At 39.5% G+C, this 119,782-nt stretch overlaps 6 protein-coding genes, 3 non-coding genes and 1 pseudogene across 10 annotated transcripts; 3 read left to right on the top strand and 7 right to left on the bottom strand.

Annotated features, from left to right (window-relative positions):
• Positions 1-10,710: 10,710 nt before the first annotated feature.
• Positions 10,711-18,591, bottom strand: IFIT5 (interferon induced protein with tetratricopeptide repeats 5). The gene is made up of 2 exons (XM_077125370.1): positions 18,480-18,591; positions 10,711-13,711 (listed from the first exon to the last, which is right to left on the bottom strand). The coding sequence occupies exons 1-2, from the start codon at positions 18,482-18,484 to the stop codon at positions 12,268-12,270; spliced, it is 1,449 nt and encodes a 482-aa protein (XP_076981485.1). The 5' UTR covers positions 18,485-18,591; the 3' UTR covers positions 10,711-12,267.
• Positions 14,982-15,053, bottom strand: TRNAR-UCU (transfer RNA arginine (anticodon UCU)). Its single transcript has one exon. It is a non-coding gene; the product is annotated as a tRNA-Arg (tRNA).
• LOC143653961 (uncharacterized) lies at positions 17,794-54,689 on the top strand. Its single transcript, XM_077125374.1, has 3 exons — positions 17,794-18,396; positions 41,450-41,541; positions 41,776-54,689. Exons 1-3 carry the CDS (start codon positions 17,971-17,973, stop codon positions 41,780-41,782), a joined length of 525 nt encoding a protein of 174 aa, XP_076981489.1. The 5' UTR covers positions 17,794-17,970; the 3' UTR covers positions 41,783-54,689.
• LOC143653959 (antiviral innate immune response effector IFIT1-like) lies at positions 22,772-46,315 on the bottom strand. 2 transcript variants are annotated; one of them, XM_077125372.1, is made up of 2 exons: positions 46,238-46,315; positions 22,772-24,457 (listed from the first exon to the last, which is right to left on the bottom strand). In XM_077125372.1, the coding sequence occupies exons 1-2, from the start codon at positions 46,240-46,242 to the stop codon at positions 23,026-23,028; spliced, it is 1,437 nt and encodes a 478-aa protein (XP_076981487.1). In that variant the 5' UTR covers positions 46,243-46,315; the 3' UTR covers positions 22,772-23,025. The 2 variants fall into 2 exon arrangements, with proteins under 2 accessions (XP_076981487.1, XP_076981486.1); XM_077125371.1 differs by lacking the exon at positions 46,238-46,315 and adding an exon at positions 27,345-27,460.
• On the bottom strand, positions 32,516-33,202 carry LOC143654537 (vesicle transport through interaction with t-SNAREs homolog 1B pseudogene; annotated as a pseudogene).
• Positions 41,402-46,316, bottom strand: LOC143653960 (protein IFIT1 homolog B-like). Its single transcript, XM_077125373.1, has 2 exons — positions 46,238-46,316; positions 41,402-43,353 (listed from the first exon to the last, which is right to left on the bottom strand). The coding sequence occupies exons 1-2, from the start codon at positions 46,240-46,242 to the stop codon at positions 41,940-41,942; spliced, it is 1,419 nt and encodes a 472-aa protein (XP_076981488.1). The 5' UTR covers positions 46,243-46,316; the 3' UTR covers positions 41,402-41,939.
• Positions 54,690-82,192: 27,503 nt separating the features above from the next.
• LOC143653957 (antiviral innate immune response effector IFIT1-like) lies at positions 82,193-93,538 on the bottom strand. The gene is made up of 3 exons (XM_077125369.1): positions 93,300-93,538; positions 88,379-88,542; positions 82,193-84,208 (listed from the first exon to the last, which is right to left on the bottom strand). Exons 2-3 carry the CDS (start codon positions 88,381-88,383, stop codon positions 82,822-82,824), a joined length of 1,392 nt encoding a protein of 463 aa, XP_076981484.1. The 5' UTR covers positions 88,384-88,542; positions 93,300-93,538; the 3' UTR covers positions 82,193-82,821.
• LOC143654738 (U6 spliceosomal RNA) lies at positions 85,691-85,801 on the top strand. Its single transcript, XR_013161928.1, has one exon. It is a non-coding gene; the product is annotated as a U6 spliceosomal RNA (small nuclear RNA).
• Positions 93,539-102,428: 8,890 nt separating the features above from the next.
• Positions 102,429-112,959, bottom strand: LOC143653955 (interferon-induced protein with tetratricopeptide repeats 3-like). The gene is given in 3 exon segments (XM_077125368.1): positions 102,429-103,024; positions 103,026-104,460; positions 112,740-112,959. Coding segments are annotated over 3 exon segments (1,488 nt in total). The 5' UTR covers positions 112,745-112,959; the 3' UTR covers positions 102,429-102,976.
• On the top strand, positions 105,375-105,481 carry LOC143654729 (U6 spliceosomal RNA). The gene has a single exon (XR_013161920.1). It is a non-coding gene; the product is annotated as a U6 spliceosomal RNA (small nuclear RNA).
• Positions 112,960-119,782: the final 6,823 nt, after the last annotated feature.

Here is a 119,782-nt window from a genome sequence, read left to right as displayed (position 1 = left end):
ATGGAACTTTTCTGACATATACAAGAGTAGAAAGAATGCTATAATGAACTTGATGTACCCATTCCCCAGCATCCACAATTATCTACTCATTACCCCCATTGATGAAGGAATTTCAAATATATTAACATATTGACAGTACATGTCTTCCTTTAGCTGTCTAGGAACAACTGAACTTGGCAAGAATAAATGTATTCATGCAGAGGGTCTGTGGGTGTTTAGTGCCACCTATCAGTGTGCCACATGGCTTCTTACAATGCTGACTGGGATCTCTTTCTTGCTTAACCAAAGGAAGGTTAAGGCTCAGTGTCATCTCCCACATTCTCCATGAGGATCTATCTACCCGGAGACTACAACAGTGTCAAAATAAGTGAAAAGTGTTTTTGAATTCTGGATGACAGTTATAATTATTATTCTTAATTGTTTAAGTATCAGAGGCCTCTTTGAAGGTCTTAGATCTAGGAATGGCCTAAAAAAGCACTTCATTTCTTGAGGAGTTGATATATTGATATTAAAAAGCATCAAAATTGTATTTTAAAATGCATTCCTTCTGACAGAATTTTTTCTTTTGTGATGGCAAGTTAAGCCTTTTCTTGTTGACAGATGTAAGATGAGGTGGGTTAGTGATCCCTAACCCTAGAAGGGTGAGGACTTATTTTCTTCAGAAGTCTTAAGCTCTCTGGTGAGTTGGTTTTTGTAATGGGGCCAGATACAGAGGCTGGGTGTGGGTCAGGGTAGGGAGTGGGGGAAGAGGGGAAAGGAATGAGGAGCAGCCGCTTCGTCTGATTAACTGAGGTTCCAGCAGATACTTAAGGCCAGGTCTTCGGAATCTGGGTCTCCAAATTTGTCATTACCTGCACAAGCAGTGGTGGAAGAATTGGCACATCTATTGACTGTAGTTTCTATGGCTCAAACAGGGGAGAGAAAGACTTTTTGAGAGTTACTAAGCTTACAGTTCTGGTATAAGCATTCAACACTACACTGGAACATGGCCAACAAGGTCCTCCTGCAGAGTGTGCATCTTGCCTCTCTTCTAAACTTCGTGTTGGGACATACTCCCCCTCTCTCATTACAAACAGACCTTCCTGTTCTTCTACGGTTCCTCTAACTGCCAAGCCTACCCTTCCCACCTGCCACCTCAGGGAATTTTGCATATGTTGATCCTTCTGTGCACTCGCTTCTCATCTTCTGGGCCTTAGTTTTAATGTCACTTCCCTGGAGAGTCTCTTTAATCATCTATCTAAATTGCATATCCCATGCAACCACATTATTCTCTCTCATGGCATCCTGTTCTTTTCCTTCAAAGAACATATCTTAATTTTAATTATATGTTCATTTGTGTGCTTATTTTTAAACTTTATCTCCCTCACAAATCTACATGCTTTCTGAGGATATGATCATATCTGCCTTGATAACCACTGACTCCGGTGCCTAACACATAGTAAGGAACTCAATAACTCCTTGATAAATGAAGAAGTAAATGAAAAGAACAAAATAATAAAGAAACTGTTTAACAGACTTGTAACACAAGCTAGGGATGGGGTTGATTGAAGAGTAGGGGTACAGGTTTGCTTAAAGCTGCTCTTGCACTGAGAAGGGATAGAATATGTTAGATGTTCCCAATTCATTGGGTTATTAGAATACCTTGAAGAAGTGTAACATAAACAGCCAGATCTCCAGACATTAGTATCATGGGGCAGGTTTGGGGAAGGGAATAAAGATGCCAAAGAGAAGAGTTGATAGAAAGATATTAAATAATTAAAAATTGTGATTGGGGCCTGAATGTAAAACAGATACCAACATAGACAAGCTTAAATAGCTCTGTTGTGCTCAAATGAGTGGCAGGCCTGGATGAAGCACTGCTTACACAAGGGAGCCCTGGGACATTGGAAAAAGGTGGCGTTTGCATGTCTCATGCAGGAAAAGATGTGGTTTCAGTTACAGGCACTACACAAGCTGCTTTTACATGAAATCTCTACAGACAGGGTTTGGCCAGTTACAGAAGTTCCTGACCAGAGTCTTTCTCCCAGTCCTATTGCCTCCCTCTAACTCAGGGTATTACGGAAAATTAGCAGACAGGACATTTTAAAGAGTTAGTGATAGGAGTTAATTAATCAACAACTTTTTATTATCTCCTCAGAATCTAGCACTGTGTTACATATGATGGGGAATTCTAAAAACACACAGTGCCCCCTCCATAACCTCAAGTTTACGTCATACCTGATAAATTGAAACTAACACAGGTGAGAACACCACCAAGAAGTTGTTAAGTGCTGACCTGTGGCTAAGAGCATGGCATGCTCTAAGGTTTAGTAGAAGAATGCATTATGAACTGGAGAAATGTGAAGCGGTTCCAGGGAATCAGGAGATAGGATTGAACAGGTTGGAATCAGTGTCTGCTCTTTTCAGGCAAAGAGGCTGGGAATGTCGATAGGGGGTGAATGACAACTGCTTTGTGTAGCTACTTACGGTTCTAGCAGACAGCAAAAGCTGATGCAGAATCAAGTGACATTTATTAGGTGACACTAATAAACGTGATGAGGAGGTTCACAAGGGTGTCTTTGGCAGATGGTAAATTTTAGGTTCTACTGGGTTTTGGGGGTTGCATTTGGCTTCTCTAAGCTGAAAGTGGGAATTTTAGGAGCTGGGATAGAGCATGAGTCATACTTTGACATTCACCTCTTAACTCCTTTTTAACAAGAACCATTTGTAAAGTTTTCTTTTCTTAAGGAGTGACGAGTTTAAAAGGCACTGGAAAGCTTTTTAAAAGTGACATGCAGCACTGCCATCTGCTGGAATGAGTGTGAACATCTCCTGGAACTTGTGGCACCTCCAATTGTAGTTCAACCAGACCAGGCCAGCTGCAGAACAAGCGTTAAAGTTTGTTACTGTTTCCTTTTCTCCTGCACCCTGACCCTCTGCTTGTTACCCATCTTCCACTTATTCTTTTCCTCTTTCAGGTACAATTATAGGGAAAAAGATACTGTGTTGCATTTTTCAACATTTTGACTACTTAGGACAGTCTTCTATGTGGTGTGTCAAAATTAATATGAATGATGATTTTGACTGGCCTAACTAGGGACAGCCATTGGCAAAATGTAATTTTTTTCCTTTGGAGATTCCTTCCTTCCGTGGAAACCCAGACTGCCATCTTGAGTTCCATTCTGGTCCCTATGCCAAGTCCTACTAATGTACTGATTTGATGCGAGTTGATAGAGAAATAAAAGTGTAAGATACAATTTCAAATACATGTCAGAAGTCAAATAATGGAAAATGTTGAAAAACATGATTTAGATGATTAGGTTCTGTGGTGATTTGGAAACATAACATCAGGTGTATTATACTATACACAAATAATGATAAATTTAGCAATTGATTTTACTTTGATGTATAATTCCTATGAAATTGGGAGGGATGATATTTATAACTACGATTGCCTTCAAAGGAGAGTAGGTTATGTTAAAATGAAAGACATTTTTGTTGAACTAAGCAACTTGATGAATGTGATTATGCGTAAGTGGGTTCTGTGAGTTTGAAGAAAGAAGTTAGAGAGAACTAAATTGCTCTGCTTAAGAAAAAAGGAAGAATTGGTTCTTGTTCCAGAGGGAGAATAGTAGAGACAGGGAAAGACGGAAAGAAGGCCCAGAAATGTGGCAAGAAGCAGGAATCTGAAGAAATGGTTGGGGATCTTTCCTTCTCTCTGTCAAAAGAACAAGGATTATCTAATATTAAGATTCAAGTTGTTCGAATTCTTATTGTAGATTCTTCTATCTTTTGAAATCTTCTCAAAAAAGTGTTCTTATACACAAATGACCTGTTAATAGTTTTTGCTTTTGTTGGTTACATTTGTTCATTTTGGTTTATGTTTGTTGTTATTGTTTTGGGGTTGAAGCTTAAGGCTGCTAGAGATGAGTATAGAAAAGGGGAAGCATGTGAAGAGAGTTGAAGCTACTCCTAAACCAAATAAATTTCCCATGGAATTGAGGGTTAAGAGCCACTTTCCGAAATCCATGGCCTAGAGCTCAAGGAAAATCCAGGGGATGTTACGTGGCAGGGAGTCTGAGTCTAGTGTAATACTGCTGCTACACTGGGTGTGCTAGTTTGAAAGGGTTGTATACCCCACAAAAGTCATGCCATTTAATCCTGATTCATCGTAGGGTGGAAACCCTTTTCATTAGATTATCTCCACAAAGATGCGGCGTGCCCAATTGTGGGCGTGGCCTTTTGGTTAAATGGAGATGTGATTTCACCCATTTAAGGTGTGTCTTGATTAGTTTACTGGAGTCCTTTAGAAGGGAAAACATTTTTAGAGAAACCTCAGATGCAGATGCTTGGAGAACAGTTGCTTCAGAGCTGACAGAGACTTAGATGTTTGGAGATGCTTGGAGTGCTGACAGAGAGAGCAGATGCCTAGACATGGGTAGAGTTCAGCAGATGTTGCCATGTGCTTTCCCATGAGATGCTATGCAAGGCAAAACCCAGAGTTGTGTCCCGGAAGAGCTAAGTGAATGCCCATGATGCTTAGAGAGGAAACCACTGGCATCAGAAGCTGGAAGCAATCAAGCTGGGAATAAGAACCAGCAGACACCAGCCGTGTGCCTTTCCAGCTGACAGAGGTGTTCAGGACAGCATCAGTCTTTCTTGACTGAAGATAACCTCTTGTTGGTGCCTTAATTTGGACATTTTCACAGGCTTAGAACTGTAAGCTTGTAGTTATTAACTTCCCTTTTTAAAAGCCATTCCATTTCTGGTATAATACATTCCAGCAGCTTTAGCAAACCAAAACACTGGGTTACAGCACTTTCCCTCATTGCTTTCTTGTAATGCTCTTCACACTGGGTGAAGGTTCTGATGTTGATTAGTGTGTATATATATCCTTTTTTCCCTTCTCCCAAGGATAAGCAGTTGGGTGTCCTGGCTTCTGATTGTTTACTATGTTTTCTAAAATAGGTTTGCTTCCTTTTTTGAGGAATTTATTTCAAATTTCTGAATTCCAACTTCAAAATCATGAGATAGGTTCCTCCCTTAGAATGGGTCTTTGATTTCTTAATCCATCTCTCTAGGGGTTAGATATGCTTTTTAATCCCAGTGTTAAGAGGGGCAGCTAATTGTAGATAATTAGTTCCTTTTCACAACCCCAGTGTTAAGGGGCAGTTACTTGTAGACAACTAGTTCCTTTTCACAGTTCCTTCCAGGAAGTTTTAGAATTCTATGCAAAACAATATCTGATGATCTATGATACTGTAGAATGTCTAAGCTTGGTGTGATACTCTGTGGCATTCTCCCACAGTCCCTGTAAAGATTTGGTCCCATCTTTCACGTCTTTCAACTCAAATTTTAAGACTATTTAGGAAATTTATTATAATGGTTAAGTGCTAGAATTTAGAACCAGACATCCAGTGTTTGAATTCTGGCTCCACCTCTTAATAGCTATGTGATCTTCGGCTTACTTAATGTCACTAAATCCCCATTTATGCATATGTAAAAGAGAATAATAAAATACCTATTTACAGGGATTTTATAAGGTTAATATATATAATGCATCTAGAACAGCACCTGGCACATGGAAGAGTTACTGTGTAAGAATTAGCTTGTCAATGTTTTACTACAGTCAACAGATGTGGCTGAGCTAGCATTCTTTCTTAGGGCTTTGCTCCAATCTGGGAGCAATTTGGGGAATATGTAGAGGAAACTAATCATAGGCCCACTTTTGAACTTCTGGATGACCATATCTTTCATCCTTTGCCCTCACCTCCATTTATCCTCTAGACCTGATGTAGAAATGGGAGAAGCTTAGATAGGAATGACTCTTTTGTGTGTGTGAAGAATAGGAAAGGCTGCTGTGTTAAGTATCTTTAGCATTCAATCCCAGTGGCATAAATCCATGCTTGTCTTTTAAGCTTTGTTATCTGTGAGGCACCTGTCTGCTCCCATGAGGTATGGCTTTCCCAAAGCTTATACATTTTATCTTCATTATTTCTTTGGTTATTTCACCCAGGTGAAAGAAGGTATGAAGAATTCTAGTTCATCACCTGTAGAGCAACTCCGAGGTTCAAAGTAGATATGGGAATATACATGGCATATCTGTGAATGTTTCTACTAAATATCTGCTGTTGTATCCCTCACTTAAAGTGAAGTACAACAAAATGCTTAACGAGCAAACTAATCTTAGTAAATATGAAACTACCAGAGAGGGGGACAGTTGTGTTTGGTGTGGGATGGGGTTGTGTGGGTTAATCACAAAAAAAGAGGAAGTTAAGGAGAAGAAACCAAATCTCAGCGAGCCAGAAAACCTTGGAAAAGAAGAGAAATGGAGAGGAACAGAGAGGCTGAAATCCTGAGAGAGATGAGGGAGAGAGGAGAAGTGTTAGAGCAGATAGCTAAATGATAAAAGATTGTGGCCATCAAATATAAACTTGCTATGTGGTCTTGTAGGGAGAAAAAAGGAAGAAAGGTCAGTTTTGTGGGAGGGGTCTGTCCCAACCTGCAATGAACACCAGTGCCGATGGTGTGCTTATAATATAGATTTTGTTTAATGTAGGTTTTATTAATTTCCTACCATGTTAAGTGAGGATTTAATTAGTGAATTTAAAGAACTCCTCCCGCCCTCCATAATTCCTTGCAATATCTGAGTATGACTGAAGCTTTAATTCCTTTATCAATTAATTTTACAACTTAAAATAATGTGCTCAATTCTATTTCTTATTCCATCAAGTTTTATCTATATCTCTTGACTTCCTTTTTTTTTTCAGATGAAGGTTTTTTGTGTGTCTTTACACTTAATTTCTCTTTTTCCTTCTCTCTTCCATCTCAAAAATTATTAAAGTTAGAAAGATTTGTGTTGATCTTTAACTATAATTATTGCTTTATTTATTTGGCTATAGGCTGATCCAAAAAGTTGAAAAACAATAACTGTCATTTATGTTATATAAACATAGTTTACCTTACAGAAAATTAAAGTTAGTTGGACCTTCAAAAGTAGGCATCTGTGAAAGAAAACTGGGAAGGGAGCTTGGAGGGGCTGGGAGAACCATCAGATTTGTGATGTAGGCCTGGCCCCAAGTGAAGGTGAGAAAAAAGGAAGAAAAGTTGGGTGGTTGCATCTTAGGCTATAGTTTAGTTTTAAGGAAAATTGGGCAAGTCTGTTCGGAAACGTTTGAACCCAAGTTGCTTGTCAGAAAAGTTCTGTATCTCCCAGGAAAGGGCATGAGTTAGCATCCCTGCCATGTTGTCATGTAAGCATAGTCACCTAATCATCAGACAAACTTTTTCAATTAAGGTTTTGTTACATCAAAACAAATGTTACTGATGACAGGTAGAAACTCTGTCAAGTGTGTAAGAGTGCTGCTGAACCAGGAGCCAAGAGAAGAAATACAGTACACAATTCAGCTGGGAAATGTTATTAAGTCATATCACCAATCTGGGTTCCAAAATTCTTATCAATAAAATTGTATGGAGAAGGCATTGTCTCTCTTCCTGGTTCCAAGTTATGTGAGTCTATAAGGTTTTCCTTGAACCGAGGTAAGGTGCATTTTTTATTCAGTCTAGAAAGTGATAAAGATTGCTCATTTCGTCTTTGAAACCATGGAAAATAGTATGTGATCAACTGCCAAGACTAATTCTGCCCACAAAGGGGACAGAAATACGCTTAAGAACTCCATTACCCTGAAGCCAGTTTCCATGCCAGCTGACTCACTTTTTTGAAAAACTTTTCTCGGTTTTTGTGAGGCAGGGAGCATAACTTTAGTGTTGATCAAGATAGTTTCCAAGTGTACCTTCGCAATTTGGGGAAGAAGGACTTCTTTCTTCGTAAAGGGTCAAATTTTACCCTGAAGGGTAATCATGCCACTTCCCTGGGACTAATTTTAGGCTTGTCTAAGAGACAGAGAAAACAGAAAAGAACACGGGCCCGGCATCATTGAACTTTATCAGGCCTGAAAGGAGGAGTTTATCTAACTAATAGAATTTGGATCCCTTTCAGAGGCATTGAGTCCACAGGTAAAGCGCAGCTTTCATAGGTAGGGAAGGGATACTGTGCAATTCAACTCAGGCAGCTTTTATTGATTTATTATATATCAAGTACTGTGGTATATACTGAAGATTTCAAACACAAATTAGCTACTCAGGGAATTTAGGACCTCTTGGCTTAAGCCTGTTAGTCTAATTAATTTTATTCTTCGTAAACATTTTCCACAGTATAGATCAGTGGTTCTCAAACTTTGCTGCACAATATCCTGGGAAAATTTTAAAAATCAAAATGCCTGGGCTGTACTACACACCAGTTAAAGCAGTCTCTGGCGATGAGACCCAGGCATTGTGCTTTCTGTGTAGTTTTATTTATACTTCTCAAGTCATTCCACTGTGCAGCCAAGTTTAAGGAACGGTGTTGATGACTGTTTAAAACGTAGTCAGGGGTGCACAGGTAGTTCAGTGGTAGAATACTCGCCTTCCACATGGGAGACCTGGCTTCGATTCCCGGACCATGGACCCCCACCCCCCCCACCCCCCAAATGTGGTCAGAAGGACAGAAACATCATGACCATCATCACCTGGGAACTTGTTTAAAATGTATTATCTTAGGCATCTCATGCGAGTCCCCTGAATCAGAATCTGCCTTTTAAACAAGATTCCCAGGTTATTTGCGGGCACATTAAAGTTTGAGATGCACTGGGGTAGACCATGTTTCCCAAAGATTTGGGCTGTGTATGAGGACAGCTCTTGTCGGGCTATTTCTTAAAAGAAAATAATCCACGAAGCAGATAATCTCTTCCATGACTCGCTGCCTGAATGACCCCAGCATGTGAGATTACAACCACTGCAGTTATTATCTACTTTCAGGTAAAAGGACAAGGCAGTTATCTGATGTTCATATAAGAAAAGGCCTTGAAGGAAGGGGAGAGGGAGAAAGAGAGCTAAACCTGAAAATCCATTTTCACAATGCCAAAGACTAAGGTACTCCACATGCATGTAGAGAGGGGAGAGAGGCTCTTCAAAGAATTGATGAGGTAGAATTGGGGGAAGGGATTCAAGGTGATCCTGGGTTATCTCATCCTGGTTTAGTTATGCAGCTCCACAGCTGTGAGTCAGGCCTAATACTCTCAAGTCAGAACCCCCGACCCTGAACTGTCTTTTCTTCATCATTCTCTTTTACTCCTATCATTTTCCCCCATTTTTTATTCAGAGGACTTTGACGTAAACAGGGTGTGGGTTCTTTATATCTAACCTTAGACAGTTGTTAATTTTCACTTAATACACATATATACTTTCCCTTAGGGTTTCTTCTTACAGATGGGGGTGTGGGGTGTAGAACAGGCAAAGTCACCCCACCATCGGTGATTGTAATAGTCACTTCTTTACCTCACCGATCCTCAGAATCCCTTTTAGATGCTCTACAGATATATAATTTTCTAGGTCTAGAGGTTATGACTTAGCAGGTCTGGGGTGTGACCTGGGAATCTGGCAAAAAAAAAAAGGATTATTTTACTATAGTCCTAAAACCTCACCTTGGGTATTGAGTTAAACTCTGGGCACAAACTATCAGCAAAGAATAAAGATAATTTGGAGAAAATTCAAATTGATAAGCGGGGATAGAGACTTGAATATGTCTTGTGGGACAGAGTGAAAGATAATGGAATATTTAATTTAAAGAAGTCTCAGTGTATGGTATAGGACAACTGTCTTCAAATAGGTTAAGGTATTTATAGTAGACTTGGTTTTTGGCTGTTCAGTATTACTGAATTTCCAGACATAGCCCCCAACATGTATTTGGCAAACCACTGATCCATTTGAATTCATCAGAAACTAGAGCTGCCCTTGGACTATTAAATTTTATCAGCCATTAAATTCTTATTTTGGCATGTCAGTTTGAACTGGGTTTTCTGCCACTAGCCATCTAGAGTTCTAGCTCTAGATGGCTAGTGATTCTTCTGCCACCTCTAAAAAGAATGGGGTTAGATCTTTGAGGTCCTTAAAGATAGACTTCAGACCAACCTGTGTAAATAGAGGCCAAAAGTCTTCAGTAAAATGGAAGGAACAAATTTTTAAGAATAAGGGTTAGCTGAAGATAAAATTATCTATTTTGGAAGTTAATTAAAGATTCAAGTTTTAAATGGTTAATTGGTAAAGGTGAACTCTGAGGTGTTTTTCAATGCCATGAGTCTACGAAATTATCTCTCAATATTTTTTCTAAACTGTAAGGAAGGTAAAAAAATTATTGACAAAATTTAAGGCTATTACAGACAATATATTCTTTTTTTTTTTCAATATTTGGCATTGTATTTTTCATATGCTGATTCTATCTTTTCTTATATAATCAACATATTAATAGCTAGTGAATTTTAAAGTCATTTAATAGACCTTGAACCTTAATATTATTTTAAATATAGAGACTTATAATTGTATCTTTGTTTTGATGTTATAACTATTTTATTTCATGTGATGTCCCTATTTGGGAACATTATCGTAATTATATTATTCCCAATGGAAAAAAAATGATCTGCTTTGCTAGTTAATATCCTAAAATATGTGCTGCAAATAGGTACAAATGCTTCTACTGAGAGATCAGGACTTCAGGAAAGAGCAAGGATGAATTTCTGAAATTTTTAAGTAAAGATCATTCCCTTCCCTTTTCTTCCTCTTAAATAATAAGATGAAACAAACAAAATAACAAAAACAGCAAAGAATAAATAAAAAAATTTTAATTTAATTCATGAGATACATTGCAGTATATATATATATATATATATGCATGTTTGAAAAAAGATTTGGAAGGATACATATCAAATTGTTAATAGCTTGCTTTGGGCATGTAATATTGGGGTAGGATGATGGAGCATTTTTATTTAAAATTCATACATTTCTATATTGTTTGAAATTTTATAATAAGAACCCATTACTTTTATAATAATCAAAACTGTAATAAAAAGTAAAACAGTAACAAAGGTAAAAACTGCACACACATCATACAAATATACAACAATTTTAAGAGCTACATTGCAGATATGGAGAATTAAATCATGACATACTTTTCCACTAATACTGTGGTGGTGAATATAATTATGTCGTCTATAACCAAAGGAACAACATTAGAGGAGTCACATATAATAACGTCAATTTAAAAAGTACCCTGGGGGTGGGCAATGGTGGCTCAGTGGTAGAGTTCTCACCTGCCATGGCAGAGATCCAGGTTCAATTCCTGGAGCCTGCCCATGCCAAAAAAAAAAAAAAAAATACCCTGGGATAAGCGACATCAAGCAGGGGCCCCTCAGTGGATATTAAAGGTGAAAGCTGGGCTTAACTATTCCTGAAGGATCTGCAGGGAAAAAAATACCAATCTGAAAACTTCACAGAAGTCACTTTGAATACTACAACAGTTAACCAAAGGCCATAAATTGAGGATATGAGAACTCTACCAAGTCCAGATCCAAAACAGATACACTGAAATTTTAGTAATCTAGGTATATAGATTAAGGGCATATGCTTTATTCATTTGCTTATCATTTCCCCCAGTTTCCCAATTAGCCTGATTTTTATCTCAATGCTTTTAATCTAAAAATACTGAAATTTTAATTGGAAGGAATAAAATAAGTTCCATCTAGATTCAGTTTAGGTTTATTATTCTAGTTAAAAAAATCAGAGAAACTTGAGATGGTTTTCCCCTTGCCCATTTCTTCTGTCATAACTATTTCTAGCTACATAATGAACGTTTTGGGAGAAGTTCTCTTATATATAAAGTTTTGAGGATTTTTTCTCCCACTGTAGGCTGTTTTTTGTTTTTGTTTTTATTGAGATCATCAGAGATGATAAACCTTTTATTAATATGAATTTTTTTCCAACAATGAACATTCTTCAGAAGACCATCTTTTTGTACTCCCGAAAGAGTGTTCTTGACCTAGGTGTCAAAGGTTCACCTAAGATTATAGGGACTGCATAAATGAGTCTATGGAAAATTTAACAAAATTTAATCAGGAAATTATTATAATTAGCAGAGATAAAGGGTATAAATTTATGATGGCTATACCATTTTAAAAGAATTAACACCTAAATTGTTGCTGTTTCTCTATGGAGTATATTATTTTAATTTAGTAAAAAGGAGAAAATACCAAAAGATTCATTATAATGTAAATAAAGTATTTAGCATATTGCCTAGTACAAAGTGACCATTAAATATATATTGGCTCTATAAGGAACGATGGATTGAAACAATAAGCAAACAAATAAAAAACCCAAAATGTGTGGGAAAGCTTAGAACTAGTTTCCTAAAGTGTGTATTTAAATGGAAAGTCGAAGTTCACAGAGAGCAGTAAGGAATTCTGCATTTTCTGGATCTATCTTTTGGGCCCTCTCATAGTACTCAGCAGCTTGCCTCTTTTCTCCTTCCAGCTTGTAAACATACCCTAGGGCACTTAAACTCTGCACATCGGAGGCATTGTGACTAAGTCTCTTGGTAGCTAATTTCTTCAGAGCACTTGTCAGTTTGGTACGTAGGGATGATCTGTCTTTGACCTTTAAGGCTTCTAAATAATGGTGAATGGCAGTATTTTCTGCTTTCCGGTGAAATTCCTGAAAGCGGCCATAATGGTAGTGGATCTGATGTTTATGATCATCCGTTATGTTCTCTAGACGAAGGGCTTTCTGGAAAATATCTTCAGCATTTCTATACTGGCCTCCCTCAGCGTACATGTTGGCGAGGTCCGTATAAGCAAATGCAAACATTGAGTCCCGTTCCACAGCCGCTTTGAAATGAAATATAGCAGATGTAATCAGCTCATCAACCTTCAATTTATCCTTTCCTTTAGGCCTGTTGCGTGTGGCTTTCTTGATCTGGATCATTTGTGCCCTGTAGCAAAGTCCCATCTGGTGATGCAGGAAAGAAGAGGTTGGGGTCACCTCTAAAGCCTTTTTTAAAAGTTCAAGGGCTTTGTCCCAGGAGTTTTTCCGCCTGTAGAATTTGGCTGCATAACGAAGGACATACGGCTGGGATGATATTTGGTCCAGGATTTCTTCAATATACCTTTCCCCTTCAGCTTCTGCATGTACATCTTGAAGCTTCAATGCCAGAAAAACCTTAATGTAGGTGTTATCTGGGTTCAGGGTAACAGCTTTCCTCAGAGGACCCAAAGAAAAGCTCTTTATAGGCCCTTCTCTGTCAGAATCATCCAGTCGATACACTGTGATGGCATAGCCAATGTTAAATTCTGGATTGTCTGGTTCTGCTTCTAGAGCCTTCTCAAAAGCCACCTTAGCCTTTTGGTAATATTTTCCTCCAAATTTCAAGAGTGCCCATCCCTTTTCACAGTTAATCTCAGGACGCTCTAACTTGTAGTTAGAAGGACTAGACAATTTCTTACAGACATTCTCTATCTTGTCTATATACTTCTGAGCTTTTTCGATCTGGTCCATGTGGTAATACACCCAGGCATAGTTTCCCCAAGTGACCAGACTTCGTAGTTCTTCTTCATTAGAGTGTTCTCGCTGGATTATTTCTTCTGCTTGTTCTAAGCACTCTAGGGCATCTTTATTTTGGCCTTTTAGGTGTTTCACATAGGCTAATAGGTTATAAAGAGCAAGTCTAGATTTTGTGGTAAGAAATTCAAGCTGTTGCCCAATTGTATCTTCCACATCAAACAGATCAATGTCTTCCTTCAGTAAATTCCACGTGAAGTGACATTCTAACTCCAACAGGATGGCCTTCAAGGATTCTTTAGGAATTTCACTGTCAAAGATAAAATGCTTTTTAATTTTTGAAGAAATAGGAAAGAATAACTTTACCCCATTATAAAGTTCTTTGCATAATCAGTGATTTTTAAATTTTTGTTAATTTTAACTAACTGAAATAGGTACATGGGACTAGTGGTATTGCATTGGACAGGAAAGTTTGAGACACTGGGCCTATAGGGCTTAATAAATAAGTGGTAACAACAGGTAACAGGTAACAGCTCTCTCACAGCTTCAAATGTCTGCTATATTATTCAAGGAGAAAAGTCAAGTTAAATGAAAAACAAGGATATATTTGAAAAAAACAACCTAATGGATATGACCTGGGCTTACTGCAGATTTAACTCAATAGTCTAAACGTTACACCATAAAAGACTACCTAGTATCAGGTATGTCCTCAAAACAGAACAATAAATTAAGCTACCATTCATTGATAATTTACTACATGTCAGACAGTACCCAAGCACTTAATACAAATTACATTTAATTTTCCTAATGGCCTTTTATTACTTTCACAACTTTATGGATGAGAACTGGGGAACAGTTTAAATTACATGCCCAAGGCCACGCAGCTATAAAGTGGCTGAGTCAAGATTCAAATCTAGTTCTGCCCTACTCAAAAACCTATGTCTTTCAGTCATAATTCTATACTGTCTCTTAACAATTCACTAAAATTATAGATAATTCTTGGAACATTTGCTTTTAAAACACAGGATTTACAAAGTGATTTGTAAAATTCACTTTGCCTGGGGAGTGGGGGTGGGGTATTTAAAAAGAAAACAGGGAAGCATTTTAGACCAGCTTAAATTGAGGAATAAGAGGTCTGTATAACTGCCCACTGAAAAAGACATGACAGACATTTAAAGGTTTCAAAAATGAGCCCTCAATCTAGAATCATAGCATTCTACATTGCTGGGGTTGTTTTGAAATGAAGCTGCTTCTCAACAGGGCAGTGATGTGCAAAGTGTCTTAGATAGGGAATGAAAGAGAGATTTATTAATTTGAGGATGGTGAGTAATACTTTCAAACAACAAAAGAGAAGGTGAGCAAAAATAGAGTAAGAGTAATCCTCAGGACAGGCAAGAATCTTAGTTATCAAAGATTTAAATATCTTCATTATTTAGGTAAGAAAGTGAATTAAAATACTTTATTTTCTATAATCCAATTAAAGACCTTTTGGTGTGCACACTGATGCCTGCCAATGTATTTCTTTTATCTCAGATCTCTCTCTTGAATTTCTTACCTATTTTTTGGGGGCGGGGACAGGGTGCATGGTCTGGGAATTGAACCCAGGTCTCCTGTATAGAAGGCAGACATTCTAACCACTGAACTACCCATGCACCCATACCTAATTAAAAATTAGGTAAGCCTAATTTTTAATCCTCATCTTCATTTAGAAGTTCAACTGGCATCTCAAATAAAGATAGCCAATACAGAAATTTGAGTTTCTTGGTCCTGTTCCTCCCTTAGTCTTCCTTACCTCGTGGGCACCTCTTAGTTCTACAGGTAAAACAGCCTGGGAGAAATCTTTGATTCTCTCCTTCTCTCACCCCCTCAATGACATCTAATAGGCAGTCCTGTTAAATCTACTACCTACATATATCTCAAATTCATCCACTTTTCTCCATGTCCACTGCTATTTTTCCAGCCTAAACTACAAGTATCTTTCCTTTGAAGTGGTAAAAATCTGATCTCCTTGCTTCCACCTTTGATCCTCTATAATCCAATCTCCAAATAGCAACAGTAAACTTTTGAAAATATAAACCAGACTATCACTCTCTGCTTAAAATCTTTTAACGCCTTCCCAATACCCTTAGATATTAATCTAGCCTTTGCCACATCCTATAAGTATCTAAAGACCTGACCTTATCAATCCTTCCAACTTTCTCTCCTACAACTCTCCTTGTTATTCACTGTACTTTTGACATGCTGACTTTCTATCTCTGGAACATATCAAGTCCAAGCTGCTTTTATACCTGCTGTTCTTTTTATGCTCTTTTCACAAATATTTGTATAACTAGTTCTTTCCCATAACTCAGCTCAAATATTCCTTATATAAGAGGCCCGCTCTGACAGATCTATTTAAATGTTTTATTTTCCATGTAGTTCTTATCACTTTCTGGATTTTGTTGTTTATTTTCTTATCTATTATATTTGTCTACTTCTCCCATTAAAATATAAGCCTCATAAGAAAAGATCTTGTTCTGATTTTTTTTCCCCACTTCTGTGTCCCTGGCGCCTTCTATGCCAGAGCACAGTAGAAGCTCAAGAAATATTTGTTGAATGATTGAATTAATGCAGTAACATAGTAAGAGTTCTGGCATGTCCAATCCAAAGGCATAGGCCTAGCAATAAAAAACATGTGAATTCCAGATGAGGAAATTCCAGCCAATTCCTCCTTTCTTATTAATGGTTCCAAATCTCTTCCCACTTCAGTTCCTGACCCTCTTGTATCTTGGCATGCTCTCCATCTGGCTTGTGTGGATTTTGAAAATAAATTTTAGACTCTTTCCCTTGGTTCTGACTGAGAAACCTGGCTGGATTGTTCCTTGGTAATTGTTCCTTTTGTTAGTGTAACTGCAGCTAAAGCATAGGCAAGACATGTCGCACCCTCATAGCCTGTACAGACCCTTGACAGTGTGGGCTTACTGGCTCCCTGCCCCTCCATGGAGTAAAATGAATGTGTGCCTCTGTTCCACGGGTTTCCACCAGTTCAGCCCAAGAAGAGGATGAACAGGGCTGCCTCAGGTATAATGAACCTGACAGTGAGAATCCAAAGTGACACCGTCAGCCACTGAAGTGCTTCGACCAGGCTCTTGGAATTTAAGCACAAGAGGACACTGTGAGAAGTTTTATTTTAAAAATATATTTTTTTAACTTTTTCTCTGGGAACCTGGCAGAGAGGAGTCTACTGGGTATGAAGAGGCAACATTCATCTTTAGGTAATTTTGGTCTTTTGCTAGGAAGGTGCTTTCATTGTCCTTGGAAGACAATGAGTCCCCAGTGGGACCAGCACTCTTCCACTGCAACCTGAATATACATTCAAGACCCTCCCTCATCCCCACTGTTCCTTCAAGCCCCCACTACCCCTTTTTAAAATTTGCTTTTTTATTACAGAAGTTGAAGGTTTATGGAAAAATCATGCATAGAATACAGACTCCCACCCCCCCCAAATACAGAGTTCCCATATAGCACCCTATTATTAACACCCTGCATTAGTCTGGTACATTTGTTACAATTCATAAAAGAACATTTTTATAACTGTAGTATTAACTATAATTCATTCTTTAGAAGGGGATTTGCTGTGTTCTACAGTGCTATATATTTTTTGCTTGTTTCCTTTTTTTTGCATTCTATGTGGTGGGGGTCACATTTCATTCTTTTCCATGTGAATATCCTGTTATTACATAGTGCTAGGTTTTCAAAAAAAAATTTATTCTAGGGTTAAGACTTCCCCTTTAAACCATATTCACAAAAATAATCCAGTGCTGTTAATTATGTTCACAATGTTGTGCTACCATCATCACATTAATTACCAAAACTTTAGGATCAAATAGCAACTAAGTAAAATTTAAGTATTAACTTCTCATTCCTTACTCCAACCCTATCCCCTGGAAACCTGTATTCTAGATTTTGACTCTATGAGTTTGCTTATTCTAATAATTTTATATCAGCGAGGTCATACAATATTTGTCCTTTCGGGTCTGACAGGCTCCTTCCTTTTAACCCTTCTTTTTATTAAATGTTAGAAGGTGAGGAAGCACTTAAAATTTATTTAATAATAGTCACCATTTATCGTACAAGTATTATGTGCTAAGGCATATACATGCATTGTGTCAATTAACCCTCTCCACTGTCCCAAGAGATTCATGTCATTCATTTTTACAAATAAGAAACCGAGGCTTACAGAGTTTAAGAAACTTTCCTTTGGTGTTCAAAAACACCAGCTAGTTTAGATGTTCAGAGTGAGGATTTAGAACAAAGGATTATGTGCCTCTAGTGTTCAAATCTTTGGCCTCTCATTCCTCAACTCATTAAATAAGGATGATTCATCAACCACGTGCAGGGCATGATGCTATTCCCTGGAGACACGGAATGGGTGAGAAAAGGACGCCGCCATCATAAGTTAGTAAAGCAGACAAAGAAATTCTCATCACATAGTGAACTGGGTGGAACAATACAAATCTGTTTGTGGTACAAAGGCAGCCTAAAGGAAGTGAAGAACTCAGCCCGTATCTTGGAAATCAGAAAGGCAAAATGGCAGCAGCTGACATACGTGACGTCTGGCGGGCTGCGGCGAAACCGCGTTCGCAGATACTGAGGGAATGGCAGCTGGACACCTGGGAAGCCAAGTGTCGACAGGCTGTAGGGGCCCCGTGCCACGCAGCAGTCGTCCGGGACGCCCCTGGGGGACCCTCCTGGACAGGAGAAATGAGGGAGCTCAGCAGGAGTGGAAGGGCTTTCCACAAGGCGGCGGCCGCGAACGCCCGCAAAAGGGCACGGCCACCATCGCGACAGCCGAGGACAGCCGCAGGGGCGAAACAGGGCTCCCGGGGAGCGTCCTCCCGGGCAGATGCCCACGAGCCCGGACTTGAGACTCCCCGGAAGGGACAGGGCTCCCGGCAGCGTCCCGAAAAACAGACGCCCGGGGGCCGGGCGTTTGAGGAGCTCGGCCCTTTGAAGGTCCGAGCATTGCGTCGGAAACGGAATTAATGGAAAACCAGCGATTTGGAACAAAGGCAGGGTTTCTGGGGAAAAGGCCTTACCTCATGGTGGCTGCGCTCTGCAGTCCACTCACGCGTTCTCCTCAAGGCCGGGGACGGCGGGCGGCGCGGCAGCGGCTCGCGGGCGGCTACGGGAGCGCGGGGGAGGGTGCGCGCACCGGTTTCCCGCGGGGCGTCCGCAGCGCTGGTCGGTGCCGCGCGGTTTGTCTTTGTTAAGGACCGGGTCGGTGCAGAAAGAGGAATCCGAAAGTGAATCTGATCCTGGACCAAGCGGAGTCCAGCTCCAGGAAACCGAAACTTCCGGAAGACCTGGGGGAGGCCCGCTTCGGGCTGAGGAGCCGCGGGAGAGGTTTGCGGATTTGAGATTCGTTTAGAGTTTCATTTGCCTCTGAGGCCCCTGGTTGTAGGAAACGAGGCGGTGGTTTCAACTCTCACCTAGCTCACGGACTCTGCGTGCCCCTCGGTTTAACCTCAATTGTTTTTATTTTTGTCCAGCTTTATTTTTGTAGTAACAGTGAGAACGATGCTCTCTCCAGCTTTCTACATTCTAAGTGGAGGTTGAAGTCCCTGCCTCGTTTTTTTTTTCACCGGACAAATACTGCAGTGATGTGCATTTGTGTTATTTCCTTCTGGTAAATCTATAGTAGAGAAAATTTGGTTGCCCAAATGTACATTTTAGATTTTGATAGATATTGCTGAATAGCTTTGAAAAGAGGTTTATATACTCCGGTCCACGATGTAGGAGATAGTGTTTTGTCATCCATGCCCTAGCCAACAGTATTTGACAAAATTAAGTCCCAGTAAAGACGGGCGTAGTATTGGGAAACTAAGCAGAAAATGCCAAATACCATTAAAACTTTTTCCCGTCTGAATTCAGTTATTCATTCAACATATTTTGTTGAGCCATCTAAGAGTCAGGCATTGTTGGACACACTGAATACCAAGGCATCGAAGAGGGTGAAGGAGGGAGCACAGATGGTGCTGAGGGTTGGAGAGTATTCCAGGCAAAGGAAACAGTATGCGAAAGCCTTGAGGTGGGAACATACCTGACACGGTGTGGTTGAAGTGGGGAGAGCAAAGGAAAAATCCTAAGAAATGAGATCAGAAAGGCGGTGTGGGTTTGAGGAGCCTGTAGGCTTCCTTCATTAGCTTCTAATGAAATAGAAGGCAGTTTTTAGAAAAAGTATTTATTTTACGTAGAAAAATAACTTAGAATTTCCTTCTTTCCAAGGATGCACAAAAACTTAGCAGAGCACCAATGTTTGAAAAATTTTCCAATGCACGGATCCTCTTTTTCCTTCTATTTTCCCAGCTCTACCTTTTCCCTTCTCTTAGGTTGCATCAGGCCTAAGAAATGGTCTTTGTATATTAAGGTTTAAATGGCTAGCAACTAAGCAATCAGTGGTAAAAGTCAATGGAAAAAAAATCCTGATTACTTATGTTGTTTAGGAATTTGAAAACAGGAAAACAAAAACATCTATAAGAATTTTATAGGAATATGTATTTTCAGAATTGAGAAAAATTAAGAAAAACCTGACTGTCAAGTGGGTGTGGGGCATGCTGAAATTACTGTATGGAATCTGAATATCATATTTTTCCTTTATAGACATTGGATTGGGTGGATTCTTGGACGAATTGGGAGTTTATTATTCTTAGAGTTTATTGTTCTCAACATGTAAAACTTGCATTAGAGAAAAAGGGAAAGGAAACATGAAACTTGGTAATTGACCTGAAATCTGCTTGGGAAACTGAAACTTAAGTAACAGCTAGGTTGCTGAGGTAATGCTTTGGAGTAAAATATTTTTAATAACTCTTCCAACAAATGTCTGTAAATCAGGATTTCTCAACCTCAGTACTCTTGACCTTTGGGCTAGATAATTCTTTTTTATAATAAGCTGTCTAGTGCACTGTAGGGTATCTAAGCAGCATTTCTGGGTTTTACCCATTAGATCCTGCAGTTGTGACATCCAAAAATGTCTCCAGTCATTGTCATATGTCCCTGGTGGGCAAAATTCCCCCACCCCCTGTTGAGAGCCATTGCTATAAAACCTTCATTTATATTCCTAATTAAAAAGAAATTAATCCTCACAGTACAGCCTGCGAGAAGTAGGAGGCAAATTGTAGGTAGAGAAGGAAAAGATGAATAGAGATCAAGAATATTTGGAGGAAATGGTGCTGGGGTTTAGAAGGAGAGGTCTGGAATGAAAAGGTGAATATCAGGGGAATGCCAGAGAAGGCCTATTCCCTGCAGCTTGGGACTCCAGGGTGAGTTGGCTGTACCACATTTGGTCTGGCCAGGGACAAAGTACACAGCTTTGGCCACAGGCTGAAGGTGGGCATTCCGAGCAGTGGCAGACTAGAGGCAGACTAGTGGCAGGGTAGAGGCCCTGAATCCCAATGCAGTTGCAGGTCTAGCACCATTATAAGAAGGGAGACATTGGTGGGCAGGGTGATCCACAAGGAGCTAGGGCCTACAATGATATGTGGGCAGCCATTAGCAATGGCCTGGGCCAGGGCAACTAAAACAGTGAATGTGGGAGCTGGCTTGGCCTGATTTAGGTGTACATGAGAAATACTCCCTGGGCGCTGGTAAATATTCCTAAGTGGGGGAAACTCTAAGTAAGGTCACCAACTGAGGTCATTTACATGGGAGTAATAAGCTTCTGAAATTCAGCTGCCTATTTAAAGAGATCTCTTGGTAATGTCTGGAGAGATTCATATGTAAATTTAGCAATAGTATTTTCAATGCAAAAGAGCATCTGTGTTCCTGGATTTGCTGTGTTTTTTCTCTACAAACAGACTGTCCCATACTTTAGCTTTACTGAGCCCTGAAGTGTGCAGAGGTCTCTTTAAGAGTTGGGAAGTATAGGACAGGGAAATAGTGTTTAGTTATAAAACACATTGAATAACTGATCCCTGCAGATTGTGAAACACACCTCACACAAATACTTTACATGATTCAAAGATATGTTTTGTGTTACTAAGCTCTGGTTTCTGGCTGCATATGATGTGCAATACCTGGAAAGAGTTACTTAATGGCTAGAGAATTGTCCAGTTAGCCAACAATTATTTATTTTCAATATTTCTGACTTGGGGAGAGTTGACAGTGGTTAGATATGTTTTAGTGCTTACTGCACTGCTTTTTTCCCTGCCTGTCCAGTACAAGCACTTTGTTATTCTTTTTGCTAAATATTATTCTTTTTGCTAATGAATTGCTTGTATTAGTGGTAAGGAAATTGAGAAGATTGCTTCTTTTTGTTACTTGGATGCCTATTAGTGATATGGATACATTTTGTTCACTCCTTCAGTTCCTATAGAATTCCGATTGAAATCCAAAGCCTTCCCCAATATTTCTGTGAATTCCTTGGAGATTTGTATGCTAGTGACCTTGGCTTCCAGGGCTTCTGCTGGAAGCTTTGTATTGGCTTAGAGGAAATGCTGCCTGTAGTAGATTGAATAGTGTCCCCACCCCCCCCCAAATTCATGTGTTCCTGAACCTCAGAGTGTGAACTTATTTGAAAGTAGGGTTTCTGCAGATGTAGTTAGTTGCACTAATTCATTATGGATTTAAGGTGGGCCCTAAATCCAGCGACTGGTGTCTTTATATGAGAAAGGAGAAGGAGATTTAGAGACCAACACACAGAGAAGAAGGCCATGTGAAGACGAAGGTAGAGGTGGTATGATGCAGCTACTAGCCTAGGAACATCAGGTATTGTTGAGAACTGCTAAAAGCTACGAAGAGGCAAGGAAGGATTCCTCCTTGAGCCTTAGAGGGAGCTGCTGACACCTTGATTTTGGAATTCTAGTCTCCAAAACAGAATATATTTCTGGTGTTTTAAGCCACCAAGTTTGTGGTAATTTGTTATAGCCACTATAGGAAACTAATACATCCCACCCCCCAATATACACATGAATGAAAACAATAACATTGTTTCCTTATTTTCCCTGTTTAAAAAATATCGTTTACACTGCTTTTTAATAAAATGTAGTGAGTCAACCAAAGATGGTTGTTTCAGATGGTCTTTCAGATTGTTTAGCATCCTTCCCATATTTCTTGATCTAACTTGATTGTTATGGCAAATGACTTAAATATTACTGCAGATAAAATGGCATAGTACAAGAGAAACTGGAACAATTTGACAATGAATTGAAATTCAAACATTATCGTGGAGAAGCTAGTCTTTAATAGATTATGTATTTGGTTTTTCGTCTGTCTCACTAGACTATAGGCTGCATGAGGGTTGGATGAATGTTTCCTTTGTTCGCCATAAGAGTTTTAGTATCTAACTCTGAAAAACTATTTGTTGATAAAATGAAAGAACCATTTTAGTGTATTTAAGTCCAGTTTTTTATTTACCATAAATCTCTTCAACAAACTCTTTTTTCTACTATATAGCATCAAACAGACATGGTTTCACACACACAATTTCCTGAATAAAGCTAGCAATTGATCAGGTTTGAGGATTGTTAAAAAATTTTATCATTGCAGTGAATTTTGTAATAAATTTCTGAAAGCAGTAAGCAGGAAAAGATGATCACTACATGTTAGCCTCAAATGAAAATGCGAAAGCAGCTAATATTTCAGTGCCTAGGGGTCCCGTTCCATAGAGTTGTCCAAGTTAGCAGCCAGTCTCAGGACCCGCTCATAGTACTCCAGGGCTTCATTCATTTTCCCTTTCAGTTTGTATATGAACCCAAGGAGGCTCAAACTTTCCATATCTGATTCATTTATCCGAAGTTTCTTTAAAGCCAATTTCTCCAAAGAACTGATGCTTTTATCCCTTGAAAAGGATTCCTTTTTGATTTTTAGTACTTTTATGTATTGGGTAATTGCACCAGTGTCAGATTTCCTTTCAAATTGCTGAAAACAGCCATAGGAGAAATATATTTTTTGTTGTGTTTCCTCCTCGAGTGATTTCATGCGTAACACTTTTTGATAAGTGTTTTCAGCTTTTGTGTAATCACCTGCTTCTATATACATGCTTGCCAGATGTATATAAGCAATGCCAAATCTGGGCTTTAGTTTCACAGCATATTCAAAATGAGATATAGCTGATCTTATCATTTTGTTCACATTTTCCCTATCCTGCCCCCTAGGCTGGTTGTTTGTGGCTTTCTTTATTTGGATGATTTGTGCTCCATAGCAAAGCCCTACCTGGTGATTCAGGAAGGATGAGGTAGGTGTTGCCTGCAAGGCCTTTTTTAAGAGCTGGAGAGCTTTATCCAGAGAGCCGTTTTTTCGGTAAAACATGGCTGCATATCGCCAGACATAGGTCTGTGAGGACATGCTGGCCAGTGCTTCTTCAATGTGCTTTTCTCCTTCAGCTTCTTGCCCTGCTTCCTGGAGCTTCACAGCAAGGAGAGCCTTAATATATGCATCTTCTGGATTTAGCCTGACAGCCTGCCTTAGGGGGTGCACAGAAGATCCCTCTTCTTTCTGTGTTGCTGTGTTAAAGTTGTCCAGGCGAGAGAGGGTAATTGCATACCCAGTGCTGGCTTCAGGATTTTCAGGGTCCACTTCCAGAACTTTTCCAAAGCAGGTCTTGGCCCGTTCATAATTCTTTCCTCCGCACTTGAGCAAGGCCCATCCTTCCTCACAGTCCATCTCAGGACACTCTATTTGATAGCGGGAGGGATTTGTAAACTTCGCACAAGTGTTCTCCACCTTGTCCAGGTAAGTTTGGGTATCTTCCAGTCTGCCCATGTGGTAATACACCCAGGCATAGTTGCCCCAGGTAACCAGACTTCTCAGGTCAGATTGGTTGGCATATTGTTGCTGGATTAAGTCTTCAGTTTCTTTCAAGCTCTTTAGGGCTTCCTGATTCTGACCTTTCAGGTGTTGCACGTAGGCCAGTAGGTTGTGTATTCCTACCTTGTATTGAGTATCTAGGAACTGAATCTCCTCCAAGACCCTGTTTTCTAAATCAGGTATTTCACTCTCTTCAATGAGCAACGTCCATGTAAAGTGGCATCTCAACTGCTCCAGTCTGTCCTTGACCAGATGCTCATCGGCATTCTTACTGCAGAAAAAAACACATTTTCATTGTTAGGTGAAGAATAACCAATAGAAATAAGTTTGATAAAATGCTCTGTAATCTAGTGTTTATCCTGCAAGGACTGTGCCAGCTTCAGTTAGAGTCCCTGTATTTCTCAGATCAGCATGGACTTTGCATTCAGTCTGCTTGGTTTCAAAGGCTGACTCCAGCACTTTCCAGCTAAGTAACCTCTCTGTCCTTCAGAGTCCCATCCATATGTGGGGATAATAATAGTACTTACTGTATTGGGTTTGATGAAGATTAATAAGGGTATATGTGAGAAGCACCTAGAGACTTGGCCTGGTATAGATGTGCTTCCTATTGTTAAAAGAAAGTCACTAATATAATCAAAGCTACAGGTATTTTTTTTAAAGAAGAAACAGATCTCAAACTGGAAAAGCTGGAATGAGAGTCTCAAAATGGTAAGGCAATTAGCAGATTTTCAAGTGCAAAGTTACAGTTATTGGTTGACAAATATTTTAGTTCTACATTACATTAGGAAGGTCTTATAAAGTGGAAGACATATCAGATATACAATAGTACAGTATACCTGTCCATTTTTAATAGGCTACCCTTACCTGACAAAGACCAGCTTATTATTAAATGCAAAAATTGAAACTTTATCAGGAGTGCTCCACTTTTTTCAGAGAATCCCGACCTTGATCAATTTTTATCTTTTGAAAAGTTCTCAGAAACTGGTTGCTCTTGGCAGCTCCCAATGCAGGTGGCCTTTTAATCTTTATCAATACTATTTTATTATTAATATAATTAAGACAGACACATTTAGAAATGTAATTCCTTAGGAAACATTATTGTCCTAAAGAACTTAGCCTGCAGATTATGCATCAAATTAGGATCAATTAAGAGATAATATATGACCAATTTCTTTTTAACTTTTCATTTTTAAATAGTTATAGGTTCCACAGGAAGTTGCAAAAATATGACAAAGATTCAGTGTTCTGTTCACCCAGTTTCTACGTCTTGTATAACTGTGATACAATATCAAAACCAGGAAACTGACATTAGTACAATGTGTTAGACAGTTCTATGTCATTTATCACATGTGGAAGTCCATGGGACCAACATCTCATTCAAGAGACAAAATTACTCCATCATCACAAATATCTCTTTGCTCCCACTTTATATTTACAGCCATCTCCTCCCCCAACCTCTAGCTACTAATTTGTTCTTCATCTCTATAATTTTATTTTTCAAGAATGTTAATATGCAGTATGAGCTCTTTTGAGATTGCCTTTTTTCACTCATCATAATGTCATTGAGATCCATCCAAGTTGTTGAGTTTATCAATAATAGATCATTCCTTTTTATTGCTGAGTAGTAGTAAGCAATATGAATGAATGTACCACAGTTGGTTTAATGATTCCCCTACTGTAGAACATTTTGGTTGTTTCCAGTTTTGGCCTATTACAATACAAATGAAACTCTGAATAACCATTCACAGGTTTTTGGGCATAAATTTTCATTTCTGTAACATAAATGTCCAGAAGTACAATTGCTAGGTCCTGTAGTAAGTGTATGATTAATTATTGAAGAAACAAACTATTTTTCCAGGGTAGCTGTACCATTTAATCATTCCCACTAGCTGTGTACAAGTGATCCAATTTCTCTGCATCTCAGCCAGCATTTGGTATTTTCATGATTTTTTTTTACTTTAGCTGTTCTAATAGGTGTGTTCTGATATCTCATTGTGGTCTTAATTTGCATTTCCCTAATGGCTAATGGTTGACCATCTTTTCAGGTGCTCATTTACCATCCTATATCCTCAGTGGTGAAATACCTTTTGCCTATTCTCTAATCGGATTGCTTCTTTCTTATTGTTTGGTTTTGAGAATTCTTTTTATAGTCTAGATAAAAATCTCATGTCGCGTGTGATTTTCGGATATTTTCTTCAAGTCTGTAACTTGTATTTTTATTCTTTAATATTACCATATTGAAAGGTGAACATGATTGAAAGAGGTATAGACCTATATGCCCCACTGATTAACATTAGAAATATAAATAAGTACTTGCAAGAACACCTCACCAAATAGGAAATCTAAACATCCCTTTAACTCTGGTCCCTCCCTCCATTATGTACCCCTGGTGTTGCTATAGTACTGCTGATGTTTTCCTGTTAAACATAGCCTATATCATGCAATAGCAGTTTTCCCCCTGTACCCTGGACTTAAACACTCTTTGTACATGACGCATACCTTTGAAGTAGTTCTTGCAAGTACTTATTTCACTTTTACCGTGGCCATATAAGTGGAGTCATACAGTATCTATCCTTTTGTGTCTGACTTATTTCACTTAGCATTATTTCCTCAAAGAGGTTATAAGTATGGAGAGTAAACTGTGCTGAATTCAGTCTCTTTTATTTTAAAGGAGACACTAGTAGGGAGGTGTTATCATCTTATAAATTCAATTACAGCTTTTACCTTCTCAAGAGAGAAATTTCAGTGAAAAAATGGTGCTGATCTAGCATCACCTGGTGGTGATCAGCCACCCATTTCCTTTCTAGGTCAGACAGAAGTAAGTTTAGTGGAAAAGGATTTTGAATGTTGGTATCATTTTCTCCCTTTCTGCCAAACTCTTTTCTCATTTCCCTCCTCTTTGCACTTTATCATGAGGTAAGCTTCTTCAGGGTGATGCTAACAAAAATTAAAGTGCCTAAATTAATGAAACAGCTTATATATGTGTTTGAATGTGTACACACACATACACACATACATGGATATTTAGTGTATAAGCAAATGCTGAAATAGAACAGTTAGGAAATTTGACTCCACTGAGTCCAAGTCTGTTGAGATAATATTGATTGGCATTTTTTTCAAAAACTTTAGAGATGACAGAGAAGCAGAGAAATCCTTACCTCATGGTTGCTGTGAATTAGGCAGCAATTCTGCAATGTTTTGTTCAGCCTGATGGACTCCTTTGCGATCTGACTAATCTGTCTTGTGGGTTTTCTGATATATTTAAGTCCCAGGAAGATAAACTACAGCTAATGATGAAATCTTTGGGTGTGGTGCTACAGCTGTGAAATGGGAACAGAAGGTGAAAAGTGAAACTAAAATGGTGTGAATTCCATTTGTAGAAAATGAAACAAACAATGATTGTTTTCTTGGTTCTGTTTTAGAATAAATCCTTAATTGTTTTGAAAACTGATTGAAAGGGGGCTGGTGAAAAGCAGTTTTATTGATGTGTTAATTCTTCTGTGAGGGTCTACGTGGCCTAGTAGAGAGACATGGAAGCTAAAAGATGACTTTTAGAGTGCAGCTAGAGCCAGGAGACTTGTGAAAACTGGCTGTGTGGACTTGAGAAAGTCACCCTTGTCTTCTGGTCCTCTGCTTCCATGTCCAGAAATAGAGTTCCTTATAGTATAAATTTTGTGAATCTCTTAGCTGGAATCGTACCTCAAACTTGCCCCTACTGTGAGAGGTCATAACTCATTAATTATCTAGGCCTTTGCATCCCCTACTGGAGGTTGGGCAATGACAGTAAGAGGCCTGTAACCTTTTTCCTATACATAGAACAGAGAAAATGTATGTGCTGTCATCTTGAGTCCTTCAAACAAAACATGTTATTGCCTTAATGAGATTATTTTTCTTTTTTTAATGTTCCCTGTTCTAGTCATTTAAGGTGTTCTCATTCACCAGATATGATTATCATAGCTATGCAAGAGCATTATCCTGTCCTCTTGGTGCACATGCACCCTGTATTGTCCTGCCCAAACCTGGCACATATAAACTTCTGTACTCGTGATATTTGTGGTAAGAGATTGAGAAGAACAAACCTGTGCTGAGACTGGGGTCCTGTCCATAGGCTGGGCTCACATTACTGGTGTCTGCCAAGCTCTTGACTCTCCCAATTTTTCACGAAAAAATTACCTGTCTCCGGATACAAATGGTAAAATGGTGATTCCCTAGTAGTTTACTCAAAGTAAACTTGCCCCCAGTCACAATTAATTTAATCTTAGGAAAGCCCCTTACAGAGAGGAAACCATCAGTCTTGCTTCCCTGGAAAGCTGAATTTTGAAAGTGTTGGTCCGGTACGATATGATAACTGGGGTACCGTTGTGTCTTTCCATGTGGCTTGAAAATAATAAAAATGGAGAAAACTTATTTGCAAACAAAGTAGAATAGTTGGGCCAAGATAAATAGAGATGGAAAGTCCTGATGGTGCCTCTTGTCCAGCTTCGTGAAGAGTCAAGTGGCAAGGACCAAATGCATATCCTCTGGTTTTCCACATGAGTACTGAGTTGTCCGAATCCATGTCAGTAACTGATTGTGACCATATCGAGGGGTGTTCCTAGTGTTACAGAAACCAAGCAACAGGTCAGGGTTTGGAACCAGATCTGCCTTATACCCCAAAGGATAGCATCATCCTACTATTGCCTGTACTGAAGGTTGGTGGCTAGATTCAGGATGACTACAGAGAAAAGGGAGAATTGAGGGAGGTAACCCTATTTTCAGTTAGCTAGGAGTTGTATCTTAAATACAAATTTTCGTCTATGTAGCAAGAATCTGCAATAAAATATAAAAAGCTACTCTAATTAAGTGATGAGGATTTTTATTTTTATTTTAGCTTGGCAGAAATAGTCAAGCACCCTGGTTCAGGAATAAAGGTAAGAGTCCAGATACCAAGAGAGCCTCCTAATTCATGACTGCATGGGCAGGAGCTAAGAGCAGGGTGTTGTGGTTTGGAACAGAAAGCTCTCTATTGTCCGGGATGGATACCCACATTCTGAGCCAAATTCCAAATTAACCTTAACTTTATAGTTCGTGGAACTTGAGTTTAAATATTTAGCAATTACTTGACACACTGAAGAATGCAAATAAGAACTGTTTTTATTTTAAATCACCAAGTTAAATACTTCCTTTTTAAAAAAAGTTACCTACTTTGTCTTAAAAAATATGAAGCAGAAGAGGAGCAACACAAGAAAGTTTTCCTCTTAGAAACACTTAACCGCCAGATCTGAATACAGTTTCTGCTCAATGCTTCGTGCCCAACTAATTTTCCTTTCAGTCCTCACTAGTTCTATAAGCTTCCAAAAGACGCCCTAAACTAGCCAGGAAGTTCTACACAAATACAAATTTATGAATTAATAATACAGATTTTATCTACATATTCAGGTATGTACATTGCTATAAGCTACACCTACAGCATCTTAATTAGCACAATAAATTAGAAAACTTCTATTTTGGAGAATGTGACTTTGAATTCTCATGCACAGAAACAATTGCATGCCTGATTTGTAATTTTCCAATGTACAAGATAGCATGCAGAGAAGATTCAAAGCATTTATCTTCTTGTTGTGAATTTAGCAGCAGTCCTAATTCTCTGGGGCTCTGGATCAGGCTAATTGGGCATTTAGAATTTTGTTTGTTGTAGTAAACAGATACGTGAAAACATAGGAGAGAGATAGGAAACACCTGACAAAGAGAGGAAGAGGAGATAGAGAATGTGTGTGTGTTTGTGTTTCCAGGCAGGAAATAAAAGGGGAACTAGAGAAAATGAAAGTTTTAGAAAATGAAACTTCAGTACTAGGTTGAGTCTATTTCCAAGAGTCTAGGGTCAGCTCTGTAAGTGACTAACCTGCTGTGATAAGCCACTTCATCTCTGTGAGTTTCCCCAGCAGGTAAAGAAGTGATTTGGAATATTAGTCTCAGAATAACAAAATCAACCAAAAACCTCACAGAATCATTACTGAGTACAGTTTAAGTTTTTTACTTACTTATTTTTTGGCTATTCTTTTTGTCCATAGGATATTTTCCACTAAAGATGTACAGTCAAATTACAGTGTGTTCAGATCACTTGGAATGGTTCCTGTATTGGCATTTTTTCCTCTGTCCTTTACATATTTTAGTTTGTTATGTTTTGACTTACTTTTAAGGAATTGATTTTTGCCCTTCTCATCCTTACAGTTATTATGATCACTTCAACAGCAAGAAGTTGAAAGAATTGTATGAGAAGCACTCATATAACTACCACCTAGATTCTGTAACTAACATTTTATCATTTTCTAATTGGGTTGTTTGTTTTTCTATTTTTGAGCTGTAGGGTTTCTTTATATATATTGGATATCAAACCCTTATCAGATATATGGTTACCAAATATTCTCTCCCATTGAGTTGGCTGCTTTTCACCCTTTTGACAAAGTCCTTTGAAGCACAGAAGTGTTCATTCTTGAGGATTTCCCATTTATCTGTTTTCTTCTTTTGTTGCTTGTGCTTTGGGTATAAGGTCTAAGAACCTACCTCCTATCACTAAGTCTTGAAGATGTTTCCCTGTATTTTCTTCTAGGAGTTTTATGGTTCTGGCTCTTATATTTAAGTCTTTGATCCAATTTGAGTTAATTTTTGTATAGGATGTGAGGTAGGGGTCCTCATTCATTCCTTTGGATGTGGATATCCAGTTTGTCCAACTCCATTTATTGAAGGGACTATTGTGTCCCAGGTTAGTGGATTTGAGGGCCTTGTTGAAAATCAAATGACCAAAGATCTGAGACTCTATTTGTTTTTTTCCCCTTATTTTTGTGTCAGTGCCATGCTGTTTTGGCCACTATGACTTTATAATAAGCTTAAAAATCAGGAAGTGTAAGTCTTCCCACTTCATTCTTCTTTTTAAAGATGTATTTGGCTATTCATATCCTCTTTCCCTTCCTAAAAAAATTGATAACTAAGTATTGTTGGAATTGTAATTGATATTGTGTTAAATCTGTAGATCAGTTTCAGTAGAATTGACATCTTAATGACATTTAGCCTTCCTACCCATGAACGTGGAATGTCTTTCCAACTATTTAGGTGGTTTTTGATCTCTTTAAGCAATGTTTTATAGTTTTTGAGTCCTTTACATCCTTGCTTAAGTTTATTTCTAGCTACTTGATTCTTTTAGTTGCTGTTGTAAATGGATTTTGTTCTTAATTGCCTCCTTGGTTGGGTCATTTCTAGACTAAAGAAACACTACATATTTTTGCACATTGATCTTTTATCCTGCCACTTTGTTGAATTTATTTATGAGCTCAGGTATCTTTGTTGTAGATTTCTTGGGCTTTTCCAAATACAGGATCATGTCATCTATAAATAATGAGAGTTTCACTTCTTCCTTTCTAGTTTGGATGCCTTTTACTTCTTTTCTAATTGCTCTTGCTAGAACCTCTAGCACAATGGTGAATAATAGTGGTGACAGTGGGCATTCTTGTCTCATCCCTGATCTTAGAGGGAAGGCTTTCAGTCTCTCACCATTGAGTATGATGTGGATTGTGGGTTTTTTTATATATGCCCTTTATCATATTGAGGAAGTTTCCTTCAATTCCTACCTTTTGAAGTGTTTTGTCAAGGAAGGATGCTCCCATAGAAAGAGTTATGAAGTGTTCCATTTTCTTCATTTTTGGGAGAGTTTGAGAGAAATGATATTAATTCTTGGATGGACTAAATTCCCTTGTGAAGTCTTCTGGCACTGGGCATTCTTTGTAGGGAGGTTTTTGCTGATTGGTTGAATCTCTTTACTTGTAATTCGTTTGTTGAGATCCTTTATTGCTTCTCAAGTTAGTATATGATGCTTGTGTGTTGCTAAGAGATTGTCCATTTCATCTAAGTTGTCTAGTTTATTGGCATACAGTTGTATGTAGTATCCCTTATGGCATTAAAAAAAAATTTCTTTGGGATCCTTGAAAATGATCCTCCTCTTGTTTCTGATTTTATTTGCATCTTCTCTCTTTTTTACTTCCATCACTCTAGCTAAGGGTTTGTCAAGCTTGTTGATCTTCTCAAAGAACCAACTTTTGGTTTTACCGATTCCCTCTATTATTTTTTGTTCTCCAATTCATTTATTTCTGTTTTAATCTTTTTTTAAATCGAGAGATGTCATAAACAGCATTTATTACCTTGGTATATCACACTGGTCATGCTATTCATTCACATTTAAGAGGGTTTTCATCTTCCTACCTTCCTCCCATAGTTTCCTATATAGTGCATCCTTGAACTGTCAGCTCATAGCAGCGGCATGTTTATTCTGTGTTCCTAATGCCATTCATTCACAGAGTCAAAATTCTGTTCTGCAGACCATTCCCAGAAAGTTCAGTGCTTGTGAAAAAAAATTGTAATAAACCTGTCCTCCCAGGATGACGAGCTGCAGTAAGATAATGATGGAAAGCAGCAGCTTTGGTCACCACTTTTCTGCACATCAAATGGAGACTCTTTCGACTTTTGCTCAAGTTTTCACTTGTGTTTACCAGCCTACTCTTAGTACATTCCAACCGCTCTCCTTGCTCCCTGATTTCTTCTATGATTCCTGAGCCAATCTGGTCAGTCTCTGTAGCAATCCAATGAGAACGCTCAATACTCTGGGTGGCCTGGTTCAGAAGCAATGCCTTTGGGACTTCTGCTGATTAATATGCTCATTCTTTACTGCATTTGTGCCATATTTCATATCTCTTTGGTCTCCAAAGGTACTTCTCACCTCCTGATAGAGTCTGGCAGGGTACTTTTGGTAGGTTTGAAGCTTGGACATCATGGGGTTTTGGAAAGATAAAGGTACATAATATAGTTCCCTCTCCATCTCTGCCAGTGTTTCATTTGCTTCCTGTTGCTTTTCATCAAAATCTGTGATCAACTTCTTTCTTTGGTCCCTGCTGTCACCAACAGCTGTTCCAGCACTCCTCATAAGTCTTCAAAGAGGCCGCGAATTCAGCTTCTCTAAATGCTCCGAGAAGTCAGCAGAGTTGGCCATTGTACAGGCTGTGCTTCAGTGGTGGCCGCTGAGATTCTGGCCTCAGGGTCTGCTCCTAGCTGGGCTGTCAGCCACTCAGACCCGCAGGCATCACGGAGATGGCTACCACTGCCACTGCCCAGGATGAGATGCTTCTGGGCTCTGCTTTAATCTTTATTTCTTTTCTTCTACTTTCTTTAGGCTTAATCTGCTGCTCTTTCTCTAGTTTCTTCAGTGGATCAGTATATTCGTTTGCTAAAGTGGCCAGAATGCAATATATCAGAAGTGGAATAGCTTTTGAAAGGGAATTTATTACATTGTAAGTTTCAGTTCTAAGACTATAAAAGATGTCCAAACTAAGGCATCCAGATAAAGACACTTTGATTCAAGTAAGGCCAATATCTGTCACGTGGGAAGGTATGTGACTGGCATCTACTGGTCCTTGTTCTTTGTTCTGTTGCTTCTAGCTTCTTATGCCAGGGGTTTCCCCTCTAAGCATGTGTGGGCCTTCACTTAGCTCTTATGGGACACAATTCTGGGTTCTGGCTTGCTTAATGTCTCATGGGAAGGCACATGGTGACATCTCTCTCTCTCTTTCAGCACTCCAAACTCCAAGCATCTCCCTGTCAGCCTGAAGCAACTCTTATGCAAGTGTCTGCATCTGAGGTTTCTCCAAAGTTTTCCCTTTTAAAGGACTCTAACTAATCAAGACCCACTTTAAATGGGTGGAGTGATTTCTCCATCTAACTGAAAGGTCATATCCACGACTGGGTTTGTCACATCTCCATGTAAAACAATCCAATCAAAGTTTTCTACCCTAAACAATAGGTTTGGCCCCACAAGTATGGATCTTGTGGCTTTTCTAGGGTACATAATACTTTCAAACTGGCACAGTCATATAGGTCTTTGGTTTTAGCTCTTTCTTCCTTTTTAATGTAGGCATTTAGAGCTATAAATTTTCCTTTCGGCACTGCCTTTATTTCATCCCATAAGTTTTGATATGTTGTTTTCTTATTTTCATTCATCTCCAGATACTTACTGATTCTCTTGCAATTTCTTCTTTGACCTACTGATGGTTTAGAAGTGTGTTGTTTAACTTCCATATATTTGTGAAAGTTCTGATTCTTTTCTGGTTATTGATTTCCAGCTTCATTCCACTGTGATTAGAGAACATGCTTTGAATAATTTCAGTCTTTTAGAAATTGATAAGACCTGTTTTTTGCCCCAGCATTATTATCTATCTTGTAAAATATTCCACAAGCACTTGAGAAGAATGTATATTCTGTTGTTTTGGGATGCAGTGATCTGTGTATGTCTGTTAGGTCTAATTCATTTATCATATTATTTAGGTTCACTGTTTCCTTATTGATCGACTGTCTGGTTGTTCTATCTATTAAAGAAAGTGGTATGTTGACGTCTCCTACTTTTAATATAGGAGCATCTATTGCTCCCTTCAGTTTTGCCAATGTTTGCCACATGTACTTGGACGTTCCTTGATTGGGTGCATAAACTTGTATGATTGTTATTTCTTCTTGGAGGATTACCCCTTTTATTGATATATAGTTTCTTTCCTCTCTCATATAACATCTCTGCATTTAAAGTTTATTTTATCTGATATTAGTATAATTACTCCCCCCTTTTTTGTGGTTATTGTTTGTGTGGAATATCTTTTTCCATCCACTCACTTTCCACCTATTTTTATCTTTCCACCTATTTGTATCTAAAGTGAGTCTCTTATAAACAGCATATAGATGGAACATATCTTTTTTATACATTCTGCCAACTTGTGTCTTTTATTAAGGAGTTTAATCCATTAACAATCGATGTTATTACTGTAAAATTTGTCCTTACTTCAACCATGTTATCCCTTGACTTTATTTGTCAGATGATAGTATTTTTTTCTTTCTTTTTTTTTTATCCTTTTAGTTACCCTTACTGATAATCATCATTTCTATAGTCTCCTTTCTTTTTGTTTTCAGCTGGTAGAATTCCCTTTAGCATTTCTTGCAGGGCATGTCTCTTGTTAACAGATTCTCTTAGCATTTGCTTATCTGTGAAAATTTAAAACTCTCCCTCACTTTTGAAAGACAGCCTTGCTGGATAAAGAATTATTGGCTGACAATTTTTCTCTTTCAGAATTTTAAATATATGCTATCACTGCCTCCTTTGTGCCCAACATAATCTTATGTGGCTTTCCTTGTATGTGCTTAATCGCTTTTCTCTTGCTGCTCTTAGGGTTCTTTTCTTCTTTTCAACATTTGATGGTCTGATTAGTAGATGAGTTGGAGTGGGTCTATTTAGATTTGTTATAGTTGGAGTTTGCTGGGGTTGTTTGATTTGCATACTTATGTCTTTTATAAGGGTTGGGAAGTTTTTCCTATACCTCCTCAAATAATTTTCCTGGCCCTTTACTCTTTTCTTCTCCTTCTGGGACCATAAGTTTTATGTTTTTGTGCTTCATGTTTCCATCATTTCCCTGAGATCCAATTCAAATTTTCTGTCTTTTTTTTTTTTTTACCATTTATTCTTCTGTGCATTTGAATCGGTTACTCTGTCCTCTAGTTCACTTATTCTTTCTTTAGCCTCCTCAAATCTGCTGTGGTGTGTCTCTAGTATATTTTTAATTTGATCTACAGTATCCTTCATTTTGGTCAGATCTGCTATTGTTCTGTTTATTCTTTCAAATTCTTTTATATGCTCTTCAAAGTGTCTTCTTGATATCCTTTATCTCTTTAGCCATCTCATTGAAGTTATTTAGAAGATTTGTTTGAACATCCTTGATTAGTTGTTCCAAATTCTGCGCCTCCTCTGGCTTTTTAATTTGATCATCTGACTTGGCCATATATTCTAGCTTCTTCATATAGTTTGTGATTTTTTGCTTTTCTTGGCATTTGGTTATGTTGACAAGGTTATTTTGAAAGTTGGTTTCCCTCGCTCATCTAATATTTTGTTTCTCATTGGGTTTGCATTGAAGATCTCCTTTGGCACTTGGTTTGTCAGTAAGTCTCAGCCAAACCAAGGTCAGAGCTTAACTCAGGGAATGCAGCCCTTTTCAGAAGGCTTTTGGATGCTGGGTAGAGTAGTTTGCCAGACTGCACTTTCCCAGTTTTCCCAGCAGATGGTGCTTTTGACTCACCTCTTCCTCACAACCTGGCCTTTCCCTGACTCCAGCAGCCCACTGGGCAGCGTGAAGACAAGGTGAAAATCCAGTTAATGCCGCTGACCACAGGCCCTTGGACGTGCTGGAAGCTGCTGACTCCGGGGATGAGGGACTGGCACTGTGCACCACAGTGAAGACTCCAACTCATAGGTGTGATGGGTCTGGTGATTTCCAGATGTGGAAAGACTCCAGACTGTGGGACTGAGAGATTCAACTTCACCAGCCAGCTGCCAGCCCAGGAGTGCTCTGCTTTGACACCAGTCAGCGAGACCACCTCAGGGGTGGGGTCCTGGCATTGCAGTGCAGCTCCCTGGCTCCCACCTTTCTGCTCATGTATGCAGCGAGCACCCTGAGTCCCTGTGTAGATTGAATCAAGGCAGTGGAACACAGAGTGTCTCTTCTTGCTGGCCAATTGTCAGATCGGCTCTGCTCTGCGTTCCCCTTCCCTCCCAAAGGGAGGGCTTCCCAAACCCCCCAAGTCCAGGTGTCTGCAGTAACCTGCCTCAAGGATGGGAGGTAGGTGTTGGACACTGCAGCAGGATCTCTGTATGTGGAAAAAATGAGTCTGCTGGCTCCCGGGTGCCTGCATGGGAGTGCTAGGCTGCGGTCTGAGAGGATCGCCTCCCCCACCTTTCAGAAGCATGGGTGTGCCACTTTTCAGTTGCCTCATCTGGCCGTTGTGCAGCGGTGAACCTTAGGGGTGGTCGCGTTTGAGTGCACTTACTCCAGTTTCTCAGTTGTAATTCGTCTGCTTTTCCATCCAGTTCTTCCTTATATAATGCAGAGATCCTTCTTTGGTCACCCAGATTCTGGGACTGCTGCTTTGGTTTTCTATCTGTCTTCTAGTTGTTTTATGGCAGAGGCATGAGTTCTGCCTATCCTATTCTGCCATCTTCCTGGAAGTTTCTTTCTAGAATGCAGATTTTGAAGACTCTCAATAGTACCTTTTGCTCTTTTATGATTTGGCTTCAACATCTAGGGAAAGTGAAACAACAACCAAACCACCTCATCCAAATCCTGGCAGTGGCAAACTAGCATTCCTTCTTCCCAGATTGGTGCATTATCAGAAGAGGCCTCAGAAAGTGATTCACCAAGGCTCCATCTCACCTTTCCTGCTGGGACCCTGTTCTTTGGTTGGCTGTCATTGGTATATCTTGTGTAAGAGTGGAAAATACCCTGTGCTTGGAAACAGAAGTCCATAATTTGATTTTAGGACTTTATCCACTAATTATTTGTGTGTCTTTCATTGGTTAGCCTCAGGACTCAGGACTACTTTGGTTAATAATATGTTGTCTTTTACTAGATCCAATAAACAATTTTTTTATAGATCTAAGTTTAGGAAGAGCTGTACCTCTTCTGAGGGACTGGAATGTTTCCTTTTACAAATAGGGATGATGTAACAGACTAAGTTTTCATTATCGCTCTGACTGCCAAGGAGCTAAAAGATGTATTTGTGGCCTGTTCTGAGAAACAGTGTAGGTACTTGTGCATGGAAATATATGTTTCTCTCCTCCTTCTCCACTCACCATGCACATCTTGACTTCCTAATTTTTTTTCTGACTTCCTATTTTAAAATCTATTCTCTTTATCATCATTTTTTCATGTTATAGATGGCATGTATTAGGAATCGAATCAATATTTCTTGATATATAAACATGAATTTGCCATAATTGATAGAAAACTCATTGCCCCATGAGAGTGTCCATATCTTGCATCCATTAACTGGAGGGAAGAGCAGGAAAGTAGGGTGGTAGAAGTTTCAGGAGCTGAAGTGGAAGAAGGTAACAGATGTGCTCTAAGCACAAGTGAAGCAGCCTTTGGACAGCTCTCAGGAATGGCTGGGAGAACCCTTGAGTTTGGGCTAATTTCAGTTTTTCAGTGCAGTGTGTACTAAAGTGAATCATGATTGGGTCTCAAAAATAAATGTGATGTTATTTAGTGGTCAAAGCTTGGTAATGTTTGGAGTATATAGATTACACCTGTCAATATAGCCAGGATTATAATTAGGTTACTTGAAAAGATTAAGAAGAAAATTAACAGAATATAAATTCATACAATGAACATGTTGTTCTCCCTCTCTCTGTTCTTCCCTGTTTCAATCTCTATGTAGGAGCCATTGATGAGAGCAGCAATTACAAGACATTCAGCCAATCAATCCATTATTTTTACTGATTCCTTTTATATTTATGAGATTGGAAGCTTTGATGCTGTTTTAAGTAGTTTGTCTTAGACCTTATATACACACACATACACACAAAGACTCATAAACTCTAATAAGTAGACTTCATTGCTAGGAAACAGTTTGTGTTTCCACACCTTCCTCCTGGTGGTGAAAGGCAGCAGTATTAAATACAGGTAATGAATGACACTTTTGTGATGAAACCTAATTTCCTGACAACTTCCTATCTAGTTGAGTAATTTTAACCATTTGTCATGAATTCATCCAAGAGGATTATAAATCTCCTTTACTTCTTTATGCCAAGAAAAGCTAAGGAACAATGACCATCAGTTTATCAATTAAGAACCGAGCTAAACTGATATCTTAGAGTTGTCTGGTTGGAGAAATACTGTTTGTGTGTTTTCTAATCGGTAGAGATGTGTCTTCAGATTCCTCAGATTTATTTCATGAGGCAAATCTATCCCTACAAGTGACTCTGCAGCAGTCAGAGGTACAGAATTAAAGGAGAGGACAAAGAGCTCCCAAATCATACCTTGATTGCAGGGAAAAGACAATATTCCTGCTCTAATAGTTTTCTTTTGGTTAAATCTAATAAATCTCTCTTTTCAGTATCAACAAGGTTGATAAAGGTGTTACTTGTAAACTCCCCAGGCATCATCCTACAACCCACCCAACATCCCCACCCAGCTTTGGTTGATTCCAGCTGTTAGGGATCTATGCTATATAGATTCCAATTCAATGACCTGTAGAGATAAGTAATTTTCCCAATTAAAAAAAAATTGTTGGTAGGGTTTATATTCTCATGGTTTCCTCTGTATCAAGCCTTTTAGTGCTGAATAAGTTGGTTCAGTGTTTTTCTACTTCCACCCAAACATATAATACACATCTTTGAATTTCACGTATAAAATACAAACTTATTACATTTTATTGAATATTTGCAAATAGGGAGAAAAAGGGAAAAGATTGTATCACAAACCACACAGCAAGCGCTACACTAATGTTATTTATGCTATTTTCAGCTTGCACATCCAAAATAGATTTTGCCTTACTTTGTCTTTCCCTAATACATTTTAAGTTTTCTTAAGTGTAAATAAGTACCCAGCAATGTGTGTGAATCATGTAGATCCCATGTGATTGCCAGCAGCTGTACAGAGGTAGATAAGGATTGAATTTATTATAGGATTATAGGCTTGGGTCAGGTACAGTAGAGTTTTAGGAACCCTGGGCTGGAATGCTACAGTGAACTCCTGAAGTCCCTTTCTTATTTTTTGTAATGCAATTCTATTGATATATATTATATATTCACATACCATATAATCATCTTAACTGTGCAATCAGTGGTTTACAGTATCATCATATAGTTGTGTATTTGTCATTACAATTGATTTTTGAACAGTTTCATTACTCCAAAAGAAATAAAAATAAGAATACAAGTAAAAATAAAAGTGAAAAAGAACACCTAAAACATCCCATGCCATCTCTTCCCTCCAATTATTTATTTTTTATTGTCTTTTTTATTTTCTTATTCATCTGTCCATACATTGGATAAAGGGAGTGTCATTCACGAGGTTTTCATAATCACACGGTCATGTCTTAGAATCTCTATGGTTATTCAGTCATCTTCAAGAACCAAGGCTATGGTATTATAGCTCATCAGTTTCAGGTATTTCCTTCTAATTACTCCAAAACACCAAAACCTGGAAAAGGATACCTAAATACTGCATAAAAATAACTTCAAGAATGACCTCTTAACTCTATTTGAAATTTCTCAGCCACTAATTTTTAAATTTTGTTTCATTTCCTTCCCTCCTTTGGTTAAGAAGTCTTTCTCAATCCCATGAAGGCAGGGCCAAGCTCATCCCTGGGAATCATGCCAGGGAGATTTACACCCCTGAGAGTCATGTCCCACATAGTGGGGAGGGCAGTGAGCTCACCTGCAGAGTTAGCTTGGAGAGAGAGACCACAATTGAGCAACGAAAGAGGTTCTCTGGGGGTGACTCTTAAGTATAATCATAAGTAGGCTTAGCGTCTTCTCTGCAGGAATATATTTCATAAGGGCAAACTCCAAGATTGAGGGCCTGGCCCATCAAATTGGCAGCCCCCAGTGACTGAGAATATCAGGTCTTCCCCAGGTGGGGAAATGTAATATTTCCACATTTTTCCCCAGTCCCTCAAGAGTATTTTGCAAATACTGTAAAATCTTTGGCCTGGATTACTCTGGGATATATTAGTGCATCATACCAACCTGTACAAACCAACAAGATCTCAGTCACTTTTTAAAGTTCCATGTAATTATGGTTTTTGAATAAGCTGACCATACAAGTTAGGTTAGATAGTATGCTACTAAAAATACAAATTTTGCACCAAATAAACATCTCTTCCTTTGGTCTCACACAGAAGTTAAAGTTTTAAAATACAGCCAATATCATCCTTTACTCTTGAGTCTGATTTACCTTATTCCTACCCATTTATATCTCTAATTGAAGTCTGATCACTTTTTCAACGTTTTTTTTAACAGTTGCTATATGGCGTAATGCTGACTTGTATAGCTGCAGAACTCTAGCTCTGAGTTGCAGGTGTCACACAAATACTCAAAGTTCCTGGGAATGACCAGGTTATACTCAAAGAGCTCAGTATCTCCGAATTTAGAAATAACAGTTACAACTCTGAAATAGATGTGACTGCTGTAGGAGCTTATAATCTAGAAACCTTTACAACAGGTAGACCTATGCTCTTGAATTTTGTCCTCAGAGTTTGCATGTTATAGTTAGTCCACATTAGTAAGGTATAATAATATTTATCTTTTCATTTCTGGCTTGTTTCATTCATCATACCGTCCGCAAGGTTTATTCACCTACTTGTCTGCCTCACAACCCCTCACTTTTAAATTCAGTCTACTCATTTGCTTTTCTCTTAAATCTTGTTACAGATCAGTGCCCCTGACCACATGAAAAAGAAACCTTCCCTGTCTAAGTCTCCTCTGTCCAAGAGACCAGCTACACTGAAATTGTTTTTCCAAAGGTAAAATCATAGGGAGAAGAGTTCTTATCATCCAGAAAATGATAGATGCCCCAAATAGGATTCATCAGCCTTAACCAATAAGTGCAGGAATATGTTGTAAAAGAATGGATGCTTGCTCAGACAAACGGATAAAGAGAGAAAGAAAGAGGGGATTGGGAAAGCATTGTATCAAACTATTTTATATTTCATCATGTTATATATATATATATATATATTTTTTTTCTTTTTTTTGAGTGCATGATCTGGGAATCGAACCCAGGTCTCCTGCATGGATGGTGAACATTCTACCACTGAATCACCCGCCCATCACGTTATGCATTTTTTAAGGTAAAAAATCAGGAAAAAATTTTGTTGAATTTAGTCGTGAACCCATTAAATGGGTAATGATGACCTCTATTTCAAAACATAGGGTTTAAGTCAGTAGCCAGCCGCAGGGCCTTTTCATAGCACAACAGGGCTTTCTTCACTTCCCCTTTCCCTTTGTGGACGAGCCCAAGGAGACTGAAACTTTCCACAACACGTACATTCTGTTGAAGTCGTTTTTTAGCCAATTTCTCTAAAGCATTGAGAAGTTTTTCCCTGGCACAGGACATTTTTTCTATTTTTAGACCTTTTAAGTAGTGGGTAATTGCTTTATCTTCAGATTTCTTGTGAAATTCCTGGAATCGGCCATAACGATAATGAATCTCTTGCTGATCCTCAGTGTTCTGTAAGCACAACACTTCCTGAAAAGTGTCCTCAGCTTTTCCATAGAGGCCTATCTCTGCATACATCTCAGCCAGGTCAATATAAGCCAGCTTGAATGTGGGCTTTAACTGCAGAGTCTTCTGAAAGTGACATATAACCAGTTGACTCAACCTGTCAACATTTTCCCTATTCTGTCCCCTAGGCTGGTTGTTTGTGGCTTTCTTTATTTGGATGATTTGTGCTCTATAGCAAAGCCCTACCTGGTGATTCAGGAAGGATGAGGTAGGTGTTGCCTGCAAGGCCTTTTTTAAGAGATGGAGAGCTTTATCCAGAGAGCCTTTTCTTCGGTAGAACTTAGCTGCATATCGCCAGACATAGGTCTGTGAGGACATGCTGGCCAGTGCTTCTTCAATGTGCTTTTCTCCTTCAGCTTCTTGTCCTGCTTCCTGGAGCTTCAGAGCAAGGAGAACCTTAATATATGCATCTTCTGGATTTAGCCTGACAGCCTGCCTTAGGGGGTGCACAGAAGATCCCTCTTCTTTCTGTGTTGCTGTGTTAAGGTTGTCAAGGCGAGAGAGGGTAATTGCATACCCAGTGCTGGCTTCAGGATTTTCAGGGTCCACCTCCAGAACTTTTCCAAAGCAGGTCTTGGCCCGTTCATAATTCTTTCCTCCGCACTTGAGCAAGGCCCATCCTTCCTCACAGTCCATCTCAGGACACTCTATTTGATAGCGGGAGGGATTTGTAAACTTCGCACAAGTGTTCTCCACCTTGTCCAGGTAAGTTTGGGTATCTTCCAGTCTGCCCATGTGGTAATACACCCAGGCATAGTTGCCCCAGGTAACCAGACTTCTCAGATCAGATTGGTTGGCATATTGTTGCTGGATTAAGTCTTCAGTTTCTTTCAAGCTCTTCAGGGCTTCCTGATTCTGACCTTTCAGGTGTTGCACGTAGGCCAGTAGGTTGTGTATTCCTACCTTGTATTGAGTATCTAGGAACTGAATCTCCTCCAAGACCCTGTTTTCTAAATCAGGTATTTCACTCTCTTCAATGAGCAACGTCCATGTAAAGTGGCATCTCAACTGTACCAGATTATCTTCAATGAGATTTCCATCTGATCCCTCACTGTAAAAATAGATAGCAGTTATTTCTATTTTTTTAGGAGCAGTCAGTCTAATGGAAATGAAGCCAGTGTTTTGAATTGTCAGATATTACCCCCCTAGTATCTCTGCCTTGATTGTCTGTTGTCTCCCTGAGTTCTATGGTAACATCATTAGGACAGAGAGCAGGTTGATATAAAAACTCTGAGGAAATGCCAATCATTTGTGCCAAGTGCCACCAACTATGTTATACGATGTCTAGAAGGCAACCCAAAAGACATTAATTTTGCTAATTTCCAAATAACTTTAGCACCACTTTCAACCCCTTCTGCCCTGCCTCCAACATTATAGTACACCATTCATACTGTCAGTAGAAATGTGCAGGGATGGTCTTCAGAAGGGTGTATGAAAGCGTGCAACAAAAATAAATAAATTCATATAAACCCTACTGCCCTGACTTGTAATATCAAAACATAATCTAATCATGCACACAAAAACTGACTATGAAATGCTCCCTTTTGAAAATAGAATGAAAGAGAAAGTTCACAACCTGATGAATAATACTATCCAGGTGAGCAGGGATCCTCAGGCTTACTACCTCCTCTGCTAATACAGCTGGCAGCTCAGTACAGCCCTCCTGTTTCCCTCCAAGTCTCTACCTCAAAAAAAACCTATATACTGAGATTTTCCTTGAGTGCATGTCTGTCCAGATTCCCAAGCCAGCCCTCTGCCAGGCCTTAGCTAGTGATATCCCTGATCCGAGTCTGTTCTTGGTTCAGGGCACCATTGCATCCTCTCCCTTGGAGACTTTTTTTCTATATTTGTTTTAAATTTTGGTCACATATACATAACAAAATTTGCCATTTTAACCCTTTTGAAGTGTACGATCTGTGGTGTTTATTACATTTACAATGTTGTGCTGCCATCACCACCATCTGTTACCTAAAGTTTTTCATCGCCCAAAACAAACCCTGTACCCATTTAAGAATAATTCTACATTCCTCCTCCCTCAGTCCCTTGTAACTTCTAATATACTTTCTGTCACTATGAATTTGCTTGTTGTAGATATGTCATACAAGTGGAATCATACGATATTTGTCCTTTTATGTCTGGCTTATTTCACCTAGGATAATATTTTCAAGGTTCCTCCATGTTGTAGCATGCTCCCGCTACAGTGAGCATGTGTAGTAGAAGGAGCTCACTCTGTTTCTTTCCCTGCAGCCACTGGGATGAGGGGTAGTTTGATGGGGGATTTATTCATTTCCAGATAATTCAGAGCTCCTTTAGGCCTGCTCAGATTAGGGGATCCTGGAAACATAAGCACAGGTTCCTGGAAAATCTCTTGGGCAGTCTAGCTGCCAAGGCAGGGGGAAGAGGGAAGGCCTGGTTTTCTGTTAACCCCGCAGATGTTCTGACCAGGAGCCCGTTGTGTTCAAAAGGGAGATCTAGAGTCTCCTGTGGTGAATTCTTTTGCAATTCCTCACTGGCAATCTCTTCCCAAAGTAGTTCTAGATGTTTGCTGGAGAAAGGATCCTGGAGGAGTAGCTCCTTTTACTCTAAGCAATTCCTCTCCTAGTGACTACATCAAATGAGAGGATTCTAGTGGGTCCAAACACCTTTAAACTAAGAAAATGTTTCCTTTGGTTCACCAGTTCTAACCAAACCAGTAAATGAAAGAAAATAGACTTTCTGGATAAAACACTTCAAACCCTGATAGGATTTCTTATTTTCTTACCTCTTGTGGTTTCTCAAATTTTAGCAGGCATCAAGATTACCTGGAAGACTGTAGCATATTAATTGATGGGCCCCATCCCTGGAGTTTCAGAATCAGTGTCTAGGGTAGAGGCTGAGAATTTGCATCTTTATCAAGGGCCCGGATGTTGCTGAATCTGTGGGACCTAGGACCACACTTTGAGAAGCACTGACTTAGTGAAAAGCCAGTTTCATAGTAATCACAAGATTTTGACTTTGTATTAATTAAAAACAGAAAAATGAGATTCTTTAAAAATAACTTCTCTTTCCCACTTGGATTTAATCAACTTTGCTTCAGTGGATCTAACTGCTCTTGCTTTTACTCGGCCCCCTGACAGTCTCCTTTCTGTGCCCAAGCTTCTGCTTTCCGTTAAATAGTCCTTAAGCATTCCCTGGAAAATTGTCACTGCATTAAACAAGTGAAATCCCCTTTAGAATTAAGATAGCTTTCTCATTCATCCACTTGAGGGTGCTGCTGCTCTTATTAAACAAGCTCCTCTCACTAAGCAAGCTCTGTAATAGAACAGTTAGGAAACCTGCTGCTGGGCATGTATTCTCATCTTGCCTCTGCAGATCTACTTCTCACCGTTCTTCATCGTACTCTGTGCTGGGGTAGCTGACTTTGTGCTCAAGTGGGGTTAAGTGGCCCATTAACTGGATTGCTTGATATTATACTTTCTTTTGAATTTGCTTGGGAGGCACCAGCCAGCAATTAGAGCACAGGAAGGTGTGAAGATTTTTACCATATTTATTCTTAAATCTCCATTCTGCTGGGCTGTGAGTTATCAATGGTTGAATTTTCTCACCAGACGCCCTGCTCCTCTTGAGAGGCCCTTCTCCTACAGCTCTTGCTCCACCTCTAGGTTCTGGTGGCAGCTTTCTCTTCATGCCCTTGTGGACCTAGGGGTCTCATGCTACCTCTATTGCTAGCCCCATGGGCCTGTACCATCTCCTGCTGATTTCCATTAACTTTTCCCATACCATCTTAAATACTTGGCTACCAGATTGAGGGTGCCTATCAAAGTCAGAGTCATGAGTGAGTGAGTGAACTAACTGCCTTAGGAGGTGGCCTGTTTAAGAAGTGGCACTTAAGGAATGTTTTATAATTTCTAAAGGCATAGAAAGAATGCCAGAAAAACAGCAAAGAAAGCCCTTACCTCATGGTGCTGGGAGACAGCTGGTGCTCTGCAGTGCTTGCTTTGGTTTGAGCTGGGAGGCACAGAGACTTCTCTAAGATTTGTCTGGGGCTTTTCAGATAAACACAGTGCTTATATATGGGAGGTACCCCCAGGTGATTTTGTGCACTTGCAAGGACCAATGAAATTTGTAGGGTTTCTTCTTGGTGAAAATGATACTTAGAGAGGGCTGTCTCTGCTTTGATTAAGAGTTACTGCTCAGTCTTGGCAGCTGAGATGACATTTATGAGAAGTAGTTTTGATAAGCAAATTCCCTACTGAGGTCAATGTGGCCTAAGAGATACAGGATTCTTGGATCTTTGAAGATATTGTGGAAAGACCAAATGGAGCTAACATAAGAAATGGTGTGAGCAATTGTGCCTTGTGCTCTACCAAATGCTCTGTCTATATGGAGAAAATTTTTCTTTCTTTTTTTTTCATTTTTTCTCCTTTTTTATAAAGGATTTTCTACTTAAGACCATCTAAGATATTTAAATTTCCTGGAACCTCCAGTTTCCTGGATTGTGGAATGGTTTTCACAGTTGCTGATAGGCTCTGGTGGGTTTTATACCTTCCAGGACCTAAATTTCTCTTTTACCTTAGTAGATTAATTCCCTTGCAGGATATAACAACCCTATCTTTTCTGTGTATGTGGTAAGAAGGACAGAAGACCAGGCTATATTCAGATTGGTTTGCTGGACCATAAATTAGGCTCATTCTATGGACTTCTACTCTCTCCTTCCATGGATTTGGCTCACCCTCTTGATTCATGTGGTAAAATAATCAGTGTCCAAAGTGAACTTACTCCCCTCCGCGTTGATTTCACTCCACATGGGTAAGTGCTTTATACCTAGGAGAACAATTAGACTTACTTTGCTGGGAATTGGAACTGAGACTTGGAAAAGTATTCAGCTTTCCTTGGGTTGCTGGTACTGTAAACACCTGGGTTTTACCAGTTTTGTTTCTCAAGAAAGGCTAAAAAGATGGAGAGAGGTGGTCTGCAAACAGAAAGGTGAAACATATTATTAGAGAGAAACAAATGAGAAATGGAGGGAAGGTATTCCTAGTATTTGATTCCTGCATTCATATTTGGAACTCTGCTGTATCTTTAGAACATGTTCCTATTTTTCCTTTAGAGCATGGATTTCTGCATACTGTTCTGATTAATGCCATCACTCATTTAATAACAAATGGGTCAAGTCTCGAGTGTACTTGTTTTCCTGCCTAGTACCAGATAACATTCATTAAGGCATTTGTTCCCCAGAACAGAAGAAGTTGATACAGCTCTGAACTGGTATGGTGCTCAAACACAGGGGTTTAGTTTTGCTAAAATACTCTCATGTCCTCTCTATCCCTGGGCAGATGAGCAGTGGTTGTGTGGATGGGAGAGCAGAAGGCCTGACTTATGATGTATTGGAGATGTATGGTTGGCATATGCTTGTCCTGGGCTATTGTAGGAAGAGGCAAGGTGTAGTGTTAACAGAGTCCTCTTAGTTTGCCAGGTAAGTACTGCCAATCCAGGTGTGTTAGTTTCCTAGGGCTACCATGACAATGTACCACAAACTGGGTGGCTTAAAACAACATAAATTTATGCTTACACAGTACTGGAGGGTAGAGGTCTGAAATCAAAGTCTTGTCAGGGCCATGCTCCCTCATAAGTCTCTAGGGAAAAATCCTTCCTTGCCCCTTCTTAGCTTTTGGTAGCTCCTGGCAAACTTTGATGTTCCTTGGTTAGATTGCTCCAGTCGATGCCTCTGTCCTCACATGGTCTTTCCTCTGTGTCTCTGTGTGTCCTCTTCTCCTAGTCTGAGGAAACCAGTCTTTGGTTTAGGGCACACCCTAATCCAGTATAATGTAATCTTAACTATTACATCTGAAAAGACTCTGTTTCTAACTAAGGTCACATTCTGAGACTCTAGGTAGACATGAATTTGCAGGGGACACTCTTCAACCCACTAAGCCAGGTGACCAAGTCAAAAGGTTAAGTAGGATCAAATTGTGAATCAAAAGGTTAAGTAGGATCAAATTGTGAAAAAACAATGTAAGAAATCTGTAAGGGTGGAAGGAAGGGACCTGGAAGCTTTCATTGAGCCCGAGTCTGAGTTTGGGCAATAAAGCTATTGTGAAGGTGTGGCCTGTGACTTCTAGATGGGCCTAACAGAAGAGGTTGGAGGCTTTATGATAGTATTTACCTACTAAGGTATCAGTTTTCAGCACCAGCTGCCCTTCAACCTGTTGCTCTCTCTGGTGTCCTGTGAGGGCTTTCAATTGCGACCCTTGCTGGTGCCAGGGATGCCAATAGGACTTGACACTGTCAGATAGAGGAGCTCCAGGAGCTCTGAGATTATTGCTGAAGTGTCATCCTAGTGGTTCTTGCCTTCCAGGTCAATGATCCTTCAGATGAAGTATAAGAAGACCAGGGTCCATCAGTCCTGACTATTTCAGTCCCAGAGAGTATTTTCTGAATATTCCATTGAGCTTCCTATAATCTATATCCTAGCTTAACAAATACTACCACGTCTCTAGCCCTTTTACCAATCATTACCTCCAGCTTTTTGCCTTTGCCAGAACCAGGTTTGCCTATAAAGGACACACCTTTACCCATTTCCAAACTAGATGGGATGACCATATGGAAGTAAAAAATCTAGAGAGAGTTGCAAGATATTCTCTAGAAAAAGCCTAGACAACCAAAGGGTGGTAGAATACCTTCCTGGAGAGATGAAGAATGAGGAGAAAATGAAGAGCATCGGGACAGAGAAGGTTGGGAAGATTTAGAAGACCATACTGTCTACACTTTGGGCAGTGACAATGGATGACAGGGATGTATATTCTAGTGGAGCATGCCAGATTCTGTTGTCAAGTTTGGTTACACACCCAGTCGGGGGATCCAGGGATGCCTGCATTGAAAGCTTCCTAGTCCAGGGTCAGTAGTTTATGCCTCATGGATACTGTAGAGAGCCATTTTCAGTTTGTGTGAGAATGAGGTTCCAGATGTGGGAGAATGAGGTCTGATCATCTTCTGTGATTCTATGGGGAAAAATAGACTCCCCCAGGGTTTTGAGATATTTTTCTATAAGGAAGGTCCCATGTTGTTTATATCCTCTAGCAGCATATATGTTTCTGCCAGCTCAGACTGTAGTGGAGCTTTCTTGGCATTTTGGCCATTTTGATGATCTTTATTGTTTGCCATCAGTGGTTCAAGCTAGCCTATGATTACCTGCACTGGTCAGTAGAGCAAATGTGCATACAGTCAGAGAATGTAATGTGGCCACTGGTGTATTTAATACTAGATGTGTGAATTGCAAAATCTAAATCTGCAGTTGTATTATTTGTCTGTGTTCTTCTGTTTCTGCCAGTTTTTAACTCATGAAGAAACAACCATCACGCACCATACACATGTTTATGAATACTTTCTATGCGACCAAGTCTGGTGCAATTGCCCACATAATTAACAGGGAAATTTGGAAAATCTAAAATCCTCTTATGAAGTGTTACTGAGCCATCCTGTAACTTTTTGTACCTTGGTTATAAAGAGGTTAATGCCACAAGATTAGTGAAGGCCAAAGGCTAAAAGCGATTTCCCTTTGAGTATATGTTTTCAAGATAGGGTTATACACTTCATTATAGTCCTACTTATAATTATGAAGCGAAATTGTAGCCTGACTCACTGTTTCCTCTTGTCCTGGGCCCATAACTACACTATATTTCCCAGGCTGTCATGTGACTGAGTTTTGGCTAATGGAATATTGGCAAAAATTATATGTGACATTTCCAAGCCTGGCCCAAACAACTCCCATCTGTGGACCTTCATGCTTTTTTTTCTTTCATGTGAATATGTGGAAGCAGTGTATTAAAGATGGTGGTGTCAGAAGATGGAAGTTGGACCCTGAATTACTGGATGGAGAAGAGCCACGTGCCAATCAGGGATACCCACATTTTCTTTTACAAGAGTGTCAAGTAAACTTCTGTGTTGTTTCCCAAAGTCATATTTTGGAACAACAGCTTTCATTACTCTAACTAATAGATTAGGGAAAAAATAAGATTGTATATACATTTCTGAATCTCAGACATAATTATCTGTTCACATTTCAGGATATCTGCTTTTGTTGGGACTGATAGTTCTTTAATTCATTAATTGTTAAAGGAGAGAATAGCTAGGACACAAAGAGGGAGAGACCTCTCAGAAATGTTTCCTATGTGCTTTTAGTCCCCATTTACTGAAATGTCCATGCTGTATTTGGCTATTCCTTTTACTGCTTCAGTGCTATTTCTGTTGGTGGAAATTCTCCCATCTGTCTTGGACCTTCTACTGGTCTTGCTTCACTGTAGTTGGTGATAGATGATCCATCATCATCATATGGATGGAGCTAGAGCTGAGCATCTTCAGTGTCAACCCCCTCCAGCCAAAGAGCAGCAGGAACACATCTTTTTTAACAAGTTGGATATCTTACTCATCTCAGAGAGGAAGACATGGAGCATCCTAGTAAATGGATGTTAGAAAAGATTTATCAATTTTGGGCTTCTGTTACGTGATTTTGGAGAGGGTTTAAGGAAGTAGGGGTGAGTCTATGATCAATCTTTCTGGAAGAAGGGAAGATTAGACCAGTGCTACAAATGTAATTTGAAAAGAAGCACAGTCACTCATATTAGCCAGCTTATGGGATAGTTTGCTCACTTTTGTGGCTTGGACAACATTGATGTTTTTGTCTGTGTTTAGATATGATTACTGAGTAGTCTTTTGTTTTGATCTTTGTCTTGATCCATCGTAGTGATTTTGATGTTGATGTTTTGTAAAACTGTTTGTATACTACAGGAGAACATCAAAGTCTAGATGTGAGTACCAAGTAGCTTTTAGCAACACCAGCACTAAGATGGTAACACCCAGCTGGGTCCTGGATGTCAGGGGCTCCTTTTCTCTTTCCCATTGGGGAATTTCTGCATTAACATTTCTGCAGCGAGAAGGATATCTTGACCTTTCTAAGGCCAAAGATTTTATCAATAAGAAGGATTACCCAGATTTCTTAAGAAAAAGGCATGCTTGAGAAGGGGTATAGTGTAAAATCTCTTTTCTAGTGAATTGAAAAATATCTTCCTGTCTCATCTAAGGAGGGATTTAGGCAAAGTGAGATAGACAGTAACTGCTCATTAGCATAAGACAAGATTTTACAAGAATGTGCATCTCTTCTGATATCTTGTAAGTACAGGATATTATTTTGATTCATTGTCCCTACTTAAATTCTATGCATGCTTTAATTATAGAAGAAAGCAGTAAAACTCCCTAAGCGTAATAGGAGTACAGAAATTAGGGTCGAAATATTCTGGGGAACAAAGCAAAGAGAACGAGTCCCACTTGGCCTATGGAATTAGTAGGGTCAGTGTGACTGTGTGGTAAACACTGCTTTATTTGGGGATGAACAAGCCCAGGCCATGAGAAAGAACCTTTTAGATCTGTCAGGTGACAGAATCACCTGATGATGATGGGGAGGAGGAGGGTCCTCATAGACATGTGTCACCTCTTACCTATTTTAAAGTGGGGTGCTCTGAGTGCAATGGTAAATCTCCATCATGGAACAGTCCTCATTCTATAAATAGTGCCACTATGACATTCTTCCTGAGGTCCCCTTCCCTTCTGCTCAGCTTGGGCATAATGAAAAATATGAACATATTGCACCTTCATTTGCGTTCGTGCATCTGAGACAGTGTTGCTCAGTGGTGAAGTCCACCACCTTTGAAGTCAGATTGTGTGGGTTCATTACTGGGCTATGCCACTTGCTGGCTGTGTAATCTTGAGCTACTTGGTTCACATTTCTAACCTATATTTCTTTACCTGTAAAATCAAGATAGTAATAAAACTTTCCTCTTGGGATAATGGTGCTATGAAATGAGATAATGTATAGAAAGCGCTTCTCATTTAAGTGCATTTAGCAATCATGGCTATTGTTTCAAAATGTGACAATTCCCTCCATATGTGCTGCTGGTAGTTGGGGCTGACTATCAGTCTAAGCCCTTTTCCATAACAATTTTTCTTCACTGGGCACTGAGAGGGAGGTGCCCCATGTTGTGTCTCTGCTGTATCTCTGACTGGGCTGCTTTGAAGACAGGGATTCTCTGCTGTGAGATTCAGGTCAGGACAATCTAAATATTCTCAGCTTACAGCCCGTGTTAGGGGCCTCTGGACACATCCAAGCATGGAGGCCTGGCAAAGCCTCTTGGGCAGCTGTCATCAGCACCTCCCTAGGAGGGACTGACCTGTGTAGGAGAGCTTCAGATGGAAGGCTTCTGAAGGTCATTGGAGTTCTCAGGTGATATTTTCTGCAAGGCATCAGCTCTAACCTAACTCTAAAAGAAAGGAATGGAAACATAACTAAATACTGAAATGGAGGTTAGGAGAGCTGTTTGCATTGAGAGCAACGTGGCTTTGGAATTTTCCTATGTGAGATTATTGTTTGGAAATAGCCTGTCAGAGAAAGAGCAAGCGTTTATCATGTGGTCACTCCGAATTTGGCAGCAGTTCTGGTTCTGTGGGGCTCTGGCATAACTGATTAGATATCCAGAGTCTTGCCCAATAAACAGACCCATGAACCACAGAGGACTGAGCAGCATTAAAGAGAGAGCAAACAGCAACAAAGTGTGTGAGAGAATGTGTGTGTGTTTACAAATAGGAAAGAACGATGAGAGTTAGAGAGGGAAACATTTCCAGTGGACATGGTTCATACGTGAAGAAATGAAACATAAGCACTAAGTATGAGTTTGATTTCAAAATTCCAGGACCAGCTTTGTATTTAACTAATTAATCTTGATTTCATTAAAATCTTTGAGTTGCCTCTTCAGTTAAATAAAAAGGTTGTCCTTGGACAGTGGTTTGCAATTCTGACTGCAAACTAGAAAATTCCATGGGAATCTTTTAAAAAATACTGATGCTTGAGCCGATTTCCAGTTCAATGAATCAGAGTCCCTAGGAGTGAGGCTCAGGCAAAAGTATTATTGGTAATTTTTTAAACAAATTGCAAGGTGATTTTATTGTATAACCAGAGTTGAAAACCGCTGAACTAATAGATCATCAGCATCAGCATCAGCATCAGCTAAAATCTTATTAGAAGTGCAGAATTTCAGACCTCTCAACAGATTTATTGAAATAGAATTTGCCTTTTAACAGGATGTGCCAAGGATTTGTTGGTAAATTAAAGTTTGAGAGGTACTTTCTAGATAATCCCTAGGTCCCTTTAGGTCTAAGTACTATAGAATGATGATTACAGATTCTTTCCTAGTATATACTTCCCTTTCTGTGAGGCTTTAAGTCAGTAACTTCAATCCTCTGTACCTTGGTTTCCCTATATGCACCTTAATAATCTGCACAATATGTTAAAGGAATGTAGCTCAAAGTAGCTCAAAGAACTACTCTGCTCTAAGAAGTTCAGTAATTTTCATACCATCTCAGGGGTCTCGACGGCTATCTTCGGCCTGACATGATTCATATTTCTTCTGACTCCAGCATATTTCAGTTCTAACTAAATTTCTGTATTTCATTTTTACCTGGTCAAGCATTCATTCACCTGTAACTTAACTATGTAAATTTCAGAGAATATTTACACCATTGCACTAGCCTCAAGACATTGCAAAATCTGCTCCTATATGGAAATTGTGATATCAGGAAAGTTCTCAGGTTTATTGGAGCCAAATGTTTTTAGACTGTCTGATATATCTTGGGATGTGGAACATCTGTGTCTACTGTGAAAAATGAGAAGGGTTGAAGATATTTTGTAGTTGCCGTTGAAATTTGCAGTTCTAAATTGGAGTGAAAAAACAAGTTCCAGTACTTGTGGCATTCCCATGGCTGTGGGAAGACCATTAATGTTTAAGGAACCTATAGTCTGAACATATTGCTGACATGTCTAAGACAGCCTTCATTGCCATTAGCTCTGTGATGGTTAAGTTCATGTATCAACTTGGCCAGGCTTATGCAGTTTTTTTTTGCCAAGTAAGCCCTGGCGTGATTGTTACCTTGAAGATATTTTGTGGATTTAAATAATCACTAAGTTGTTTGCAGATATCTATGATTGATGGCATCTAGAGTCAATTGAGGAGATTGCCTTCAACAATGAGAGAAGGCTCATCCAATCAGCTGAAGGCCTTAACAGAAGTGATATGTTCAGCAGGCAGAAGGGAGAATTTCCATTTCTCCTTCAGCCAGCCAACTTCTCCTGGAGAATTCATCGAAAACCTTCATCATATTGCCCTGATAAATCCCAGAGTGATTTGAACAGTGAATAAAGAAGTATTTGCAAAGTCCCCTTGGGAGAATGGTGTGAAAGGGGAAAAATTCAACTTTCCCATTTGGAGAACTCCAGATATTCTCACTAGCAGTGGGGACAACCAAATCAATAGGCCGAGCCCTCAGTTTTGGGGTTTGATCATGTGAGACTTATCCCCACAAAGGATAGACTAAGCCTACTTAAAATTAGGCCTAAGAGTCACTCCCAGAGAATTTCTTCTGTTGCTCAGATGTAGCCTCTCTCTCTCAACCAACATGGCAAGCAAACTCACTGCTCTACCCCTCTCTACATGGGACACGACTCCCAGGGGTGTAAACCTCCCCGGCAATGGGGGACAGAAATCCTAGAATGAGCTGGGACTCAGCATCAAAGGATTGAGAATGCCATCTCGACCAAAAGGGGGAAGAGAGAAATGAGACAAAATAAATTGCAAGTGGTGGAGAGATTTCAAACAGAGTTGAGAGTTTATCCTGGAGGTTATTCTTAACGCATTATATAGATATCCCCTTTTTAAATTAAGGTGTATTTAGGCTAGAGGGAAGTTCCTGAAACTGTAGAGCTGTGTTTCAATAGTCATGTTTCTTGAAGATGATTGTATAATGATAAAGCTATTGCAATGTGACTGTGTGATTGTGAAAACCTTGTGTATAATGCTCCTTTTGTCTATGGTATGGACAGATGAGTAAAATATATGAATTAAAAATAAATAAATAATAGGAGGAACAAACGTTAAAATTAAAAAATATATATTAGATAGATGGAAATATTAGTGGTCAATGAGAGGGGGGTAAGGGGTATGGTATGTATGAGTTTTTTTCTTTTTATTTCTTTTTCTGGAGTGATGCAAATGTTCTAAAAAATTATCATGATGATGAATATACAACTATGTGAAGATATTATGGACCACTGATTGTACACCATGTATGGAATGTTAATATGGTAAGAATATCTGTACTTGTACATAGTTGAATCAGTAAAAAAAAAAAAAGAAAGCCTTCATCATAGTTCCCAGCTTGTGGCCTGCCCTATGGAATTTAGATTTGCCCATTGCTATAGTCACGGGAACCAATTCTTATTTTAAAATCTCACAATATTTATAACACAATTATAATGTAATATAATTACATTATATTAAAGAACCCAGACTTATACAAGCTTCTTTTCCATTTCAAAAATAAGCAAACTGGTTATTTAGATTTGCCCATTGCTATAGTGACGGGAACCAATTCTTATTTTAAAATCTCACAATATTTATAACACAATTATAATGTAATATAATTACATTGTGTTAAAGAACCCAGACTTATACAAGCTTCTTTTCCATTTCAAAAATAAGCAAACTGGTGGGCCATGGTGGTTCATCAGGCAGAATTCTCACCTGCCATGCCAAAAACCCAGGTTCAATTCCCGGTGCCTGCCCATGCAAAAAAAAAAAAATAAGCAAACTATGAATGAATATTAGTTACATGTCAGGTTCCTGCTGGGATCTTTAGATAAAAAAAATATATTATATATTTCCTCTTCTCAGGTGACTTGCCATCTAGCAGGAGAGACAGATTCATGGGCATATAATTTAATTTACAAAAGGAGTAACTTGGTTGTTTTATAATCATAGAGGAAGGAATGTTTATTTCTTCTTGAGGTACAGAATAAACTTCTTGGGTCAACTCTTGATCTTTAAACTCAAGTTTTTAGCAGAAACATTGTCCTGCTGACCACTTCCTCAGAGAATATCCTAAAACTGGCTACTCTGTGAACAGTCCTGGCACTGTAGGGAAGATTTTGTGGCTACTTGCATAGTGTAAAGTGATGCTGGCTGCACATGCTAAAGGGAAGGCTTTGCTCTGGGATCCCCAAACAAGTTCTTATATCTCAAGTCAAACTAATCCTGCAGCAGCAGATAAGAGGGAACATGTGATGGTGAAACTTCCAGCCAACTGCCAAATTGGTAGTCTGGAAACAGAAGTTTTATGTGATAGGGGCCCCTATATATGGTATTTGTCATTAGCGTCTGCTGAATTAGGAGTTTGTTTCAGGTCTTTTGGCAGTTGTATCCTTTGAAGGTCATTGATTGTTCGCTGGTATGTAGGTAAGATCCATCCCTTTACATTTCTGAGAGAGTGCAAAATGCCACCTGGGGACAGATGAAACTCAGAGAATCAGAGGTGCACAGCTAGATTATACCCATTTTCTCTTTTTGAGTTGGCTAACTAGGTACTTTTGTTGGCCTGTATATGTTTAAATAATCTCTACACTTTACATTGTAAAATGTGGTACAGTGATACCACACTCTCCAAACAGAAATTCCCTTGAGTTGCAGTGCTTCCTTTGGACATGGACAAGGCTTGCATTGGATTCCTAATTGAGCTGCTAAGCAGGAGAGATTAGGCTTCTGTAATACAGATTATGACCCACCCTGATCCAGTTGGCTATAATTTAACTAAAAATAACATCTTCAAAAGATCCTATTTATAAATAGGTTCACACTCACAGGAATGGGATCAAATTAAGAAATGCTCTTTCTCCTGGGATGTATAACTCAATCTATCACAGATTTAGAAATGATGAAATCACATTTTCCCAAGAGACAGATATGTATGAGGGTTAGTTCACTTGATTAATGAAGTTCGAAAGGTAAAATAGTTTGTGAAATAAATCCTTGAAACTTCTCATGTAAATATTAACTTGAGGTGGGGGGTATTTTATAGTAGCTATTATATGCTACTCTATGGTTTTAAAATATTATGACCTTTGAATAGTAATCTGCAAAAATGTCCTCCCTCTTTCTGTGTACATATTTTGTAGTACACAATACTACAAATAATAAACAACAGTAGAAATACTGATAGCCAGCCTAAATCCACTTAGGAATTTAGCTTGCCAAAAATAAATAATTTTAAAAATATGTATTTTATTCAAAATTCTCCACACACTTAAATTCAACCATATTATATAATCAATGGCTCACAATATCATCACATATTTGTGTATTCTTCAGCATGATCATTTTTAGAACATTTGCATCACTCCAGAAAAAGAAATAAAAAGAAAAAACACTCATACATCCCTCTCATTGACCACCAGTATTTCAATCTACCCAATTTTTACCCTTTATCTCCTCCATTATTTATTTATTTTTTTATCCATATCTTTTTTTTTTATTCATCTGTCCATACACTGGATAAAAGGAGCAAAGACGCAAGGTTTTCACAATCACACAGTCATATTGTAAAATCTACATAATTATATAGTCCTCTTCAAGGAGCAAGGCTACTGGAACACAGTTCAAGTTTTAGGTACTTTCTTCTAGCCACTCCAATGCACCATAAACTAAAAAGGAATGTCTACATATTGCATAAGAATAACTTCCAGGATAACCTCTAGACTTTGTTTGAAATCTCTGTAACTAACAGCTTATTTTGTCTCATTTCTTTCTTCCAACTTTTGATCCAGAAGGCTTTCTCTTTCCCATTATGCTAGATCTTGGCTCATCCCCTGGAGTCAGGTCCCATATTGCCAGGGAGATTTACCCCCATGCAAGTCATGTTCCACGTGGTAGGGGAGGGCAGTGCATTCACCTGCCAAGTTGACTTAGAGAGAGAGGCCACATCTGAGCAAACAAAAGAGGTTGTCTGGGGGTGACTCTTAGGCATAATTATCAGTAGCCTTAGCTTCTTCTTTGCAGAAATAAGCTTCATAAGGGCGAGCCCCAAGATTGAGGGCTCAGCCTATTGAATTGGTTGCAAGAATATTGCTTGCAAGAATATCAGGAGGGGAAGTTGAATACTTCCTCCTTTCTTCCCAGTCCCACAAGGGCAAATTGGCAAATACTTTTTTTATTCTCTGCCCAAATTACTCTGGGATCTTTTGGGGCATCACACTAACCTGAACAAACCAATAAGATCTCGTGCCCTATTAGATTCCATGTAATTACAATGTTCAAGTAAACTCACAATACAAGTTAAATTAGATGACATGCTACTCAAAATTTGAATTTTGCACCAAATAAACATCTCTCCCTTTGGTCTCACACAGATGTTGAAGTTTGAAAATATGGGCCATATCATCCTTTACCCACTATTCTGATCTATCTTAATCCTATCCAGATCAGCTTCATTCATATCTCTGGATGAAGTCTGATCACTTTTTCAGCTTTTTAAACAGTTTCTGAGTGAGATAATGCTGACTTTCATAGCTTGAGAGCTATAACTCTGAGTCTCAGGTGTCACATAAATACCTGAAGTTTCAGGGAATGTCCAGGTTACATATCTTAGAATTTAGAAATATCAGTTACCACTCCTAAATATATGTGACTTCTGTAAGAGCTTTCAGTCTAGGAACACTTACCCAACCTGATAGCCCATGCTCTTGGCTTCAAATCACTGAGTTTGTATATTATAGTTAGTCCATATGAGTGAAGCATGATAATATTTGTCTTTTTGTTTCTGACATTACATTCAACATACTGCCCTTACATTTTTTTTTTTTTTTTCGCATGGGCAGGCACCAGAAATCAAACCCGGGTCTCCGGTATGGCAGGCGAGAACCCTGCCACTGCGCTACCATCGCCCGCCCTCCTTATGTTTTGTTCACCTAGTTCGATGCCTCACAATTTCGTTCCTTCTTGCAGCCACTCAGAAGTCTGTTGTACGTAAATATCACAGTTTCCCCTTCCATTCCTCAATCCTTGAACCCTTAGGCCACCTCCATCCATTGCGAATTCTGAACAGTATTGCCATAAACACCAGCCTCCTGTGAACCACCACATTGCCCCTCAAAAGGGCAGCACCTCTCAGCTTCCCTACCAACAGTGAATAAGTATATCTCTTTTTCCACATTTTCTCTAGCATTTGTTTCTCTCTGTTCATTTTTAAACAATTTTATTTGCACACCATTCAGTACATCCTAAATAAATAGACATGCCTTCACCACCATAATCTATATGAGGACATTTCTTTTGCTTGGCATAGAATCCATACCCCTCCCCCATGCCCCCTCCTCTGGACATTTAGTTTTTCTTTTTTTTTTCCTTTTTTTTTGCATGGCAGGCACCAGGAACCAAACCTGGGTCCTCGGGCGTGGTCCGCCCTCAACATTTAGTTTTGACATATTACCTTCGTTACATTCAGTGGAAGCGTATTACAATGTTACAGTTGACTATAGACCCTAGCTTACATTGATTGTACCTTTTCCTGTACACCATCCATTTTAACCCCCTTGCAATGTTAACATTCATTTGTTCTCCTTCATGCAAAAATGTTTTTTTAATTTGTACAGCTAATCACCATCGTTGTCTACTCTAAGAATTCCTAAATTATACCATCTCAGTCTTTATCCTCTATCTTTCCTTCTGGTTTCAGGGCCCCCAGCCCTTCTCCCTCAACCATTCTCACATTCACCTTTATTCAGTATACTTATATTATTGTGCTATGGTAGTATTGTGCTATCCATTTCTGAATTTTTGCAGTCAATCCTGTTGCACAATCTGTATTCCTTCAGCACCAAATGCCCAGTCTGTACCCTCTTTCTATCTCCTAATAGTCTGTGTTCTTAACTTTAGCTGTCAAAGTTCACTCATTAATGTGAGATCATATTAGTGAAATCATACTGTGTTCCTGGCTAATTTCATTCAGCATAATATCCTCAAGGTTCATCCACGTTGTTTCATGCTTCATGACTTTATTCTGTCTTACAGCTGCATAATATTCCATCATCTGTATATACTACAGCTTGTTTGGCCACTCGTCCATTGATGGACATTTGGGCTGTTTCCATCTCTTGGCAATCATAGATAATGCTGCTATAAACATTGGTGTGCAAATGTATGTTGGTACCCTTGCCTTCAGTTCCTTTGATTATATACCTAGTGATGGGACTGCTGGATCATATGGCAGTTCTATACTCAGCTTCCCGAGGAACCACCAAACTGCCTTCCAGAGGGGTTGTACCAGTTTACATTTCCACCAACAGTGGATAAGTGTGCCTCTTTCTCCACATTCTCTCCAGCATTTCTTGTTTTCTGCTTTTTTTTTGTAATGACCATTCTGAATGTCAGATGATATCTCACTGTGGCTTTGATTTGTATTTCTCTAATAGAAATTGAACATCTTTTCATATGCCTTTTAGCCATTTGTATTTCCTCTTTTGAAAAGCATCTGTTCATGTCTTTTGCCGATTTTTAAAATTGGGTTGTTTGTCTTTTTGTTGTTGAGTTGAAGAATCTCTTTATATATTCTAGATACTAAACCCTTATCTGATATGTGGCTTCCAAATATTGTCTCCCATTGCGTAGGCTGCCTTTTTACTTTTCTGACAAAGTTCTTTGATGCTCAAAAGTGTTTAATTTTGAGGAGTTCTCATTTTTCTGTTTCTTCTTTCAGTGCTCATGCTTTGGGTGTAAGGTTCAGGAAACCACCTCCTATTGAAAGATTTATAAGATATTTCCTTACATTTTCTTCTAAAACTTTTATAGTTTTAGCTCTAGTTTAGGCCTTTAATCCATTTTGAGTTAATTTTTTATAGGGTGTGAGATATGTATCCTCTTTCATTCTTTTGCATATGGATATCCAGTTCTCCAAATGCCATTTATTGAAAAGTCTGTTCTGTCCCAGATAAGTTGGCTTCACTGCTTTATCAAAGATCAATTATTCATAGATGAGAGGGTCTATATCTGAATACTTTATCTGATTCCATTGGTCAGTATATTTATCTTTATGCCAGTACCATACAGTTTTGACCAGGGTAGCTTCATAATATGCTTTAAAGTCAGGTAGTGTGAGATCTCCCACTTCACTTTTCTTTCTTAATATATTTTTACCTATTTGGGGCACCCTGCCCTTCCAAATAAATTTGGTTATTGGTTTTTCTATTTATGCAAAGTAAGTTATTGGGATTTTAATTGGTATTGCCTTGAATCTATGAATCAATTTGGGTAGAACTGACATCTTAACTTTATTTAGTCTTCCAATCCGTGAATATGGTATACCCTTCCATTTATTTGGTCTTTCATGATTTCTTTTAAAATTTCTTGCAGTTTTCTGTAAATAGGTCTTTTGTGTCCTTAGTTAAACTTATTCCTAAATACTTGATCCTTTCAGTTGCTATTGTAAGCATAATTTTTTTCTTCGTTTCCTCTTCAGATTGTTCATCACTAATGTATAGAAACATTACCGAAAGTGCCCTGCCACTTTGTTGTACTCATTTATTAGCTCTAATAGCATGGCTGTACTTTTTTTTTTTTTTTTTGGATTTTTGACATATAGCAGCATGTCATCTGCAAACAGTGAGAGCTTTACTTCTTTCTTTCCAATTTGGATGCCTTTTATTTCACTTTCTTGTCTAGTTGCTCTGGCTAAAACTTCTAGTATAATATATAACCATTGTTATAGTGGGCTTCCTTGTCTTGTTCCTGATCTTAAGAGGGAAAGCTTTCAGTCTTTCCCCATTGAGGATGATGTTAGTTGTGGGTTTTTCATATATTCCCTTTATCATGTTAAGGAAGTTCCCTTCTATTCCTATCCTTTGAAGTGTTTTCATCAAGAAAGGATGTTGAATTTTGTCAAATCTGTTCTGTGTCAATCAATGTGATCATGTGTTTTTTCTGCTTTGACTTCATATGATGTATTACATTGCTTTATTTGCTTGTGTTGAACCAGCCTTGTGTACCTGGAATCAATCCCCCTTGGTCATAGTGTATATCCAGTGTGCTGTTGGATTCAATTTGCAAGTATTTTGTTGAGGATTCTTGCATCTATAGTCATTAAAGAGATTGGTTTATAATTTTCTTTTCTTGTAGTATCTTTGTCTGGCTTTGGTATTAGGGTGATGTTACCTTCATAGAATGAGTTAGGTAACTTCCTCTCCTCTTCAATGTTTTTGAAGAGTTTGAGCAGGATTGGTGCTAATTCTTTATTGAATGCTTGGTAGAATTCACATGTACAGCCACCTGGTCCTGGACTTTTCTGTTTTGGAAGCTTCTTGATGACTGATTCAATCCCTTTACTTGTGATTAGTGTATTGAACTCATCTGTTTCTTTTCAAGTCAACATTGGTTGTTCATACCTTTCTAGGAAGTTGATCATTTCATCTAGGTGGTCTAGTGTTAACATACTAGTTAACTAGCTCATAGTATCTTATCATTACCTTCTTCATTTCCGTGGTACCAGTGGTTATGTCCCATCTTCCATTTCTGATTTTATTTATTTGCATCCCCTCTCTCTCTCTCTCTCCCTTTTTTTTGTGTCAGCCTAGCTAAGGGTCCATTGATTTTCTCAAAGAACTAACTTCTGGTTTTGTTGAATTTCTTGATTGTTTTCATATTCTCAAATTCACTTATTTCTGCTCTAATCTTCATCATTTCTTTCCTTTTGTTTGCATTGGGGTTAGTTTCCTGTTTTTTTCTCTAGTTCTTCCAAGTGAACAGTTAATTCCTTGATTTTTGCTCACTCTTCTTTTTTAATATAGCTGTTTAAGGCAATAAATTTCAATATGTTGTGTATTGATTTTCAATTATATGACATGTTGTACCTCAAGATATTCACTGATTTCTCTTGTAATTTCTTCTTTGACTCACTGTTTGTTAAAGACTGTGTTGTTTAGCCTCCACATATTTGTGAATTATCTGACCCTCTGCCTGTTTTGATTTTCAACTTCATTGCATTATGGTCCAAGAAAGTACTTTGTATAAGTTCAGTCTTTTTCAATTTATTGAGACTTGCTTTGTGACCCAGCAAATGGTCTCTCCTTAAGAATGATCCATGAGCACTTGAGAAAAATGTATCCTGCGGTTATGGGTATAATGTTCTGTAAATGTTTGTTAAATCTAGTTCATTTATCATATTATTCAATATCTCTGTTTCCTTATTGATCTTCTGTCTAGCTATTCTATCCATTGATGAAAGCAGGAAATTAACGTTTCCAGCTATCATGGTAGAGTTATCTATTTTTCTCTTCAGTGTTGTCAGTGTTTGCCTCATGAATTTTGGAGCACTCTGGTTTCGTGCATAAATTTTTCTGATTATTATGTATTCCTGTTGAATTGTTCCTTGTGTTAATACATAGTGTCTTCTTTGTCTCTTTTAATTGTTTTACATTTGAAGTCTAATTTGTTGGATATTAGTATAGCTACCTGTGCCATTTTGAAAGGATTTACACACCTAAAAAGCCATGTCTTAATCCTGAACCAATCTTATGGAGGCACCCATTTCTTATACTTTTTTTCTTTCGCTTGGGCAGGCACCAGAAATCGAACCCGGGTCTCTGGCATGGCAGGCGAGAACTCTGCCACTGTGCTAGCACTGACTGCTCAACAGCCATTTCTTTTAAACCCTATTCATCATCGTATGTAGGAATACTGATTAGATTATCTCCACAGAGATGTGACTCACCCAATTGTGGATATTAACTTTTTTTTTATTAATTAAAAAAAATTAACTAACAACATTTAGAAATCATTCCATTCTACATATGCAATCAGTAATTCTTAATATCATCACATGATATTATTTCTTGATATGATCATCATTTCTTAGTACATTTGCATCGATTTAGAAAAAGAAATAGCAAGACAACAGAAAAAGAAATAAAATGATAATATAGATAAAAAAATAAAAATAAAAAATACAAAAAGTATATATAAAAAAAACACTTTAGCTCAGATGCAGCTTCATTCAGTGTTTTAACATAATTACATTGCAATTAGGTAGTATTGTGCTGTCCATTTTTGAGTTTTTGTATCTAGTCCTGTTGCACAGTCTGTATCCCTTCAGCTCCAATTACCCATTATCTTACCCTATTTCTAACTCCTGATGGTCTCTGTTACCAATGACATATTCCAAGTTTATTCTCTAATGTCGGTTCACATCAGTGGGACCATACAGTATTTGTCCTTTAGTTTTTGGCTGGACTCACTCAGCATAATGTTCTCTAGGTCCATCCATGTTATTACATGCTTCATAAGTTTATTCTGTCTTAAAGCTGCATAATACTCCATCGTATGTGTATACCACAGTTTGTTTAGCCACTCGTCTGTTGATGCACATTTTGGCTATTTCCATCTCTTTGCAATTGCAAATAATGCTGCTATAAACATTGTGTGCAAATGTCCGTTTGTGTCTTTGCCCTTAAATCCTCTGAGTAGATACCTAGCAATGGTATTGCTGGGTCGTATGGCAATTCTATATTCAGTTTTTTGAGGAACCGCCAAACTGCATTCCACAGTGGTTGCACCATTTGACATTCCCACCAACAGTGGATAAGTGCGCCTCTTTCTCCGCATCCTCTCCAGCACTTGTCATTTTTTGTTTTGTTGATAATGGCCATTCTGGTGGGTGTGAGATGATATCTCATTGTGGTTTTGATTTGCATTTCTCTAATGGCCAGGGACATTGAGCATCTCTTCATATGCCTTTTGGTCATTTGTATTTCCTCTTCTGAGAGGTATCTGTTCAAGTCTTTTTCCCATTTTGTAATTGGGTTGGCTGTCTTTTTGTTGTTGAGTTGAACAATCTCTTTATAAATTCTGGATACTAGACCTTTATCTGATATGCCATTTCCAAATATTGTCTCCCATTGTGTAGGCTGTCTTTCTACTTTCTTGATGACGTTCTTTGATGCACAAAAGTGTTTAATTTTGAGGAGCTCCCATTTATTTATTTCTTTCTTCAGTGCTCTTGCTTTAGGTTTAAGGTCCATAAAACTGCCTCCAATTGTAAGTTTCATAAGATATCTCCCTACATTTTCCTCTAACTGTTTTATGGTCTTAGACCTAATGTTTAGATCTTTGATCCATTTCGAGTTAACTTTTGTATAGGGTGTGAGATACGGGTCCTCTTTCATTCTTTTGCATATGGATATCCAGTTCTCTAGGCACCATTTATTGAAGAGACTGTTCTGTCCCAGGTGAATTGGCTTGACTGCCTTATCAAGATCAAATGTCCATAGATGAGAGGGTCTATATCTGAGCACTCTATTTGATTCCATTGGTCGATATATCTATCTTTATGCCAATACCATGCTGTTTTGACCACTGTGCCTTCATAATATGCCTTAAAGTCCGGCAGCGTGAGACCTCCAGTTTCGTTTTTTTTCCTCAAGATACTTTTAGCAATTCGGGGCACCCTGCCCTTCCAGATAAGGATATTAACTTTTGATTGGAGGGAGATGTGACTCCACCCATTCCAGATGGATCTTGATTAGTTTACTGGGATCCTTTAAAAGAGGAAACATTTTGGAGAGAGCAACAGAGCCATGACAATCACAGAGCTCACTCAGCCAGAGACCTTTGGAAATGAAGAAGGAATATGTCCCCAGGGGAGCTTTATGAAGCAAGAAGCCTGAAGAGAAAGCTAGCAGATGTTTGCCATATGCTTTTCCAGTTAGAGAGAAACCCTGAACTTCATCGGCTTTTCTTGAGTGAAGGTAGCCTCTTATTGGTGCCTTAATTTATAGACTTGCTTTAATTGGGACATTTTCGTGACCTTAGAACAGTAAACTAGCAATTCCCCTTTTAAAGGTGTTTCATTTTTGGTATATTGCATTTGGCAGCTAGCAAACCAGAACACTACCCCTGCTCTTTTCTGCTGTTGCTTGAAATATTTATTTCCCACCTGTTTGCTTTGTTTTTTTTTGTTTTGTTTTTTTTATTAATTAAAAAAAATTAACTAACACAACATTAGAAATCAATCCATTCTACATATGCAATCAGTAATTCTTAATATCATCACATAGGTGTATGGTCATCATTTCTCAGTACATATGCATCGATTTAGAGAAAGAAATAGCACGACAACAGAAAAAGAAATAAAGTGATAACACAGAGAAAACACAAATAAAAATAAAAAGTACAAAAATATATAAGAGAAAGAAAAAAAAAAACCAAAAAAAACTATAGATCAGATGCAGCTTCATTCAGCGTTCCAACATAATTACATTGCAATTAGGCAGTATTGTGCTGACCATTTTTTTTTTTTTAGACATCATACCATTCTACATATGCAATCAGTAATTCTTAACATCATCACATAGATGCATGATCATCGTTTCTTAGTACATTTGCATCGGTTTAGAAGAACTAGCAGTATAACAGAAAAAAATATAGAATGTTAATATAGAGAAAAAAAATAAAAGTAATAATAATAAGAACAAAACAAACAAAACAAAACAAAACAAGAACCTATAGCTCGGATGCAGCTTCGTTCAGTATTTTAACATGATTACTTTACAATTAGGTATTATTGTGCTGTCCATTTTTGAGTTTTTGTATCTAGTCCTATTGCACAGTCTGTATTCCATCAGCTCCAATTACCCATTATCTTACCCTGTTTCTAACTCCTGCTGAACTCTGTTACCAATGACATATTCCAAGTTTATTGTCGAGTGTCGATTCACATCATTGGGACCATACAGTATTTGTCTTTTAGTTTTTGGCTAGACTCACTCAGCATAATGTTCTCTAGGTCCATCCATGTTATTACATGCTTCATAAGTTTATCCTGCCTTAAAGCTGCATAATATTCCATCGTATGTATATACCACAGTTTGTTTAGCCACTCGTCTGTTGATGGACATTTTGGCTGTTTCCATCTCTTTGCAATTGTAAATAACGCTGCTATAAACATTGGTGTGCAAATGTCTGTTTGAGTTTTTGCCCTTAATTCCTTTGAGTAGATTCCCAGCAATGGTATTGCTGGGTCATATGGCAATTCTATATTCAGCTTTTTGAGGAACCGCCAAATTGCCTTCCACAGTGGTTGCACCATTTGACATTCCCACCAACAGTGGATAAGTGTGCCTCTTTCTCCGCATCCTCTCCAGCACTTGTCATTTTCTGTTTTGTTGATAATGGCCATTCTGGTGGGTGTGAGATGATATCTCATTGTGGTTTTGATTTGCATTTCTCTAATGGCCAGGGACATTGAGCATCTCTTCATGTGTCTTTTGGCCATTTGTATTTCCTCCTCTGAGAGGTGTCTATTCAAGTCTTTTTCCCATTTTGTAATTGGGTTGGCTATCTTTTTGTTGTTGAGTTGAACAATCTCATTATAAATTCTGGATACTAGACCTTTATCTGATATGTCGTTTCCAAATATTGATTCCCATTGTGTAGGCTGTCTTTCTACTTTCTTGATGAAGTTCTCTGATGCACTAAAGTGTTTAATTTTGAGGAGCTCCCATTTATTTATTTCCTTCTTCAGTGCTCTTGCTTTAGGTGTAAGGTCCATAAAACCGCCTCCAGTTGTAAGATTCATAAGATATCTCCCTACATTTTCCTCTAACTGTTCTATGGTCTTAGACCTAATGTTTAGATCTTTGATCCATTTTGAGTTAACTTTTGTGTAGGGTGTGAGATATGGGTCTTCTTTCATTCTTTTGCATATGGATATCCAGTTCTCTAGGCACCATTTATTGAAGAGACTGTTCTGTCCCAGGTGAATTGGCTTGACTGCCTTATCAAAGATCAAATGTCCATAGATGAGAGGGTCTATATCTGAGCACTCTATTCGATTCCATTGGTCGATATATCTATCTTTATGCCAATACCATGCTGTTTTGACCACTGTGGCTTCATAATATGCCTTAAAGTCAGGCAGTGCAAGACCTCCAGCTTCGTTTTTTTTCCTCAAGATGTTTTTAGCAATTCGGGGCACCCTGCCCTTCCAGATAAATTTGCTTATTGGTTTTTCTATTTCTGAAAAATAAGTTGTTGGGATTTTGATTGGTATTGCATTGAATCTGTAAATCAATTTAGGTAGGATTGACATCTTAACTATATTTAGTCTTCCAATCCTTGAACACGGTATGCCCTTCCATCTGTTTAGGTCTTCTGTGATTTCTTTTAGCAGTTTTTTGTAGTTTTCTTTATATAGGTTTTTTGTCTCTTTAGTTAAATTTATTCCTAGGTATTTTATTCTTTTAGTTGCAATTGTAAATGGGATTCGTTTCTTGATTTCCCCCTCCGCTTGTTCATTGCTAGTGTATAGAAATGCTACAGATTTTTGAATGTTGATCTTGTAACCTGCTACTTTGCTGTACTCATTTATTAGCTCTAGTAGTTTTGTTGTGGATTTTTCCGGGTTTTCGACGTATATTATCATATCGTCTGCAAACAGTGATAGTTTTACTTCTTCCTTTCCAATTTTGATGCCTTGTATTTCTTTTTCTTGTCTAATTGCTCTGGCTAGAACCTCCAACACAATGTTGAATAATAGTGGTGATAGTGGACATCCTTGTCTTGTTCCTGATCTTAGGGGGAACGTTTTCAATTTTTCCCCATTAAGGATGATATTAGCTGTGGGTTTTTCATATATTCCCTCTATCATTTTAAGGAAGTTCCCTTGTATTCCTATCCTTTGAAGTGTTTTCAACAGGAAAGGATGTTGAATCTTGTCAAATGCCTTCTCTGCATCAATTGAGATGATCATGTGATTTTTCTGCTTTGATTTGTTGATATGGTGTATTACATTAATTGATTTTCTTATGTTGAACCATCCTTGCATACCTGGGATGAATCCTACTTGGTCATGATGAATAATTCTTTTAATGTGTTGTTGGATACAATTTGCTAGAATTTTATTGAGAATTTTTGCATCCATATTCATTAGAGAGATCGGCCTGTAGTTTTCTTTTCTTGTAATATCTTTGCCTGATTTTGGTATGAGGGTAATGTTGGCTTCATAGAATGAATTAGGTAGTTTTCCCTCCACTTCGATTTTTTTGAAGAGTTTGAGGAGAGTTGGTACTAATTCTTTCTGGAATGTTTGATAGAATTCACATGTGAAGCCGTCTGGTCCTGGACTTTTCTTTTTAGGAAGCTTTTGAATGACTGCTTCAATTTCTTTACTTGTGATTGGTTTGTTGAGGTCATCTATCTCTTCTTGAGTCAAAGTTGGTTGTTCATGTCTTTCCAGGAACCCGTCCATTTCCTCTAAATTGTTGTATTTATTAGCGTAAAGTTGTTCATAGTATCCTGTTATTACCTCCTTTATTTCTGTGAGGTCAGTAGTTATGTCTCCTCTTCCATTTCTGATCTTATTTATTTGCACCCTCTCTCTTCTTCTTTTTGTCAATCTTGCTAAGGGCCCATCAATCTTATTGATTTTCTCATAGAACCAACTTCTGGCCTTATTGATTTTCTCTATTGTTTTCATGTTTTCAATTTCATTTATTTGTGCTCTAATCTTTGTTATTTCTTTCCTTTTGCTTGCTTTGGGGTTAGCTTGCTGTTCTTTCTCCAGTTCTTCCAAATAGATAGTTAATTCCTGAATTTTTGCCTTTTCTTCTTTTCTGATATAGGCATTTAGAGCAATAAATTTCCCTCTTAGCACTGCCTTTGCTGCGTCCCATAAGTTTTGATATGTTGTGTTTTCATTTTCATTCACCTCGAGGTATTTGCTAATTTCTCTAGCAATTTCTTCTTTGACCCAGTCGTTGTTTAGGAGTGTGTTGTTGAGCCTCCACGTATTTGTGAATTTTCTGGCACTCTGCCTATTATTGATTTCCAACATCATTCCTTTGTGGTCCGAGAAAGTGTTGTGTAAGATTTCAATCTTTTTAAATTTGTTAAGACTTGCTTTGTGACCCAGCATATGGTCTATCTTTGAGAATGATCCATGAGCACTTGAGAAAAAGGTGTATCCTGCTGTTGTGGGCCCACCTGTTTGCTTTCAACCTGTTTTTTTCCTTAGGTCTAAATCAGGCATCTCAATGTCTTCAATGAGCAATTCCCATGTAAAGTGACACTTCAAATGCTCCGGCCTGTCCTTGACCAGATGCTCATCAGCATTCTTACTGCCAAAAAACAGGAGGCTTGATTTCTCATCCTCCAATGTGGAGGTAGAGAATGCTTCTTTTGTACATAGAAGCCCAACTAAGGAGGTATTTCCTTTGCTGTTTACCGTGGAGGAGGCTGTACAATCAGCATTGCCCGTGGAGAGTGGTTGAAATTAAGTTAATGAATATGATAATACAGTTCCTGTGGCAGACACCTGACAGCTCCAAGGAATGTCAGAATTGGGGAGAGCAGCTTTGCAGGTCTGAATACTGGTGTGGTGTGTGTATGTGTTTGTGTAAAAGAGAGTATAGGAGGGGTTTTGTGTGTGTATGAGAGAGAGTACGTATGTGTGTGTGTGAAAGGTAAAAGAATGATTGGCTTTGTGTGTGTATGAAAGAGTATGTGTGTATATGCAGACACATGTATGTGAGACCTCTTTGTGAAAGAACATGTGAATATGTGAGTGGTGTGTGTGTGTGTGTGTGTGTATGGGATTGGAGTAGTGCTCTGGAGTATATCTTTGCCTGTCCACTTTGATTTCTCTATTTTTTACCCTCAGTCATTAGAACCTTTAGCCCAAGGCGCAGCTACCATTGGTCCAGGGCCTGATTAGGAAGAGTAGACAACTTAAACCTGATGCTTTAGACCTGATTCTCCTCTCTTTCTCTTGTCAACATCTTAACCTCCTAGTCTAATTTCTATTTTTCTTGGTCATGAATTTTAATGTATTTTTGTACTATGTTATATCCTACATAAATTAGACTCTTAATAAATATATTTTAATAAATATTAATGAGAATGTGTTTAGCACAACCACCTAAAGACAGTATGTCCCCTTACAAATGGTGAGCACATGATCCATCAACAGGAGAGAGCAGGATTGGCAGTTTGGGGGGCTGGAGTGAAGAAGGTGACAGTTGTCTGCTGAAAACACTGGAGGCAGTCCTTTCTAAAACTCTTGGGACCCTTTTTGGTATTCTGGTCTGTTTTTTAAGCTAGCATAATTTGGACCTAACAAGTGAATGTAATCATTTAGTAGTCAAAGCCTTGTGAAGTCTAGCATGTGTGGATTATACATAGAAATCTCGCCAGAGCTTACAATGAGATTGCTGGAGAATATTTCTTTATACTTACTGTGTGTTAGTAGAATATGAATTCATACATCCACCATATTATTCTCGTTCTTGCCTCCTTTCCTCTAGGCCATAAGTCCCATAGAAAGCACTAATGTGCAGCCCCAATGTCAAGGTAATCAATAAAGCCTCATTTGTTTATTGAATAGTTTCTGTTTCTGGCACAAGGAAAATTAATGCTGTTTGAAACACCTGTGTCAGCACTAAGCACACAAGCACATATAGAAACACTCATTAACTCACAGTTATAGGTCCCTTGCACCTAGTAGTGTATTCTAGTCACTAAGTGTAACCAAGAAATCAGGATTTAAGGGGTAATTTTGATTACTGAATCATTATATGATGTTCCTTCTGCTTTTGGGGATATTGGAGTAGACAGAGGGGAATACCTGAAAGCCCTTAACTATAATTAAGCTGTCTGGATATCTGAAAGGTTTGCAAAAGCAAAACCTTATCTCTTGTCTGGTGCCTTTGAGACTGTAAGAGTTGTTATGCCCTTTATCTGGTCATTTTCTTAGTAGGTCCTAATGGTTAGGAAAACAGTCATTAACTAGCCTCAGTCCCTTACATTTGTAAATCATCCGCTAAACTCTACCATTGAAAGATAGATAGCTCTGCCTCCTTTCCTTCCAATTTATGTTAACTTATATTAACAATGTTTTCTTTTCTGCTTTGAACTTCTGCCTTGAATCTACTATCCAAAATGACCTCATCTCCCCTTGCTAGAATCCTTAAAAACCTCGAATCCCTTTTGTTCAGGGAGACAGATCTTGGGCTGTTAGGCTTTCCTGCTGCATGTGTAGTAATAAACTCTTTCTCTCTTTGAAACCCAGGTATCTCAGAAATTGGTTATTTGAGCCTGTGGGGCAGAAGAATCTATGGCCTTTGTCCAGTAACATTGTAGCAAGCAGGCTTTGGAGCAGGCAGGCCTCTTCCCCTCTTCTTCTGGTTCAGCTGCCTCCTCTGTGGAAAATCCCCAAACTCCCTCCCCTAGCCTCCAGGAACAGGTGAAACCCCAAGTAGGCAAGATAAGACATTTTTAGGATGGGGACCCCTCTCTTAACAGCTCATATGCTTCTGTAACCCAGCTTTGCGCCCTTCTCAACTTAAACCAGCCAATCGTTTACCTTGTCTTTAATATGCCATCGTGTCTATAAAAACTTTTGTTCAGGGCTTAGACTTTTAGAGGCTACTCAGCTGAGCCTTATGGCCATGGAAAATAAAACCTACTTCCTGAAACTCCAGAGCCTCAGCCTGATTTGTTCTATTTCTGTATAACATTCCAGATGACTTAAAGCCTTAAGCCTTTAAGGCTTAAGCCTTGTCCCTTTTTTCGCGCAACATTTCTGGGGGCTCATCTGGGATATGAGGCCAGTGTATTAATACCTCCCTTGCCCATGGCGCGGTGGCAACGGGACCAGAGGCCTGACTGAATCTAGTGCTGGCAGCGGGGCGTTTCCCTGTCTTTTGGATTCCTTGGGTGGGGCACTCATCACCACCGGAGTGGCTAGCAATCTGGGATGATTTCTGGAACCAGGTTTCTGGGAGCATCACCCATGTGACTGTTAAGCACCCAGTTTCAGCCCATTTGTAAAAGGCTGGGGGGCCTGAGTGGAAGGGGAGCCTGAACAACTCCCAGGACTCTCCGAGTACCGATCTCCAGTTGGAGGACCAGGGGAAACAGAACTCTTCCGGTCCGGATTTGGGAAGGGCGGTACAGGAGGGGTGTTGGAATGTGTGTATGGAATTGTGTGAATGAAAGGAAGTCCTGGGCGCGGTTCCAGGCCCCGAGTGAGTTAACATTCTGCAAGTTTGTGGCGATCCTCATATGGCTCAGGGTGAGCAACCCCAAAAGGGGGGCTGGCCGGGGGTTTATTCCGGACCCCCAAAGCCAAGAGGCACCCAATGTCCCCACGGGGGAGCGGCCAGACTGAAGGAAGCGACAGTTTATTCAAAACCCTTTGTTGTTTGTCTGTTAGCCTTCTCACTAGTCACTGGCACCACAGATATGAGAGGGGAAGTCAGTAAGACACCGTTGCAGAGCATGAGTTCTAACTTTAAGAAAGCTTTTACCTGTGACTGGGGAATCAAGCTGATCCCTGACTGACTCAGGAAACTGTATGAATTTAAGTGGACTACTTTTAGGGAGGATAAAAAAGAAATTCTCTTGCATTGCAGTTTATCATTACTCTGTCTTATAAATTAAAATTTTCACATTTCAGAGTAAGAGGAAAACATCTGTGTAGGGGTTTTAAAATTTATCTCATAAAGAGAATCTGTTCTGTACAATTGATGTTGCCATTGCGTGACCTTGGTAAAACAAGCAAACAAACAAACAAAAAAACAGTTAAAATGTGCACCTAGCTGGGAGGATTGGCTATGCATCCGGAAGGAGGTATACTTTAATAAAAATATCTAGGTCCCAGGAAGCTCCTCTTGGTCCCTAGCCAGTTCCCTTAGGACCAAACTGGGCCCAGTCACGTGAGTTAATTGGAATTTAGCCACTATTATGTGAAGATATCATAAAAAGAGAAAAGAAAAAAAATCTTATGAGAGAGGGAGAGCACCTCATCAAAATCTTACTCTCTGCTATGTATCTTAACTAAGGAGACACTGAATGCTGTCCCCAAAATTACTGTGGATTTTTACTAATGAGAGTTGAAATGCTGCTTCTAAAACTCTACAGCACTTCTCTTCAGGTGTTGGTGCCATCTTATCTTATCTGGTGATGTAGTTATGCTTTATTTTTGAAGACTCTTTTAATTACTATCTTTTAATTATTTTCTTTAATTACTTTCCTAATAAAATCTGTTTTTATATCACTGAAGTCTGTGTTGTCCATGAATCCGAACCTATAAATGGCCACAAATATCATGTTACTTTTTGTACACAAAATTGGCACTGTAAACAGGATTCGCATTTCAGCACAACGTCATAATGGTGAAAGTCAATAAGACAAGCTTTTAAAAATTTGTGCAGAAAATGTGGAGTATGTCCTTCTAAATATTGTAATGCTTTATTAGGACCATTCTTGATAAATTTAAAGTTGCTGGTTTCTTATCTTTTTTGTATGCAGACTGTTTTGAATTTAAATGTTTTGTCTCCCTGGGTTATACTTTCTAGTGCTTTAAGACATTTGGGAATTTTTAAGTCAGTAGCCCCTCTTCAAAATTTGCTTAAAGTAAATTAATAATAAGCCATCAGATTTCAACATAAATTAGGAAATAATGTCTTTTTTTTTTTTTAAAAAAAGAAAGGTTCTCTAAGTTTAAAGTAAAGAACCAAGAAATCCCAGGATGGAATAATTTACCTTACTTCTCACTTGCAGAAGAATGAGCAAAATGCACAGGACCCTGTTAGGATTGGGGAAATAAAGTTAGACAGGAAAAGCCTATTTAGGTTATTCTGTGTCCAGAAAGCATACCATTAGAAAAAGGGAAAAAGTAATTGGAATGTATAAAAAAATAAAGGATGGGCTTTGTTAATAGAATAAAGAAATACGTTGTGACCAGAAAGATCAAGCAATGTCTGAAAAAAAAAAAAAAAAAGAATTATGAAAAGAAATCGGCAGAATTACAGGAAAAACTGTCCATGCTGCAGATCAAAATTTGTTTTAAAAAAATCAAATTTATAATTATCAGTCAGTAGCTGAGGGGGCCGCAGTCCATGTAGCCCAATATAAATATAAAAACAGACAAGGTGAAGTGAACAAAGGGAAAATACATATGGTGTTAGCCACTGCTACTGCTGACTGAAACCCTGATTAGTGGGATGGTAATGTGTGGAATAAAGCAGATAATGAAAAAATTGGGAAAATTTTAAATTAAAAAAAAATAATAATAAATATCCTCCAAGGTGGCCCAATACAAAGACAAGAAAGAAGAAAACAGGGCAATCAGGTTACTTTCAAAACCACTATAGAAAGCAAAAATAACTAACATTCTTAGGCATTTTACTAAAAAAATTTAAAAACTGGTAAGCCATTAATTACCTGGATGGTCAGAATTGCTGATGCAGGGGCTGGAGGAATGGTGCTGGACTATGCTGATTGCATGAAATTTATAGGAATTAGCACGAATCCCTTCATACAGACTGCTTTTCAGAAGTTTAGTCAGCAAACTGAAAAAGTTCTAACTTGCTGGCATTGGCTGAACCAAGGTGTAATAAAAATGCCCTGCTGACACTATGTGGCCACGAAATAATTGACCCTGGTACACTTTATAAAATGCTATGCAGAAATTAAAAAAAAAGCAAAGTCACGAAACCAGCAATTATATTGGGAAAGGCCAACACATACTACCTCCTCCCTGCCAGTGCTTCACAGAGAAATGCTATCATCAAGGCAGCACCTCTAGCATATAAACACTTGATAATAACTTTATTATTAGAAAAAAACAAACAGGCAATCCACTTAACAGTGTCTTAAATAAAATGGCAAAGCTGGGAAACATGGGAGACTGGAATGTAGGGAAAAGGAAAGGCCTATATATATAAAATGGGATAAAAAGGCCTATATATATATAAAATGGGAAATAGTTTCCCAAAACCAGTAATAGGATTTCCTGCAGAGACATATTCCAAGGCCTGCTGGAAGCTGGAGTCAACCAAAAAAGTATTAACGTTTTGTCAAATAATGAGATAAAGAAAATGTATAAAAAAATAATAAACCAAGTTATAATCATAAAGTGAATAATGCTCCTACTCTGTTAATAGTGCTCCTACTCCTGGCAAGGCAGAAGACCTGCATCCGGCTCCTGTGGCACCTCTGTACCCTCATTTAGTCCCTTTCTTCCAGACAAAGGGATTAAGCTAACCCCTATGATTTTTTACTCCAAATTTGTGACTCTCCTTTGGTTTGATGTTTCATATTTTTTTAATTGAGGAAGCTGTTTAATATTACAAAACGCCTTGCTTGCAAAATTTATCCACACAGCTTTTTTTCATATACCAAAAAACACCAAATGCAAACATTCTTTTTTTATCTTTTTATTTTATTTTTTTTAAATACCAAAAAACCCAAAGAAAATGCAAACATTCCTATTTTGATCATTCTGTTCTACATATATAATCAGTAATTCACAATATCATCACATAGTTGCATATTCATCATCTCAATCATTTCTTGGAACATTTGCATCTATTCAGAAAAAGAAATAAAATGAAAACAGAAAAAAAATGCATACAAACCACACCCCTTACCCCTCCCTTTCGTTGATCACTAGCATTTCAAACTAAATTTATTATAACATTTGTTCCCCCTATTATTTATTTTTATTCCATATGTTCTACTTGTCTGTTGACAAGGTAGATAAAAGGAGCATCAGACACAAGGTTTTCACAATCACATTGTCACACTGTGAAAGCTATATCATTATACAATCATCTTCAAGAAACAAGCTTTCACACTGTCACATTGTGAAAGCTATATCATTATACAGTCATCTTCAAGAAACAAGCTGGAACACAGCTCTACATTTTCAGGCAGTTCCCTCCAGCCTCTACATTACATCTTGAATAACAAGGTGATATCTACTTAATGTGTAAGAATAACCTCCAGGATAACCTCTTGACTCTGTTTGGAATCTCTCAGCCATTGATACGTTGTCTCATTTCACTTTTCCCCCTTTTGGTCTAGAAGGTTTCCTCAATCTCTTGATGCTGAGTCTCAACTCATTCTAGGGTTTTTCTCAATCCCTTGATGCTGAGTCTCAGCTCATTCCAGGATTTCTGTCCCACATTGCCAGGAAGGTCCACACCCCTGGGAGTCATGTCCCAAGTAGAGAGGGGTAGGGTGGTGAGACTGCTCGTTGTGTTGGCTGGAGAGAGAGGCCATATCTGAGCAACAAAAGAGGTGCTCTTGGGGGTGACTCTTAAGCCTAATTTTAAGTAGACTTGACCTATCCTTTGTGGGGTTAAGTTTCATATGAACAAACCCCAAGACTAGGGGCTCAGCCCAGAGCTTTGGTTGTCCACACTGCTTGTGAGAATATCATGAATTCAACTTGGGGAAGTTGAATTTTCTGTACAGTTTTTTTTTTAAATCTTAATATGTGCCATCAGTCCTTATTTAAAAAAAATTGTATATTAGGGTTTCAAATATGCATTAACTAAAGCATTTTAAGTATTGAACATTATTCTGACATATTCGATTTTAATAATAATTGTGTGTGGTAAAATGTTTACTTGAAATAATGACAAGTATGAAATATATAAAGGATATATTTTTACTAAAGGGAAAAGGAGAGTAGTTTTGTCCTAACATAAAGTAAGTCGCTGCTACAGAATTAAAAAAAAGATGTAAAACAAAGCCTGAGCAAATATAATAAGTTGCCGAAGGTTTGTAAAAAAGGAAATTATGGTCAAAGTTAGGAAAAGTTTTAGGTAAACTAAAAGGGAAGGTGTTAGAAGCAGCACCCAAACTCTTTAGCATCTACCCTCCCTTACCTGAGATTAAGCCAGGAAATGTGGTATGGGTAAAAGGCTGAGGAAAAAAAAGAGGCTCCCTCCAGCCTTAATAAAAAGGTCCTTACCGTGTTGTTTTAGTAACCCCAACAGCTGTCAAAGTCGTGAAGATCATCCAATGAATTCACCACTCTCAGGTCAAGAGGGCCACTGCTGACAACCCCTGGGAGTGCACCCCTGACTTAACATCATTCTCCGGGAGCTGCTGTGCCCTTCTGTAGTGCAGCCAGGATCAGCTGACCAGCCCACAACTAAGGCCTGAATGACTATTGCCCTGCTGTAGCTCACTGGAAGCAGCTAGTCAACACATGGCCGAAGCCTGAGGCAACCTCCGAGCCCTGCCTCAGTCACCCCAGAAACTGACTATCTTTGCACGGCCCAAGATTAGAGAATCAAAACATGGACATCCTGGCCTGCCAGTCTGTGGACTAATTGTTTTTTCTTGCTCTTTGCATCTATCTTTTCTTTAGCAGTTTTAGCCCTCCTGAAAATAGGTCACCTGGAGTTCTTCCCAAAACCCAACTTTACTCTAATTTGATGGGATCCCTCGTACCCAGGTAACTTCCCCCTTCCTAGCCACTGCCCAGAGTGTGTGTCTCCATTCCTTCCCTGGGGCTAATTGTACGTATGTGTGGTGACACTCCCCATAGCCAGCACCATGTGCCTCACTCCTCTGTTTGGCATGGTCAGGAGCCCTTCCAAGGGGAATGATGCATGCCAGACATGCCTGAAGACTACCTATGTTGAAAAAATTAAAAGATATAACCAGTATTCATGCCTGGGCAGTTCTCAAACCTGAATTATTCTGTATGTACCCTAAAGAAAGACCCCCCTAGTATGCTATAATCCCACCTCGCCAGGTTCAGTAATGCTGTTTTTGCTACTCGGAGATGGCAAAACTGTGAAGGCCTCCTGGGAGCTGGTGCCATGCAGTTTATCTCTTACCCAAGCTGTGAGCTAAACCCTCACTGAAGGAAAAAATTGGGTTCCCCAAAACATGTATCCAAAGTCGATGCCCTGCCAGCAGATGAAGGAATCCTAAAGCAGGTGCTGGGCATAGAGGCCAGGGGGCTGTCAAAGAGACAGATTGGAGCCTTCTGGGGTCCCCTCACTTGCACACCTCACATCACCCTGCTTGGCCCCAGAAGATGGCTGGTTAGCCAAAGACGGGTAAGATTCCTCAGGCACAGTCACAAGGGGGCCATCAGGAGAAAACTTGAGGCCAAAACGGATCCTCACGCCCCCCTCCCCAATTCTGCAAAGGCCTAAATCCTGCATGGCTACATTGTTTCTCACGCCCAGCTCCGATCAGGACATACCAACACCTGCAATAAAAACAGAACGAAATATAGGTGATGCTATAACCCCTCCCTATAAGTTGGGGTAAGCATCAAAGGGGGGAAATGTAACAAGCAGGCTTTGGAGCAGGCAGGCCTCTCTCCCTCTTCTTCTGGTTCAGCTGCCTCCTCTGTGGAAAATCCCCAACCCCCTTCCCCTAGCCTCCAGGAGCAGGTGAAACTGCAAGTAGGCAAGATAAGACATTCCTGGGGTGGGGACCCCTCCCTTAATGGCTCATATGCTTCTGTAAACCAGCTTTGCGCCCTTCTCAACTTAAACCAGCCAATCATTTACCTTGTCTTTAATATGTCATTCTGTCTATAAAAATTGATGTTCACCTTTTGTTTGGGACTCAGACTTTCAGAGGTTACTCAGCTGAGCCCTATGGCCATGGAAAATAAAACCTACTTCCTGAAACTCTGGAGCCTCGGTCTGATTTGTTCTATTTCTGTATAACATTCCAGGACGCTTAAAGCCTTGTCCCTTTTCTTTGCACAACAACACAAGAAAGCTAGCTTTGGTTTCTAGCACCAGGGGTGGTGGGAAGGTTGCTGTGAAGACAATGCAGTCTAACTTCCAGACAACTTTATATGCAACTTTTAACCATGAGGGAACAATATGTCTGTTTTATTTCTGAGTGCCTGGACTAGACGATACTGGAGGGGTGGGAGTGAGGAATAGCTCTCTTTGAATAGGAGACATAATTTAGGAACTGAGCCAAGCACGAAGTTTAGGGTTGTCTGTTTGAAGGAAAGTTATCTGTACATTTTCTTATCAGCAGATCTCTGCCTTTCTATTTTACATTTAGCTGTGTTCCAGGAGGGACACATCTACCCCCTGCAAAGGGAACTACAGTATTGCCAAGTAAGAGATTCAAGGAGAGGCCAGGAGAACTCCTTAGAAATACCTTGATCTTCAAGCATTAAAGCCATCCTCTTGAATATAGTTGAGAAGTTTCTTCTTGATTCAGGATACCAAAATTACAAGGGACTGGTTTACCTATGTCACCTATACCAGCTATCCTATCTTTACTCCCATTGACCAATTCCAGCTCTTAAATGACTAGGAAACTTGTTTAAACCCTTCAATTTTATGTAATTCCTGGGCCTGCAGAGGGCCAAATACTTCCCTGATGTTTCTTTTGTTTGTAGGTAGATGTTCTATCCTCAAGGCTTCCTCTTCTGCTTTGGGGCCTCTTATTTCTGCATAAGCAATTTTATTTTTCTTCTGCACACCCATATGTGAAAACTCATAGCTTCTTAGAGTTGAACAGAAAAATCCCACTTGAGAATTTATCCTAGTTAATTTTACTGTAGAGTTTTGTATTACAGAGAAAGAGGAAAAATTTATGTTACACATTACCTGTCACTACTTGTACATTACAAATAGGGCACTTTTTGTTTTTAACTTTTACCTTTCATCATGCAACTTAGGTTTCCTTACGTTTTGCTTTTGTTATTTAACTTTTTTTATTGTATAGTACAACATACATACAATGCAAAGAAATAAAAAAGCAACAGTTTTCAAAGCACTCTTTAAAGAGTGGTTACAGGGTAGATCCCAGAGTTTGTCATAGGCTAATTTCCTTAAGTTTTAAGAACATATTTGAATAATTTAAAACTCTGGTTTGCAGGTGCCTGATACACTCTAAACAAAGTTGAATTTGTCATATAAGGCTATAATGATATAATTTTGTATGGTGTCTCAGTGACCTGAAAGTGTGGAATAGAGGTGGGCTTTAAGAAATGGTAATGGGACTAAAATGCTTTAAGAAATGGAAATGGGACTGAAATGCTATTGTGATCAAAATCTCTCCCGCTGATCATCTGCTGTGTTTTTGACTCTTGTTGTGGGTTAACATCCTTTCCTATGTGAAAAAGTTTCAATTGACTTAGTAAACTTGCAACTGAGAAATTAGGATTTAAGGGATGATTTTGATTACTGAATCATTACATAAATATTCCTCTTTGCTTTCTGATTGGAGTAGACAGATCTGAAATCTCTAAATTGTAATCCAGCTCTCTTGATCTCTGATAATGATTGTATAGCCTTTATCTTCTGCCCCTTTGATTGTAAAAACCTTGTGACTAACCTTCATTTATACCCATTTATACAGTTTTTCAACTTTAGAGTCTTGTAATCACTAAAAACAGCCCCTAATGTTTATTAATGAAAGGTCTTGGGTCAGTTCAGAACTAACTCACCCCAAATCCTAAGTACCTTGATAACCGAGACTGGATCTAACCAAAATGGGCCTGCCTGACACGCACAATAACTTAGACTTTAAGCTACAAATCACTTATACCTCATTATAATACTCTGCCATTTTCTAACATACATTCTGTGATTAAGCATGTAATCAGTCTGTACATGCTCAATAGTTAGATCACCTTTAATTACATCATCTGGGGCTGCTGTGCGTGTTATCCTAAACCCTGCTCATCGTTTTCTCTAACAAAACATCTGATTTACTGAAGTTTGGGGAGACAGATTTTGGGCCAGTAGGCCATCTGCTCTCCTACTACAGGCCTGGTAAGAAATTTTTTCTCTTTGAAAACCCGGTGTCTCAGGAATTGGTTATTTAAGCACATTGGACAAAAGAATCCACAACCTTTGTCCAGTAACAGACTGAGTACGAAAACTGTTCACTCCAATGACAAATGCTCAGGAAAAAGAAGTCTGATTAGCCCAAGAAGTGGCAGGTGACCCAACTCAAGACAAATCAAGAGTTGCAAAGAGGTACAGATGTAACAAGAAATACTGATGCTCCTGCCATTACCATATGGAAGGTATTCACTTGCAAAAAAGTGGAAGCTGAGCAGATAATGCAATGCATGCTCACCAGACTGTTTGTGTTGCTTACAACTGTAACCAGTGCCTAGCCGGCAATGGTGCCAGCTGAGCCCTGTTCCAGGTTTGGGGGTCCTGTTGCTAGGAATAATTTAGAGACAAGGAGGCCAGTAGGAATAAGTAGTAAAGTTTATTAAAGAGGTTAACACAGACAAGCCTAAGTTAGGGACACACACTGAGTGGAGTGGGTTAGCTTGTTTTATAGGGAAGTTTTTACTGGTCGCAGGTTTCCACAGTAATCTTTGTGCAGGTTCCCCTAGGTGCCTTTGAATACCAGGTATCTTCTTTGTTGTAGGAGGAGACAGCTATCCGAATTTGTGGTTTGTTGTCACATAACCTAAAATTTTTCTTTGTGCAGGTGTTCAACATTCTTTATCACCCTATGCTTCCTATCATTAACTAAGAATTTGCGTTGGGCCCAGGATTTTACAAGCTTTTATGATTTGGGGAGGTTTCAATGGTTTGGGGAGGTTTGGGGGCTTTAGGGAAATTTTTGTCCCAGGAAGCTTGCACTTGAAGTTTGCAGTTTGCATTAGTTCCTTTGGAGCTAGTTAAAAAACAAGGGACCTGCAGCTGTCTTTCGGAGATGAACAGGAAACCAGGAACTTAGAGTTGTCCATTTTATCCTACTTCACTGGCATACCTTTTCAAAGCAAGCAACCAGGGAACATTTGTATTATATTTAGATTTAAATATGAACACATTTAATAAAAACACTTGGATTTAGGTCACCAGCCTATCTTAGGCTTTGTCATAGGACTCGAGTACTTCACTCTCTTCCATCTTCAATTTGTGTAGGATTTCAGGGAGATTTACACTCTCCATGTCATATTTATTCTGATGAACTCTCTTTTTAGCCAATCTCTCTAAAGCAATGAGAATTTTTCCTCTGGACTTTGATTCAGGTTTTGCTTCTAGTCCTTTCAAATAATAGCTTATTGCTTTAGCTTCAGATTTCCTATGATATTCTTGGAATCTGCCGTAACGATAATAAATCTCTTGCAGTAAGGTTTCATCAACATGTGGTGGGCAGAGTACTTTCTGGTAAATGTTCTCAGCCTTATGGTATTCACCTTTCTCTGAATACATATTAGCCAAATCCAAATAAGCTAGAACAAATGTGGGTTTTTGTTCCATAGCATATTCAAAATGAGATATAGCTGATCTTATCATTTTGTCCACATTTTCCCTATCCTGCCCTCTAGGCTGGTTTTTTGTAGCCTTCTTTATTTGGATCATTTGTGCCCTGTAGCAAAGCCCTACCTGGTGATTCAGGAAGGGTGAAGTAGGTGTTGCCTGTAAGGCCCTTTTTAAGAGCTGAAGAGCTATATCTAGAGAGCCTTTCTTTCGGTAAAATTTGGCTGCATATCTCCAGACATAGGTCTGTGAGGACATGCTGGCCAGTGCTTCTTCAATGTACTTTTCTCCTTCAGCTTCTTGTCCTGCATCCTGGAGCTTCACAGCAAGGAGAACCTTAATATATGCATCTTCTGGATTTAGCTTGACAGCCTGCCTTAGGGGATGCAGAGAAGATCCCTCTTCTTTCTGTGTTGCTGTGTTAAGGTTGTCAAGGCGAGAGAGGGTAATTGCATACCCAGTGCTGGCTTCAGGGTTTTCAGGGTCCACTTCCAGAACTTTTCCAAAGCAGGTCTTGGCCCGTTCATAATTCTTTCCTCCGCACTTGAGCAAGGCCCATCCTTCCTCACAGTCCATTTCAGGACATTCCATTCTATAGCGAGAGGAATTAGCAAACTTTGCACAAGTGTTCTCCACCTTGTCCAGGTAAGTTTGGGTATCTTCCAGTCTGCCCATGTGGTAATACACCCAGGCATAGTTGCCCCAGGTAACCAGACTTCTCAGGTCAGATTGGCTGGCATATTGTTGCTGGATTAAGTCTTCAGTTTCTTTTAAGCTCTTTAGGGCTTCCTCATTCTGGCCCTTCAGGTGTTGCACGTAGGCCAGTAGGTTGTGTATTCCTACCTTGTATTGAGTGTCTAGGAACTGAATCTCCTCTAAGACCCTGTTTTCTAAATCAGGCATTTCAGTGTCTTCAATGAACAATGCCCATGTAAAGTGACATTTCAACTGCTCCAGTCTATCCTTGACCAGATGCTCATCAGCATTCTTACTGTGAAAAAAAAAAAAAGGAAGTATTTTCATGATTATGTCATGGAAATGAAATGAAAATATAGGCAGAAACATTGACAAATAGAAACAAATCCAGACTTAGGTAAGGGAAGACTTTATTCGAAAGGACTACTGCAATAAAGGTGGAGGGACTATGCAATTGCGAGACCACTCCTACCATAGATTCTGCAAGCATCAGGAAGGAAAGGGCTTTTATTTTGTAGGGAGGAGTAAACAAGGCTAGAAAAGATTGGGAGTGAAGGGGTGGGCTCAGCAGGTAGCACAATCATACAGTTGAGCAGGAAATGTTTTTCCTTTTTGGTCAGCCAATTTTGGGGAGGGGTTATTAAGGAAAGGTTGTTCAGCATTCTAATATTTGCTTAACCTTAGGTCTGAGTCAGATTTCAGGGTTCTGTGGGGAGAAGAGAAGTTTAACTAAAGTTTGGTCAAGTTAATAGGCATTTTCTTCCAATTGATCAGTGGGAATAAATAGTTCAGCTAATTATGAGATATTCAATGGGAGTTTGGAGAATCTGTGTCTGACCTTATTATAGCTAAATAAGAGAGTGAGTTGTTTGTGAATCTTATCTAAGTCTTAAAGGTAAGTATGTTCTTTGCAGTAAGCCTTATGCAAAACATAAAAGTGGCACAATAACTTAAAAACAAAAAAATAACACAATAAAAGAATGGGCAAAGGAATAGACATTTTTCCAAAGAAGGTACACAGACAATAAAGCACATCAAAAGATTCTCAACATCATTAGCCTTCAGGCAAAAGCAAAGAAAAAACCACCATGAGATACTACATCATACACACTAGGATGGCTATTATTTAAAGAGGAAGGAAGGGAGGGAGGAAGGGAGGAAGGAAGGAAGGAAGGAAGGAAGGAAGGAAGGAAGGAAGGAAGGAAGGAAGGAAGGAAAGAAGGAAGGAAGAAGTGTTGGTGAGGATGTGGCATAATTGGAATCGGAATTCTTATATGTTGTTGGTGGGAGTGTAAAATAGTGCAGGCACTGTGGAAATCAGTCTGGCAGTTCCTCAGAAAATAGAATTACCATATAATCTTGGTATATACACAAAAGAACTGAAATCAGTGACTTGAGCAGATATTTGTATACCAAATACACCAATGTGTATAGAAGCACTATTCACAAGAGTCATAAGGTGGAGGCACCCCAGGTGTCCACCAACAGATGAATGGACAAATAAAATGTCATATATCTACAAAATGGAATATTATTCAGCTGTAAAAAGAATGAAGTTCTGATACATGCTACAATGTAGATGAACTTTAAGACATCATGTTGAGTGAAATAAGCCAGACATAAGAAGACAAATATTATATGAACTTACTTATACGAAATACCTAGAATAAGCAGATTTCATAGAGATAGATAGTAGATTATAGAATACCAGGGATGGGGGCAGGTGGGGAAAGAGAAGAGGGAGTTATTGCCTAATGGGTGTGAAATTGCTGTTTGAGTGCTTGCTTCGGCGGCACATATACTAAAATTGGAACGATACAGAGAAGATTAGCATGGCCCCTGCGCAAGGATGACACACACGCAAATTCGTGAAGCGTTCCATATTTAAAAAAAAAAAAAAAAAGAAAGAAATTGCTGTTTGAGGTTGTGAAAAACTTGGGATAATGGATACTGGTGATGGTAGCACAGTAAAGTGAATGTAATTGTACTCTTGCAAGTGGTTAAAATGGGAAATTGAAAAAAATTTTTTTTATAATTTTATTTTTTTAAATACCAAAAAAACACCTAACAAATGCAAACATTCCTATTTTGATCATTCTGTTATACATATATAATCAGTAATTCACAATATCATCACATAGTTGCATATTCATCATCATGATCATTTCTTAGAGCATTTGCATCTATTCAGAAAAGGAAATACAACAAAAACAGAAAAAAAATTATGCATACCTTACCCCTCCCTTTCATTGATCACTAGCATTTCAAACTAAATTTATTTTAACATTTGTTCCCCCTATTGTTTATCTCCACTCCATATGTTCTACTCATCTGTTGACAAGGTAGACAAAAGGAGCATCAGACACAAGGTTTTCACAATCACACAGTCACATTGTGAAAGCTATATCATTATACAATCATCATCAAGAAATATGGCTACTGGCACACAGCTCTATATAAAATGGGAAATTTTGAATCGTATATGTTACTACAATAAAAAGCTATTTAAAAGGAGTAAACAAAAAAAATGGGGGTGGGGGGTGGAGGGTAGAGGGTGGAATGGATTTCTTGATCTTAGCTATTTTCCAGGGGCACAGGACTCAGGTAAAGTTCAGCATGTTCACGTCTCAATTGAAATGACCTAATCAAAAGGTTCCACCTGCAATAGGTCTACATCCACAGGAATGGCCTTTTCTGGGGTTCGTAACAGCTTCAAACCACCACAGCAACTTTGCTATCTGGATTTTGGACTTCTAGCCTCAGAACTGTGAGCCAATAAATTCCTATTGTTAAGCTAAAACCAGTTTGTGGTATTTGTGAAAACAACTCTGACAATCTAAGACAGGCTGTGAGCCATAGTCACACTATGGGGTTAACTGTCATTGAAGAGCAGCCTTAGTCTCTAAAGAGGATGCTTAAAATCCTCTATTTTCTCTTTCCTTTTCAAAACTGAGCAAATAAAGAGCAATGAGATGGCTCATTCTTATGCATCTTTGGATTGGGAAGCAAGTGCCCTGTGTCTGGGTGAATAATGATACAATTCTGCCACTTAACTGTGTGACTTAATGCAATTAATCCCAGTTTCCAAATAACTTTTAAAATGACATTAATGATAGTTATACTAGTTCCTATTCATAGAATTATAGTGAGACTGTTGTGAGATGATGCAATGAAAGCCAAAGGCTGAATGAGCAGAACATAGAAACTAATTATTAACGTTAGTATTGGCATTATCATTTTTAGTGTGCATCTATGTGTGTATGTGAGAGGGCGAGACCCAGGCCCTCAGCCTATGTGCCAGAGGAGGGCACCCGACAGCCTGCAGGTAGCAGGAGTTCTGCCAGGTGCTTTCTTCTTTTGGAGATTTTTAGCACTGTTTGGGAGGAGCAACCCAACCCTGCTGATGTTTCTGTAACCTCTGGGTATAGTGACACCTTGGTTTGGGGCTTCAGTCCAGCATAGTGCAGATAGCCCCATCAGGCCTTCTGAGGTCAGGGGGGTCTGGACACACCCGAACACAGGCCACTCCAAAGCCTCTTGGGCAGGCTGGCTAGTGCCTTTGGGTGGTGCCTGGCCTTCTGGCCAACCCCATACATACAGACTGCTAACATGATTCATCATGGGAAACCCAGTTAATGGAAAGGGAGGCCTCTTGCAGTGAATCTCCCTCACCAGTATCCCATTCCCTAAATACTGCCCTGCAGGACATTTAATGAAATTCCTTGGAACTGTGGCTTAGGCAGCCAGGTCCTCTACTTCTCACCTCTTGGAGAAGCTAAGAAGCTGTCTCCATCCTCCATCATCCCTACAATCCTCCCAATGGGAGTTACAGGTGTTTGGTAGAAAAGGCATTCTAGAAATAGGGCCCTCTTTTCTCTTAGTTCTCTCTCTCCTATTACTTTATCAGATGGAAAAATGCTAGCAGCCAGTATACTTTTGAGGGGTTAATATTTCCGGCAACTCACCAGCTCAAAACAGCAGGAAAGAGAGGAATGTACATCTTTTGGATAAACTGTATCTTAATCTTAATTAGGTTTCTTATTTCCCAACATCTAATGAAAAAATAAATCTTATTTTAATTGTTATCAACACAATAAAACCCGAAGACTATCATACATCCAAATAGAAAATCAATTCTTTAAAATTGTTTTCATCTATTACCTGTACCTGTGAGGGATCCAACTTGACCTGAATAGATTTAAACTCACTCCCCCTTCGTCCCTTCTTGCCTAGGTCCTTTCATACATTCACAGACTTAGAATTAAGACACAAAATTGCTTTTGCTGTTAAGGCAGCTTTATTTTCTGTTTAGACCTATGCTTGTTAAATTAGTAAGTAAAAGCTAATAAAAGGTTAGAAAGCTTGCCTTTCTTAGGAGGGGTCTGCATAGAAATTTGTCTTCTAGGAAAATACTAGAATTAAAAAATGCTTTAGATAAAGAGTCCAGCAGACCTGAGTGCTTTACCTCATGATTGTTGTGCTAAGCTGTTCTTGGTTCCTGCCAAGAGACTCCTCTGATGTTGGTCCTGTGCCTCTTGGGGCTTCTTAGGTAGGAGAGGAGCTGTAGTTAGGAGGGAATTCCTTGGTGGTGTTGCTTCTCCTTGTGAGGATGATTCAGAAATACTGAAACTGGAAAATGAAACATAATTCTAAGAGGGAAATGTCAGTTTGAAGGAAACAAACTGAAACTGAAACTGAGGGATGGCTTGGTTCTGATATGGAGACTGAGAAATGTTAAGTCCCGAGCTGGGCAAAAGTTGGAGACTCCAATCAGAGACAAAGACATGACACCGGCAGCAGGGGAGGGAAGGTTTATTAGCAGAGGGACAGCATGGAGAGTTGTCTCAAGAAATCAACTCCCGCCAGCCCTGATTTAGGTAAAGTTTTAAAGAGAGTTGGGGATAGATTAGGTGGGTTTCTCACAAGTGGGTCTTCGGGAGTTTGGCAGCTTTCCATTGGTGAAAACACTGCCTTAGCTCTGCCAGATTGTAACTTCGGGATGGGGAACGTTGGGGCAAGAGAGTTTGTAGTTTTTATCACAGGACTGCTGAAAGGTCTTAACTGCCTAAGGGCAGATGTTTGTGCACAAGGGTTTATTACCATGTGGGGGAGGGAGAGCCTCAAGATGTTGACTCTCTGCAGTGGTATCTTCGTTCTTGTTTGTTTCTCTGGTTCAGCACTCACTGTGATAGTAGCAGGTTTTTGTTTTTTTTCACATGGCCAGGCACTTGGAAGTGAACCCGGGTCTCGGGCATGGCAGACGAGAACTCTGCCACTGAACTACCGTTGCCTGCCCAGTAGCAGCTTTTCATGCTACCTTCCTATGGAGTAAAAATGGCCTCTTGGAGGACTGGAATTTGGGAATCTTAGAACATGCAGTCTGGCGAGGTGAAGACTGAACCTAGAAGCAGGCACCATGTGCAAATAGGCTGTGCTTCCATCCCTCTGGACCTAGTTTTCTTATCACTGTGACAAAAAAGTTTAGGAAAGTTTTCATATTCCTTTAGAGTTTATGATTCTGCGAATATGTAATCTGGAATGTGAATGTGGAATCATGTTAGCAGGCTCTACTCTGAGAGACTTTGCTCCAGAATGTCATGACCTTGTGCCTTTTTCTTCCCATTAAGAGGACAGATAATACCTCCACCCTCTTCCTAATGCACAGAAGACAGAATACATACTGAAATATCTTTTGCCTTTTGATAAAATACGAAACTGCCTTTGTTCATAATTCCTGCTCAAGATCAGCTAAACTGAAACTTCAGTCCTGCAGATAGCCCACTGCCTCTCATCCCTGCTTAAGAATACTGACCAGTCCTCAGCCCCGTAACTTGCTGGTATGACTTACATTTATCAGTTCCTGCCAAACTTATGAGCCTCTTCTTTTAGTCTTATATAAAGATCACACAAATAATCCTAAACCTCTTTGTCTTCAGAAACAGTAAACATAATTAATACATCCACATTTTGAACAAAATAATAGTGGTAATTTTTATTGAATCAATTAATATTTTCATCAATTAATATTTTCATTTTAATCAAATGTCTTTCCTCTGCATTTAAACAGTGGTGATATAATCTGCAGATATTGAACACCTTGATCTTGAGAAACATGACAGGAGAATTTCCCAAATACCCACATACTATTCTGTCACATAGAGTTATTATGTACATGATAAAAAGCAGAGAGAATTAATTCAGACTGTGTTATGATCTGGGAGCTGGATTCTCTTCCTGATAGATATAAGCCAATCTATGATACTGCGGTTTCAGAGAGAAGAGATTTTTTTTTTTACAGAGCATGCTGTGTAGGAAAACAGGAGGCAGAAAGACCTCAGATCTTTCTAAATCATAAGGGCTTGGGGTTTTTATGGGATTAGGCAAAGAGCAGTAGAGATAGTGACACTGACAGATAATGTTTGATTGGCTATGAAAGTGTGTAAGCATAGGCCTGAAGACTGACAAGAGCTGGGGTGAGCAATATACAGAATTAACATAAGTCTAAGTGGTTCTTTGAAGAGCTGGGGTAAGCATAAGGTTACAATTTACAGTAGTGTTGTAAATAGTTAAATTTACATTGTTAAATTACTAATTGGTAATAGTAAATAGGTAAAATAACATAACAAGTAAACAACTGACAAGGGACTGGCAAAAAAAGACTGACTGGGGCAAAAAGACTATTACCAGTTACAGCAGTGTTGTGAAACATAAGATAACAAATAAGGGAGAGGAAGTATATTAAAATTATATTTATAATTACAATATTATAAAGGGAAATGGGCTACTTGTTGACAACAGCAGCTCCACAGTTACAGTTTCTTAGGTTGTTTGTCTGTCTAGCTGCTCCCTCTACAAATTCATGTAGAATTCTGGTGGGTTCTGAGTAGCTTTTTTGAAACGTGATTTTGTGCTGTAATCAAAGTTGATTGAACTAGTTAACACATGGTCTAGCGGGGCCAATTCGTGTCTCTTGAGGGAATTTCCATTTAAGTTCTAGGCACTTCAACTCAAGTGGATTTTTCTTAGAGATACATTTCTATGCACTAAGGAGTTAACACATCAGGCCTGAGAACACTATCTTTAGGAGGCCTGCTTGCAAGTTTGGGCCCTTGGCTGGCCTCTGGGAACTTGCATTTCAGGAGTTTCCACCATTCCCTGATAAGAATGGCTTAGGAGCCTTAAGTGTTTATGCAAATATGATTTATGCTGAACACCTGTTTTCCTTCTAAGAGTCTAGAATTTTGGTACACTCTAAGCAGAGTGTACCTACCCGGCCAGTCACCCGTAAAATCCTTAGGCACTGAGTCTCCAATGAGTTTCCTTACCGGAAGAATTAGTGTCACCCAAGATTTCTCTAAGTTGGTCATACGTGAAGTCAGCAAGCCATATGTGACCTCAGTCTTCTTCACTTGCAGCAAACAGGGCACGAGGGGCTGTCCTGTCCCCTCTTTGGGAGAGAGTGCAGTTCCTAGTCCCAAAACCCATGTTGGTGGTATGTGGGGCAAGGTCCCAGTGGGTCCTGAGGTTTCTGGCACCCTCTTTGCCAGTGGCCCTTTGACCCACAGTTAAAGCATGGCTTTGAGGTTTTGAGCCATGATTTGGGTGACCGCTCGAGAGGACAGGGCACTGTTAAAGCAACTGCAACAAGCTGAGCCTGTTCTCTGATTTTTGTTTACCTCTTTTGCTTTCTTCTCATCCTCAGCCTTGTTTCAATTGTTAAAGACAGAAAAGACAGTTTTACATAAATCATTATTGGAAGCTTGTGGGCCCAAGGAGAGCTTTGGCAACTTTCTCTCAATGCTAGGGGCAGACGGCCCGATGAAATGGGTGTCGTGCAAAGTTTTACCTTCCTGGGAATCTGGACTTATATTAGTAACTTTTTGAGACTTCCACTAGCCTCCCCTGGATCAGAGCTGGGTTTTTCTATTTCTTCTGAGTGATTTCCCTTAGTTTATTACAATTGACTAGCTTGGTGGTACATTTTTAATGGAAATTGAGAGACACACGGGCATAGTACAAGTGATATGTCCTTCTCAGGTCCTTCCCTTGATAGAAAGCTATAAATATTTGGGCATAGTGAATTTTTGACTATCCCTGTCTTTTACAGACTGGAGGATAGTATTGTAATTGAGAGTCCCATTGGAGGGCTAAACTTCCCCTCTTTTTATTTTTTTCCCTATTACTTATTTATTTGTTATTCATATGTTTTATTCACCTGTCCATACCATAGTTTAAATGAGCATCAGAACAAGGTTTTCACACAGTCACATTGTGAAAGCAATATCATTATATAATCATCTTCAAGAACATGGCTACTGGAACATAGCTCTACAGTTTCAGGCACTTCCCTCCAGCCCCTCCATTATATCTTACCTAAAAAAGTGATATCTATATAATGCATAAGAATAACCTCCAGGATAACCTCTCAACTCTGTTTGAAATCTCTCAGCCACTGACACTTTATTTTGTTTCATTTCTCTCTTCCCCCTTTTGGTTGAGAAGATTTTCTCAATCCCTTGATACTGAGTCCCAGCTCATTCTAGGATTTCTGTCCAATATTGCCAGGAAGGTCCACACCCCTGGGAGTCAAGTCCCTTGTAGACAGGGGGAGGGCAGTGAGTTTGCTTGTTGTGTTGGCTGAGAAAGAGATGCCACATCTGAGCAACAAAAGAGGATCTCTTGGGGGTGACGTAGTCCTAATTTTAAGTAGGCTTAGCCTATCCTTTGCGGGGTTAAGTTTCATATGAACAAACCCCAAGATTGGTGGCTAAGCCTATTACTTTGGATGTCCCCACTGCTTGTGAAGATATCAAGAATTCTCCACTTGGGGAAGTTGAATTTTCCCCCTTCCTCATCATTCCCCCAAGTGTAGGAGCCAAGGGTTTAGGAGCCAAAGGTTGGTATGGGCTACAGTGTAAGAACACAGTGAGTGCATAGATTTAACATCTTCCTCATCTGTACTTACACCCTCCTCCTCACTAAGTTTTATTCCCTTTTCATCTATATCTGCAGTCTCTGTCATGTTTTTTGGGGAAAAATTCATAATGAGTTTCCCCATCTTCACTTTCTGACTGTAAGGGATCTAAGGCTGCAGCTATTTGATGACACAATGTCCATGCTGATAATCGGACAGTCTCCCCTTTTTGATAGGCCCTCTGAAGAGCCTTCATAACTAAACACCATTGTTTTAAATTTAAAACATTACGACCCTCAGGGTGAAACCAATGACAATGTTTTTGAATGAGATCAAATAAGCTAAATAATTCAGATGTTTTAACAGAGACGCCAGTAGCTTCTAACAACCTTTTCAACACACAAACATACTCCTCCAGCCGTCCATTGTGGTTACCCATTACCCTGATGCTACAAGAAAAATGCTTACTTACCAATATGACTCGAGTCCTCTTCTATTGGCTGGACACACGTCCCTCTAATGGAGACTTTTCCTTGGTTCTTTAATATTATTTTGGAGTCTTCTTCTTCTTTGAGCCCCACGTTGGGTGCCAGATGTTGCTTTCTATGAAATGGAGCTCGAAGGATATTAAGGAATGACAAGAAAGAAAGAGACAGATGGGATCAGGGGGTCTGAAGCTTAACCTTAACAAACAACAGACAACTTTATTCTGAACCAGATCCTGCTTATATACTGCAGGGTAACAAAAGGCATACCTGCATTTCCTGAGGAAACAAAGTACTTAACTTTCTTCATACTTAACGGGTAACCATTTGGGGGTAAACAAGCATTCTCTTCCTCCCAGACTGTTCCAAACAAAGCAGATAACAATCTCCTCAATTTCCTGTTGCCACCCTAATGCCAGCTGCTCCCAACAAATTCTGCAGGTCTTGTTTTAACCCTTGGTTCCTACACCCAAGGGGACTTTGCAAATACTTTTTTTTCACTGTTCAAATCCTTCTGGGATTTATCGAGGCATCACTCTGGACAAACCCACAAAATCTCATACCCTACTCAAGGTTCCATGTTCTTATACAACCCCCTATTTAAAATTGCACTCTCTTCTTCCTGAGCTCATGTTTCTTGGCTCTTACTGCCATCTGACATTCTATAGGCTGTATTTCTTGGCCCTACTTCCTGTCCCACTCCCTGGGAGAACATCAACCCCAGGAGCAGCGGGGAATCTTCTGTTTTCCTCCCTGTTGTGTCCCTAGGGCCCAGAAAAGAGTCTAGCGCAGGAAGTGTTCATTAATTCAATCCATTGAATGGTGACAACCCTATCTGTGGCTTGTTGGGAGAACTTTTTAAATATATAGCTTTATCGAGGTGGGATTTACCTAACAGAATTCACCCACTGTGAGTGTGCGATTCGATGATTTTAAGTAAATTTACACAGTTGCACAGCTATTGTCACCCCCAGCTTCAGGCAACTGCTGATCTGCTTTCTGTCTCTATAATTTTGCCTTTTCTAGAAATTTCACATACATGAAACCATACAACATGTGGCATTTTTTGTCTGGCTTCCTTGACTCAGTATAATATATTTTTTTAAATATAATTTTAAGAAATCTTCACACACATTCAGTCCATCCATTGTATACAATCAGTGGCTTACAAGGTCATCACATAGTTGGTGTCTTCTTCACCATGATCATTTTCAGAACGTTTGCATCACTCCGGAAAGAGAAATAAAAAGAAAAGGAAAAAACTCATATATCCCATACCCCTAACCCTTCCCTCTCGTTGACCACCAGTATTTCAGTCTGCCCAATTTATTTTTCACTCCTTATCCCCTATTATTTATTTATTTTGTCCTTATTTTTTTTTTTTTACTCATCTGTCCATATTCTGAATAAAGGCTTCCCCTCTTTTTAGTTTATAGCATAGTTTAGAAAAGAAGCTTTATATTTGGCTACAGTGAGTTTCAGTAGAGACCAAATGAGATTTCTGCTGGTGGGGGTGGTAGAATTTAAAAGAGAATTATTTAAAATATTAACCTCCTTCCAAGAAGATGTGTTATGAGGAAGAAGTTCCTGATAGTTCTGTGCATAACATAATTTGCAAAAGCCCTTCATGGATTTGTTCTGATATAAGACCATAAAGGCTATATGTAAGGAATTTTTTGCCACTTTCCCTCCCCCTTACAAAAGAGATTTAATTGTAAGATAGAGTTATAGTTGTTTTCTTTGTGGGCCAATGTTGACTGTCCTCCAGGTGAAATTGTGGCCAGGCAGTGTGCTGTAGAAAATATAGGAGGCACTACCCATTTTTAAGGAAGAGAGATAAAAAGGCAAATTTTCATACCAGTGCTCAGCATGCCAGGTCACTGGCCTGTTGTTCCAAGCACTGATCCCTTGGGTGCACGGGATTAGCCTCCCTATGCCCCAGCACCACTGGCGTCCTTGAAGACTCAGGAGATGTATGGCCTGGTACCATCCCAAAGTTGCTGAGCCAACCCACTCATCTTCCTGGGTGTCTGTCCTCTTACGTTCTCTTATATGAACTTTAGAGAGGGGATCTCCTAGGTGCCAGCCCTAGGTGTTGCCATGATCAAGCTAGAAGCAAGAACATGCAGCAAGGAAATTAGGCTCTTTTAAGAACATGGTTTAGTATTCTTTTCAGGCAATCACAGGGGTCTAGGTATGTACACATTGTACAACAGGGCCAGGATTGAGACTTCTTCCATCCCTTATAGTGCAAGTTTTTCCAAGAAAGTGAATGCATATGCAACAGCTTATTCTCCCCAGCCAACGATTTTTTTTTCCTGCACTGGGTGACACCTTCAAGAGTGTTAATAACAGAATATGCTGGGCCTAGAGACATAATAACAGATGAAGAGATGGAAAGACCCAAAGAGAAGAGTAGCCAGGGCTTTTGTTTACCCTGCAAATCTCATTCTGACTTTCAGGGGGAGACACTCCCATTGGAAAGTACCTAATTTCCATGGGCCTAAACCAGAGGTGACCACCTAGCGTATTAAACACCCTTGTTTGGTGTAAGAATTATTGGCCAGAATCTTGTCTTTCGAAAGATGGAATGACTCAGAAGGCATAGAAAGCCAGACAGAGGAGAAAGGAGTTTCTCATGGAGTAAGGGAAAAGGATCTCTGTGGGGGAGATGAAAAGAGTGACAGATTCAGCAAGAGGAAGGGTCTGGGTCCTCAGACAGGAGGAAAAGAGGGAGTGTGAGGAAGTCTCAGAGAGCCAAGGGGCAGGGGAAGAGACTTGATTTGGCTTCCATTGTACTACTGCATGACACAGGGAAAAGCTCCACTCAGGTCCCAAAGGACAGTACACTGGCCGCCTTGAGCCTTCTTGCATCTACATGGTGTGAATATAGGGCTCCAGCCACCTCCAAGGAGGGAGCGGGTGGCTCAGGGTGAACCAAGTTTATGTTCTGGGGGAGCCACATTGGAGTCCCTAGATTCCTACAGAGGAGTGAAAATGAGGACATAGGAGAGCATAGCAACGAACCAAGTGAGAAACAAAAGCAACAGCACATGGCCAAGCATTCCAGTACTCACCAGACCAGACAGAGAGAAGTGCCTCCTGGCTGGCTTGCCAAAATATATTGGTGGATTTTGGCTTCCAGGTTCTTGGCTATGCTGTGAGAAATAATTCAAGGGCATGGCACAGATACAGCAAGAAGGCAGGCAATGTATTAGATACACATGTAAAAGAGCATGTGGCCAACTCTCACAAAGTGATAGTGGTAAGAAGCCCCCAACACTGGGACCTTCTGCTTTTATTGCTTTGCTTTACTTACTTCCCTCCCCCTTCCTTATTTGAGATCCTTCCTCCCATCTCTGTAGGGCAGTGTCTGGTGGTAGAAAGTGCATTTGGGTAGGTCAGTTGATCCCATACTTCTTCATAGATGGCTCACTCAGATGGAGTTCATTTCGCTCTGAATGGGTCAGCTGCCCCCCAGTGTTGTCCATAAGTGGGTAGCCCCCAGACAGGGAATCTGTGCCAGATATTGGCCCTCCTGACCTTGATTAACCATACTTGTTGAAGGTCTCCTTCATGGTTTTGTGTTTTCTTTTTTTTCTCCCCTCTCTCCTTGTTCTAGTCTGCTTCACTCAGAAGCTGATAATTTTCCAGCCTGATGTGTCTAGTTTAAAGTGGGTCAGTTATGACTGATAAGACAAAAAAGCCTTGCTTGTCCCTTGGACTTGGAACATGACAGTATCTTTCTACTTTGCTACTGCTGAAGTTGCTGGGTTTTTTGTTTTTTTTTTTTTTTTTTGGAATTCAAGATTCAGAGATCCTAAGTGGCTGGTCTTGACTAAGCTGGAACCTGACACTGTCTACTGTTTCAGGCTTAGCTTGTGCTGTGCTGAGTTAGAAAACAAGTACAGGCTCTAGGAACAGAATTTAGACTCTGAGACCTTTAGAAATTTAGCACACCCCTCTGTGGGTCCTCAGATTATCAAACTATAAACATATGTCTTTCTGTTTAAGTTGTCTAGAAATGTTTTTTCTGTGAAAATTCTCCTGTCCCTCTTGCACACAGCCCTTCCCATTGAAAGGTCTGGGTTTCAGTGGGAGTAATTGAAAAAATGTAATTATGACTGCTGAATGGGACACACTGATTTTGTAACAATGAAGAAAAATAAAAAATCTGGCACCTGGGTATGTATGGGAGAGAAGGAAGGACATTAATGATTTTTGAACTATTCCTGGAAGCTTTTCCTTCTTTCTGGAGGAAAACTCCCCATTCTGCCTTTCTGAGCTGTAGCCATTGCTTTGATTTCAAATTGCTGAATCTCAGATCACCTGACAACATTGACTATGAGACAGCAGTGGGGAGGGGGCAGGGAGGGCCACACCTAAGATTTCCACCCAGAAAACTTACAGATGTCCACACTCATGAGGCAGATAAACTGGTTAACTGACTGAATCTGAAACCAAGGACTTGGTTGGATTTTTTGGCTAGACTGGAAACCCTAGTAAAGGAGACCACATTAAGGGTCCTGTTCACCTGTACTGTGTGGCATAACTTAATTTTAAACTCTTTGTTGGGGGGGTACCATGTGTATCTTCTGGGGCTGTTCTTCTTGTGCATGTGCCCTCATTATCACGGTGCTACCTTAGCCCTGGAGGCTTTTAGGACAGCTGCAGTTTATTGGCCAGAGTTGTATTGTACCACCAGGTAGAAAGGTTAATAATGAAGCTTAAAAAGGAAGTTTCTGGCTTTCTAATATAGACCTTTATGGCTGATGGGATTTGTTTGAACTGGCTAAATCCGGGATCCCTGAAGATATAACTGACATCAATTCTGCAGAGTTGACCTCACTCTTCTTTGTGGGATGCTACTGTGCTGACTGTGTCCTTTCCTTGGTGGGTCCTAGTTCAGAATATTATTTCTGGTATATTTCCGAGTAAGTCAGGAGAGAGCAAGGAGGCAGGGCATCAAATCCCTTCTGTTTATTATCTCAGTTTGGAGTCAGAGTCTCCCCCATCATAATCATGAGGAATTTGAGTGAGTTTGGGGAACCATTAAGTGGAATTTGTCAGGGAATCTAGGAAACTGAGAATTCTACTAGAGACTACGGTGACCCCTCTTCTCTGTGGGATATTCAGCAAAGAGGACTGCAACAAAGGGAAGTCACTTTATATCAGACTCTGGTTGACTGGAGATTGGGTTGCAGGGTGAATTATTTTATCATGAACAAAGGTAGAATTGGGGAATGTTATGCATTGAATCCTTAGCTACAAAAAAGGACATTAACGAGACAATTGGTAAAATTCAAATACAGTCTGTAGACTAGTTGAAATATTTTATCAATCTTAGTTTCCTAGTTTTAAGAATCATACTCTGGTTATGTAACATATTAACATTAGGGGAAGATGGATAAAGGGTCTCTAAAAACTCCATGCACCATTTTTTGTAACTTTATTGTAAGTCTAAACGTATTTAAATAAAACGGTTAAATCAAATTCCTAGGCTGACAGTTATTTTCTCTTGGCCCTTAGAGACTATTTTTCCACTGTATTTGCCTTTGGGGCAAACAGGAAGATCTTAAAAGACACTACTATATGCTTAGATGTAGGCACTTACTTGGGTGATCTTTTTTGGAATTCATGAATTTGAGTATTAGCATTCTTCTTTTGTTCTGGAAATTTCAGTAACTGTCTCTTCAAATATTGTGTCTCCTCCATTCTCTGTCCTTCTGGAACACTAATTACATGTATGTTAGACTCTCTCATTCTGTCTTCTATGTCTATGAACATCTCTCTCTTTCCAATTTCCCATCTCTTTGTCTCTCTGTACTTCGTTCTGAATAATTTCTGCAGAAATACCTTCCAGTTCAATAAATGCCTCTTCAGACATTTATAACCTACTTTTCAAACTATCTTTTGAGTTTCTAATTTCGATTATTTTATTTTATTTTTTAATTCTACTTGGGCGTTCTACAAATCTACTTGTCAATCTTAATGGTCTCTTTCTCCTTTGTTACAATTTAAATTCTCTTTATAGTAGTTGAAATATACTGAACCTTATTTTATATTGTTATTTTATAGTCTGCATCCAATAGTGTCAGTATCTGAAGTTTTTGCTGCTTAGATTTCATAATTTATATTTATGCTTAACTCTTGCACATTGTAGCTTATTTATGGGTTGTGTATATTCATTGATTTTGTATCGTGACCTCATGTTCCTTGGAACTTTATCCTGGGAATTCTTTGGGCTCTATGTAAAAAGTGTTTTCTTCAGAGAGGTACTTTTATATTTTTTATTTTGTTATGTGCTTGGTACCACTACCAATCCAGAACTGCTTTAAACCAAATTTTCAACTTGAGATTTTGTTTTAGGCCAAATATATAGTGAGAATTTTAGTCCCAAACAATCGTACATGCCCATTTATGATTAGGAATTATCTAGGAAGACTTTTCCTTTTTTTCTGCTATGTATCTAGGGCAAACGTAAAAAAAGGCAAGGATATCACCATCATCTAGTTCTGCAAAGTGTTTGTTTTCCTAGTTCATTTTCTGAATGGGTCCAGGTTTTATGTGGGTTCAATAATATAACCCACCATGCTCAGACCTCAGGATTTGTCCTCTGTCTCCTTTACAGTGGTCTGCTAAATCACATGATCTAGGCCACCGGCAAGTGACCTATATCACTAGAGCAGATGGGCACATGCATACTCCTGTGGATTCTTACTTTTTTGCCATTTCTAGATTTCCTGGAATTCTCCTCTTGTCTCCCAATGCAGCTGTGCATTTATAGAGACGTTTTGCATGTAAACCACTATTATTCACTGTGTTATGCCAGAAAGTTTTTTTTTCTATGTTCATTTGGTCCATCATAGACTGCAGAGGAAAATCTAAATATAGATTGTAGAAAAAAAATCTCAAAATCCAGGAGACCATTCTTGAGTCTCCTTGAGTTTAGAAGACCCAGTTGTCCAGGCCTGATTTTTATCTGAACAAAATGTGTCTCATTGTATTAGATACCAGCAACTTTGAAGGGCTGTTGCAGTCCCAGATAGACATAATTCTGTATTTCTTTGCATGTGGCTTGAGGAACATTATGATTCCCAGGTCCTGTGAGTTTGCTAGATCTGGACCAATTTAAATATATGACATCAGATTAAAGAACACAGTGGGAAGGAGGAGTGAAAAGGAAAGTCAGAATGGTCAGAGCCACACACAGTGTCAATGTTAAGGGGTGGAGTAAATGGAGTAAGTGATAAGGAATGATGGAATAATCCAAGTTAGGGCTTGAGCTGCTCTTAAAGACGAACCTGAAGACTCTGGCTTGAGCCTACAGGCTCAGCATATGCAACATCAGCATGCACAGAAATGCAGGGGATCAGGGAGCTTTGGATTCAGATTCCAGATATACCTGTTTTTTTAGCTGTAGGCCATGGGCTAGTTACTAAACATTTCTGAGCCTTATATATAACTTACTTCACTAGGTAAGTTAGCACAGACTCTGGAACATGGCTCAGAGGCTAAAACATGAACCTGCTATTGTTTTATTGTTATGGTTTTATAGCTCTGGACACTTAATGTTTTATCTCCCCAGCACTTTCTTTTGGTCTTCAGAGATGTTTTCTTGGAGGAGGAGATCCCTGAGCTGAAGATACTGGCAGAGTCATAGACTAATGGAGACAATGCATTTCTTTATTCATCAAATGTTTTTTGAGAGCCTATTTCATTTCAGGAACTACCTGATTGGACATACAGCTATGAGCAAAACAGGGAGGAGCTGATGTGCTATAGGGGTGGAGTCTGTAGTTTTCCCTTGGAGATTAACCTCCCCCAATTGTCTTCTTTGTGGACAGACCTGGAATTTGCTAAGCCATACTGTGTGACCACCAGTCAAGACTAATCTACAGACACTGATGCCAGCCTGAGTAAAGTGGCTATAATCTAAGTCCATGATCTTCTAACTAGGAAGATCTAAGTTCTTACCAGGTTATGGATTGGATCGGGCTGGGTCCATCCACAAGTATGAAAAAGGAGCAGATGACTGAAAATCAGTGATTTATGTGATTCCCTTTGAGTCACCAGAGGCAGAGACATGTGAGATTAGGACCACACACCAGAAGGTGTAGGTTGTAAATATCTACCTAGACAAGGATAGATTGTAAGTGCACAGATATTTTTTCAATAAAATTGACCAGGCAACAAAAACAAGTCTTTAACTCCGTAAAAATGTGTTTTGCATATAGACAGGCAGTTCTTTACCTGCTTAAGAGCTGCAGAACTTTTTGAGGGGAAGAGGTAGCCAATCTGTCCTGTTGCCAGTCAGATTCCTGCTCCCTATGACTCCTCAGCCAGGACCTCAACATTGGTTTCCATAATAGCATCCCCTAGAGCAGCTCAGCCAACCCCTCTGGAACTGGCCATAAAGGACATGCTGTTCCAGGCCAAGGCTGGCCAAGAATCTGGAATTCACTGCTAGGCACCTGGTGGGTCTCCCAACCTTACTGGAGCCTGCATCCTCTTCATGAAGAAAGAGTCAAATTTCTAACTCTCCACTCAGAAACTAGAATGCCAATCTCTTTATCTTGTCTAAGGTCTGGCATCATAGAGGTATAAAACATTTTCCCTCTGTACCTAAACAATCAGAAAAGCACGTCTTGTAGTGGGTTGAGTAGAGGTTGAAAAGAGCATGGAAAACAGGGCTTTCTGCACAGCTTGGTTGCACAGTGCAAATAACACTTGTGAGTTTCCCTGGCTGGGATAGGAACACTTGAATGTTTTCATTTACCTTAGAGGGTGAAGATCTTTGTCTCTACAGCTAGCCTCCCACTGGTAACCCACACAGTCTGTCAGGTAGACATTTGCCCAGGTATTCCCAGGTGCCCCCCAACTCTGGTCAACAGCAGCTGCTGCTAACTGGGCATTGGGCTCAGCTTAGGCTACTGAGCTGGAGTGTGGATCATGGTTCCCACAGTCCAAGGTGGACTGGCTCCAGGGTGAGAGTGCTGGCTCCAAGGGAGGAGCTAAAATGGATGTGTTGAGAATAGCATGTGATGTCTGTAGCAAGAACCCACAGTCCCTAGCAGGAGAAACTTTGTGAATTAAAATTACTATCTTAATAATACACACAAACCACACAGTTACTTGTATTCTGAGCTGAAAATTTTAACTTTATTGTAGCATTACTAAAAAGAATACATTTTTTAAATAGTATTACTATCATGAGAATATGTAACTACTATGTCTAAAGCCAGGGCAAAGCATAAGGAATATTCTGTGCTAGTCTTCCATGCTGCATGGAAATGGGATCAAGGGAGTAATACTGAAGACTCTTTTCTTAGGCAATCACTATTTCTGACCTTTGGCATGAAGGGCAAAATGGAGGTTATCTGGTGAACTGAGGGCAAACAATGAACTAATTAGCATCATGTAGGTCTGTAGCTCTTTCTATTGGCCATTACAAGACCTGATGCCTGGATAACCAAGGGTAGCTGGTATGTCCAGGAGAGACAGAATATGAGAAAATAGCTATTTAAAAATGTACCTTGAAGCAACAAGCAAGACCATCCTGCTCAGCAACTCCAGGTTGGGGTCACCTGCCTTCCCATTCATCTCCCCCTGATGGCCGCTGCCCCAGCTTCCTGTCACTCTGTTCTTTTCTCCTCCCTCTGCTTTAGCTCCTGTCTATGCTCTCTGGAAGTGGGGCTGCATGTGCCATGGCCCATTTCCTCACTGCCCTCTTCAAGATCAGAGTTTGGCAGGAACAAGCTGCCTATGCCTGAAGGGACATTTCTTAGCAGGTGGCCCAGCGCCTTCTCATAACATTGTGCTGCTTGTGGCAGATCTCCATCCATCTTGTGAATTAATCCTTGGAGATACCACGCATTTGGTGCATTTTGTGAAAACTGATTTGCAACTATGTTCTGCAGTTGGTGTTTCATCTTTTCCCTCTCTACTGATTGTTTGCTTATCTTCAAACCCTGTAAATAATGTTGGACAGCAGTGTCTTCAGATTTCATGTGATATTCCTGAAAGTTGCCATAGCGCTGATGGAGTTGTTGCCTTTCAGCATCAGTGAGCGCCTTACTGAATGCCTGCTGATAATATTCTTCTGCTTCTTTGTACAGACCTTTTTGTGCTAGGAGTCCAGCGAGGTCAGAGTATGCGTTAGGTATATTTACTCCATTCTTAAGAGCTTTCTTCAAATACTGAATAGCATGTTCCCTTTGTTCTTCAATCTTCTCTCTCTTCTCACGAGATGACAAGTCTTCTTTATTCTGTGTTTGCTTGATTTTTGCCCTATAGCAGCAACCGATCTGATGACAGAGGTAGCCATTGTTGGCTAGGGACTCTGATGCACTTTCAAACAGTTCAATAGCTCTGTCTAGGTCTCCCTTTTTTCTGTAAAATTTGGCTGCACTACGAAGGACATCTGTTTGGCCATGAGCTTTCTCCAGGGCCATTTTAATCAACTTTTCCCCTTCATCTTCTTTATTCATCTTCTGCAGTTTCAGGGCCAAGAGGACTTTAATGTACTGGTTGTTAGGATTCAGCTCAATGGCCTGCCTCAGAGGATCTACAGGAAACTGCTTCTGTGGTTTGTCTTCTAGACGGTACATTGCAATTGCCAATCCAGAAGAGAATTCTGCGTTGTTGGGTTTCCCTTCCAGAGCCTTCTCAAAACACACCTTAGCCCTTTCATTATGCTTGCCTCCACACTTTAACCGTGTCCACCCTTCTTCACCATCCAGCTCAGGACACTCAATACTGTAAGGGTTTGAAAATGTCTTGCAGACTTGTTTCACCTTGTCTATGTACTCTTTTGCTTTTGTGAATCTGCCCATGTGATAGTTTACCCAGGCATAGTTTCCCCAGGTGACCAGACTTCTGATTTCTGTTTGGTCAGTATGCTCTTCTTTGATTAACTTCTCAGCTTCCTGTAAACTTTTCAATGCTGCCTCATTTTGACCATTCAGGTGTTTTATGTAGGCCAGCAAGTTGTACATTGTAGCTTTGAACTCAGTGTTTAAAAACTCAATCTGGTTACACACTCTGTCTTCTAGATCATGGGAGATACCTTCTTCCTTGAATAAGTTCCATGTGAAATGACATTTCAGCTGTGGGAGGATTTTCTCCAGGGAATTCTTGGTGATTTCACTGTGGAGAAAGTAAACATGGTCACTATGACGTACACTTGCCAAACCTTGTACCCCTAAGTCTTCTTAGACAGAAAAGGGGTGGTGCTTTCCTTTTGCTTCCTAGATTCACTTTTACATAGCTGTGGTCTGTACAGGGACCCATAAAGCCCATCCATTACACTGTTTAAATGGATACTCAGGAGATGGGGTAAGATGGGTAAGAGGAAGGTACCTGCAGTGAGAGGAACAGGAATCTTTCTAGTCCTGCTCAACTACTGAGTCATGTCTCAGTCCTCATTTATTCTGGGTAAGGTTTGTTTAAGTCATCCACTGATCTTTTATGGGTTGCCTCTCTGGGCCAGCCTGTTGCTTGGATAGATATTTGGGATACTAAAAAAGAATAAAGCTTTTTCTGGCCCTTTTTGCCCGCTAGGAGTTCACAGTCTTGTTAGAAGGAGCCATGTAAGGAAAGGATAACACAGAGATGTTTGCCAACATGCTACACAATTTTGTCTTTTTCCCTTCATCTTCTCTACCTCCCTCCAGTCACACACAGTCCCTTGAAGGCTTGGCTTGAATCTGATTGAAACAGTTCTCTCTACCACACAGATGGGATCCCCACAGAGAATTAATTTGTTTCACAAAACAAAAAAGACAAATTTGTATTTTGTAAGTGGAAGATACCAAGGGAGAGCACTTGCCTTATTTAGTTAAATAAGTTATATAAATTCTTAAAAAGTGTTTTCATGTCTCCATTTGTCTGGGACTTGGGATAAATTTTTCTTAGCCTAAGTTTTTCCCCACCTCTTCTCATCCAGTAGAGCCTTAGCACCATAGATCAGAAAGAACTTCCAGAAAATCATAAAACCCAATGTTTTACATGTTTTTTGGATTTCGCAGACTCAAACAATTTGTTTTTTAAATTATGAAGCAGTGCTTGCTTTGGCAGCACATATACTGAAATTGGAATGATACAGAGAAGATTAGCATGGCCCCTGTGCAAGGATGACATGCAAATTTGTGAAGTGTTCCATATTTAAAAATAAAATAAAAGAAAAAATTGTGAAGCAAATAGAGTTGCCAACTTATTTGGCACTACGATGTCACATGGGGAGTAAATCTATCCAAAAGACACCAACGATCTATTCTTGCTAATATTTTATTAAAGAGAAAGAAAAAGAATAAGAAAGGAAGCATTTGATTACCACTGAAGTAAGAAAGCTATAATCTCAGATTTAAATGGAATATATTTGGCTCTATGAGGACCACCAACTTTAGCTGCAAAGACGAGTAAACACTTTCCCATGGACTAGCATTGGTCCATATACCACTGCTGCAAATGCTCTCATCTACCTCCTGTCTCTCTCCAGCAATGCTCACCTTAAACATTTATGCATGATATGATTGCATGTGAAATGCTTAAGAGTGAGAGATGCAGAATCAACCCAAGGCAATGGGAGAGAGGAGAAGGAAGTTGCCTCCTATGTCCAGTTATCCTCTTTATGTGTGTGTCTCTTTACATGGCAGTTTTTTCCTTCTCCTGGTACCTGGTTACTGTCCCACAGTATAATATGTTCCCTTTCATTCTAGGGTCTTCAATTTGGCTTCTCCCGGGACTGCCAACTCCCCTGTATGAAGCACTGATGTAGGTCAAAATTCAAATTAGCAATTAGTAAAAAATAAAAATTAAAAGTAAGTGATAGGTTCTCGCCCGCCATGTCAGAGACCTGGTTTGATTCCTGGTGCCTGCCCATGCAAAAAAAAAAAAAAAAAAGTTAAATGATAGGGCAGTGCAACGGTAGCTCAGTAGCATAATTCTCCCACATATGGGAGACCCAGGTTCGATTCCTGGAGCCTGCACATGCCACAAAAAAAAAAAAAAAAAAAAGTAAATGATATCATATTTATTCCTGAGTTTTAACTATTATTTCTAAATTCTGAGATGCTGTGTTCTTTATGTATAACCTAGTAGTTCCCTGGAATTTTAGGTATCTGCGTGACAACTGAGACTCAGAATTAGAGTTTTGCAGCTCTGAAAGTAAGCATAACTCCATACAGCAACTGTTAAAGTAGGTGAAAAAGCAATCAGACTTCAATTAGAGACATGAATGAATGAAGTGGATCCGGTTAGGGTTAAGGTAACTGAAAATACAGAGTAGATGATGTTGTCTGTATTTTAATACTCCACCTTCTTTGTAAGACCAAAGGAAGAGATGTCTATTTTGCCCAAAATTTAAATTTTCTGTAGCACATTATCCAATTTAACCTCTATGATCAGTGTATTTAAACAATCTAATTATGTGGAGCCTAGAATAGGGATGAGATCCTGTTACTCTGTACAGGTTAATGTAATACCCTGATACATTCCTGAATATTTTGGGTAGAAAATATAAAAGTATTGCAAAGTCTCTTTGAGGGACTGGAGAAAAAAAAAAGAGTAAGTTATAAAAGTCACAGAGCAAATCTGTTTATTACTGTTATGGAAGTAAAATATACTAAAGGCATTGGAACATAATGTTGCTGATGGCCAAATTAGGAAGTTGAGAGAGAGAGAAAGGAAAAGGTGTTTACGATTAACAGAATTGATTTATAGGTATATATAGGTGCCTGAAGATAATAGCTGAACACTCTAAGGATTGGTGGAGAGGATCCAAATAACTTCCAAGTAGACCTGTAGAATGACAGGTTTCCTTGGATGTTTCTCTTCAACAAAACCAGAAAACACTTTACAGGTTTGATAACAATCTCTCTCTCTCTCTCTTTGTTTTTGTTTTTTATTTTTTAGTCTTTGACATTCAATGAACCAGAGGTCTCATATTCCAATCCTATCAAATATAGGAGATATCAATTTCTTGAGAATATATGGGACAAGTAAGTGTATAGGCTCACTCAATATTCCTGAACATGCCAGAGAGCCCTGAGAATGAACTCTTGTGACATTCCATTCATATCACCACTTTATCAATGCCAGAGCTGGCCATGCTAAGAAATTTAGTATCACTCTGAAAAGTATATTCAGGAGGATAGCCACCTGCGTATGTGGTTCCATGATTATAAAACCTATTGAAAATTGGAATTCAGGACTGTTGATTTTTCTTAAGCCTTCTTCCCTAAGGTCTCCAATTAAGAAAAATAATGTTATTTGTTACCTGACCTGTCCTTGAAGATTTGGGACAAAGTATTTTGGACGGGGAGCCCTGAGAGTAGATAAGAAGAAATATGAATTTCATAGCCAAAGTTAAGGAGGTTTCCGTTAAAATATTATTACCTTTTAAAAATGAATACTCCACTTCCCAAGGTTTCCTTCCTTACTAATTTATCTTATATGTTTTTGAAAGTTGATCTAAATACTCTTGTTAATGTAAATAAATTAACAATAATAAAGTCCAGATATTTAAAGGAAGGGTAAGCAAGCTTGACTGGCAGGCAGGATCATGCCTGCAGTAACTGATAAAAAGAATGTCTAGATTCAGGCAAAACATGGCAGGCAGAGAGCCCTCCCTAACTGGAGATTCTGTATCTCGAAGGAGACCTTGGGGAGCTGGGATTCCCTCAGGTCCAGGAAGAGAATTCCCATGTCCTCAGGCTGAAGCCATGAGTTTTCGCTGCCCTGCTCCAAACAAACATAAAACCAGCATTAATAGACCTTTGAGAAATTCTCAAAATCAACCTACTTACAGCATTCCACTTCTCCTGCTTACCTACCTGGCTGTTGATAGCCTTCTGGCACTACCTACAGACCCCAGTGTAGGTCCTTCCAGGGCCTAGTTAAAGCCATGACATCTACTAGCGCAGAAACTTGAACATTTTAGAGCATCCCTGTTGAAATGGTAAGAGTGGAGGCTACCAGGGAAACATCTGAAGTAAGGAACTTTCCAGGCCCGTGCTTCTCAAATTTTAATATGCACATGGACCAGATCACTGGGGATCTTATTAAAATGCAGGTCTGTATTCAGTAGTTCTAAGAGGGGGGCTGAGCTAGTGCCTTTCCGACAACTCCCAGGTGATGATGGTCCTTGGCCCACATTGAGTAGCAAAGCTCTAGGAAATCTTCACTTTTGAGCAATGATTTCCAATGGCCACTTTCCCATCCTTAAAACACTGCTTAAACAGACAAGTCTTGCTCTGTGTGAACACCCTTTCCATCCACCCCAGCCCCACCCACACTTGGCCTTCGCTACTCACATGTGTATGCATGCAATGTAGGAAACATCGTATGCACTTAAGGAAGAGGGAATTTGGAGGTGGACATCCATTTCTATAAGCCAGCAGTTCTCAAACTTTATTGTGCATATGAAGTACCATGTCTTCTTTATATATTATTTTCCTCTGGGCCTTATTTTAGATCTCAGGATTTTAGAAATCTGGATTTTGATACAGAGGCCAGTAATCTGCATTCTAAAGAGGACTTGGGTTGCTTCTGATACAGAGCACCTGCAGAAAATAGTTTGGGAGAAATCTGCACTTTCTTTGCTGTTCGTACTTCACATGTGAGATGAGAAGGTCAGTAAGAAGACTTCTCAGATAGACACATGCCCCAATCCTGAAAGAGCAAATTCCCAAGTAAAAGTGACCTCATCATGAATTGGAATTTTGCAGTGCTGAATTAAACATTAATACATTTGCTGAGATTTAGTCCTTTCAAATATAAGAAACAGAAGCAGAACCAGGGCCTCCAGTGACTTTCCTCCAGGCCCCAGCCTTCACTGACTAGACTTTGCCTGAGAAGAACTGAGCATGCTCTCCCTCTCAGCTCTCTCACAAGCTCCTGTCCTCCCCAGCTCCCAGCATGTTTAATCTGTAAACAAACACTGAATCAGCATGATCTGGGGACTTTGTATTCAAGAATAACATTTGTGAGAAATTCTCAACTTCCTATTAGAGAAGCAGGGAATCTTTACCTCATGATGGCTATTTCTCTGCAGTTCTGAAAAGCTGGTGTCCAGGCTGATTTTATTTTCAGAAATCTGCTTGTCTATCACAAGCAAATGCTGAAGGAGGCTATATAATGGAGGTTTCCACTCAAGAGTTAGCACCCTTAGGTTTGTGCTTTTATGAAAGTGAAAAGGAGAATGAAAATGATGCAGTACACTCAAGATTCCTGTTGAGGGAAACACACTGCATGTGTGAGAGCTGACCTCACTCTCAGCTGGGCTTATTATATTGGAGAGATTCTGAAAATGTAGTTTATGAGATTTAAAAGGGCATAGATTACAGGGTCCTACTCCCAGAGATCCTGATGCAGTCAATCTGAACTGGGCTCAGAAATTGCACTTTTACAAGCACCATGGAAATTCTGTGGTAAGAGGCTCTGTAACACACTTCGAGAAGCATTGTTCATGAGTTTTATTTTCCTTTTTAATCTTCAATCAAGCTTTTAGTGAAAAGATCATAAAATAACAGTTTCTCATCACTGTATATTAAAACTGCAAGCTTATGAATGGAGAGATCAGTCGTCAGTGAATTGTTTCTCTATGACACTTGAGGAGCTGCTGTGCAGCTCTGACCTGAATTTATTCAAACTCTTGAGGGAAATGAACTCAAGCTGATGAATGACAGTGGTGGTGGCCAGTAGAGGAGTGCTGTCCTGGGTGTCCCCTACCCTTTCTCGGAAGGACAGAAAGTAGGGTAGGACATGAGCCCTCTCCAGTTCCAATCAAACAAAATAGCTTTAATCCCATCCCTCCTTCTCCCCCTCGAGGTATTTGCAAATGGGTCAGTGCCCAACTTGGGGTCCCCCACAGGAATGAGGAGAGCAAGTATGGGTGGGAATACAGAGAGGTTCCCCTCAGCACCTGGCCCCATGGGACTGACTAAGTGGAGGTGGGGAGCCTTGGGAACCCCTCCCTACCCCAAATGAGGTCTGTTATGCAGCATTTTGGAGGTCAGTAAATTACAGCAATAAATAACAAGGTGAGATAGGAAGAGAGGTTCATGGTAGAAGATCAAGTGGGGTGACCGAAGCTGGGGGATCTGGAAAGGGGGTCCTGAGCATTTTCAATCCTCACAGTTCACTCCCTCCTTCTCCCAATTTGGAATGTCAGACCAAAGCTCTGGTTGGCCCCTCCCCACCACTTCACTCCTGGCATCAGATTCACAGGTTCAGTTTAGGTTGAGTCACATCTGCCCCAACATATCACAAGGTATTTTGGAAAGTGGTTTTCCCAGTTTCTCATGGGAGGTAATGCACTCTGAAAATAGGGAGCCAGAAGATCTAGACATATTTCTTTGAACAGTTCTGGGATATTTCTTGAGTCATATCTCTAAAGCCTGTATTTCCTTACCCTTAAAATGGCCAGGAATGAATTTTCTTTTTCTCTTCATCTAAATTGTAGGAAACTGTGCCCTAGGGAGAGCAGCCTCTCACCTTCTTCTAAGGTGTGACTCAGGGCAAAAAAGGTGGGTCACCATCAGAGAGTGGTCTTCCTTTCCAAATAGAGACACTGACAGCCTAGTCCTTCCAGTCCCAGGTCCCTCCCTCCACCATGAGCATAATTAAAAACAGTAAGATACCTCACCCTTATGGACTTTGTGCACAGAGGCAGAAGATGCTCGGCACTCTAGTTAGGTACCTGAATAAATGACCCCCTCTGACACTTGCTTGCTATGTGACCTCAAGTAAACTTGGTCTTCCAAGCCCAATTTTGCTCATCTAGAAAATGAAGTTAATAATAGAAATAATCATTCATACTTTCTAGAGCTATCGGGTGAATGATATGAGATAATAGGTGAAAATCACTTAATAGAGTACACTACCAACAATGGAGCACATGGAAACTGTTACCACTGTGATCATGGGTATATTAGTTATAATTTTAAGTGAGTTTGTGAGTGTGTGGAGGGAGCAACACAGTTTCTCAGTGTATGGAGCAGAGAAGGATACCCATCAGCCTGTAGGTAGCAGGAATTTCCCCAGATGCTTTCCTCCTTCTGGAATTTTTAGCACTGCTGAGCAAGAGCAGTCCAACCTGCCACATCTCTGTACCCTCTGGAAATAGTGGCACCTTGATGTGAGCCATCAAGTATATAGTCCAGAGAGATCCTCTCAGGCCTTCTCAGAACAGGCTCTGGGCACACCCAAACATAGGCTATTGCAAAGCCTCCCAGGCAGGCAGACTACCAAGGCTCTGGGTAAGGCTTTCTGGTCAACCCCACTCTGACACACAATCACTTCAGGACTCATGATATAGAAAATGGTAACCTGGGGCACTTGGCAGTGAATTCCTTTTACCTATCCCAATACTTACTCAAAAATGCCCTGCAGAGTAAGTGGGAGCCCTTTGGGGCTGAGGATTAGGTGGCCAGTCCTCCTTTTACCCTTCCAGTGTCATCAGATCCTCCCTCCCCAGGAATTAGTCCCACAGTGAGTATTTGGTGGGGAAGCCATTCTTATCTCTCGGCTCTCCGTTTTCTGAGACTCTATCCAGTGGCAGAATTCTAGCATTTTTAAAAGCCAAGTTTTGTGAGATTATATACAATAAAGTGCATCCACTTAAACTAAGTTTGAAGAGTATTGACAACTGTAAATATCCATATAACCATCACCACCATCTCCCTATGGATGATTTCTATCACCCTAGATGGTTCCCTTCTACACCTCTCTAGTCAAACCCCACCTCAACACTGTCCCCAGACAACCACTCTTCTGCTTTCTATCACAAGAGTAGATCTATAGATCAGTATGTTTTTTTTCCTGCTGCTGGCCAGCTCTCACCACAGCAATCACAATAACTGTAAGCTTTGGGTTTAATTTTCATATAGGAATAGAAAAAAATGGCCATCTATAAGAATGCCCCTCTGTTCTTCCACTTTTCACCTTGAAATGATCAAATGTTTCAGGGCAGAATTCTCCTCAACACGGATTGGATTTGCAGTACTGATTCCATCTTTATTATTATGTGCTTAAAATAAACACTTCCTTTGTAAATTACAAGGAAAAATGTGCCCAACTTGGTCCCTTCAAATAAAAAGATGACGACAGCCACCACAGAGCTCATATAATTCCCTTAGGTCCAGCTTTCAATGAACAAACTTTATGCCTGGGTTTAACCACTCCTGCCAAGCCTCCTTTACATCTGAGATCCCAACTCCATCCAGTGAACAGTTCTAGAAGCTTAGGGAACTTGAGAGTATATGCCAGAAAGAACCACAGAAATAAAAAATGCCCAAACGGATACGTATATATTTAGAAGATAAGCTACAGGACAACTCAGGAACTTGGCTGCACCAGCAGAAAGAAGCTCAGCTTTGCAATTTGCATTCATACACCAGAGTGGTTATACACTCTTTTTCACTTACCTCATGATTGCAGTCTGTTTCTCAGTTCTGAAAAGCTGGAGTCCAGGCTGATTTGCTCTTCAGAAATACTCCTGGTATCCTCAAGAGAATGCTCAAGTGAGTACTATATAGCGGAGGTGGGATGTGTCATCTTTAGAAACTGGAAACTGAAACCTTAAAAATCATCAGCTGGCACTTCTGAGTCTGAGTCATTGCGTTTGTGAAAAGGAAGTAGAAACTGCAAAGTGAAACTGATTTAAAATCATTAGGATTCCTACTGAATAGGAAAAGGAAACTTAAGATTGAGATCTGTGATGACTCAGCCAAAGTACATTGTTCAGAAATATGATTCAAAAACTGCAGGTAGAGACAATGTTAGAGTACTCCCAGAAATCTGATTGTAAATTTAGGATGAGGCCAAGGACTGCATTTTAAAATAAAATCTCTAAGAGATTCTGATGTTGATATTTCTGGGATCACATGATGTTGAAAGGCTGTTTCAGAAATATCTTGTAAAAAGTAGTTTTTTTCCCAGTTAGTTTACTTGTGGAAAATGATTTGCATTAGGAAACCAGGATTTAGTTCTCTGTGTTCATTCTTTAGCTCTAGGATTTTCCATGAATCAAATCACTGAGCCTAAATTTCCCTTTTTCTCCACTCTAAATATAGGAAACAAAGTCCTGGAGTGACCTTAGAACTGTATTTAGCTCTCTGAGGTCTAAAGTAATCATTTAGTTTTCCAAAGTTGGAAAATGGGGAACAGTAGAACATCCAGTTTTGTTTAATGGATGATTGGATGATTACCTTATACCATTATCTTATACCATTACCTTATACCAAGCTTGCTAGAGCAAGAGAGAAATAATGTATTGATGCTTTAAGCATTGAAGCGATGATGTTACCCTGGATGATTTTTTTTTCATTTGTGTAATACTTCCCAGTTTTGATTTATATATTCCCCAAACTTCAGGAGTATAGTTCTCATGGCTGCTTTGATGATGAAAGAATTGAGGTTGAAACAATCTCCCGTGTATCAGACTGCTTTTAGTCATAGTATTTCCAACAACAGAATTTACTTAAGATACTTCAAGTTCTTGGATTTTTGTTATGTCCCTGTAACTCTGAAAGTCTGTAATTCTGATTGGTTGTCCTTACTTGATTTATCCTGGGAATCATAAAGTAACATACCTTTATAAAATGTGCAGATACTCGTGAGCTTTCTAGCACTGTCCTTAGGACAGGGACAAAGAAGCCCTGCTCTTGGTGTTCACTGTAATAGTCTCCACATATCATGAACTCAAGCAAAACAAAATTTTTAAAGAACACATGGCACCTCTGTGGTTCAGAATTCGTTGCTTAAACCTGACACAGAAAGAATTGGAACCTTAAATATCCAGCCCAGGAAGATCTCCTCTCTCTGTCTTGCTTTCTTTTTGCAGAACTAAATGAAATTGTATTGTGAAAGTTTGTGGGTGTGGGGACTATGAAGTGTTCAGAAGTGTTTAGGTCAGCAAGAAGGTGATTTAACTAAATGTTCATAGCCTTCCTCTCCTTTAGTCCGAATGCAATAGATTCTTGCATAAGGAAGAATCACTTCCAAGTAGCACCAACTGACTCCAGGGGTACTCATGAATTAGCACAGCATTTGCAACAGTTGCATGTGGTGCCTAAACATTCTGCATGATTAAGAAATTAACTTAACTTTTAAACTTATACACGTATAGATTTAGACTTGTATATTGACTCATGTTTTCTTCTGCATATTTCCTTTGTATCATTTTGCTGATGAATGATTCCTAGGAATGGCTATTTAAATATAAAATCAGATGAGGCCATATTTTTATACTTATAACTCTACTCAGAAAATAGAATACAGAATTTCATCAACATATCTGTAAGGGCAAAAGCTATGATAGTAATGAAAATGCTTATCATAAATGATAAGACTACAACACAATGAAAACAAACTTGAAGATAAACAAAACTTCCTTTATGTATTTTGGAACAAGAGTACTTATTTCCTTTTGAAAAACAGCTTTACGGAGATATAATTCACATATCACACAATTCATCCATTTAAAGTATACAATTAAATGGTTTTCAGACACAGGGTACCCCAGTCTGGACTGGCTAGACTGTCTGCAAGACTCCGCTGCGGTGAGCTCCCCGAGGGGCGCGCGTTTCCCGGGCCGCGGCGGCTGGCGGCCGGAGCCCCTCCCTCCCTCCTTCCCGGACGGGCTGAGTCTCAAAGAGGCAAGTTTCCCAAGCCGGGGCGGCCGGCGCCCCTCTTTCTCGGGCAGCTTCCCGGACCGGCTACGAGTCTCGAATCAGCGGGCTCCCCAAGCCGCGGCGGCCGGCGCCCCTCCCCCACAGGCTGCTGCCCGGAGGGAGAGGAGGGAGTTTCCGACAGTGGCAGGGACTGGGTCTAACCAAACACCTATAGTGGCATTAATAAAGGAGCCACAACATCTTTTGCTGGTGGGACCCGCCGACAGACAAGCGCCACCTACTGGGCAGGATAAAAAATGGTTTTCAGGATATTCAGAGAGTATTCCAACCATCACCACAATCAATTTTGAACTTTCTCCTTCCCCGCAAAGAAATTTTGCACCCCTCAGCTGTTACTGCCTCAATCCCCACTCTTGCCCCCAGCCCTGGGCAAGAACCAATCAATCTACTTTCTGTTTCTATGGATATGCCTATTCTGGACAATCCATTTAATAAATGGAATCACACAATATTGCTCCTTTGTGACTGGCTTCTTTCATGTAGTATAGTGTTTTCAATTCCACCTATATTTTAGCACGCATCAATGTATGTCTTTTTATTAGCAAATAATATTCAATTGTGTGGATATACCACACAGTTAATCAGTTGATGGATCCACTTTTTGGCTAATATGAATAATGTTGCAATAAACACTCATGTACAAGTTTTGTATAGACGTGTTTTCATTTCTCTTGGGTGTATACCTAGGACTGGCACTCTTGTGTATAACAGTTTGTAGAACTGCCAGACTATTTTCCAAAGCAGCTACATCATTTTACATTGAGTGCATATTCTTGAAGCTTTCTGATCTGAGGTCCCAGGAGGTGAGTTACTGTGAGGGAGGAGATTGTAAGAAGTAAAATGTGCTGCCGTGATCCTGACCAAAGGACAGACTGAAAAACAGAGCTAGAATGACTTGGATGCAGTTCAGTCTATATCTTGCTACACTGGTTGGTTACCAAGATGGGTTTGAGCTGAGAGCTTCTGAGAAATGTAGGATCTCAGGCCCCAAATCAAACCTACTGAATCACAATATGCATTTTAACAAGAGTCGCAGGTGATTAATTGTATATTAAAGTAGGTTCTACACATTAAAAATTTGGAAAACATTGGTCTTGTCAGGACGTAAAATATTCTATAGGTTGCTACTATTTAAGAGTAATTGCTGGATTACATACAGAATTGGGCGCCAGTGAGATTGGTTGACTTCTTAGAGTTTATTCTAGGGGTGCAAGCCATTTCCTCTGTCAGTCATTTCCTCCCTCCTCATATACCCCTTTCCTAGACAACCTGCCCACACTCCTTTCTCAGAAGCCTGCACTTATAGCCCCTGTTGTGTTTGGCATCTAATGTCATTATCTTGGTCACACTGGATTCTATCAGGGATGAGTATTTGACTTGAAATGAACCAAACAGGTTCTTTCTATGGAATGTCTGTTCAGAGGAGAGTGATTCTAGAACGTCTTACCTGAATTATTGAGTTAAGAGAATTGATCATGTATTTTGGGACAGATATTTTCTACTGTGTACACAGAGATGCAAAGTAAGCTCTAGAAAAAGAAGCTTGATAGACTTGGAAAAAAGAAGTCCAGGGGCAAGAGAGATGTGGAAGGGTGGAAGGGGAGAAAGGGAGAATGGGAGAAAAAGAAAGAGAGGAGGTGAGTGCAGAAAGGGTTTCAGTCATATGAATTCCACACTTAAAATTTTTATTTACCTGTGATTCCTGTGGCCTAATGCCTTCTTTGGGGAAATATGGTTAGAGGCATCCTACTGGCAACAATTACGGCTGGATGACATTCAGTATTGGTGAAGATGCTGGAAATAGAATTTCTCATATTTCCAGCCTATTCTGGCAAAAATGGGAATTTAACACCTAGAAAAATTGACTCTATTCCATTAACTAAAAGCTTTACTCATTATTTAAAATGTTTTCCATATTTTAAAATATTAAGTTTGCTTAATTGACATTTAGAAAATGTTCTCTGTAGCTTTATAAATATCTTTTCAAAGGCTGATTTATGTAACAGTATATTTTGTTTCACTGAGCACAAAAATGTACATGCAAGTTTGTTTTTTTTTCATGCAATACTTCATAACCAATTAGTAAGTTCAATTTGAAAATGGGAAGAAGGAAAGTTTGTGCTCAGTGACTTACACCTCTTACATCACATGTCTCTGATTTTTAATATTTGTAATTCAAAAAAGAAGAACATAAGTAAGCTCATTTCTCTGGGAGAGCTAATATGTCAGAAAGATAGCAGAAAGCCTTCTGAATACTTTTCATTCAATTATTTCAGTTAACACTTTAGGACAATCTCCAGCACCCTAGAAAGATTTCAGGAATTTCCAGGTTTAGGATGGAATTTACTTTTCCTTTTAAATATATTTTTTTTAATTAGAGAAGTTGTAGGGTTACATAAAAATCATACAGAAAATAGAGCACCCCCCCATTATTAACACTTTGTATTCATGTGCAGCTTTGTTAAAATTGATGAAAGAATATTATAATTGTACTATTGACTATGGTCCATAGTTTACATGAAACTACACTATGTGTGCTGTACAATACTGTGGTTTTTAAAAAATGTGTATTCTAGAAACATATGTACAACCTGCTATTCCCCCTTTTAGCCACATCCAAATATATAATTCAATGCTGATAGTTGCAGTCACAGTGTTGTGCTACCGTTACTGCCATCCACTACCAAAACTTTTCTGCCAGTCCAACCAGGCACTCTGTACCAGTTAAGTTTTAATTCCACATACTCTACCTTCACATTGGCCCCTAGTAGCCTATATCTAGTTTCTGACACTGTGAATTTGCTTATTTGCATGATTTCATATCAATTTGATCATATTATATTTGTCCTGGTGTCCCTGGCTTATTTTACTCAACATGATGTCTTCAAGGCTCATCCATGTTGTCCCATGCATCAGAACTTCATTTCTTTTAATGGCTGAATAATATTCCATTGTATGTATATATAACATTTTGTTTATCCATTCTTCTGTTGAGCATTTGGGTTTGCTTCCATCTTTTGCCTATTATGAAAAATACCACTATGAGCATTGGTGTGCAAATGTCTGTTCGAGTCCCTGCTTTCAATTCTTTTAGGTATATACCTGTGTAGTGGGATTGCAAGGTAATATGATAATTCTATACTTATCTTTCTGAGGAACAATCAAACTGTCTTCCATAGTGGCTGTACATCTCACCAACAATCCCTGTTTCTCCATATCTTCTCCATCAATTGTTCTTTTTCGTCTTTCTTTCTTTCTTTTGTTAAATAGTAACCATTCTAGAAGGTATGAATTCATATCTCACCATGCTTTGATTTGTACTTCCCTAATGGCTAATGATGTGAAGCATCTTCTCCTATACTTCTTGGCATTTTTATATCTTTGGAGAAATGTCTTTTCCCCATTTTTTAGTTGGGTTGTTTGTCTTTTACTTGTTGAGTTGTTAGGATTTCTTTATATATTCTTGATATTAAGCTCTTATCAGATATATTGTTTTCAAATATTTTCTCTCATTCTCTAGGTTATCTTTGACTTTCTTTTTTTTTTTTAACTTTTTTATTGTATAGTATAACATATATACAAAGCAAAGAAATAAAAAAACAACACTTTTCAAAGCACTCTTCAACTGGTAGTTACAGGATAGATTCTAGAGTTTGTCATGGGCTACCATACAATCCTCTCATATTTTTCCTTCTAGCTGCTCCAGAATATAGGAGGCTAGAGGGCTTAAATACTTTTTTATCATTACAATTGACTTGTTTTTCCTTCCTTTTTTTGTGAACAATAACATATATACAGGAAGATGGCGGCTTAGTAAGACGCACGGATCTTAGTTTCTTCTCCAGGACACCTACTAGGGGAGTAGAAACGATACAGAAAGCGCCCAAAGCCACAACAGAGATAAAAAAGACAGCGTACCCCATCCTGGAACGGCTGGCTGGCTGAGAGAAGCAGCTCGGGTGAGATCGCCGAGGCGCGCGGGCCTTACCGGGCGGGGTGGCAAGCGGCCGGAGTTACTCCCTTCCCCCTTCCCGGGCCGGCTGGGAGAATTGGAGAGGTGGTCCCCTGAAACCAAGGCGACTGGCGCCCACACCACGCGCAGCCCCCGGACCAACTGAGAGAATTGGATCGGAAACCCCCAGGCCGCGGAGAACGGTGACGGGTGGGGGAGGCCCCTTCCAAACCCGTGACTCCCGGGGAACGTGCACTCTCTCGGGCGGGCCGCTGCCGCTGGCGCCCTCCCGCCACGCTTGCTGCCCAGGGCCGACTAGGAAATTCGGACGGGCTCTTTCCCTGGCTGCGGCGACCAGCAACCCTCCCTGCGTTCGGACACCCTCCCTGAGTTCGGACCCCGGGCCGGCTCAAGCCGCTTCGGCTAGCGAACCCCCAGGACGGCGAGAGTTTTCCAAAGTTTAAGGTCCCACAGCACCTTTTACTGGTGGGACCCGCAGACAAACGTGTGCCACGAGCGCCACCTACTGGGCAGGATAAGAAAAACAGAATCCAGAGATTTCACAGAAAAATATTACAACCTTGCTGGGTCCAACACCAAGAGAAATCTGAATAAATGCCCAGACGCCAGCAGCAGAAGATAACTGTCCACGCTCAAAAGATTGAGAATATGGCTCAGTCAAAGGAACAAACCAATAGCTCAAATGAGACACAAGAGCTGAGACAACTAATGCTGAATATACGAACAGAAATGGAAAACCTCTTCAAAAATGAAATCGATAAATTGAGGGAGGACATGAAGAGGACATGGGCTGAACATAAAG

This window comes from Tamandua tetradactyla, chromosome 13, assembly GCF_023851605.1.
Source record: "Tamandua tetradactyla isolate mTamTet1 chromosome 13, mTamTet1.pri, whole genome shotgun sequence".
Classification (NCBI taxonomy): Eukaryota; Metazoa; Chordata; class Mammalia; order Pilosa; family Myrmecophagidae; genus Tamandua; species Tamandua tetradactyla.
Note: the sequence above shows the minus strand (reverse complement) of the source record. Positions and strands in the feature narration are given on the sequence as shown.

Excerpts from the sequence above, each read along its gene's own strand:
- LOC143653961 (XM_077125374.1), top strand. The coding sequence starts at position 17,971 with ATGGCAGCAGCTGACATACGTGACGTCTGGCGGGCTGCGGCGAAACCG. Across the intron at positions 18,397-41,449 it reads AGGAGCTCGGCCCTTTGAAG|ATCAGTGCCCCTGACCACAT; the intron begins GTCCGAGCATTG and ends ATCTTGTTACAG.